General features: G+C 37.2%; 2 protein-coding genes across 4 annotated transcripts; one reads left to right on the forward strand and one right to left on the reverse strand.

The window, feature by feature from the left end:
- The first annotated feature begins 14,863 nt into the window (after positions 1 to 14,863).
- On the forward strand, positions 14,864 to 82,287 carry edar.L (ectodysplasin A receptor L homeolog). Of its 3 annotated transcripts, none has more exon segments than NM_001087047.1 (12): positions 14,864 to 15,020; positions 57,176 to 57,246; positions 59,271 to 59,393; positions 59,505 to 59,686; positions 61,121 to 61,206; positions 72,524 to 72,610; positions 73,777 to 73,905; positions 74,498 to 74,569; positions 75,427 to 75,496; positions 75,952 to 76,111; positions 78,927 to 78,987; positions 80,317 to 81,074. In NM_001087047.1, coding segments are annotated over 11 exon segments (1,362 nt in total). In that variant the 5' UTR covers positions 14,864 to 15,020; positions 57,176 to 57,195; the 3' UTR covers positions 80,658 to 81,074.
- A 2,419-nt stretch (positions 82,288 to 84,706) lies between these two features.
- On the reverse strand, positions 84,707 to 103,691 carry ccdc138.L (coiled-coil domain containing 138 L homeolog). Its single transcript, NM_001095943.1, is given in 14 exon segments — positions 84,707 to 85,538; positions 85,713 to 85,851; positions 86,339 to 86,515; positions 87,235 to 87,424; positions 88,049 to 88,165; positions 88,542 to 88,703; positions 91,290 to 91,397; positions 91,472 to 91,549; positions 94,328 to 94,447; positions 96,950 to 97,108; positions 98,407 to 98,588; positions 100,308 to 100,420; positions 101,519 to 101,646; positions 103,579 to 103,691. Coding segments are annotated over 13 exon segments (1,821 nt in total). The 5' UTR covers positions 101,623 to 101,646; positions 103,579 to 103,691; the 3' UTR covers positions 84,707 to 85,366.
- Positions 103,692 to 108,737: the final 5,046 nt, after the last annotated feature.

The raw sequence follows: 108,737 nt of genomic DNA on the forward strand, positions 1-108,737 counted from the left end.
CCTATTCGATCAAACAAAAACTTAATTCCTGTTGTTGTTTTTTTATTCAAATTTCGAAGTTTTTTTTTAATTCGAAATTCGACCCTTGATAAATATGTCCCTAAATCTAGAGTTCTGATAATGCCACTATTGTTTTTCTGTCTGTCTGTACTTATACCTTTTTAACCCAGTTTTACCTTAGATGAACATTAGAGACTCTTTAAGAAAATGTAAGCGCTAACGAGAAGTCAGGAAACTTTTGAGGCTCCTTTGCTAAATAGGGGCAAGGTGCAAAAATAACATACTTGCATCCTTTTTATTTTGCTCTGTGTACCATGCTCCCCTCTGTTTGTGCCTGACACTTTTAGGGAAACTTTGTGAGCACTACATTGGGTTCTGGGCATAAACATGTCCCTTATTAGTATCATTCCACAGGCACATGTATGAAAATGATTGACCATTTATAAATGGGTAGGTGCAGTGCAAGAAAACTTTGTTCAGAAGCACTGTACTTAGCGGCGAATTTACCAAGGCATGTTTTATTTTACTCTATGCCAATGCCAGATTTGCTGACGTTAGTTTACACTGCTTCAGACCTTTGTAAGTAAGTTCTGGCAGAAGTTGATAAAAATAAAAGTGCGTAAAAAAAAATTATGCCATTTTTACACAATAATGCCCCATGATGTTTGCTTTGAGCAACTGGTAAGTGCAGGACACTTTGCATTTACAGGGGCTCCTCCTAGTACCAGTGACATTGTTCACTAGTAAATGTGCATGTCTGTGGCCCTATTACAGTGGCTGGCACAAAAAAAAGGGGAGCAATTAACAAGTGTCTTGTGGGCAAGCTTTATCTGTTTTTGCACTTTAAACCTTGCTCACGTTTGTAGAGAAGCAATTTGTTCCAACCCCCTTCCTAAGGCAGGTGTTAAGAATGAGGCTCTCCTTGCCAATGAGAGTGCAGCACTCTATGTCATACATCTGATACCATATCAAAGGTAGAACCGGCACAAGCAAGCATGCAGGGCCTACCCACAAGTGCTATGTTTAGTGCTCACAAATTGAAGCAATTTTACACACATTACCATGCATAACTCTTGGGGATTGTTTAATAAATGACCACATGTTTAAGTAGCAGAAAACAGTATTTGCTGAGTATACAATATAACAGGAGGAATTTGAAAAACTGGCATCTCATAAATCTTGAGCTTCATCGTTAGATGTCCATTTTCCAAAATAAGACTAGTGGTGATAAGTCCACAACTGCCCCTGCTAAAAAGATGAAAACCCTGCTGTTTAGAAACTCAGTTTAAATTCCTTACATAAGGGGGTTGTTTATTAAGGTATAAGTTGTGTTTTCCATGAAAATTCAAGTTTTCGAGGGTTTATTTTTTTTTTTTGGTCATAAATCAATTTTTTTTTTTGGTTAAAAAAACTCAAACTTTTCAAGTTTTTTTTAAAAAAAAACTTGAATTCTTCCAGATTTATAATACCGCGATACTGAAAATAGCTTGAATTCAAAAGTACACCATCTAAAACCTATCGAGGTCATGTATCAGTCAATGGCAGAGATCCCTTGAACCATTTGAAGATGTTAATAGCCTTCATGATGTTTGAATTGTCTTTGGAGGTTTTGCCCGAAAACTCGAGCAATTCTAGTTTTTTCCTGCCGAAAACTCGATTAATTCGAGTTTTTGGGTTGTTAATCCCAAACTCGCTGATTCAAGTTCATTCGAGATATCAAAAACTCCCAATTCGGAAAGGTTTAATGTGGCAAATAGTCAATGATACATTTCGAAAATCGAATTAGAATTTTTTTAAAAAACTCAAATCGAATAACTATTCCCTAGCCGAAAGTCCACTAAAAAAACTTGGAATTCAAACTTTCAATTTGACACTTGATAAATCTACCCCTTAGTTGCATTTTAGCAATTATAAAAACATTCCCATAAATTTATCCCCAAAACCTTTAGATATATTACTCATACTTATTTAATATTCTGCTATTTGCTTCCACCAGTGTGAAGGCCAAAAAGTCCTGCCCTGTGTATTATTTAAAATCAATTTGAGATATTAGAATATCTGTTTGGTTTATAATGTCTGCTAATGAGCACTACAATTGGTCTTTCTGTTAGGCAGAGAGTTCAGGGAGTTCCTGCAGTGAGGACACAGATGCCAGACCCAAAGGAAGGATGAATATCAGGGAGGCAGTGGATTTAGATCCAATAGATCCACAATTGTAATTGTCTTTGTAAATATTTGTTAAACATTCTATATAGTGTAACTTGTTTTGTATGTGTATTATTTCTGTAGATATGTGTCAATAAGTTTCTTATAACCAGGAATACTTATGTGTATATGACAATAAATATACATATTTACATAAATATATTTATGATCAACACCCCCAGTTATATCCTAAAAGGACAGGTTCGTTTTGACCATCCATGTCTTACACGACTGGCCCCAGATGCATTTGTTATGCATTTTATTGTAATCTGTGTTGGCAGGTCAAGTTTTCATTGTCATGTCAGGAAAAGCATCAGGGTAGAAAAATGTTAGTGATTTGCTTATAGTTAAATTTGAGAAAACATGGCAATTTGACTCCCTAGAGAAATGCCAAACAGATGCTTTTAAATAACACATAGTTCCTTGACAATAATCATTGTTCTAATTCATCTTGCCTTTAACATACCTATATGAAAAGATCTGAGTAACATACAACACATGAAAAAACACATTAAGTTGAAGTATTCACAAAGCACCTTCTGTTGCTGCTGATGCAAAAGAATCACTTACTGTACATATCAATTTAGCCTCAAGAGGCAAACTTCTTCCTGACTCCAAGACAGTAATCAGATTTCACCCTGAAACAGACTCTTTTGATAATTATTGAAAACCTGGCACTATTCCTTCATCCAACCAAGAACCACTATAAAGGTATTTAACATTTCTGCCAACACAGGCTTTCTGGCAGACAGTTCCTTAAGCAGAGTCATTCAAATACACTTTTTGTTGCTGAAGGTGATATAAATTATCTTTCTTTGTTAATACCTAAAGTCAGTGTGCCTCATTAATTTGACTTCCTGATAGCCTGAGAGCTAACTAACCTTATGGTTTAGCATTGGTTTGCCACCCTTTTCTCTAAGCAAAACATTATCAACATCTGATTCAGTAATGTCAATAAAAATATATATAATATATAAACTTCTCTGACTATTTCTCATCAGACTATATGAGACCTAAATGTTCTATGTTCTCTCTCTGTTTCTTCTCCAAAACCACTTGCCTAACCACACCAACACAACTTTCACACAAATAACCAAACTGCTCACCAGATTTCTTGGAAAAATAAGAGGGACCAGAGGTCACCATTTTATTCACATTTAGAAGTTCCCGCCCATCACTAAAATGCGTCAAAATCGCAATACATGTAATTATTTTCTTTATGTGGGAATCCCTCAAGGAGGAGCCCAGAGCCCTCTGCCCTGCACTCCTTGTTTTCCCCCCTTCTCCTCACGCCCCATGGTGGTCCATGTCACCGGTTTCCGCACAAGCCTGACCGTACGATCACAGCCTGCTAGCCTGGGCATGGCTCCACCCTTTGGCGCTTTCTCAATCCTATCCTGACGCATTCCGCTGCATTCAACATTCTGAAGTCCCGACATACCTCCGGCAACTTCAGCTCGTGACCTCTCTCCTTGTTTAAATGGAGACCTGTACAGCTTAGGGGTTTGGGTGGGTGGTAAAAATACAAAGCAAACAATGGTTATCTGACCCCTTCCCTCCCTTTCCCACCTTATAAACCCAACAAAGCCCTCCCCTTTTGCCCCTGTCAGGGGGAGGGGGCTCAAAGCCCTCAATTTTCTTACCTGCCAGGAATTGGGTGTTATTCTTTATATACAGTAGCACCAATATACTCCACAGCAACCTACAGAGAATATACATAATTCAATGCCCCAGTGGAGCTTGCAATCTAAGGTCTCATATAGCTTTTACTGGACCAATTGTATCAGGAGCCATTTTATCTGCCTGTATGTTTTTGAGTGTGGAAATAAACCTGTAAAGTACCTAATAAATAAAGTACTGTACCTGTAGGAAAGCCACACAGGCATGAGGAGATCATACAAACTCCTTGCATATAGTGCCCTGGATGGAATTAAGACCCAGTTCTAACCATTGTGCCACCATGCTTCAGTGTAGCACAGTTATAGAGAAGTATTGCAATTTAAGTACTAGATGTTCATAATAGTAGGGATGCTTATCACACAGAATGATTTTCTTGGCTCCTCTCAAAATATATCTTGCTTTCTATATGATCTCATCTTGCAGTAGTCTGTCACAAGAGACCCATAGCAAAAACCCTTTTATTCGATGAAATATATAAAAAATATTGCACTCATAATTGTGCTAAAATCAATATGTGTCACAGTTAAGCATAAGGGAGTCAGATCTTCCTTTGAATTGGTTAGGCAGCCAGCAGTCCTCTGATTTGCGTCCCTGCTCCAAACGCTCCCAGAAGTGACGCCTTCGCCTGATGCGTTTTGCTGCAAATCAGCTTTCTCAGAGGCGTGACTGAGGAAGCTCAACAATGGTGATTGTTCACTGCTATAAATTGTTCTTTAAAGAGCAACTTATCCTGAACACCTGGAGTATATTTCAAATCAGTTGCATGAGTAGTGGATGTGTATAACCTTGAAATACTACACTATATTATTTTGTTGTACCCCTCCACTGGCTGCACAGTGCTGATCATTGATGGATATTTGGTTTTGATACAACAGGGAGACTGTATTGAGATTGGCAGGATGAAAAGGACCTGAGATTATTGCAAATCCATTTGTTCATTGTTTGTAAACTGTTTTATCACACAGGTTTAATCTTCTGAAAAGTAAGTATCTCCATCTCTATATTACAAATAGTGTTGTTCAGACAATTTGGTTTAAAATGCATCTTTTTGGTCAGATTTTTAGGGATCCCTTAACCTCATAACAGAATTATTGATATAGGAAAGAGTTCCAAGAATATATACTGTAGGACAGCAAATACATATTCACTCAAAGGGGCAAATTTAATCAACGGCGAAGTGGCTAACGCTGGCGAAAATTTGCCAGCGTGATGTCTTTTTGCCACTTCGCCAATTTACTAACAGTGGCCCTGACAAAAATTTGCCAGCGAATTAGATAGAATTAGTTAGAGTAGCGCAAAGTCACTCTGGCGAAGGGGCGAAACTAAGCAAATTTACTAAGATTTTTTACTACGTATTTTTTCTGAACATTACCTCCTTCGCCAGAGTTTACTTCCCCACGTCAGACCAGGCGAAGTTCAATAGAGTAGATAGGAGTTAGTAAAAAAAGTCCCAAAAAAGTTGAACATTTTTCTAAGTCCCCAAAAAACGCTGGCGTTTTTTGGGTGATAGGCTGAAAAAGATCGAAAATATTTTTTAGGGTGCCCACCTTCCCCCCCTACATTTGATAACATATGGCACCTTAAACTATACTGTGGGCACATGTGTAGGGCATTAGAACAGCTCTATATACTTGTATTCACTTTCCCTGGGCTTATGTAGTGTTATGTGTGCGCTGCAACATATAGACTAGGCCAACAGTTTGTGAATTTCTGACATATGGACTGGGAGCAATGCTTATTAAAGTATACAACCTGGGCAAAGCACATACTGGCATTAGAATCCTGCCTGGATTTCACTGCCCAAGATAAAACATTGGGGGTTCTTTGTAACTTACTGAAAAATATTAGATATTAGTTTTTAGAGCTCCAGTAATGAGTGTACCACAAAGTTTTATCTGCTGTGCCCCATAACAACTGTTTAGACTATGTGAGCTACAGAATATGGGGTCTTAACTATAAGCTGATTGGATTTATTACACTATAAAATAACTAGTTAGAATCTTTCAGAAAATGATTATGATTTTTTCTTAGTTTTTATGTGGCTTATACTTGACAATATGTGACCCATAAAATACATTTTTAAAATGTATGTGTAAAAATTAGTAACAGATAATTATATAAAAAAAATGCCTGTTTGTAATGTGGACTCGGTTACACTGCGTCTGAACTTTGCAATGATGCTTGACAATGACGAGAAAGAATTGGCAAGCATCCTTCTTGTTATTTTGCCTTAAGTAATTGTGGTGAAGTGTTTGTTCTTGTCTAGCCTGTGGTGGTTTTAATAGGCGCTGTACTTTCAAGCTGCATTATTATTCACTGAGGCTCAACAGCTGACCCTATTTTAGTTTTCTGACCTTTGCTATGGAGAGATCCAATCCAATTCTCTAATTAATGTGATACTGACAACTCTTCAAAACATTAATGTACATGTAAAAAACTAATAAATAGAAAGGAAAGTTTCATGGCTTACACTGCTGCAAAATTGTTATCAAATCACAAGTTACAGATGCTCAGATTTTTCTGAATGCTAAAATTGCTTCCAATTAATACTAAGGGATTGTGTAACAAATTTTTCTATGGCTATGTGAGAGCAGTGGTGACAGTTATGTATTAACAGGGGTTAAAGTGATACTGACACTAAAAATTTTATTTTCAAAATATTAATCTGCATTAAAAGTTGCCTATGGGTCATGTTGGTCGTGTTTTCGCTGATAGTTCTGATTTTGTAATTAATTGCTACTTGAAGTTCCTAAGTCTGACTGTTTTGCTGACCTGACTGCCTCTTCTCAGTCAGGTCAGCAAAACTCTAGCCTGTCAGTTAGAGTTTCTAATGCTAACAGACTATTGCTGCACAAATATGGCAGCCCCCTCATAGAGGAACACAGGGGTAAGAAAGGTAATGTAAAAGCATCACACAAATACCTTCATAGCAAAATTATAAATAGCATTCAAAAACAATGTTATGACGAATACAAAAAAGGTTATTTTCTGGTGTCAGTATCTCTTTAACTGATTTTAGGATTACCAACATCCCTATTTACCATATGGGTGCTCATGCCAGGTGGCATGCCACATCATATTGTATATGCAGCACTGGGTGCAAGGTGGAGCTAAGTGCAAAGCAGGGGTGTTCCATGGGTGGATAACACTCACTTACATTGGCATCTCCAATGATGGTCATCACTGGAGCCTGTACCACCATCAATGCAGCTATCATACCTAAGTTCATTTGTACTGTGGCATTCAGGAGCGTTTATTGATGGTGATAAAAAAAAAAAACTTTTATCATCATATGTTAGGCTACAGTGCAGGTGTTATTTGACTTCTGTATGTATTTTCTTCCATCTAGTGGAGTTATATATTGCCAGGGTGGGGAATGAGCTCTGTTTTTGGTCCTTGGTGCTTATATTGCATGTTAATAGCTCTATGTAATAAATTGTGTATATTTTTATATATTAATACACATATATTATATTATATATTAAAGTGATCCATGTAGATCTGGAGCACTACAAAACGCCCACATCAGAGCTCATATCTGCCAAAGTGCAAGTCACCTGTCCCTTTCCGGCACTCAGCAATGAAGCAGACAACCATTATAATGCACTCTGCACACTGTTGCCACTAACCTTCACATTGTTGCTGCTAACATTATAATGGCACCAGAAATAGTAAAGATCATTTGACATAGTAAGATGCCCAAGTGACGTGCTGTGAGAATGGGTCACATTTTGCATTGATTTAAACTAGACTGCACTTACAGCAAAAAAGAAAATCCTAAACATTGCTGTTTCAGAAAGAGCAGTACTTTTCAATGCTTTCTGTTTTTTATTTTTGACCATTTTTCTAGAACTGAAACATAAACTAACATTCTCTCTGGTGTTTCAGTCTGGCAGGTCAGTTGCAGCCTCTGTCCTGCTCATTTGCTGCATTAGTTGATACATTTCTCAGCGAATTCTGTGGAATATTAGCATGAAAGTCAAGGATTTTGCTTATCCGGGCTAAAGATACAGTATATGAACTAAATGTATCATATTAAAACAGGTTACAGAGTTGTTGACCCCCCCCCCCCTCCCAGAACTGCTCCATGGGGACAAGTGAAGGCGAAAAATGAAACTTTAAACTACAATATTAAGAAATCAGTGAAATAAATTTAAAGCAATTTTAAAAAGTCCTTATTTCTGGCAAATTATTTGAAATTGAAAAAAGTGTTGGGAAGGGGAACATCCCACCACACCTTAGTGAAATGGATCCCTTTCAGTAGAAGCTTCTCTGGGATCAGACCTTAGAACAACTGCTGCCATGTTCTGCTTCATACGACTGCTCTGGATCATACCACTGGGCTGGCAGGAAACTTACTCCTTCTTCAAACCAAGCTTCAATTTTGAAAGAAGACAGTCATCTCAAAGTTACATGCACTCTGTATTGGTCATTAAACAGATTGTAAACAACCATACACATGTGCTTTGTAAAACATAGCAAATTGCAAAGCTTCCCCATAATCCAAAGCATTAATATAATATCAGATATTACATTTTCAAATGATTGGATTGAGATGATTTGTCAGGGTTCTCTGCATCGTAAAACAAACATATACATTCACCTTAAGTGTACTTGATGGTTATACACCATTCATGACTTTTCTTGAGTGTGACAATAAATGTATTGTATAAGAGCGACTTTTTTTAAATCCAGGAATAACGCTATATTGTGTAGAAGTCATTAATTATGAAATTTATATTTGAAAGCATGCAGGTTTATTTTCCACCCCTAGGTCTAGGATGTCTGGATGTCTGCTTCCATGAAATGTGTGTGTCAGTTTTTTTGATAATGCTGGAGGGCAGAGAGATCTTGTATGGCCCCATTCACTCTACAGACTGTTATGTGACACTTCTGAACCAGTTCCAGCAACACAAAAAAGGACATTTGATCCTATTGAATTTGGGTAGGACGTCATTTCATAGAATAATCGAAATAAAAAACGTGTGGTCAGTATAAAGATAATAATATTATATATAACGATAACATCCAACTTTCTGTATAGAAATCAGACCTATATTCATATTTAGTGCAACTCCATAGAGATTCATGGGGATGCTACTGTCAGGCTGCCATAGTCAGACCATGTTGCAACTTCTTCTACCACTTTCAGTGTGACCACTACATAGTGCACACATCCTCCTTTTCCCATTGGCTTTAATTGTCCAAGTACAGACAGTTATTAGCCACTAGCTCAGTCACTTTTGACCTTGTCGGCAGTCTATTTAAGGGCCCAGTACAACGATAGGGATGTAGCGAACCGCCGATAATGTGTTCGCGAACGCCGTTCGCGAACACCGGCAAAAAATGCGAACAGTTCGCGAACTTCGAACATCCGAAAATCGTTCGATTCGAACGATCGAAGGATTTTAATCGTTTGATCGAACGATTTTCGTTAGAATCGAACGAAAATCGTTCGATTTTAGCGACCGAAATGGTCGAATGGTCGAACGATTTTGACGCGAACGCCTATTGGCGAACGTCGCGCGACGTTCGCAAACTTGAGGCGGACGCGAACAGCCGATGTTCGCGCGAACAAGTTCGCCGCAGAACAGTCCGCGACATCCCTATACAACGACTGCCCCAAATGTGAAATCTGATGAAGACAGGAATGAAAATTCAGTCAGACAAGGACTACGGTAGGTTGGGAGGCTTTCTGTGGCTACAGGGTTTGCCTTTTTTTAAAAAAAATATCTATTTATTTTGTTTTTTAAAGTTTAAAGGAGTGGTTCACCTTCAAAGGGGTTGCTCACCTTCAAACATTTTATTGTTTTCTGTTCTTCACTTTTTATGTCTCTCTAAAGTAGCTCTGGGTTGCAGCAGTTCTAAACTGATACATTTAGTTGATACATTTTTTTATCTTTGTCCCTGCTGAGCAGAATCCCTAAACTTCATTAAAGGCAGCTGTTAGAATTGATACAATAGTTGCTAATATTTCAATGACACTGCTGTGTAATGTATTAATTAAAGGAACAGTAACACCAAAAAAGTAAAGTGCTTTAAAGGAATGATAATATAATGTACTGTTGCCCTGCACTAGTAAAACTGGTGTGTTTGCCTTAAAAATACAGCTATAGTTTATGTAAACAAGCTGCTGAGTAGCCATAGGGGCAGCAAATCAAGCAAAGAATACACAGTATAACAGATAAGTTTGGAAGAATCCCATTGTATACTATAAGCTTATCTCTTATCTGCTGTGTATCCTGTGCCTTTCTCCTTTTTCAACCTTGAATGGCTGCCCCCATGACTACAAAGCAGCTTGTTTATATAAACAATAGTTGACTATCTAAAGCAGTGCTGTCCAACTGGCGGCCGTGACACCCCCATTCTGTGGCTCCCCACATGCTGTGTCTGATTACCATATGTAAGATTTAATAGGTATCACTACAGAGAGTAACTGGCCCCTGCAATGTTTAAACCTCAAATTCAGACTTTAATCCCCTCCTGTATTGTTCACACCTGTAATCACCTCTGTATTGTTCACACTTGTGAGACCTCTATTGTTCACACTCTAAAGTCCTGTACTGTTCACACCCGAGACCCAGACTGAAACTGCCCACGTTGTTCACCTGTTCACACCTTATTCAAAATGCTAATGGGGCACCAGCACTGTGTCACTGTATGAAGTACATCTTAGAATGATAGGTTTCCCTGTCTCCTGCTCTGTTCTACCTTCCCTTTCTGTATGTGCCATTCTCTGCTTGCCCAGTGCTGCTTGTATGTGCCATTCTCTGCTTACCCTACATTACCTGTGGGATGTAAGCCTGTTAGGGGTTTGTTCTTGGGGTTTGTTAGCATTTGGAAATTGTTGTTAGGGCCCCTAAGGTGTTTAATCATGTGTTGGGGGGTTGTATTATCTACAGGGGAGGATGAGGCAAATGGATTTAAGGGTATATTTTAACATGACTTCAATTTTTCACATATGAGTGATGAGGGATTTCCCTGCAGTGAGCACCAACCATTTGGTTTTTTGGTGTGCTACCACTGTTAATGTGGATATGATCTTAAAAGTTCTTGTTGTAACATGGGTGTGGTTTACAGTGGGTGTGGTTTAAAATGGGGAGTGGCCAACACGGACTTCCATTATCAGCCCTCCACAACATAGGCCAGTAACATTTTGGCCCTCGGTACCACAGAAGTTGGACAGCACTGAGGTAAAGCAAAGATAGAAGTTTTACCAGTGCAGTACAACAGTACATTATATTTTCATTACTTAAAAAGACTTTCATGTTTTTGGTATTACTGTTCCTTTAACGTAGAAACTAAATGTATCAAATTGTAACATCTGCGCTTGATTTACTGAGCTGCCAGACTGAAACATTACAGACATAAACATTAAACTTTAAACTTCAATTTTGGAAAAACAGGAAAAAATAAAAGATAGACAACAATTGAAAAAAGCCTGTATTTCTGATGAACAATCTGAATACAACTCAACCAATAAATATGTTTGGAAGATGAACAACCCCTTTAAGTTAACTTATAGTATGTTATAGAATGATTAGGTCTAAGCAATAGATACATTAGTCGTCATTTTTTTTTATAGTTTTTTTTAATTATTTGCCTTCTTCTTCTGACTCTTTACAGCTTTCAAATGGGGGTCACTTACTCTCATCTAAAAACAAATGCTCTTTAAGGCTACATATTTATTATTATTGCAACTTTTTAATATAATCTTTCTAATCAGACTCTCTCCCATTCATATTCCAGCCTCTAATTTAAAACAGTGTGTGGTTGCTAGGTTAATTTTGACCCTAGCAACCATATTACTGAAATTGGAAACTGGAGAGCTGCTGAATAAAAGCTAAATAGCTCAAAAACCACAAATAATAAAAAATGAAAAGCAATTGCAAATAGTCTCAGAATATCACTCTCTTCATCATGCTTAATGTTAACTCAGAGGTGAACAACCCCTTTAACAAACAAAAATAATATGCAATCACGCATAAGGTACACAATATGCCTCATTTAAAAAAAAATCTATATTTTCTAAGTAACACCAACATTTTCTAAGTTATTCCTATTGTTAGCCAATATGCAGTCATATACATTTCTCAGGTGTAGCATTAGTCTGTTGTCTACCCCCCATAGCATGCTCATCAATGTCCCCTTATCTTCTATCAGCGCGCACACGTGTGCATGGTGGGGGCGAAGTGTCATTCTGGCTGCCTATGGTGCCCAGTCAACTTGGCCCAGCACTGCTTCTTGTTCCTGGCCAAATTTAACAGGTATTTCTTTTATAAGATAAGAACAGTTGGACATACTCTTGGTTGCAATTACACTGAAGTGGTGGAAAAAACATTGCACTGTGGGTAAAAAAAGCATGCCAACTTGCACCTGAAATTGCACCTACTCCTATAAATAAGCTTTTTTGATCCAATCACAAGTCTGTAATGGGAATGAGCCCTAGAGCAAGCATTGGTTATTAGCCTCAAGACAGTGGATATATTCTGTTTCAGATTTGGTTTCCATGTAAGCGATATACTGTACAATGAGAATACATTCCTGCCTGCTATTCATGAAGTCATTTTGACACATGTGGTATTCATATTTCGTTCATTTTCATTATTCATTTTTTTATGAGGAATTTCTGTTTATTAGAAAGTTGTTGCTAGATAGATTTGGCGTGTAAGAAAAGTTCTTAAAAACCTGCCTTTGTTTCATTGACTTGTGTATGTGTGAGAGATATAAACCAACCCAATGTCACTGGGGTCATAATAAGCCACCTTTTTCCTCTTTAACACTAACTGGAAACATGAGATGATCCCTCAAAATACCTGGAATTGATCATCATTCTAATGAGATGGAGTTTGTGTGAGTGTAATTCAACACATATTTATAATCGATACACTGCAGGAACTCAGGTCTTTTGTGGATGGTGCCAATAATGAAGACTGCAGCCACATGAAGCAGCATTTGTAAGTAGGAGATAGAATGTTCAACATGGGAAGATACAATATTGCAGGGTAGTCATCAATTATTTATTATTAGAATTCCCAGCCTTCCAAATGCTGTTGTGGGTTCTTGGAATTGTAGATCCACAACAACAGCTAAAGCCATAGGTGGAGCAGTCCTATGAGTACATACTTGTTGATATTATATGGCAGGAGTGTAACTTGGGTGCAAATTACCGGGAGTGTGGGAGTTAGCTGTAACTCTAGGTTACCAGGTGAAGGGGCAAAACAAAGTGACGAAAGAATGAGTTTAGTTGATGTGTTTTCTTCCCTTGTCCTGTTTAAAAGGTTTGATTTGTTATACACAGTTAGAGTTGCCACTTTTTCTATACAAAAAATACCGGCTTTCTATATTTTTACCTTTCTTCCCTATTAATAACCTTGGCATCAGGCATCATTTTTACCAGCCAGGCTACTTAAATACCAGTTAGGTGGCAACATTAGGGGCAGATTTATTAGGAGTCGAATTGAAAATTCTAATTTGATATTTTTTTTTATGGTCAAAACTCTCAAATTCGAATTGTGAATTATCCAAATTTATCATACTTTGGCCCTTTAAGAACTCTAATTCGACTATTCGCCACCAAAAACTTGCCGAATTAATGTATAAGTCAATGGGAGACATCAAGAGACCAATTTGTAGTTAGTAGCCTTCCTGACATTTGAGGTTTTTTCGGAGAAAAAACTCGAACCGAGTTTAGTCTTATTCAATTCGAATTTGATTTGAGTCCGTAAAATTTGTCCAAGTTTAAGATATTCGATTTTTTTATAATTTTCAAATTTCGTGTATATTCGAATTTGATAGAGTTTAAAAAACTCACATGAATTCGAAATTCGACCTTTAATAAATGTGCCTCCCCGTGCAGTATATGACACAAAAAGTTTTTACAAAAAGTTTATACAACCAGAGCTAGAAGGGGTAAGCCCCAGACAGGTATGGGCTAGGAATCAAAATAGGCCCTGCCATTTCAAGTATACAGAGGCCCAAACAGCCCCCACCAGCCCACTAAATAGTGACTGTCTTTGAAAACTTACAGCAGCCCCTTCACAGAGTGCCAGTCCAGGCCTGACCCCAGAGGGCTGCCCAATCTGCAGCCTCCAGCACTTGCATTCTTGGTACAGGTATGGTATCCGTTATCCAAAACCTGTTATCCAGAAAGCTCTGAATTATGGAAAGGCCATCTCCCATAGACTTCATTTTATCTATCCAAATAATCCAAGTTTTTTAAAATGATTTCCTTTTTCTCTGTAATTACAAAACAGTACAGTAACAGTACAGTACAGTAAACAGTACATTATACTTGATCCAAACTAAGATATAATTAATCATTACTAGAAGCAAAACCAGCCTATGGGGGTTATTTCATGTTTACAGGATTTTCTAGTAGACTTAAGGTATGAAGATCCAAATTACAAAAAGATCCATTATCCAGAAAACCCCAGGTCCCATACCTGTACTGTAATGCAGTAAAAAACCAGTGCCACAAAGGGCTGTGAATTATTTGTCAGAGGTACACCATTTATTCCAATAATAACAGTTCCTTATCCCCTCTCAGAACCAGTTTCTGTGTCCTCCAGGTGCGGTTCCTTGAGTGAACGCCTTCTGCTGTTAATATTTGAAAACGTGGGCATGCTTAAAAGAAAAGCCGCATGATAGTTTAAGTTCTGAACATGGTGGAAAATCCCTTTCGATTGTGCCAAAGCTTCCGATCTCTCTAGGCTACAATTAGACAGACGAATATTTATGATACAGTACATCCCTTCAAGCAAACCGGTATTTCTTTTTCTTCTTTTTTTTTCCCTTTCGTTCACTCCTTAAAGAAGCCTAGATGAATATATAATATTGTTTAAACCTCTAGGTGGTGTCAGAGTAAAAAAAAAGAGAGAGAGAAAACTGTTCCCTTCAAGCTACTTTTTTTTTTTTTGGTGAAAGCATGTGCACTGCTGTGAGCAAACAATCAAAGACAAGTTGCTGTGGAAGTACCAGGAGAGAGTGCACATGTAGCAGCACTGGCTGTGAGTGGCATATGACAAGGTCCCACTTAGCCTTGGAGTGAGCCATGAAGTTTCTACTCATTAACTGGATTCCCTTGGACTGACTGATGTTCATTTAACTGCATTAGCACATCATTCAGGCCTCAGGTAAGTTGTTTCTGTTTGTCCACAAGCTTTAATATGTGTATGACACTGTTGTTATGTATGTGGATGTTCTGTATTTCTATTAGCTGGGGCTGTTTTTAGTAGCTGCTGAGACTGGGGCAAATATTTTGCCAGTATCATTATTAAACTACAACTCCCAGCAACTCTTATGATAATTCATGCCATCCCATCATACTGCACCCTGCTTTGACACCCATAAAGACAGTATCTCTTTTCCCCAAGTTGGTGGCACAGACTCCCTGCATTGCTATGTGTCCCTGCTGCTCAAACTGCAACCCTGCTAATGACTTGTATCTGTATCCTCTGTATCCCTCCTGGAATAACAGCGCTCTGTAGCAGCCGGCTGAGGTTGAATGAACGCAGGGAATTGCTACCTGCAAGTACAAGCCCTTGAAACGTTTCTGTAGTATCCCAGGGCATTGGGAATAATAATGTGTAGAGAGGCAGGTCCCATTTATTTAGCACTCAGAAGTACGATCCACTGCACAATTTACATTTGGGTATAAATACTGCTTAGTATATGCATGGTGTTTTGACTTTCAGCATTTTATATGTTTACAGCAATGGGAATAGATAAGTTGCTGAATATATATGAGCACAACATGGTTTAGCACTGCATGCCTTGCTGCTAGGACACACTCTTCGTGTCCATTACTATCTGGGGAAAAACATTTCCTTATCACATTGAGCAGTGCACAGAGCCAAAGGCAAGATAACTCTCTGGAGGAGTAGGGAAAAGTCCACAGTGACATCACACTGATGTCGGTTCAGCTATACTTGCTGCTTTAAAAGCAAATAACCTTGTTGTCACAACTCTCTGCATAACCCCTCAATTTATTTTTTTGTGAGAGTTGTGATAAAAAGTGATAAAAATCATAAATGGAAAAAATGTGGACTGCATACGGTTGCCCCATGGGTAATAATGTTTCCTATGCAAATGCTATATCAGTTTTACTAACTGGAAGCTTATTATCTGCCAATGAGAAGATAAAATAGTAGTAGCTAGCTTGGCCGTGTAAAGTTCCTATTAATTAGAATAGACTGCAGGAAATCTGTATTTCATTATAAAATGACTATTGTAGCAGTAGACATAAAAATAATATACTATACTTCACAAAATACATATGTACTAGAACTCTTTCAAGATGATGAATACCAAGGGTTTGCGGCTGCCATTTTGGGAGAAACTTTAAATGCTTTTGCAGATAAATATTGTTTAAAAACTTTTTTACAGATAATCACCCGCAGTATAACTTCCACTCACTTTCTGGCAGTTGTTATTCTTTCCATTGGCAGCAGTGAAAATTGCTGCTGCAGACTACACTGCTACAGACTGAACACAGATGCCTGAGAGTGAATCACTTTTGGCAAACCCCCCCATATGAAGCAACGTGTACATTGCAGATCTGCAACATATGCATTTGTTTTTATAAAAATAGTGATACAAATAGCAAATTGGCATTGCCAGTTAATTTTTACCTTTGGCAAGGGGTACTTCTGCAGTTATTAAATATATATGTATGTTTTCTTTTTGTTTATATAGAGCTAATTATGTATGCAGTGCTGTTAATATTTAAGTATGTTTTAAGTATTTATTTTCGGTATGTTTCAAGTATGTATGAAATTATAGTGTTCTTGTATCCTTGCCTAATGAAAGGGGTCATATACCAATGGTACTGATGCCCTTGTGCCTGTATCACTGGCAGGTGCAAGCTTCACTCTATTGGGGGGAATGTAATATTGGTTGCTAATGCAAAAAATCGTTCACAATTTGTTCACAATGCAAATAAATGTTCACAAAATGAAAAATTGTACCTTTGCAACCACTTTGCCCCTTATCCCACAGTAGGATAGCCATTGTGAATTTTATAATTTGTGACAAGACAGTAATTACAGTAAATACAATGTTCCCAATGGGTCATACACCCATGGGTGCTGCTTCTAGCTCCTGTTGCACAGTGCAATATTAAAAGGAGTGCATGGGGACACCCATAGGCCACCCTCATGCCGTCCTTTTAATTCTGGCTGAAAGCTGAAAAAATATTATTATTTGTGCCTGATGCAGGAGACAAATATTAGTGCCTGACGGGGAACAGGGGAGCCTAGCATCTAATATATAATATGTTTCATTTTCGAAATTGTGCATTATTTTCAAATGTAGTATTTGTCTGGAAAACCTTCTAAGGGAATGGCTATTTATCAGCAGGGTCTCTATTCACTTTATTCTTCTATTAATGTTCAGTACGGCATACTAGTGTTTATGTATATATGTGGGTGCTGCCTTCATGGTTGTCTTGAAAAAAAACCTCACCCTGAGAAACTGTGGCCTCTCCTGGTTGAAAATAAAAAATGGTAGCATGCTTACTAGTTCTCAATGAATAGTTTTGCACAAACCATCTCTTGAAAGACACAGAATGACCTAGGTTTTATTCTTCAAAACAAAAAACACCATGTAGTTTACAATATTGTATTTTAAAAAATAAAAAACACTTTATTGAATTAAAAAAAGTTATTTGTTTAGTTTCCCGTTACCTAATTCGTTATCAAAGGACAGTTGTTTTAGAGGTATTTGCACAGTAAAGTTGCTCAGTAAAATCTGATGCTTTGGCAGACACAAGTTGCCTCGCTATCTTCCTGCTCATCATGTCATTACTAGACACTGGTTCCAAAAAAAATGTGATTTCTTCCAGGTACAAGCCCGTTCAGCTGCCTTTCAGCATAGCAAAACTGTCTTCGGTTATCAAATTACAACAAGCTGTTGAGAATCTCTACATTTATAGTGATTTCTTTGAATGCAGAAGTTAATGCTGTTAGGCTTACTGGCTGCAACATGGCTGCTGGCTTGCCAGAAGGGCTTTCTGTGTGTCAAATATACCAGTGAATTATTGTCAGCTACACATTATGAAGCATGCAGGGATGTCTATTAAATAATATATCTAATATCCACGGTTACAAACGACAGACAACCGCCCTCGCTCTATACATCCCATGCTTTGTTACTTGGCACATTTCTGTGTTTCTGTGTTGAAGCAGGCATTGCCAAAGTGTTTATCAGTTAACATTAAAGTACAAACCGTAAATTGTCTATGTGTAAATAAGGCTACAGTGCATAAATTCTCTATGCTTAGATACAGTCTTAAAATGAATTTAGGGTATTTAGCAGAGTTTAACTGTGATTGCCTGCTGCAGTAGTTTGCAGTTTAATGCTCAATACCACACCAGGTTTTATGTAGGAACGGGTGTTTTATTTAATAATGTTGTAGTGCCGGCACCATAAAAGACTACTCTACACCTGTTTTAATGTAGGAATGATAATACACTCGAAATAAGTATGCTGTACTAACCACTCATTTATCAAATAACATTTCAAGATTTGGAGTTTTTTAGAATTGAGTCACAGCTTTTATCCAATGATTGGCCCTATGTGGCCCCAATGCTGCTGTAGCCTACCCTAGTTTATGGTATTAGTATTTTGTGTCAGCAGAGGGTTTTATTGTGTAGGAGGTACAACTAAGGAATTGTCCTGATGAATATTGTTATTATGTTATTATGAAGTTAAGAAAAACAAATTATCCTACATGGGGTTGTATGTATTTTCAGTTAAACAGGAGCCTGCTTCTCCTATAGTCACTACTCTCTACCTCCAAACAGGTTTTTGCATGAACAAAAGCAAAAGTTCAGCCTCACAGACCTCCCATGTAATTTTTTTTTCTACAAAAAGCAAAATAAAATGGTCTTTTTGGTTCATGCTTTACCATTTCCTCTATTAACTGCAACACAATTATCCCTTTAAATTCCATCCTAAATCTTTCCATGGGATGATACACTTGAATGCGCTGCCTCTAAGTAAGTCTGCAAGTACACGCATGCCATCTTTTCACTTCCACACTGAGCAGTCATAACATCCTAAATTGAGCAGCAAAAAAAAAAAGTCAAAAGAAATTCTGGAGACTGGAAGTTCTCAGGATGAGATACCAGTGCCGTCTATGTAACATACTGAGACATATATTACATGGCAAATTATGACACAAAGCGAATCTATAGTAATTATGAATCACTTTGCCTTTATAGATCTAGCACGCAATACACACATCATTTAAATTGCAATAATTATAAATTACAATTTAGCACTAGCAACATATTTCAGGCCAGACTCCAATAGTAATAGAATGACTTTCAAGGCAGGGTTACACAGTGTCCATTCAAAATTCCAAGCCCAGTGTGCCAGCAGTACCAGTCTTCAGAATCTAGAGTGTCCATGTACTTCATATCCAGAACCCACAGTGTCCCTTTAGTACATATACAGAGCATGAAAACCCTCCGGTTTTCCTTGCACATTAATATCAGTAGTAGTACACTCTTTTACTGTGCTATTTGTGCAGTTGTGTCACCTACTACTCATCTCACAGCATACAAGAATTCACCACTGCAGTTGTGTAAATATATATATATGTGGGTTTACTGTAGGAGTGTTGGAAGAGCAGTATAAACCTAAAGCATGCATATATAGGCTGGAGTATGTCTATGACTTGGGTATGACTAGCAGGCTTCTTAAAGTTCCAGTCATATTCATAACCCATGTGACCTTAAATACTACACCACTGGTTAGAATTGTAATATCTGTTCACAGACTTCATTACAATGCTAAACACTTAAACAAGACTATTTTGCTTTGCTCTCTTGCTATAATGGAACTGGAAGGTCTCATGTTTTTTCCCTCTAACAGTTGTAGAAATCTGGAAAAACTCAGAATTTTCTGCACATACTTGGAATGCAGTTGAAAATGGAGTCTATCTTGAATGTTCTGCAGCGTTTTACACAAAATATATATTATATATTAATAACAAATATAATAGCAAATTTGTACAGCTTTTGTTGATGTAAGATCCTAGGAAAATGTTGGTGATGTCCGCACAGGCTGGCTAAGGGTATATGGCCATTTAACTTGTATGCCATTTTTTAAGACATTGGACAGTCTGGCCAGAGAGATGGATGGGCTAACTGCATTGTATCCCTCAGGGGTGCTGTGCCAATAAGATGAGAAGCTAGAAATTGACTTCAGACGTCAGCAGATTACAGAGCCAAAATTCAAATTTTTAGATTGTTTTAGATCTTCTAGTGCAATTGCATAGAGGCCTGAAATGCTCCTGTTATCCCTGCATTGCATAAAATTGTAGCCCTGAGTACTGTCGGATGTCTGATGATATAATTTGCTACCCGGAATCATTTTAAAGAGCATAACTCAAAATCACCTTAATATTGTAGGTGATAATGTATATTATATAGTTTTGGGTTAAATCTGGGCTTAAAATGTTCATTATGTTAAAAAATCACCCTTGATTGGAGCTCCCCATAGATCCTCACTTGCCCCTGCTCAGCTGGACTGCCAAACACCTTTCTTTATTGTAGAACTAACAGAAGGTTTATATGAAACATCAGTGTGAGAGCTGTCAGAGAGATATCAAAAACAAGTTTTAGAAAAGTAAAATAATCACCAGAGCTCATCTTGAAAGACTGGCTATAACCCTAAAATGTGGGCTACGGGATCACAGGGTTGGTAACAATGGTTCTTTTGTGGGCATTATTACATTGGAGTTGTTTTTAATGAAAATCTAGCACTGTTAGGTGTTATGTGGCCTTAGCTTAAGGAACATCAAAGCAGAAATATCTTATTGAGAAATTGGATTTCTGGCACTATCTCTGACTGTCTGTCTGTAATGCTGACGAATCCCATTTCTCTACCAATTCTGCATCTTTATAGAAAACATAAACTTCAGCAGATTTTTTAAAACTGTGTTACGAGTTATGTAGCGGGGGGGGGGAGAGCAACAATATTTACACTATATCTTTCTGATTCAATTCTGAGTCCGTTTTTTAAATATCTCCCACTTAAATACAGAGTTAGCATTCTGGGTTTCATTTTGATGTGATACCTGTGTCAAAACCCCAGAGTTCTAGTACTGATATAGGATCCGCTATCCAGAAAACCCATCATCCAGAAAGCTCTGAATTATGGGAAGGCCATTTCACATAGACTCCATTTGAAACAACAAATTCAGATTTTTAAAAATGATTTCCCTTTTCTCTGTAATAATAAACCAATACCTATAGCTATAAGAGTATAAACGATGCATCAGTTCTCACAGAAATTTAAAAAGGTTTTTGAGTGGTTTAGCTTTTTATTCAGCAGCTCTTCAATTGGCTTTTTAAGCAATCTGGTAGCTAGGGGGTAAAATTACCCTAGCAACCATGCATTGACTTGAATAAGAGACTGGAATATGAACAGGAGAGGCCTGAATAGAAAGAGGAGTAATAAAAAATGAGCAATAGCGATACATTTGTAACCTTACAGAGCATTTGTTTTTTAGAAGGGGTCAACGACGTCCATTCGAAAGATGAAAAGAGTCAGAAGAAAAGGGCAAATAATTATAAAACTATTAAAAATAAATAATGAAAACCAATTTAAAAGTTGCTTAGAATTGGCCATTCTACTAAAAGTTACATTAAAGATGAACCGCCCCTTTAAAGTGCCTTATATTATTTCAACAAACCAGTTGCTGACCAAAGTATAGTTCCACCTTACTGTGGTGCTTTTCAGCTCACTTCAATGAAAACGTTTTCAGTATGGGATTATTTTAACATATATTTAATATAGTATGCAGTAATACAGTTAATAAAATGAGTATTTACCATCAAGAAATTCTCTCAGTATATAATGATTTCTGTCATAGGCAGAGAAGTACTAACTTTTTTTCTTTAGGAACTAAAAAAATATTATTCAGAACTTTAAGCCATGGCTTTGAACCAGCTTTTTGTTTAGCTTTAGAAGATTCTCAGACAAAACAAGTGACAAAGCAAGTTGAGGTGCCAAAACTTGCCAAACTCTTTGAAGAGGCAATCTGAAAATAATTCCTGACTCTTCACTGGGTTATAATTACTGTGTTGTAGGGACAATATTATTGAATATTGTTACCCACAGGGTTAGATTAAGGAATAAGACTTTCAAGCAGCCCCTATGTAAATGTAGCTTTAATGTTTCCCCACTATTCAGAGTGAAATGCTGGTTTCCCATTGTGCATTTTTAGAGAGATTGTCCATGGGGTACCAGCCTACTGGATTTCATAGTGGAAGTGAATAATAGGGTGTATATATAGCATGAGATACAGCACTGAGTTAGGATAAAGTAAGAACGTTTCCTTATACGGTTTTTAACCAATAGCTCATTCAGTTATTTGTCTGACTGTATCATATATTGATGTAAAAGTTGTCTGCTAGCCTGAGGACTAAGCTTTTGAGAGATTTTCTATGAAACCTCTATGAACAGCCAGAATACTGTATATAGTGCAACTTAAACATAACAAAAGCTTATCCTTGATACAGAGGGGTAGGAAGTGGCCACGGTCTAATGATCTCATCTGCATGAACTAGCGCCAGCCCTGCATGGTCCTAGCACCACCCGGACTCTCCCTAACAAGCGCTCTCAAGCGCGCTCTCAAGCATCCGAGCACTGGGGAGCTTTGCGTCCCCAGTGCTCCTTAGGGAAGTGGCTGGGCGGCATGCCGCCCCTAGAGTTTGCCGCCCTAGGCCCGGGCCTTTGTCTGCCAGAAGTCAGCTTAATCATACTATTTTATAAATCACTTTCCTATTTCTTCACTGCAAGCTGGGTTCTTTCTAGTACAAAATAGTTGTGTGTGCAATTAACCAATTCTTGGAAGCAATGCTAAGTAGTTAATTGAATTATTAATTAGTATTGTAATGCACAGTAAAATGTGAGCAATCTGCAGCAAGATTCCCACACAGCTGTGAACAGCTCAAATGGGCATGTAGCAACATAGGCCATAATTGTTTTCTGCTTAAATTGTGCAAATACAATCTCCTCTAGGAAAAATAAAAATATTTATTTAACAGAAGTAGCAAATAAATAATAATATTTGTAGCTAACTATAGAAAGCTTTCCACATGTGGAGTCTGGACCACCAGTATCAAATGGGATCTCTCACATGTGGAAATGCTTTCAGAAGAGGGCTTCTGCAAACTGACACAACTGTTGTTTGACATTATCATTTATGGCCTCATCCAAAGAGTAGGTACCCAATTCTTATGTGGTCTGATCAGTCAGGACATACCTCTGGAATGCAGGGGGGGGCAGGATCTGGATTTGTATGGCGCCATTAAAGGATATTGTTTATGGAGTAAATTTGCCTTTTGCACAGAGTTTATCCTTGAAAAATACTTAATTCATTATTTAACAATTGAGCCTAAATATTAGGTGTCCCTGAAAGAAAAGAGAATGCCTAATATGTCTAGAACTGCAGTTCTGTGTTTTCAAACTTGACTCTTAATATAAAAAAGCAAATAAGCTGTATGCATTCCTGTGTGAAAGCATGGATTTAAGAAACCTTTGGCTGTTGGGGGATGTTGGGAATTAAGTCATTTCAGTGTTCTCTGTTGCATTAAGAAATGCTTCAACCATTCCATACACCTCCATCCAGGTGTGCACGATAATGAATAGCACAGGGATGTGAGACCTCACAGGCACAGAAATCTGAAAAAGTCATTTATTAACCAAATGTACCCAGCATGTTGCAAGTGTGTCTTTCCACATGTTGCACAATGCAAAGAAAAAAACTCCAATATTCAAACATTTTCCCCCCTTCCAGGGAATAATTATCTTTCCATGATAAGATAAGAGCGCCGCAAAATACTCAAAAAGTTATAAAGACTTTTGAAGTTTTTTTTCCTTTAAAAATTTTTTTGGAAAATGCCTTTTCCCCCTTACACACTTTCATAAATATATTCCTATGTAGGTTCCAGAACAATTACAGTTATTATATACAGTGATGTGCAGTATAATGAAGACATGACATGTGTGTATGTATCTGTATGATATCAGTACATAAAATACAAACAATAAGTGATAAATATGATGCTGGAATGCCTGTCCATAAACAATGTAGTATTGTAATTTAATGATGAATTTCAAAAATCTGAAAATGATTCAATGTTCAGTATTACTAAACTCATAGACATTCTGTAGCATTATGCTCAAAATATAAGAAAATATATATGTATAAAAAATATAAGTCCCTTTAATTGGGACTACTGTTGTATTACATTTATTTTATTGGATAAGGCTGTTGTATTTACAAAATGTACAACAGACATTTGCACCAGATGTTTATTCAAACACAATTTAAAGAGTGACCTTTTAGTTTCATGCTGATTAAGATCTAACGCACATTTCCATTAACATCTTTAAATCTTCAAGTCTTTAACCACTTATCTAATCTTGTTGGATGCAATACTCTTAGCTTGGATTTCTGTGCCAATATTTAAGCTGGTGTTTGTGGGAAGGCCACAAAGGCCAGTGCCCTGAGGTCATGGACAAATTAAGATTGTGTTGGGGAGGGTTAATTAATTATTTCCGTTTATTTATTGAGCTAGAGCTAGAGCACTAAGGGGCAAAAATCACACCCCTTAATGTGACTTCATGAAACATCTGAGGTCTTGCTGCCACGTGGCATGCAGTAAATACAGGACGTGTTTAAAACCTGTGCCCACTGGTGCTCTCACATATGAATGACATGCAAGTGAAGTTAAGGGAAGGGGGCTGGAGAGGGGGCACCTATGTGTCTCCCCCCAACCAACCCTCTTACAAGTATTTATGCCGAAAGCGCAAGAACTTGCACCTTTGAGCACTCATCTATTGGGTAGGGTACAAAATGTGAGAAATATGGTGGCTTGTGCCTGATTTTTGCATCTTGTACCTTGCCCATTATAAATGACCCTTCATATGTGCCCGAAAAAGGGAGTTAGCCATCCCTGCTATTTGGCTCTTAGTTATGTTTTAGAACTCTCTATGTGCCATAGTCCTAAGGGCTTGCAATATATTTGCTTTTCAGGTTACCATTAAGAGAATATGTTTTCTTATCTTGCTTTGGTGTATTTGTCAATGGGAAGTCTTCTGTCACAGCTGAAGAAGGTAGTGTTTCATACAGGATACTGAGAATTGCAGTTAACAACAGCTGGAGGGCTTTATGACTTCCTTGTGCTATGGAATTACATGTAATAGAAATATCTTTAGGGTATCTTGAGATCATCTTCTGCAACTGTTGAAGTATATATATATATATATATATATATATATATATATATATATATATATATATATATATATATTCATATTGATGTAATATAGAAAAAATAAGATCTATCTTTGAGTTAGGTGAAACCTCTGCACTTTTGCTGCTGATTCCAGCATTCTTCTTCCAGTACTTTCGCACTGGTTCTGTTGGCTTTCCCTGACTTAGTTGTTGCTTTCAAAAGGTGGATAGCTGAGAACCTTATCAGGTGTTCTAATTATTTCAGTTTCAGTTACAATATACTGAAGGTCATCCACAGCAGCCTCTGGCACCCTAAACATAGCCTGGGGTCTGCTATTGATAGGCGCTGGTGTTCATTCATCAATAAGGCATGTCCATAGTTGTTCTGAAAATGTTCCTGCGGGGATTTTCATTCCACATTTTTTTTCTTTCCTATTTTCCTTCATGTGAAAATTCAGCAGGTGTTTGTCCAAAGCTACAATTAGATATCTTTCAGGAGCATTTCCCCCTCCAGTTGACAGGCAATAATAAAGCCATCATTTCTTAATTTAACTTCAGACTTGTGAAGCCCCTAAGGTGAGGATTATATGATATTGTTCCGGAACTTTCTCTTGAAAGGGACATTCGTGATATAATAAAAGTAAATGTATACCATATCTTTAACAGAAGGAAATGTAAAAGGTTTGGTACTTCTATGTCAAGACTTCAAGTCAAAACATAGAAAAGAAGATATTACATATGGTTTTTGTCACTCATATTATTGTAAGCTCAAACTTCTTCAGCTGGAGACACCTGGCAGCTGGAAGGGATGGCTACAAAATAAAAAAAACAATTATTTGGCTCTTAGTTAGGGTATTAGTATGGTGGTCCTTCTGACTTGTGACTGAGGACAGGTTCACCATGGTGTATTTAAAAGCCAGTACTGTAGAACTTCCCTTAAGATTAATATTGGGGCCCCTGTGCTTGTGGTACTAGCCACGTGCACAAAAGTGCATATCAAAACCATTGCTCACAGCAAAAGCTTCAATCAGTGATGTATTCATGGCATATACTGGGAAAAGTGACCAGAGCACAGGCTTAAAGTGGTTATTCACCTTTAAATTAACTTGTATCATGATGTAGAGAGTGATATTCTGAGACAATTTGCAATTGGTTTTAATTATGTATTATTTGTGGTTTTTGAGTTATTTAGCTTTTTATTCAGCAGCTCTCCAGTTTGCAATTTCAACAGTCTGGTTGCTAGGGTCCAATTTAACATAGCAACCATGCATTGATTTGAATAAGAGAATGGAATAAGAGTAGATGGTCTGAATAGATGAGTAATAAAAAGTAGCAATAAGAATAAATGTCTAGTCTTACAGGGCATTTGTTTTTTAGATGGGGTCAGTGACCCCCATTTAAACACTGGAAAGAGTCAGAAAAAGAAGACAAATTATTCAAAAACTGTAAAAAAATTTAAAATTAGAATTAGCCATTATATAACATGCTAAAAGTTAACTTAAAGGTGAAGGATCCCTTTAACCTAGACCTTTATGAAGTTGTTGCTTGTATAGCATATTTCAATTCACAGGATGTAAATATCTATCAAATATCAAATAGTGGCAGGTCTTTTAGCACCATCTCATGCAGTCTATCCCTTACCAAGTTACCATTATAACCACAGCAACAACATGTACTGGCCATTGATGTGTTTAAATGCACCTCATAGCATTTCAATCACAGCACACAGTAGCCACCAAAGCAAATATCTATCTATCTATCTATCTATCTATCTATCTATCTATCTATCATCTATCTAATATAATATAATATAATATATAAAATATATTATATTAAAGTTCATATTCCTACTACTCGGCCCACAGTGTTGTTAGAGTGCAATAATATCAGGGAGGCCATTGTGCATATTAACTTACAATTGAGAACATGAATGTTTGGCCCTCCAGCAAATGCTGAAATACACCATCTAGCATTCCTCTACATCCGGAGGAAAAGTGTCTTGTTCAACAACAGCTTGAGGGCTAGAGGTTTGATATCCCTGATCTACATGGATTAGGAGAACATGAGCTGTGGACTTGGGGCAGCAATGCTCTGTAAAACAAAAAGTGGAAAGATTGTTGTGGGGGGTTATTCAGAGGAAAAGCGAGCCTTAAAAAACAAGCACCTGTAGCACATACCAGTACAATGAGGCATGATTTTTCCTGGAATACTCTTTTTCCATCTGTGTAGCTGTGTGCATTTGTTGTTTCATGTGCATAATACAAGCAGCTGATTATTTTCCCCTGTGTATAATATGCATTGTGTTTTAGATATATTTTTAAAACAAATTTCCAACATCAGTATTCATGTTAAAGAGAATAAATGTTAAAAGTAATAACAGACTGTGCCTTGCATTTTATATACCCTAAACAAAGGCAGGTGTCAGGCGTTGGCCGATGAGTAATACATATCCACAAGCTTACTACTTGTTCATATATTCTTCCTTCTATCCATTATCCCTTTTCTGTAAACAATTTATATTTCTTATAGAGATGAACACCAGGAAATAAAAAATAATGGCAAATTTCAAGCAATGTTTTGGTTAGGGCCCATAGTAAAGGCCTCCTTTATTCAGTAAGCCTTAGTAAGGTTTCGAGGATTTTTTTTTATAACAACACACAAAACACATGTTCTGCCCTTTGGTCTGTTGTTAATGGAACAACTATGGCTTTAACTCATTATAAAGATAGCATTGGTTTATACAATCCCTATATGGGCTGATTAAAAATTGAGAGGAATTTGCTGTCACTTTGCAAAGAGAGTAAAGCCTGATGTTTAAGGAAATTAAGTGATTTTGCTCAGAAGGTTACAGAGAGCCTGGGAGCTGAACAAACATACTTTTTTTACATGATGAAATGAATCCTATGAGAAATTTCAAAGTTGACATGACACTGAAGGCAAAGTCCTTGAACCATAGTACAACAACCCCCTCATTTCAAAGTTAGACTATTTCATCAGAACAGCAGCCTGGAAACGTGGTGTACTTGGTTCACTGTGAGCACTTCAAAACACAGAGTTTCACAGATATTCATATGGAAAACCTACAGTAAATTCTGTCTTTGTGCCTCACACATCTCTTCATTTTAATCAGACCGGAAACAGCAATTGGACACTGAGATATTGCATGGTATACATTGTAACACAGACAGAGTTTTCATGGGAAGCGTATTTAAATTGTAATTGCGTATAGACATTGATATTCTATGACAATTAGCAACTACTCCTTTTATTATTTATTCTGGTTCAAACAATTCAACAACCACAAAGAATAAACAATAAAAATGTTCTTATAATACATAGAAACTGCAAACTGTCTTATAATACATAGCAACCAATCATATGTTTGCCTTCAAACAGCAAACCATTATATAATCTGAGGACATCTCCAGTTAGTATGTCCATTGGATCTGAATTCAAGTCTTTTGGTCCATACGTAAGGGCAGATCTTGACCAGGAAGGCTGGAAATTGGAGAACATTTTCTGTTGTTTTGGCCCATTTTTGGATATCTGGCTTTTCCATAAAAGCTGATTGATCCTACATAAGCACCAGATATTATTATTTCTATGAGCATTTTTAACTTTCAGTAAAATATCATATAAGAGCAAATGGTTTCTTCTGTTTCATACATATATTTCTTCTTCTTTCATACATGTTTCCAAAACACATGTCATGTTGCACTTGTAGTATTAGAGAGGGAACATTTGCACTGCTTGTCTTTAGCAAATGACAATGTTTCAGCTTCACTTCCTGCTTAATCTGCTAATGGAGCGTTCTTTACACATTTGAAGAGACTTCAAGCACTTCAAGTTCCATTCAAATTCCATTCATTCTACTTACTTTGCAATAAGACTCCTCTGTAAGTCATCTTGCACTTATATTAAAGCAAACTAATCATTAGAAAACAAATTTATTTGCCACCACTGGACACATGAAAAAAGCAGTTTGTTCTAAAAAGTTTGCAAAGTCCCTTCTTTATATTGTTAGGGATGGGCAGCTATAGATCAGGCACTCTGCATTAAACACGCAAGGCAATCTTGCTTGCAATTAGTCCTGTGTGCCTTTGGAATTCTTTTTATCGAGCTATAGATCAGAGCCATTTTTGTAAGATTATTAGGCAATAGTCTGTTTGTATTCAAAAACGATCGTTGTGTGTGTTAAGATGGTTTTATGGGGTTTCTCTGCTAATGATACCCTCCCCCTTACAAAAATCTTAAAAATCATATTTTTCAAAGGCTGGCTTAGATATATTTGGGCTTATTCACAATGCCCCACGCAGTGTGCAGAATGTGAAAGAAGCCACAACTGTCCATTATTTTGCACTTTGCCCACTGCATGAGGCATTGTGCAAATAGCTGCAGTTTGGGACTGCCGGAGACCTGCAGACTACACCAAGAATCGAGGGCTATCTCCTGAGCAATAGCCCAGTAGCAGTGGCGTAAGGGTTACAGTAACCCCCCTGCTGTGGTATGGGATTCAGACACATGCAATATCTTGTCATAGCATGACCTACAGCAGTAAGATATAACACATATACTGTATTATCTAGGGAGGGAAGATTTAGGGGTCACTTCAATGTTTTGCCCAGTATCAGCTGTTCAGGAGTAATTGTGGCACTCTCTTAAAGGCAGTTTACTTTAATCAGGTGTTTTCAAAAAATTATCCAAGACTCTCAATTGGATTGAGATTCAGGATTTGACTGGCCCACCAAGTTTTATGGCCATCTGCAGGTTGATGTTACTATGATGTATCTGTCTACTGGGTTTGATGTCATTTTTAAAATACAGATGCCCCTTGATTGTACATTTATGATTGATGGAGAACGACAGCCTGCTTAATACCAGGTCCTGACCCGTAGCATGCACCATTGAAACCAGGTCCATATCGACTTCAACTACACATGCTCCTGTCAAAAGATCACAGAGAAGAGGACCTGAAGTCGTACAAGATGGCCCCAATAATGCCACTGTTCGAGTCTGCTTGTAGAACTACGTTCAGCGAAATGAGAAGTTAGTGCAACCTCAGCGCTGCAAGTTGGAAGTAAATGGCAGGTGTTAAGCAGGTTTTCCTTAGTTATCTGTAATATACTGTATACATGTTTATGTGATGCTTGGGGATTGTTAATATGCCTGCCCATGTTTTAGTCATACATTGATGACCAATCTCCTCTAAAAACAATTCCCTTATTTATAGCTGAAATATGCATTGACCTAAACTGCAAACAAAAAATCCACAAATCACCTTGAAGTTGATAACATTTTCAGCGGTATAAATACTGAACAATATTGCAAGTCAAACTGAGTGCATTGCATATAGCAATACATTTAAAATTAGCAGCATTAATGAATGATAATTTATAGACAATTTATAAAATGTAGACAAACACGAAAACACACACATTTTTAGCCACATTTTCACAATTGTTTGAATATTTCTAACTAGTCATTAATGATTTGACCACTGAAATAATGTTGTGTAATAGTGCATGTATATCGTATATAGTGTATGTAAATAATAGTGTATGTAAATAATTTTATAAACCAGCAGTCTTAACTTTTGCAACCTGGTTTATATTCTCTTTTAAAAAGCTACAGTATAACTGTTATCTGTTGTCACATTTCCGTGATATATTGAATGTCTACCCTACATATAAGTTATTATAGTCAGAACACTGACAGCAGCTCTCCAACAATGGATATCATTCAGCTGCCAATGCCTTAACGGATTCTGTGGTTTCTGGCCACAAAACAGTATCTTAAACTGACTATTATATTCAAGACCAATTTGCCATATAAGGAAATAAGGAAAAAATGTTGGTTAAACTTGAATACACAAGGCTGCAATGACTCCATGCTGCAGATTAACAGAAGTGTTTCTTAATTCCATATTCATTTTTAAGATATAGGTATTCCGGTAAACTCAGTCTGCCACAATTTGGCATGGAGGCATATTCATGTGGCCCAATCAACAGTTGTTTGTAACTGCTATAGGTTTGGGGTGGCCAATTTAAGAGCCAATTTTCTAAAACAGAAATGTCTCCCATCTATAGTACTGCAAGTGTTAAAAAAGAGCAGAGTGGGAGGGGGTGGCATCAGTGGTGGGTGGAGGTCCATGTTTGCTTCCTCTGTAAATGGTGCCTTTGGATGACCCTATTCTCACACATTTAATCATGGGTCCTCATAATTTTTTGCACATTGTGGGTGGCTCTAGATTTTAATGTGTCAAATTTCAACATGCAAAAATTTCTTGCAGGGGGGTCCGGAGCCCCAAAAGTTACATCGCTGTAGATCTGCATTTATAGGCAGGCAGGTAAATAGCAGCGTATGGCATCAGCCTTATTCTCCTAGAAACCACCCAGGCAACAGAGCACAGAAGTTTCCTAGTGGCATCAGTGCAGACGGCTAAATCCATAGAAAATTATAGGACATTTGCAGAGTCTGGCACTACTCATTTAGAAAAAATTAACTGGTTCAGAAGTGAACTGCTACTACCTATTTATAACCACATAGTAACCATTTATTTTCTCAATTATATATTCCGAAATGTTGATGTTTTGAGTTTTAATTCAAATTCTAATTTTGAGATATATTACACTCTGGCCCTTTAAGAACATGAATTGGACTATTCATCACCTAAAACCTGCCAAATTCATGTATGTCAATGGGAGACGTCCAGGGACCAATTTGGCCATGTTAGTACCCTTCCTGACATTTTTTTGTAATTCAACTTTTTATTGATCTTCACTTCCAAGGAAAGATAACAAGTACAACAGTGGTGTAAGAAATTATGCAGTTGACTGTTACAGATGTTGCACAGTTAAACAGAACTCTTAAATTAGCTCAACCAACACTGAATGCAACAAATCCTGAAAATGTATATTGCAATAACCAAACATTGAGTCCTAATGGAAGTAGAAGAAGTTTTTGTATGTTAGTTTAAGAAACAAGAAAAATAGAAAAGTAGACAGGTCTGGGTACATAGTAAATTCAAATCAGTGTACAGTACCTCTAAGGTGCAAAGTCTCCAGATGTTGAGCCCGCGGATACCACTCCAGCTCCCCCTCATAACTTCTATCCTGAAGTCTGTTTCGAATGGATTCCATCGCTCTAATCCAATTTACCTTTGCTATCAGCATTTGTAAGCCCGGAATTGAAGGACTTTTCCAGTGTGCTGCCAATAAAGATCTTGCTGCTGTCAGGATATGAGTAGCTAATTTACGCGTTTGTTTCAAATGTATGGCCCTGATCTTCATCCCTAAGAGGAAAGTGTGTGGAGAAGCTTGTATAGTGCAATGTAGGACTTCAGATAGCAAAGCTGCCACCATCTCCCAAAATTCCTGAGCTACTGTACAGGTCCACCAGGTGTGCAGGAAGGAACCCCTCTCTCCACATCCTCTAAAGCACTTTGAGTGATCCGGGTTACCGCTTAGTTTAGCAATTCGTGTAGGGGTGTAGTACCAGCGAAATATTATTTTATAAGCTCTCTCACTAGAGGCTGCACATATCGATGTTCATTTGGCCGTTTCCCAAATTTCTGTCCAGGACTTTTCAGAAATTGTTAGGTCTTAGTCCTCTTCCCACTTTAGCATGTAAGGTTGATGTGTGTCTGTATTGTCTGTCGCGAGGTTCATATACAGAAGCGAGATAAGGTGGGTTGGGTATGAGTGGTTGTGACACATCCTTTCAAAATATGTAAGGGTTTGAGACGTTTGGGATTTGCAAGCAGTTTCCACATAATGCCTGATCTGCAAATATCGATAGAATTGTGTATGGGGGATACTACATTCTTCCCTCAGCTGTTGGAAAGATTTAACTGTCCTGTCAGAAACGAAATCTAGTAAGGTTGTCAGATTTGCAGATATCCATATTCGAAACTCCATGGGAGTGCTACCCGGAGAGAAGTCTTTATTGTTAAAAATGGTCCTGTATTTCGTGGTAGTGTTGCTTAACTTCATTTTGAATGCTATAGAGTCCCATAGATCCAATGCTTGCGGAGACGGGGGAAGGAGATGCGGTGGGGAATCCCTAGCCGTCTTAGGGATCCAAAATAAATGGGCGAGTTGCAGCGGGGCTGTATAATGATTTTCGATGGCTTTCCAGGGTTCTTCTGTTGGTGCATGTTTGTGTACCATTGCTTCTAGCCTACTAGCAATGTAATATCTATATAGATGGGGCACACCCAAGCCTCCCAACGATTTCGGCTTTGTCATGATAGCTGCCTTAATTCTGGGCTTTTTTCCCCCCCATATGAATTTCGATATAGCTTTTTGAAGTGAGGAAGCTACTGTTTCGGGAAAGTGTACCGGCAATGTCCTAAAGAGGTAAAGTATCCGAGGTAATAGAGTCATTTTAACAGCCGCTATCCTACCAAACCAGGATAGGTGATATAAGTGCCATTTGTCCAAATCTTTTTTAAGTGTATCGATTAATTTAGGGTAATTAGCCTTGTATAGGGTATCATAGGACGGGGTAAGGTACACTCCTAAATACTCCAACGAGTCTGTCTCCCATCTATAGTCAAAGTTAAGTTGTAGTAGTTTAAGTTCTGGTTTGGACATATGTAGTGGTAGTGCGTGCGATTTGGTCGGGTTTATTTTGTATCCCGAAATGAGTTGGAACTGTGTCAGAGTTTGTAATAAGTTCGGAAGCGTGGTTTGTGGGGCTGTCAGCGTAAGGATGATATCATCGGCAAAAAGACTAATTTTGTATTCCGACTCTCCGATTCGGATGCCCTTAATATTGGGGTTTTGTCTGATGGCGTGAGCCAACGGTTCTAGGGATAGGGCAAATATCAGGGGAGACATGGGGCAACCCTGGCGAGTCCCTCCGTTAATGTCAATGCGGTCGGAGAGAAGTCCCATGCTAAGCACTTGAGCTGATGGTGTAGTGTAAAGCTGTTTGATCCCCGTAAGAAATGGCGTAGGTATCTGCAATTTGTTGAGCACCGCAAACATATATCTCCAGTCTAATCTGTCAAATGCTTTCTGTGCATCTAACGATAGCAGTAGAGAGGAGGCGGTCTGTTTAGGTGCCCGGCAAATCAGGTCTATCGTTTTACGGATATTGTCTGCTGCTTGGCGTCCCGGCACGAAACCTACTTGATCGGGATGTATAAGGCGGGGAAGAATCATAGATAATCTGTTAGCCAATACTTTCGCAAACATTTTAATGTCTGTATTGATAAGAGATATAGGCCTGTAGCTATCGCAATTATCTGGATCCTTTCCTGGTTTTAGGATCATAACTATGGTAGCAGTTTGCATGTGTGTCGTCGGAGGGGACATGTGAGTTTTTAAAAAATCACATGAATTCGAAATTCGACCTTTAATAAAAATGCCTCATTGTGCGTAATATTTTGTGATTGTGAAACCATGTACATATGAGTAATTTCATGGGAATTATAGGTTTGTAAGTTTGATATTTGTAGTTGCCAATTTTTTTTGAAGGTTTGAAAAGAGTCTCATTTAAATTTAGGTTCGGGAGAATGTCATTATAAGTAGTAACCAGTAGATATGATTATGTCAAACAAATGTAATTGCTTTTTCAATGCACAGTAGCGAAGCAGTAGATCTGGTCTACTTAGATGCTGCTCAGTGCTTCTGAAACATAGTCACGTAACCATTGTTACCACCAAGTGTTGGTCTGTGGCTCTTGGAGGCACATTTTGTACATGGAGAGATCTGGCAAACCATTGTCAACAGAGAGTAATTGGCAGCGGAACAATTAAAAATGACTATTATAGATGCAATGAACCATTTCCACTATATGTTATTCTTGCAGGAGAATCCACACAATCTGACATGTCTTTTGCACTTTGTGCCCAGCCCTGCAGTTACATGAATTGCTGTAGGGCAAAGGAGCATAGAGCCCCAATGAACACAGCAAAGCCTGCATTTGCCAGCACTATATTTATGAGGAATCGATGGGGGTGGTGGTACATAAGCATTTCCCCCTCCTTCCCCAAACATGTGCATTAAATGTGCATGCTTTTGAGCTGCATGGTACTCTTCCTCCATGGTCCTCTTCCTCAATGTTCTGTGGAACCGTTTGGGTAGTCCTGGTGTATATAACTTGATGGTTCACAATATTTTGCTGACGTTTACAGGTTCTGTTGCTGGGTTGTGTTATTGTTAGCTACAGAAAATACACATTCTTTTGACTAATTTTGTTGACTGTAAGCTTTTAGTTCATTCTGTATCTTGCTTGTAGTCTCTGTGAAAGTATACAGGGCTCCTCAAGTATCTTCTCAATATCAAGCTTAATGGATGCTTTTTTTGTGGTGCACCTTGTCGTTATTAGGCACCTCTAAACCTTCAGGAAGAATATGCACAAGCACATTTTGAAATTATGCTTCAATTAAGACCACAAATGGCCTAATATACTTTATGACCTATAATAAATGCTGTTTCTACTACCTGATTTTATGCCTCCAATTCAGGCCACTATAAATATTGATTCATGGTATCAATATGCTTTCAACTTATGTAGCATTTAACGTAAAGTCACATTATTGCTTGTAAAACTGTGAACGTATTTTTAAAAGTCTGTAATATATTTGTATATTGCAAATATCTGAAATGTCAGGAAAACATCAGCAAATTCAGTGACATTTTATTGCTTGGTTATTTTCACTAGCGTGACTTACTGCCTAGCAATGAGCTAGGATAAGTAAACCGTTAATATAATATATGTAAAAATAATATGTAAAATTGATGAGAGTGCTATTCTAAGAATTTTTGCAATGTACATTCATTATTTATTTATTTTTAATTCCAAGAGCGATACATGTACTAGTAATAGAAATTAATTACAACAGCGCAACCTGCTGGTCATTTTCTGACCATTCTGACCACCAAGTAGTCAAGGAAGTTGTGAGGAGAAAGAAAGAGGCTGCTCTGATGTTCTTCAGGTTAGGAATGATGTGAGAAAGATTTCTAATTTTTTTCCTAACCAGAAGAACTACTTGGTGGTCAGACTGGTGGGAAAATGGTTAAAAACAGCAGGTGGCGCTGTTGTAACAAAATTCATTCAAATTAACAGTACATGTATCCCTTAATACCTTGGAATTAAAAAAAGAAATAATGAATGTATAAAAAGTGCTTAGAATGGCACTCTTATCAATTAAAGGTTTACCTATCCTTTAAGGATGTGCACCCATGGGTATGTAAGCATGCGCTTCATTCACACACCCTGAGGCTACTGATCTACAGTAGAAGTTGAAATCAATTAACACTTTTTTTCCATGCAGTAAATCCAAATAGCTGCACAATGGTGAGATATTTTTCTCTTTCCTTTGGATTTAATGGAATTTGATACAATTGTGGCACAGGATGTACAATTATCAGTCAAGAAAATTCCAATCCTTATCTTGTGACAATAATTATACCCTATTGCGTTATTTATATTAAGAAGCCTTGAAGAAGAATTTCCTGCATTTTTTGCCTCTATGTCTGTGACAAAACCTAACGTGTCCCTTAAGCTTCAGGGAATTATTAGGTACTGAGTTGGAACCATATGCCCCATTCCCGTTGAATAACCATGCAAATAAGGAATGTGCTATACACACAATAAGTTACTCGCATACACTTTACTGTCTACATAGTAGAAATAAATGGAAGATATTCTGAGATAGAATATTTTCCCTTTATACTTTTTGTTTTGCTTTGGTCAAATGCAGTCTATAATGAGAGTACTACTCGTGTAATGCTAAACCTGTAGGAGAAATAAAGTTTGGTAACAGCTAATAAACAAGCAATAGAAAAAGAGACTCGGCCCATGTCGATCTGCTCCAATAAGAACTATTATTCAGCTAAAACTACAAGTGAAGTATTATGAAAACAAAGGTTGCTGGATAAAAGCATGGATCTTCTTTTGTTTTTATGGTTTAGTTAGCTTTCCTTTCAAATCTATAAGGAAAACAAACCTTATTTTTACAAGTAACTGTAACAGGAGTTTTCTTGAGCACTGAGCTGGAACCATGCAACTTTGTGCTTGAGGGCAGGGGCAAAAATAAGAAGATCAGCACTCCTTTCTGTGCAGTAGAATAGGGGTAAATAAGTAGGGGGGTGGCTGATTGTTTATTTCTTTACATGTGCATTAACCAGGTGCACATTATATAAATCATGTTAAGGGTGAAATATCCTTTCTATTCATGAATGAATTACATTCCAATTATTTGTTACTAAATGTTCAGTGAAACACTTTTTAAATATATTATTCCTCATAGGGAGCCATATTTATCTGCATACTGTAATTGTGTTTTTTCATATGAGTGGGAGCAGCTATGAAAAGCAAATCCCATCCATAGAGTTTAATAAAAGAGCTCCCTGGCCAAATGATTGTGATACAAACGAGAATACTTGCTTGGATTAATGACTAGTATTAAGGACTGGTAGTAACTAATGATCTTTCAGAATCAGGAGGGCCCTAATTTTACTCAGCAAGTACAAAACATGCTTCAAAATTGTTACAGGGCTGGTTTTAGGGAAGAGTAGAAAGGGCATCTCTACTGTACCCAGGGTCGGACTGGGCCGGAAACCGGGAAAAAAAAACCCCAGCCCTCATGGGCCCCTGCTGGCCAAAACGTGCTCCCCGGCTTCCCAGCTGTTTTCTGCGCATGCAGGTGGCATGGCTTCTTTCACACATGCACATGTTGCAGCATTTTTCACGCAGAGTTCGGGCACAGGTCAGGAGGGGGGGCCCCAGGGACTGCCAGGAGGGCCCTTGGTTTTACAGCTCCGGTGGGTCCCCAAGGTTCCAGTCCGACCCTGACTGGGCCATTAACATTAGAAGGTCACCTTTGTGGGGGTTGGAAAATATGGATAATAGTACAAAGGATATATTATATTTCCTATGATTTTATATACTCAGTTGCATAATTTGACGATCACTACCCACACCCTGAGCAGCACCAGAAGTACTGTAAGAAGACAGGGTTGGGAACAGGAAGCCCAAACTGCAGTCCTCTAGCAGGAGCAAAATGACAACCATGTATGAAGCAGCAATTTACCAGGACAAGGACGTTTTCTCCCAGGCTAGTGCTACATTAAGGTGGAAAAAATGCCCTGGGCCCAAGGAAATGAGTTGTCCAGTGGTGCTCCGTCATTTTGCTTACCTTTTCCAGGTGTCCTTAGCAGAGACTTAGACTCACGCATGAGCAGCAGGTAACATAGTAACATAGTAAGTAAGGTTGAAAAAAGACACATGTCCATCGAGTTCAACCTTTTTTTTTTATTAACTACCTATCTGCTCGTTGATCCAGAGGAAGGCAAAAAACCCATCTGAAGCCTCTCCAATTTGCCTTAGAGGGGGACAAATTCCTTCCTGACTCCAAAATGGCAATCGGACTAGTCCCTGGATCAACTTGTACTATGAGCTATCTCCCATAACCCTGTATTCTCTCACTTGCTAAAAAGCCATCCAACCCCTTCTTAAAGCTATCTAATGTATCAGCCAGTACAACTGATTCAGGGAGAGAATTCCACATCTTCACAGCTCTCACTGTAAAAAACCCCTTCCAAATATTTAGGCGGAAACTCTTTTCTTCTAATCGGAATGGGTGACCTTGTGTCAGCTGGAAAGAGCTACTGGTAAATAAAGCATTAGAGAGATTATTATATGATCCCCTTATATAATTATACATAGTCATCATATCACCCCTTAAGCGCCTCTTCTCCAGCGTGAACATCTCCAATTTGGCCAGTCTTTCCTCATAGCTAAGATTTTCAATACCTTTTACCAGGTTAAAATTTTATTCTAGAGCACATTCAAGATTATAATTGACCAATTTTCATGCTGTGTAAAAAAATGGCAACCACATACACCATATATCACCGTATATTTGCCAGGCATTGCTGTGTAGAATTCCTGCAAAAATACAGCAGCAAAAGAAAATGCATGCCATTCATTTTACACCTTTTTTCCAGTATAAAAGATTTTACACAAAATGATAAATAGGCCCTGCGAGTGAAGAGGGATGCCTGGGAAAAGTAACTAAGATAGTGTCGCCAGGCATCTCTGTGTAAAAAACTGTGTAAACATGTCGTCATTTTTTTGATGTGCTTTTGCTTTGAGCAACTTCAGCCGGAAAGGTCTGAAGCAGTGTAAAATAGCGGCAAATTTGTAATTCGCATGTCGTAAAATAACACACAGTTTGAAAAATTCGCCATTTTTAGGCCCATAGAGTTTTGTACTAGAAACTTAGCATTTGATTAAATAGTAGCCTTTACATTGAGAGTTTTGTAGTGCTGCCCATCTGTAAGTTCTGGCACAGAGGGGCTGTTGTAAGTTTCCATAGACAATCAATATAAAGTAGGCTGGTGGGTGCTGTTTGGGCCTCTGTGTGGGCTGTTTGGGTCTATTTTGATTCTCAGTCCAGACCTGGTGCTGCCCTTCAGAATACAGAAAGAATAGACAATATTACTGATGCTTCAGTACAAAATTTAATAAGAAAATAGCTTTGCCCTGCTGTCTCACTTCTAAACTAGACTGCGAAGGTCGTTATAAGAGGAAGGCCCCTGAGGCTGGGAGTCTGCGGTTAACAGAAGGCGAGTCTCAACAGTGCACAGAAAGGTGTCAGGTCGAAGTCATCTCTTCAAACAGCGGAGGTGCATTCCAGACATGAGAGAGACGGGGCTTTGTGTAAAGCCTTATATCTTTCGTTATATTTAAATGCCTGGAATATGATAAAAGTGCCGGGTGTATGCTGGCTTTCTTCTGATTACCAGAGTTAGAGAAATTCTGCTGCACTAATCCGATAACAAAGACATACCTACAAACACCATGGATTCAGTGCCTAAAATGCTTGAATTGTTGCAAAATAAACTAATGTCCATGAGAGGCAAAGGAAGTTACTGCACCACCTGAAAAAGACAGTAATTAATGCAGATTAGAGAAAGGATGCATATATTATATTGTGTGTTGACAGCAACAGTAGCAGTGTGTAATTATTTCAGTGAATTAAATATTTCTCTGCAGCCTTGCTGCATGGAAAAAGCTGGGCATTAGTGTGGCTCATATTTCCAGAGAGCTTTCAGGAAATCCCTTAATTCAGAAGTACTGAATTCTTAATTTCATTTGCAACATCCTTCAGGAAATGCTGAGAGACCGAGAGTGTTGGGTTTTGTGTATTCATAATATACAGCATTAAGTGTCTTGGAGGACCATCTGGATGCAGTGCACTCAGGGCAGGGAAAAGTCTCTTATGAGATCCTGGTGTAAACAAGAGTAGAAGGGCAAAGAAATAGAAGTGTTATAATGCATACAAACCTCAGATGCATTCCTACTTTAGCCATAAGAATGTATGAGATCAGTAAAGAAATATAATGAATAGCAATCTGCTAGAAAGTAGGGAGATGAAGAACCAATGTTATGCGCAAGAGTATTAAAGGAACAGTAACACCAAAAAATTAAAGTGTTTTAAAGGAATGAAAATATCATGTACTGTTGCCCTGCAATCGTAAAACTGATCTGTTTGCTTCAGAAACACTACTATAGTTCATATAAACAAGCTGCTGTGGAGCAACGGTGGAAATTAAAAAAAAGGCTACATGGCACAGGATAAATAATGGATAACAGATAACACCATTATGTTCTACAGAGTTTATCTGCTATCTGCTGTGTAACCTGAGACTTTTCCTTTGAATGGCTGCCCCCATTGCTACACAGCAGCTTATTTATATAAACAATAGTAGTGTTTCTGAAGCAAACAGCAGTTTTACCAGTGCAGGGCAACACTACATTACATTTCTACTACTTTAAAAACACTTAAATTTTTTGATGTTACTGTTCCTTTAAGGATTCAAGTGCTTTCCTGACAGCCCATAACTTTTTTTTAATATGTTGTGTTTTAAGATTTGAAAATGTGTTAAATGACTTGTTTCAGATGCTACTCTAATTTATTTTCATGTTATTAGCTCACTAATAAAATATGCTGCAATAAATCTTTTGTAATATAAAATATTTTCATTGTTTCTTACTAGTAAAATCCTAGGCACCTCCTATTACTTAATTATCACTAATAAAAACATGTATTAATCTTCTTCCCAGCTATGTAATTAACAATTTTTATTAGAATATCTTGATTGGCCTTTTTATTTGAAAAATGACATGATATGAAGAACATGGTTCAGAGCATTAAGAATTAGAATGAAATCTAAAGTAGAATCTTTGTTTTTAAATATTAATTATGTATGTACACATACAGTCAATAGCCTTTCTATTGTTAAAATATCCTAGCCACAAGGTTAATGGCACTACTGCAGATGACAAATCCCCCATTGGCAATCATGTAAATCAGCAATGAGAAAACATACAGGGCGTTTTATTTTCCTAAATCGCATGAAGTTGCCTCACATTGTTTCCCCATCATCAATGGGAAAGCATTTTGTGGGAGATTTGTTGCCAGCGATAGCGTCAATTTAAACACAGGAGACAGATCTCCCTGGGTGTTATTACCCTTAGGGTCTGGCCACACGGGCAGATTCGGGGAAATTAGTCGCCAGGCAACAAATCTCCTCTTCTTTACGGCGACTAATCTCCCCGATCTGCCTTCCCCTGCCTTCTGCCAGCTAAAATGAAAATCGCCTGAGGGCAGGCATTCGGAACGTTTCATTTTCCGAAGTCGCCTGTAATTGCATCACAAGGAAACTTTGGGCGACTTCAGAAAATGAAGCAACGCGAGTGCCACCCCTCTGGCGAGTTTTCATTATAGCCGGCGGAAAGGTAGGGGAAGGGGAGATTGACGCCCGAAGAAGAGGCGATTTGTCGTTGGGGCGACTAATCTCCCCGAATCTGCCCGTGTGTCCTTACCCCTAAGGGTGAAGACTCATAAAGCTAGTAGCAGCAGGCTACAAAATAGATAATAGTGATAATTGGCTTTGTTAAGACACTACATGTGTTTTACTCACCAGCATCTTCTCTATTCTCCTAGTACTGAAGGAGATCAGTTTACATGATACAGAAGACCTTCTTCTATTATACCTTCTTCTATTGGCATTATTATCGTGATGGGTAATTTGACAGATGAGCAATTTGCTTATTTATTATAATTTGTTTGCCTTGTGTTTTTATTACTTCTGAGAAGGTGTGTGGCCATGCTGTTGGCATTTTGTAAGGATAGGCACCATAAGCCCTCTGGCTTGCAAAGTGCCCACATCCTGCATGGAATTGTTTTTATCATCAGCAAAAATAGAGAACGTACTAAGGCTATTTTTAAACAAGTTAAAACAGACCTCTAGTACTTGATTGACAACACTGGTCCAATTAGAAAATGTTCCATTTACCACCACTCTTGGTAATCTATCCTTCAGCCAGTTCCTTCTTCCTTCTCATAACAGGCAATTAAATTAGTCTTGCAAGATCTATTACACTTACAACCATGCTGTCACAAACTTATAGTGATGTGTGACCTTTACATGTTCTTGTCTCTTTTGAATTTCTTCCTGAGTCACCCATTCATCAACAGTTAAGTCACAGTTATTATTATACTTGGGACTATTAATAAGGAAATCTTCATTAGCTGGTTCCTCAGTTGTGTAGACAGATGAGAAATAACTGTTCAGAATCTCTGCTTCTCATCAACCAAATGACCTCCCTATGATAGGAAGGGTCCCACCCCTTCTTCTCTTCAGCCCCAGGTTTAAGATGGCGCACCCATACCATTATGTGGGATGCGGCACCAGTGTGGTGTGACATCATTGTGTTTATACTGTTATGAACATTCAAACACCATTGTACTCTGTGGGGATTTGGTTGAGGGCACACAGGGGTTGGCTCCGCTGCTCTCAGCCTGCATTTTTTTTAGCCATCAGTAGTGGATCTGCTCCATTGTTCTGCACAACTTTGACTTGCATGCAAGCACGCATCACGGAGTGGAAGTCGACCAGAAAACGCGAAAGCAGGTAAATTCCGGCCAACCTCCACTCCACTGCCTGTGCCTGCATGCAAGTGCAGATCAACAGAGCTGGGGAAGAGAGATGATCCACTTCTCTTTGCTTGCAAAAAATGCTCAATGTGCCCTGGCCCTTAGATATAGCAGCTCAGAGTTCTATCACATCTCAGCACCATTTTCATGATTTGGACAATTTTATCTGCACCGGAATGAATTATTCCAGCACAGAAAAAATACATAAATATGCAACAACAGTGACCAGTCAGTAAAATATAAACGATGTTAAATCGGCCCATAGAAAACTAATAGGGAGTCTAAAAGAAATACTAACTAGGGTTTCCATAGGACCCCTATTTATTGAATTAGGGGCAATTAAATATTAAAATGAAAAAAGCTAGACTATTTTTTCCTGTGGCTGGTGATATAGCAAATGGTGCTTTTCCTGTGATTGGCTGCAGGTTTTAATTTAGGCCTCGTTATATAACCTTAATCAGGAACATGTATGAAGCAAGACATTACAACGAGAATGTGCTTGCCAAATAGTTCCACATACCTTGTTTCTTCTTGCATTAAATATATATTTTTTTTTGTCTCGTCCCTGTTCATTTATTTTTACCTTATTTTTATTTTAATGAAATGCTGCTGTTTCACATTTAGCAAGACATATCTGTTGGTCAAGCAATTTGCATAACTTCATTTTAATAAATAGCAGTTAAAGGATTATGTTTTCCGTACCTTGCTTTCCCAAAGTGGCCCTTATGCAATTAATGACACCCTGTGAGCTAATATATTTGTGCATACTTCTTAGTGAATGTAATGAGATGTACTGTTAATATTATTTTGGTGGCTTTATGGGGACATTTGTCAACTGACTCCACATGCACTTAAAGCAATTAAAGTGTGTGTGCAAAGGAGCTGCTTCAGTTCTGTGGAGAGGAAGATGTATTGCTTTTAGCTCAGTTCAGTCTCTATCTCTCATAAGGGAATATTTATCAAAGAGTGAAGTTAGAGATCGCCTCAGTCTGCTAGAGTGAAATTCTGCCACTCTCCATTCCTTTCTATGGGATTTTTAAAAGAGTTTATCAATGGGTGAAAGTGAAAGTTCATCCTTTGATAAATAGCCTTTCAGAATCCCATAAAAATGAATGGAGAGGATGGCAGGATTTCAATCGGCGGACTGTGGCAATGTCTAACGTCACTCTTTGATAAATATACCCCATGGATTCTTAGAAATAGAAGGTAGGAATATATAGGGCAATGGGCAAACTCACCCTGAGTTACACTGATTTCATCTGCTTCTTGTGTGTATATTTCTAAAATTTCAGAAAAAGAAAAGGTTTTTAATTCCTATGTAAATGTGTATTGATTCTGATCTCCATAAGAGGCTGAGGTTAAAGGTATAGCTTAATAGACATAACTGGCAGCACTTTCAGTCAAGACAGTTTATGAGGTTGCTTGTTAACCCATTACCTATATTCTTTGCTTTATCATCACCCAACTGTTTTTATCTGTAGATGTTTCTGTTCTGTCTTCAGTATGTAAATATGGTGTGAAATATGCAACTGTGCCTTAGTGAGCCCGGTGCCATACTGGTAAAATAATGTGTAACAAGTTTCCTGGGTAAAATGTCTAAGATACGCAAGTAGATGTCAGTTATGGCCAATGATGTCCTAAATATATGTAAGGAAGAACAAGGACTTTCTCATGCTGTTTAGGTTGAGTCCCGTTAATCTCCTTGAATAAAGTGTGAAATGTTCTCCTAAAGTACTACACAATGGCTGGTTGCAAACGTGATTCTCAGGTTTAATTTGCTGCCACGAGAACAAAGTTGAGTATGTGATCCCTAAATTCTCCAAAATCTTTGAATTGCAATTACATGTTTTTCCACTAAGAGACAGCGGTGAGACTGTACCAGCTCTGGCAAGAAATGTTGCTACTGTTGCAATGCAGGTTTTTCCACCGTCACTAAAAATAACACAAAAAAAGTGGGGGGGGGTTCAGGATATACTAATAGTGAGCATGGGTGGATCAATCAGAGAGTAATTATAAAACTCCCCCTCCTTTTGCAACAGTATCCATATGTGCTGGTGCGAGGAGAGACTTGCTCTGGAGAGTCCCTGTATGTAAATGTTGGGAAACCCAAAGTAAAATCCTGACTCTATAATTTTGCTTTATTTATGGTTTATACTCTCTCTTTAAATTAAGGTTACTATAATACCTGAGTGAAGCATATCTTGATAGAGGCAAGGTACCTAAAGATAAAAAAGCAGTTGTGCCACCCAAAACTAACAGGTCGGTGGAACTAAGTTAATGTCCAGGGCATTTGTTGCAGATTTTTAGACCAGGCAATACTATTGTTCACTGGTGCATACATGGGCATTGAAGGCAAAATCAGTTATCCTTTGCAACCCAGATTTGCATTGTGCCCCCTACAGCCTGTTTCATGTACCCTGCATAAATTGATTCAATAAGGGTAATATAATAAAAACACTACGTTGTCTCATTTTCAAAACCCTGCTAATTGGTTGTTATTAATCAGCCACTATGCCCCCTTATTAAATGACTGCCTATATTTACAATCAGACATCTCTCGTGGCTTGCAGACTTAATCAGACTATACCATCTGGGCTGCAACACCCCCAGTAATGATGGCCTGCTTAGCCAGTTAACGTGTTACTTGATTCCTGCCTCATATATTGTAGAACAATAAGGTTTTTTTCTCAATTGTGATGGCAAATGTATAGTATAAAGTATAGTATAAGTATAAAGGCTGCAGAACTGAATATGAGAAGTGTCTTTGCTCACTTCCAGTCCCTCACGGCTGATAAACATTTGCACTGCCTTAGGTTTCATTAGAGAAAACTAATGAAGCCTGCTACGCTCTATTAATCACAACAGCTTTGTTGGTAATTTACTCTCCCATGCCAATAAATGCTTTGTCTTTTAAACCACCTAATAAAATATCCAAAAAAGGTACTTTGTGCAGTAAAGAGAATTGTCTCCTTGCTGTTAGTGCTTTATTGCTGCCACCTAGTGGCACTTGTGACTAACTGGCGTAGCAAAATATATATACTACTGTACATTCAGCCATTCCTTTAGAGCAGGGATCCCCAACCTTTTTTTACCCTTAAGACACAAATATAAGCGGATGTGGAGAGCAACAAAAGCATAAAACATGTTTCTGGGGGGGTACCAAATAGGGCTGTTATTGGCTATTTGGTAGCCCCTATATGGACTGGCAGCCTACAGGAGGCTCTTTTAAGTACTACCCTTGGTTTTTATACAACCAAAACCTTCCTCCAAGTCTGGAATTCAAGAATAATCACCTGCTTTGAAACCACTGGGAGCAACATCCAAAGGGTTGGTGAGCAACATGTTGCTCCTGAGCCACTGTTTGGAGAACACTGCTTTAGAGAATCCTCATGTTTTATTGGAAATGCTCCGTATAATAAAACATTGCCAGTTTTGATAAGCATTGTCTGTTTCCTGACAAACCATCACTGTTTTGTGGATAAGGTAAACTGGAATAAGTATAGCCACCAATTCTTACACAGTCAAAATTTTATTCTAACCTGATCACACCATAGAACCGTTGTGAGATGAAATTAAGGCATTTCATCAGCTTCTCCTTCCAATTTAAATCCCTTGGATGATAAACTCCTCCCCAGCTAGCTTGAGAAACACAAGGTGATGGCAAAGGTTAATTATCTCTATCACATTATCTAAGAATGGGGCCAAAATGATGGCCTCTCTAATTAAAACCTAATATCTGACAATCACAAGCATAAATCCATATGAACAGAATTTTTAATGACATAGTTCAAGTCAAGAAAATCATTAGAAATAACTAACGGGTGGAACTAAATACCAACTTCCTACCCCCAATACAGAAAGCACTTGATGTGCTTTTGACAGTGGCTGTAACAAAAACAGTAGATTGGAGGAATTCTATTTGCTCATGGTGCAGCTAAATCAGTAATCCTAATCAGTAAGGAAAGTTAGATTAAGTTCACTTGCCAGCAGTTTGACCCTAAATTAGCATATTATTAGTTTCAGAAAGTCATTGATTATCATACTTTTAACAATAAAGACATTCATGGAAATATGATTTCTCTTTAATAATAAAAGGAGGCAAAACAATCATATTGGTTGTTTAAATAATGTTTTAGTAGACTTAAAATATGAAGATTCAAATTACAGATTTGGATCCCTTATCCGGTAAACCCCAAGTCCTAGGCATTCGGGGTAACAGGTCCCATACTTGTAAATCTAGGCTTGACATGGGCAAACACAAGAGAGACCAAGCTAGCTGTATACAGTATTGCTGATTTGTGTGTGGATGCCATTTTAGGGGGGGGGGGCTATTTATAATTTTTTGAGGTTGAGGGAAATAAAAAAAACCATAAAACACTTGCAACTTTTTCCTCAAATGCTAGCTTCAGAAAAAAACACGACAGCTTATTCCAGCTCGCATTTTATTCACATTGACTTCTATTGAACCTTGCCAGTGTTTACTTGTGAGTTTTTTTCTGATGACTTTTCTTGGCTTTTTCGTTAATACATGCTGACTATTCCAGGTTCTGAAGAATATTCTCGCGTATACTCAAATTCACAGTTTCTAGACATGTTTTTTTCTTGCGTGAAAAAAACCCCCTACAAATAGAAATTTATTTAAGGGGATAAATAGGCCCCTTAGTGTTTCATTCATACAGGAGCCCCACAATTTATGTTCAGCTGCAGAAACCTTGACATTATTTAAAATGTACAATTGTATTTCTATATAACATACTATATATGAATCAACAGTGGCACAGGGGCACACAATGCCTCCAGTATTCAGTCCTCCTTTGTAGATAAAGCCACTCTTAAAAGCATTTTCAGTTAAGACATCCCCAGACATGCCCATCTTGTGTATTATTTCCTCAAAGGTCCCACCACCTGTGCTAAGAACTAATTAGCATTTTCACTCATTTCAACAAAAGTTAATAAAGGCTATTTCTCCAAACCCTGACGATAATTAGAATTGCAGAAGCAACGTATTTTTTTTTATTTTACATTACATCTGGATTTCAAACAGACATAGTCTGGAATTGAGTTTTTTATACATTGCACTAATGGAGGCAAAACACCAGACCTCTAGTGTCAAAGCAGGTCACATTGTATTCATTGTCAGCATAAGCAGTTTTCCTATTGGTACAGTCACCATGTTATTGACAATCTCTTCAGTTTACTTAAATGTGGGGAGGGGGGGATTTTTATAATGTGAAATATATTTTGGAACGAAAATAGATTTTGCTTTATGCTGAAAAACACCACCAGGATTTCTTCTGCTTGGAGATTTCCTTGGCCTAGTTTTCTGGTATCCTAAGAGCTTACATTCAATATAGTTTCCTGTAGTAGGGTACTCAACAATGGAGTAGCTAGATGTTACTGGGCCCACAGCAAATTTATTTTAGGGCCCCAACATATGAAGAGATTGCCCTCTCTGCCTCATTATTTGGGTCTCATGGGGCCCTATATGTCCTGGGCCCTACTGCAGCTACAGAGTCTGCTTCCTCTGTAGTTACGCCCCTGGTACTCAATGTTATATTCACAAATAATCATTGGTTGCTGGGATATATACAATAGGTCTCAATGCTAAGCGTGTTATAAGTATACAGATTACAGATTGGTACTGCTGCCCTAATTTTTCACACTTGGGATTGGGTTCTTACCTACTTTAGCAATAATCTAATCTTGATCATCATCATAAGCAGGACTGTTATAGTGTAGGGTGGAAAATAAAGCAATGATGGTCTATTGATAAATGACACCGGGGAAGTGTATTTTACAAAGGTGAGGGACAAGCTGACACATTTAGAGCACCTCAGCAGTGATATGCAAAAGACCACTAAGCAACTTTTGTAAATCCTATATTGAACATCACTTCTGAAGAGGCAACTTTGCTGTACATTCTGTGCTAATTAACAAAGCATTTCCAGAAGTATTCAGATCCTGTGTTCCTCTATAAATTCATATATAACTTATGTTGTGCATAATATTAATATTAGTTTTGCTCTGCAATGTATGGTGCCTTTAAATTATAAATGTGTGTGGATTCTGCTGTTGGATGTATTCCACTAAACAATCACTTTGGTAGGTCTTTTACATTTTACTCCCTTTAAAATCATCTTCCAATGCCAGGGCCTATTTTAAATCTCAGTCCAAGCCTACCAAGGGGTATAGAGCCATAAATATATTGCATCTATCTATCTATCTATCTATCTATCTATCTATCTATCTATCTATCTATCTATCTATCTAAGCCTTCCTTTTAAATCATTGCTTTTGTATTTTTTTGTATTAATTGTTTAAAAGGTATTAATTGCAGGAAGTCATATACAGTGTATGAAGCAGGCTGTGAAGTCAACCTCAATGAAACCACAATAAACTGTAATGATGTTGCTGATATGCCAGTTTCCCCCCCTAAGGGAATGGTTTCCAGTAGTGTAACACGTTAAGGACACATGGTTACCTAAACACCAAATTAATTGTAGGTTGTATTATTGAGCTACTTTTCTCAAAGACCTTTGTGTGCTTCATTCAGAACTTCCAGAACCCTTTTTTACATTGTGGGTGGAAAGTAGGCAGGGCTCCCACATCCCTCACCTCACCAGTGAGCAGAGAGAATAAAAGGAAGATGATTCTAATGTTAAATCTCAAACTGTATTGCCCTCACTGGATAAATGCCTGAGCTGCTGACTGCCCTGGATATTTGCATCTGCTCCTTAAATTATTTGTGTAAGTATCGTTGTGCCCAGCATAAAAGCCTGCCTGTCTGGATTAGTATTTAGAGATTTACAGGAATATTTCAGTCATGCGTTGCATAGAGAGCGTGACAGTAGGCCAGCAGAACTACAGCTCTCACAACGCTTCTATTAGTTAACTAGCAGATGTTTAGACATTTAAAATAGAGTTTAGTTAATGTTTGGCATTAAGGGATGGATTGAATGTGTTTCTTTTTAGCCATGTTATATCACCCACCTTCTGTCACATCTTTGACCACAAAAGTGAGACGTGCAATAAAGCACACAAGGTTGGTTGATAACACTTTAAGGCCAGGAATTCTAGGATATGAAAATGCCCTACATGCTTATACACATAATGCTCACTGAGTCTGCTGTTTGGTACCATTTTGGTAGTTTTATGTAATGTGTATTATCTAACCCACCCCTGAATCAGGGTGGGTGGGATATATTTAGACAATGTATAAAAGATGGCTGAACCCAGCAGAGCTGATAAGAAACACAATGCAAGCACTTCTACTTGAAAGAAACTGTGTGTATGTATACAGAATAGTATGTCAGCTTAAATTAATCATTTTCATTTGTGGATATGAAATGTATCTCATGACCTGCTTACCTTTGTTCTGTAAGCTGTATTCTCTCTAGTATAAAATGGTCTAAGCTACAAACGAATCACTTTCAGCTATCTGATACCCAATAAAATGCTGCAAATAGTTCCCCTTTAATTGTAGACAAACTGGTGAAGTAGTCCGATATTATTTTAAATGTTTATCCTGATAAAAAAAATTGCCTCTTTTGTCTGCCTGTTGTGATTGCATTGCAAATATTGTCAATTGAACCTCCCAGCTTCACCCAAACTGTAAAAGCTGTTGAATGAATCTGGAAGTTATAGTTCACAGTAAATGAAAGGCCACAGCACTATATGTGACATGCCTGCTGCCCACAGTGGACAGTATAAATACATAGATCTTCTTCTGCCTCGCATCTCTGTGTTGCCAGAGAGTCTACAGTACACCATGAGGTGGCCATACATGGAGAGATCCACTCATTTGGCGATGTCGCCAAAAGAGCGGATCTCTCCCCGAGATGCCCACCTTGAGGTGGGCAATATCGGGCTGATCCGATCGGGGGCCCTAGGGCCCAATGATCGGATCTTAATGAATAGTAATGGGCGGTTGGATCGCGGGACTGCATCAACGAATAGATGCGGCCGCAATCCGATGGGATTTTTCACCCCATCCGATCGAGATCTGGCCGACTTTTGGCCAGATCTCAATCGGGAAGCCCGTCGGGGGGCCCCATACATGGGCCAATAAGCTGCTGAAACGGTCTGTCGGCAGCTTTTATCGGCCCGTGTATGGCCACCTTTAGATTCTGACACAGGCAACATTATCTCATTTATTAGTATTGGACGCAGCCAAGAATGCACTTTTAATTCCAAACACATTGTTTCCTGAGCAGGGTGTACTTTGCATTTAATTAGTTCCCTTGGCTTTATATTGGGAAATCTATTGTTCTAATGAAATGAAAGGTAATCAAATGCTCAATCTATATAGCCCCAAACACCCCTTATCTCTACAAACCTTGAAGAAGGTAATATGTTTCATACACATATGAAAACATTGCACATCAACCACAACTATCAATAAGCCACCTATATATCTGCCTTCCCCAGCAGCCACAGGGCCTGCAGCCTCTATATTAGACCCCTGAATATTCTGCACCTGTAAAAGGGTAGTATAATAAAAGGTACTCTGTTCTTAAAACCAACACTAACCAATCATATGTTTGTTTTCAGCTGAACAACAAAGGCTACCTGCTAACTGCTTGCTATGGATTACTAGACCTGTAGCAAAGGTGCCACATTATATTATATAGTTCCCAGTAATTTGTTGTTTTCCTAATTGAAGGCCACATTTCGATAGAGTCCAACACATGGAGGGGCTGATTCACTAAGGGTCGAATATCGAGGGTTAATTAACCCTCGATATTCGACTAGGAATTGAAATCCTTCGACTTCGAATGTTGAAGTCGAAGGATTTAGCGCAAATACTGCGATCGTACGATCGAAGGATTATTCCTTCGATCGAACAATTAAATCCTTCGAATCGAACGATTCTAAGGATTTAAATCCAACGATCGAAGAATATCCTTCGATCAAAAAAAGTTAGGCAAGCCTATGGGGACCTTCCCCATAGGCTAACATTGACTTCGGTAGCTTTTAGATGGCGAACAAGGGGTCGAAGTTTTTTTTTAAAGAGACAGTACTATCAAATGGTCGAATAGTCGAACGATTTTTACTTAGAATCCTTCTAAGTCGTAGTTGAAGGTCGAAGTAGCCCATTCGATGGTCGAAGTAGCCCAAAAAATACTTCGAAATTCGAAGTTTTTTTACTTCAAATCCTTCACTCGAATTTAGTGAATCGGCCCCAGAATGTTGATCATACAAATCAGTTGGAAATTGCCAAGTTTTTTTCACACAAAGGGCTACTCAATTAAGTGAGAAAAAATTATCTCTTGGTTTATCACATGAAAACTCATGGACGAGATTCTATTTGAGGAGAAAAAACTTTCTCCAAATTCAGTTCCAGTTTTTTCCCATAGACTTGAAGTTTTTGCGTGATAAACTGGGAGATACGTTTTTCTGAATTGAATTGCATCTCAAATTGAATCACGTCCATGTCTTTCCACTTGATAAACATTTTTCTCACTGAATTGGATCTTGCCCAAAATTTGACAGCAAAAAAGAAAGAGCCAATTGGTCCATCTAGCATTAGCAATAATAACACACGGCATGTTCTGACTGCTGCAGTGCTCAGACCCAAAAGCAACAGTGGCTGAAATGCCTTATGCCAATAGTTCCCATAGAGAATGTGAGCTGTTATCTCTTTTCACTGCAAGGTCTGCCATAGACAGAGTGTTTCCCTTACATGTCCATAAGAAGCAGTGACAGGTGAATAGGGATTTATAGCAGGTTAAAATGTGCCATAGAAATGATTACATTTTTGTTTTAAACCATTAAAGTTTCTTTTTATCTATATTTTGTAAATGCATTTGAGATATAGATCTACCCACATCCCATGAAAGGCTATTCTGTGTTTTTATCACTATGGGGTACATTTACTAAGCTCGAGTGAAGGATTCGAAGTAAAAAAACTTCGAATTTCAAAGTATTTTTTTGGGTACTTCGACCATTGAATAGGCTACTACGACCTTCGACTACGACTTCGATTCAAACTATTTGAAGTAAAAATTGTTCCACTATTCGACCATTCGATAGTCGAAGTACTGTCTCTTTAAAAAAAACTTCAACTACATACTTCGACAGTTTAAACCTACCGAGGTACAATGTTAGCATATGGGGATCTTCCCCACCACTTTCTAAGGTTTTTTTGATTGAAGAAAAATCCTTCGATCGATTGATTAAAATCCTTCAAATTGTTCGATTTTTTTTTTCCTTTGATTGATCGATCGTGGATTTGCGGTAAATCCTTCGAATTCTATATTCAAATTCGTAGGATTTTACTTTGATGGTCGAATTCGAGGGTTTATTAACCCTCGATATTCGACCCTTAGTAAATGTGCCCCTATGTGTATTTATCACTCTTATGTTGTTCCACTGGTTCTGGTCATCTTCTGCTTCTGGGATATTCTTCCCTCCTTAATTGCCAAGATACAGCTTAGTGCTTGTATCAATAACTTCTCTCCATTCTCTCTTTAAAGCTGCATTGTTGTTCATGTTCTTGTTTAAACCTTAAACAATGCATTATCTTGGTTTCTGCTCTCGGGATGGGTTCTGTTACATAAATATATTTCCTCTGGAAGATATGTGCTTTCCCAAGTACAACAAATAATATGGAGCTGTTCATTTTACAGTGGGCTACTCTATATAAAGGTGCTAAGATTCGTGCAGCATGTATAATATAAGGTCCCTATCACACACTCACAGATACACTGTAAACAAGGCTAAAGCATGTTACGCCCCGTCTAATTCCAACAGGACTGCATTAATTCAGTCTTAGGCTGGCCATAGATGTACAGATTTTAGCCTCATATCGTACGAACAATCGCATGGAACAATCGTCTGACCTGCAACTAACCATTCAGATGAAATACAGTAGTAAAAGTACAAATCAGACAATGTTCTGGCTATGAAAGAAATCATATTAAAGTTACGTCCGACAAATAGTAGTAACAGTCACCAATTGATATCATCAGATCGGCAATACATGCAGAGATATTATAATTAGCCGACAGAAATCTTCTAACCTGTGAGATCGACTAAACGACGATCACCATGGCACAAAAAATGTTGGGACAATCTACACACGGTCCGAAAATTGCGCGAAACGAATTGTCACGCAACTTTAACTTTCCGTCTATGGCCAGCTTTATGGGGGTGGATAAACTGCTATCAACTGGCTTTTTTTCCCCTTGGGAAGAAATACTCACTTAACTGAGAGGGAGAAGTGTGGCCTCTGCCACTGCCTATTGGCCGGCAAGGTTTTCATTTATCAGTTCTACTCCAATCTTCAATCAATAAAGATCTTTTCAACCGAATAACTGCTCATGTATAAAAGTACTAGTGAGCCGATATTATTGATATGTCAATATTATTCATAGATATGTCTGCAGTTTGTTTTAATTAAATGATAATTAAAATGTTTTTCTTACAGTGGGCTGAGAATTGTCCATCAGCACACAAGAATGTATCAGTTCTTGCTAGAAAGGATTTCTGAAATATTCTGAAACTACTGGATAATTAATACAGGGTGTTAGCACCTACTACATTTCTTTAGGCTGGCAATATGCAGGGCCCATGGGAATATACTGCATTGTATAGGTCAGGACTAGTATCTTTGTATCTAGGATCTATAACAGTATGCCTGCTCTAAAAGCAAAATACATCCACCTTGATTCTGAACAAGTGTTTCTGTGTTATAGGTTCTTATAAATAATCTGCATGTGTCATAACTTGGAAAAAAAATCAAATGCAATGCCTCAGAGAAAGTTAGAATTCTCCAAAGAATTTACCCACATCAGATCACTGCTCAGACTCAATAGCCGCTTATTCCTCTGATCTTAATTTTATATCTAAAACACAATCTGACTGTTGTCTGAGCATGTCAAAAATGAGTCAGTCTGTTGACAGAGAACCCCTATTCTTCAAGCTGACCTTTGTACATAAACTACAACTCCCAGCACAACTCAACAGCCACTGAACATTATAGTTCCATAACTGAGCCATGGCTGCCGGTTGGGGTCTGCTCAGTATAATCATGCCCACTGAAAAGTTTAGCACCTTTGGATAACTCTGTCAATTCTGAGAAAAGGCCTTACCCTCTTACATTGCCACTACGCTGGTCCTTTGAGGCTTTCCAGGAGAGGAATCCTTTGATAAATACGCCTTTCAAAATCCCATAAAAATGAATGGAGAGTGGCAGGATTTCACTCTAGTGGACTGTGGCAATTTCTAACTTCACTCTTTGATAAATATATACCTAAGTATGTCACAATAGCTGTATAACATCAAAACTACTTATTGTGAGAAAGGACAGACCAGGTATATAACAAAGTACCCATGAACATCCCATAGCCCCCCCCCCCAATAGATTCACATACATACAGTGCTTCTAGAACTTTCCTGAAAACTGACATTTCAAAATATGAAATAACAGGAAGGCTGCAGGCAGTAGAAGAGGAGTTACTATACTACGGGGTGACTAGACGCGTGGGTAGCGATTGCTAAATACTGAAGCACCTCTGATGTGCACCTGGGATCAAGCTAATGCCCTGGGGATGTCCTCGCTGAACCACTATTTCCTGCTGTGGCTTTTCTGTATAAAGAGGTCACAATTGAAGACAGTTGTTCTGTGAGCAGCACTGCTAATTAGTATGACAATTCAAAGATACAATTGTTTTTCTATACGCAGATTATATGCTTTCATTACAGACACAATACTCATAATTATTAAATATCACCTGTTGAAAAGCTGAGTAGGGAATTATGCCAGAATTTGTGTAAATAATATACTTCCTGATATTTTACAGATTGATAGACAGACCTTTATTTGCAGGGGCAGAACTACAGACCTAAGTTTCTGGCAGGATTATATTGAGTGATATATTAAATATGTATAAGGTTTGAATGTTAGAGGGAACAACTGAATTATTTGTAGTGGCAGTAAAAGTCAGGCCAACAAGGGACGAGAAAATGCTGGAAGCAATAAGTTTGGAAAAGAAATTTAACTTGATGAAGTAGAATTGATATTGTCCAAGAGCATATTGTGAAACTGATAGGATGGAATATGATATACATAAGGGCACATGTATGTTCATGCCCCAACTGCAGTAAGCAAAGTGCAGTTTTAAGGCCAATCACAATGTTTTTTTCCACAATGTATCTTTTCATTCCCAGAATTCCAGCATCATTGCAGTCTGAAACGGCAGTGCGCTTGATGCAGTTGCACTTGATGCAGTTGTGCTTGATGCACTGTGCCTGGAACAACTGTATCCAATTTGTTAAAATTAATGCAACTGTGCATGCATTTCTTCACAAATCAGATGCAATTGCAGAATTTGCAGAATTCCAGTGCAAGTGATGTCTGTGCCTGATTCCTTAGGCGCAAGTGTGCTGCACTTATTGATGTAGGAGGTGGCAGTAGCTCCAGGATACCCCTGCCTCTATAGGCACAGCAGCACTCGGAATGGATGAATGCGGATGTACATGAGCCCTATTGTTTGGCAGTTTTCATTCATTCAGGACATGATATGCAGTATCTAATAATGAAGTCTATAGATTTAACTATAGACTTGAGAATAATCTTGAAAATGTTTCACAGCTCTTAGTGATCTTGAAAATGTTTTACAACTCATCCAAGCGGCTTACTTCAGTAGCGCTCCAATATTATTTTATCTTGCATGATGTGCATATGTTTCACTAGCAAATATCTGCACCCATTTTTCACAGTTGGCACCCTTTTAAAGGACAAGGAAAACCACATTCCTTGGGGTACCAATTTGTTGGTCATATCGCTGTATTTTCCGCTGAAAGGGAAATAGGGGAAGTAAGTGTACTACAAAGCACAGCGATCCTGTAGGAGGTACTCTGGGCTGGTGTGTTTTGCACTGAAGAGGAGCACCAGCTCAGGGTACAATGTTAACAATTTTAAACCGCATTGCAAAAGAGTCAGGAAGCCTCTGGCACCATTTAACCTTTTCATCTGCAGCACATTCTCTGCAGTCTCCTTTAGATAATCTTCATAATGTTCATAATATTTCATGTTTTCCTGGAAATCAAACCTCAATATGCTTTCCCCCCAGGTACAACCCCCCAGAAAAGCATGAACCAACCAGGTGACAGAAAATGGACCCATATATTCCGCTTCCTAATGGTAATTATCTTGTGTGCTAATTAAAATAATAAAATAAACCCATGTAGCATTTATGGTTTCTGAGACTTCGCAAGACTAAATGACAGAATTACATATAATATGAACTCATACTCTCTACACTCACTATATAGACATAGATTGCAAAAGATCTGTTTGAAAGTCAGGTAAATTATGAAGAAATGGTTCTTGAAGATGCTACATTCATTCTATTTAAATACCAGGAATGGTGTTATAGATCAGTACTCCATACTTTATTTGAATAATTTAATTATCAATGTACACTAACCACAATGAAGCTTATCAGTTATGCACCTTCCATATGGCTTTTTGTGTAGTCGAAAAGCTAGATCATCCAAAAGGCATGCAATGAGTCCTGGAAACTGACTCTTTCTTTTCATTGTCTATTAACCTCATATTGCTGTGAGAGGCTTAAGCTGTGACCACACAAGGTTAATTTTGCACATTAATGTGTTTAGGCGCATCCACTCTGTGTGCCTGCACCCAGGCTGACACAGTGACTTCAGGTGCAGGCATAAGGGTAGGTGCAGGCATAAGGGTAGGTTGATCAGGGCATAAGGGTTGATTCACAGCTGGCATTTATCCACAGGCCAAGAATAAGCCTGTAGTGATATTAGCCTTAGAATGGCAAACTCAGCCTAGATAAAAAAGCAAAACTACCCAATCTTCAATGTACACAATGTTAATGTAAAAGGAATTAGTACTTCAGAATAACATAGGATAAAAAGAAAAAAATTTTAGTTTGACATTCTCCAGGCTCTTTCTGAGAAATGGAAATGCCATCATCTAACTATTTTGGTACATATGGTCCTGATGAGTATCTATAATAGACCAATTACTTCTGAATGAAGCTAATGGGAGTGCTCCAAAGCTGAGCTAGTTTGGGACTCACAACTAATAAAAATGCAGTTTTATTCTCCAAGGCAGTCTTTCATTTGTGGCTTCCCCAGAAAGTTGGGTTCCAAGGCAGCTGAAGTCTTTTAAATAGTTACTGAAACCTGAAATAGGAATCATGCATAAAAAGGAGAGAAGCACTTCCCTAGTATAAAGGAGGGAGCCTGCTTCAGAAAATCAACAAATATAGTATGCATATCATAGGGATCGTTTAAATGTAATGGGAAAAGTAACACTTTTTGATACATTGAATCGAAATAGAGGCAGTGTCCCATAAATTTAGGATGACAGTATTGGTATTCATATTACAAAAACAATAGTCCCTCCATGTCCCAAATGATCAATTGAAAGCAGATCCCATTATTTTATATATGAATACTGATATATATGTCAGCCTAAGCATGTGAATATCCAATCCAGTGTCAGTAGGGTAAAAAAAGGGTTTATACATTGAATATACAGAATTACATAAAAGCAACCAATAACCAATAAAAAAGTTGAAGAGGGCCCATTTAATCCAACTGCTCTCATAGATTCATCTCTCTCTTTTTTGTGCACTTCCTATTGTTTCTGCACCTGCTTTGGAACAAAACTTCATATTTCAGTTTTTCAGTAGACATTGCACATTGAGGAAAAAAGCCTTGCATGCAATCTGTATCTAGCTTCCCACAACACAGTAAATATAAGAGTCAGTTGGGAGAAAATGGTGTAGCACTTGTCAGATAACAGATTAACTTGAACTTTTCCTGATTATAATTTATATATGGCAGAAATAATTACAATTCGCTTAACAGCAAAATCTTTGAGGGATTATCAGCATGGAGTATATTTAAGAAAAGCCTAACTAAAAAACCTTATGCTTTACTAAGCAATGACAACTGCACAAGTCCTTCTAAAGCTTTATATAGTCTTCAGAGGTTAGAACAATGAATATATTAGAACATTTCTACAGCACCCAGCGGAAAGGATTAGACAGTGTATTGCATGCTTTCTTAAACAAAAACGGATTTGTTTATCTTGCCAGTAATAAAGATCACACAATTCATTTCATTGAATGTAGAAATGCAAGTCCATGCTGGTTCATTGTAACTGATAAGTGGTTCTTTCTCTAGGTGTCTCTGTTGTGCTCTGTGCATGCAGATTATGGTAACTGTGGTGAAAATGAATATTATAATCAGACAACTGGAATGTGCCAAAGCTGCCCTGAATGTGAGCCTGGTGAAGAACCTTATATGGTAAGAAACGTAAACCTGATCAACATTTAACCAAATTTAGTTGTTGCGTAAGCATTGTAAGTAAGGTAAAGGTATTATACAAATGACAAAATTGAATTTGTGTCATTGTAGAGCTGTGGTTATGGCTTTAAAGATGAAGACTTTGGCTGTGTTCCTTGCCAGTCTGGTAAATATTCAAAAGGAGGCTACCAGATTTGCAGAAGACACAAAGATTGCGAGGGATTTTTCCGTGCTACTGTCCTAACTCCAGGGGACCGTGAGAATGATGCAGAATGTGGGCCTTGTCTTCCTGGGTAAGGTTGCTTGCTTTATATGTAAAATGAGTCCCTTTGTTACACCCTAATGGCTAATGAAAAGGTGCCACTGATCCAAAATAGAAAGTGACATTTAGGTACAAGTTTTCACTGGCAACCAAATTAAAATAAGGTGTGTAAGATGTGTAGAGACAGATAAAGAGTGATTGTTACATGTCAATAACATTCAGCATACCCTTTTATACAAGGGAACTAAGTATTGTATACTATCCGAAAAGCAAATGGTTAGCAATTGACTCAGACCCTTGTGAGCATAGACCAAAGAACCAGTTGGGTCTGTTCTATGTTCATCAGGGAGGGACAGCAGGAGCCCTGTCAGTGGTCTGGTTCATGATTCGTGATCCCTCAGGAAGTTTATAGGGATTGTGGGATAATAACTACAACCTAAATAAGGTCTTTCTGCTAGAGAATCCAAATAACCTGACAAAATGAAAGTCCAAAGTACCTTTTACAGTTGGTACTAGTTTTGATACGTTATAATTTATATGGCTTTTTATATCACTTGTATTCATGTCCTCTCCATACCTCATTCACCATTATAATATCTAGGTGTTATAATCCCATTTGATTCATCCATTCATGTCTTGTGTGCATTTTGTAGGATAAGACTCAGTACATGTAGGTATTGGGTGGGTAAATGAAATGCATATGTGTCTGTGAGCCTGTGGGTCATAGTTGGGTCTGTGGGAGCATTTGTTTCTGCTACCCCTTCCACATTTCCTTGAATGACATCACTTCAAGCTTTATATTGATGTTATATCTGTCTTCCAGGCCAGGCAGTGGCAATTAGTATATTTTCATGAGTCAGTTCTAATCTGCAAATATTGTCACTGGCTGTAAAGAACTGTTGTGATTTGTAAGTCATCAATAATGCAGGCTACCACACACAGCGAGTTAAACCGCGGTCATACCCCTGGTGCGTTTCGGGGGCGTTCCCCCTTCATCACCTGATGAAGGGGGAACGCCCCCGAAACGTTGTGACGCTATAAACGCACCAGGGGTATGACCCCGGTTTAACTCGCTGTGTGTGCTAGCCTGCATTATTGATTACTCGTCTTTTTGGGGGGTGCCGTCTCCCTAAGGCTTCTAAGCACCAAGCGGAAACACTACTGAAGGGCCTGAGTGTGCACGTGACCTTCCTTGTACAGTGATTTGTAAGTCAGACAGAGAAAGCAAAGGTAAATCAGGGTGACTAAGTTTACTTTTGCGTTAAGGTTTATTTCTATAGTACTGGCAATTAACATATATTTCTCCATATTCCTTTAATAGACTTAGATGCTATAAGTCCACACAACTGCCATATTGTAAACATTTATTAACTCTAAAGAGAATATCTTTTGTAAAATCTAAATATTGTATACTGAATAACAGTTTACCAGGTTTTATTGGATGTCATTGCATTGCCTATTTTAGGTACTACATGTTGGAGAACCGTCCTAAGAGCATGTATGGGAACGTGTGCTACTCCTGCCTGTCTGCTCCTCCAAACACCAAGGAATGTAAGTATCCCACCATTTCTCATATGCTGTCTCAAAAAGATTATTGGGCAACACTCTAAATTCTTTTTCTTAAACAAACTATAGCAATTTTTTGTGTCCTTATATAATATTTGTAAATGTATGTATAATTCAACTGCACATAATTGAAATACCAATAACAAGAGTATCACACAGTACTAGAGTGTCTGCCATAAAAAGTAACTTTTATTTTGTAAAATAGTCCATAAGTAGAAAATACGAAAAAGCCAAAGTCTTACATGTATTGTGGCATCACACTACTTGCACAGAATCGAACATAAAATACCAAACACACTTATATTATAAAAATAATATTACACTTAGGGGCACATTTACTAAGGGTCGAATATCGAGGGTTAATAAACCCTCAAATTCGACCCTCGAAGTAAAATCCTTCGAATTCGAATATCATAATTGAAGGATTTACCGCAAATACTATGATCAATCGATTGAAGTAAAAATCTTTCGAAGGATTTTAATCGATCGATCAAAGGATTGTTCTTCGATCAAAAAAACCTTAGAAAACTGATGGGGAAGGTCCCCATAGGCTAACAATGTACCTCAGTAGGTATAAACTGCTGAAATATGTAGTAGAAGTTTTTTTTAAAGAGACAGTACTTCGACTATCGAATGGCCAAAAGGATGTTTAGTTCGAATTGTTCGAATCAAAGTCGTAGTCGTAGTCGAAGGTCGTAGTAGCCTATTCGATGGTCGAATCCTTCACTCGAGCTTAGTAAATGTGCCCCTTAATGTCACCATATTGTTTGTACTGCAGAAAATAATAAAGGAAAGTAATAAAAGAAATATAGGAAATAAAGGAAATACTGCTTCTAGCTGTATATAATTATAATACTCCCGGTATTCATAACGTGAGCAAATATTCAGCAGCTGAAAAACCAGAGTTGGGTATGTCCATGGTGCACTTTGAGTCTACTGTAGTATTCTCAAAATCTTGTTTGACGGTTTTTGTGTAGTCTCAACATGGCTCTGATTTTACACTACATATTATACCTAGATGGGAATGTGTTACTTAAGAGACAGATCTGGCAATATCTACCATTCATGTTTCTTATTTATCTTGTTACTTGTTTTGAGTGTGTGTGTGTAAAGACAATGGGGCTCATTAATTAACAGTGAGCAAATTTGCACCAGTCCAGTAACAAATTAGTCAACAGCTACTACAATCTGGAAGCAAATGTCTTATTCATCTTAGGTTACTGCATTGGTGCAGTATTAACTATTAACATTTCTGAACCAAGAGACATAAAATAATGGGATTGGTAATTAGAGATTAAACTAATGATTGATAATGTTAAAATGAGCACTTCACCAAAGTTGACTAAGGAATGTAGAAATACAAGGGCCACCTTTATAATCATTGCAAAGCATTTTAGAGCACTCGGACATCATTCTGTTGTAGGAGAAATACAAAGCCAAATATGTCACATCCTTAAGGCTTTTTAAGAAGCTATAAGATTATAGATGGAATACATGAAATTAATTCTATTCACCACCATAATCCAGTTAGTACTTGCAGGAGGTATATAGTAGAAGGTTACTAACAGAAAAATGGCTGCTGTATATCTGCATACACACAAAGCATGTAGGAAAAAGAGTTCTTGTTATCTGTATGTGTCCTCTTTATGATGAGCAATTCTTCGAGTTCTGCAATAGGATGCTATTAGCAATCTACTTGTCACAAAACAATATAACCCATCCTTTCATAAGGATTGTTTGGTTGTTACTAAAATAGACTTGATAGACAGACTTAGGAGGTTGTTTTAAGTGAAAAATAAGGGACCATCTTGCTGTCAATAATAAAATACTATTTACCTTTCAACAAAATGATGATTCAGTAATTGTTTTGTGTGAGTGAGCTGAGGATCTGCAATTTTGCACAGTCAATGAATGACCAAATACAGATGTAAACCTCTTCCAACCAGCAACATATCAAAGCAGAACAAGTTGTTGTTTTTGTTTATTTTCTTAAAATGACATATTCAAGTGGCTGTGTCAGTAACTTCATAGTTCACACCTACCTGGTACCAGCAAAAGTACGGTAGCCAAAAGGAAGGGAATGAGAAACTTGAAAGTTGTAATGAGAAAAAAATAAAATGAGAATAATAAGAGCATGGCACATTTGGAGATAATGGGGGGTGGCATATGGGCAGAGAATTGCATTGCAAAAGATTGACAGCCACAGGGCAGAGGGTGTGATTGAGAAGATTCTGGTACATTGGAAAGAAGGTAAAGGGGAAGAAGATGGGAACGGTTCATGAGAAGAGTATAAAATGGCAAATTAAAAGAACATGGAAAGGTGAAAAGATATAAATGCACATAAAAATGAACAGTAGAAGTGAAATTGGAAAGATACAAGAGAGATAACAAAAAGAGGTGATAGAACTGGGTGGTGTAGCGGGTAAAAGGGGTGAAATGAGGTGAAAGACAGAGAACATAGTAGTAGTGTTAATGGCCAGCATAGAGAGAAGAAAACTAGAGGGAAAGGAGAGCAGGAAAACAAATGATGACATCAGACAAAAGAGCTTGGAGAAGTGCATCCACTCATATGTAATACTATTCAGTCAACAAGGTCTACTAAATATATTTTCCAGACATGGTTTTCATGAATTATAATTGCAGGAACAAGCAGTTTATGGCCAATCAAGCATGAGGTCTCCATTTGTTATGTGTGTTTTGTGTGCTTCCACCAAGTCCTGGCACTATCACGTGTATTTCTGATTTTGTAAGAAACAGGCTAGTTTTTTATTAAAGGAAATCAAGATCTAAGGTATTATTATTGAGTCTACCAGCCTTACTAATCAAAACATAAATGAGCGCTACCCAGGTTCTCCATATGTTTCCACTAACTTTATATAATACTTTACATGTGATGCAATTTTTGGCTGCAACCCTACAAATACCCAAGTAGATCATTTAACCCTATCAGGTTTTGTACTTTGTAACTGAATTGTTTATCCCTATATAAAAACTATAATGGGTGCTTAAAACTATATGCTGACTTGGGTCTACTAAAAAGGAGTACATGAGACGATCAAATGCAAAGAGCATTTTAGATATGGATTTTATGTGTGGTATTATCAATTTTAATACTTTACAGCAGTGCAAAATGTCAACTTAAGCACAAATATGGTTAAACAAACAAACAAACAAATAAATAGATGGTAATGAAAGCAGAAGAACTTAAAATTAGCTTCAGCTGAAAAGCCAGAGAGAATGATGAAAGAATGGCAGATGAATGATCATCGGAAAAATTACTCAGCTAAACTATATCATCAATGAAGACAAGCCAACAAGAGTGTATTTAATGTGTGTAAGCAATGAAAGGATGCCAGAAATCATACTGAGGTAAGAAGATTGAAAATTAGTATAATGCAGGGGTGTTCAACTGGAGGCCCATGGGCCAGATATGGCCCTTGAAAATATTTTTGGGCCTCTATGGCTCCATAGACTTCATTGTATAACATTATCATTTTAATATGACCTTTGAACATGCTACATGAGAATTAATCAGGCCAGTACATGTAATTAGCTGGACAGCACTAGGATACCATATCCTAAATCATTTGCTGTGGACTCTGGCCAAGTACTGAAAAACCTTCCCAGCCCATATTATGTTAACATGGAGAACCAATGGAACTGATTTGATGACTGCTAACAAAGTGAACACATATTTAGAAATATAAGTTTATAATTTAAGATATTGTGTACACTACATATAACAACAGTAAATACAAAGGATTAACTGGAATATAAGGATGCAGTTGATTTACTAAGAAGAATGAATCATCTGCAGGATCCAGTCAGTACAAGAAAATTGAAAAAATATAACTGAAAGCCGCCCACAAAAGTAGCTGCAATAAGGTTCCCTAGATTGTTTCATGAAGAACAAAACTGGAGCTTCTGGATCTTCCATGAAGAGAGATACTGAAGAGTATGCAGTCCTTGGCAGACTGTGTCCCTTGTATACCTGCTTACTCAGTTTAAAGTGCTTTATACACGGTCTATCTTTCACCCACATTCACCCAAATGCTACCAACCTAACAGACTCATTTTAACAAGCCTCACTGCACATCTTTTGTTTTGTTCTCAGGTTCAAGGATGAAGAAAAAAGCACACAAAAGAAAAATGTGTCTGGTTGAGATCGTCTGATAATCTGAACATCAGTTATATGCACTTGTTTGTCAGCTATTTCCATGTCTTTCTATAAACCATTGCCTTCTATAATCCTGCACTAACAATACTAACCTAGAGTAACTCATTCATATTTACCCATATGTCATAATAGGCAATAAATACTGTGTATTTTATATTTTTTCGAAAGGCTTAAGCTTATGTGAACTTTGTACTGATGGAAAAGAAATACCACATTTATACAATGTAAATGGCAATACCACATTTTTGAAGAAGGCAAAAATTATTATTTTATGATGGAAATGTCTATACAGGATTGTACATTTTGCCTCTCTCTCTCTCTCTCTCTCTCTCTATATATATATATATATATATATATATATATATATATATATATATATATATATATATATATAATATAATATATATATATATATATATATATATATATATATATATATATATATATATATAGCAATCTGTAATGAAACAAAATGTGAATGAAAAATGACAATACTACTGTAGGTATTATAAAATAAAAATCAACATAATTACAGAAAATAATCTACAAATACAGGTTCTGAAGGTAGAACTCTGCTTTTAAAGAATGCAAAATATTTTGTATTTAAACTTATTAAACCATATCTACTGAACGGCAAAATGCATTTTTCTTGTGAATCTGTGAGTAACTGTCCAACTGAAGTCTAGTTGTGGCCCTTTCACACATACTCTTGGCCCCCTTTGAATTAAATCTTTATAATAACTCAGCCTCCCAAACATGAAAAAGAGCAGATAATTGGCCCATGGCACAGAAAATATTGAAGAGCATTGCCTTAGGGCACTGTCACTAAGCAAGCATTCTTAAAGCACTCTGAACTAAGTGACAGCATCTATATAACGCAAAAAAAACGTTAGGGATAATTATTTATAACGAGCGCTCAGGCATTATATATAAGTACAAATATTTTAGTAGTCTTAAAACATGGCCTTTCACATCTCAGGTAATCAATCCCATAGATGTACTATTAGAATCAAATTGGGAGCATAATCAATAAATATTACTGGTAAGCATGCCGGAGACCTCTAGTGACCAAACAGAGGTAAAACCATAAACTCAATAATTTCTCCAAGGCATGCTAGTAGGTAAAAAACAGAACAAAGAACAAAGCCAGTAGTCCATTGGATGATATATGGCAATTGTAACATATGCATGTGATTGGTTTTATTAAGGGGAGGGACTACATGTGCTAGTACTTAAGGAACAGAGCAAGAGAGACTAGTTGGATTCTGCCTATGACTAAGTGCTGGGTAAGCATGAAACGCGTTAGGCGTTAGAGGGGATACTATCCATGTCTTTTAACTATTGATGTGAATAAAATATATTTTTTTACCTACTAGCATGCCTTGGAGAAATTATTGAATCCCATAGATGTGCCAAGAATCGTAAATTAATTTGCATTATTTTACAATTTTTCTCCCAAGTTACATGATTTTTCTCGAAAATCATCTTTGAAATAGAAAAGCAAGGTCTCTACTGCATTTCTAGACATCTAGTACTCAAGTAATCTCTAATATATAAAAATGTATAATCCCAAGCAAGTTTAGGAATGCCATAGACTTCTATATAACATTTAACTCAAGCTTTAACACAGTCTGCCCTACAAATATCTCATAATAAGCCTGGCCAAAAAATAGCTACACATATATTTAACTATGTTTTCTTGCATTACTGTGAACTGTGCTTTGAATTGTATGGGGAAGGGACACAAACACAGAACAACTGATAGGGCCTGTAAGTTGTAAATCAAGAAAAACAAGGCTAGCATTAACTTAATTTGGAAAAGGTTATTGGTTGAAAAAGAATTGCACTTTGAGAAATAAATATATATATCATTCATGTAATCTTTTCCTTCTAGCCATAATGCGTCAAGACGTAAGGATGAAAGCTTAGCAATATGTTTTGGTACATTCCTTCATGCAAGACTTCGTCCTAACTAACATTAAATTAATGGGAGTTTCCTATGTACACATTAATATAAAGCATATATTTAATCTTTAATCTTGAATTGCTTTGTTATAGCAATTTCTACAAATAAGAGACAGTGACACCATTTTTTCCAATAACCCTTAGAACTCACTTTCTATTAACTTAGATGGAAACCCTTGTGCCAATTTGTGGCACATATTGTACTGTGGAAAGAATGCAGTCGTACATTTGTTACATCTCCAAAACGTTGCTGTTGTTCTTTCTAAAGAAACACTGGGCCCCATTGACAATTGATTTTCAGGAACAGCAGCTGCATACTGTTTGTAGCTTCTGATGCAGGTGCTTAACTTGGCACCTTCTACAAAACCACACATACCATCAGAGCGTGCCCAGTGATCTCTCAAACACACAATCACATACCCCTGAAATAAATCAATCCTGGAATTTTAGGCAGATGACATCCAGAAAATAGTTGCCTCTAGATTAGCATGCAAAGCAAAGCTGTCTGTATTCAATGTATTACATTTATTAAGCAAACGGAAAAACATCTGCTTGCCTATGTGAAGTCTCAAAGAATACTAATCACATCAGAACAGCTAAGCTCATAAACTACACCCCTGAAACATCAGAGGTGAAACAAATAGGCATAGGGCATGGTCAGCAGTAAGTAAGAAAATAATGCAGAGGATTATTGCTAGGAACAGTATAGCGGCGAGTGGCTGTGAAGATCACATAAACAATTATCCTCCATTTTATTAGGGTTAAATGCACATGAGCATGAAATGTATAAGCATAAAAATATACATAGATAAGTAAAGTTAATTACGTCAAGGTATGTGACTGAAACCTTAAAAGCAACTATTTTCACTTGACTCTTATGTGGTATAAAAAACAAACTTCCTGTTCTAAATGTTCCATTTGTTGTGGTAAATGGGTTATCCCATGGTAAACTGGGGTAGCAAATAATAATGAACCATTTCCTACAGTTCCAAACTGTACATTGATCACCAGGTGTGTCCCATCTGTTATATCTGTATCATTCAGTGTGTGTGCTTAATGTACAGATGACACATCCAGCCTGCAGTGGAGCATCAATTTGTATTCATTGTACAGTTCTCATTCCTTCCTCTACTTCCTCTCTCATACCATCCCCTATCACTTCCTGTGTCTGCCTCCTACCCAGAATGCCTTTCTGCCTTACAGGTACACTGTGTAAACATGCAGATACTACATCATCCCCACCACTTTTTTTCATGCATTAACTCAAACATTAAAATAACAGAGTGCCCTACAAACCGATGAAAACCATGAAAAGCAGATTTGCATATATGCAACTCCTACCCAGCCTGCCTTTCTGCCTTAAACACATGCATATACGACACCATATATTACTGAATTGCAGCTTCCGCCATTCATCATTCCATTCTAAATACTGGTAGAAAGCATAGCCCAGTAACAGCAGGAGACACACAGGATGGGAATAAATGTACTGCTGCAGTTAGGTGCAACTTTTTACATGTGATGGGCTGATTATTTGCCATTTTACAGATTATATCAAGATGATAATGTCTAGAATTTTCTAGGGACACAAGGATCTCATGGCATAGAAAGCACAATGATAGTGCTGGCTAAGTTGTTGTGTTAATAAATAAGAGACAGCTACAATAAGTTATACACATCTACATATTTTATTCAGTATTCAACTGAATTAGGTTTTAAAAGAGAGAGCTTAGGAAAAACAAATGCCTATTGCTGAATTAATGTTTTTCTTTGAGATTGGAGAGAGTCATTTGCTTTTGTATTTTAGTTGCATTGTATTTGTCAAGGGTGGAGATCGCAACACCTGTAAAATGCTAGACAGAGACTAATACAGGTGGTTTTGTATTAAATGTTATGTTTAGATTGTTAGGTGAAAAAAATAGATATTTGATTGACTACTTCTGCTGGCTTTGGCTATGCAAAGTTCTTGCTTTCTGGTGGAAACAGAAGATCTGTTGTATCTCAGGTGATGAAGCAGTATAGGTTGTACATGCATTTTCCTTATCTGAACGTAATAGAAGCTTGAATGTATGCAGCAGCATCATCCCCAAACATTGATAAACAGTATAGTAGTTTTGTCTCTATCTGCTGTTAAACTGTATGAATATATTGATTTTGTAAAAAAAAACTAGAGGTCAGAACTTGGGAAGTGAAATTACATCATAGCAAAGCCCTGTAGCTGCATCTTCTGTAAGATGCCATAAAACACCAGTTCTCATGTTCAAGCAATAAAAGTGAGGGGCTCCGTACAATCCCATGTCAGACTGTAATAAAAAGGCACAATCCAAAGAGAATCTAGCCAAGCCAGGCTAATATTTTTACAGCTGGATGGATATAAAGTCTTGTACTTAATCTGTCCAATGCAATCCAGCTGCGTGGCACTCTTTATAGACACGAGCTCTTTATGTATAGTTCATTATGCTTCTTTCAGAAGCATTTTACTCGGATTTCCTCTAGAACACAGCCTCCAAGCCAGGCAATGAGTTTATATGGTTTGGATAGAATACTTCTTATTAAACCTGTATGGCAATACTTACTATAATATAGAGTTATTATGCAAGATAAGTACCAAGCGAGTGGAAGTTGCCAAAACATATTGAGATGGCATGCAAAAGATGCGCTCAAGCCAAAATTCCTTCCAAGGTACACAGAGCAATCTGTTTCATGCCATTTCTCAACAGACACGTTTCTAAAGGCAGTAAGGGCCCACTATTGTTTACATCCCATTGACAATACCTTTTTCCCCCTAAGGTATAATTAGTCTAGACAAGGCTGCTTAATATATATATATTATACACAAAATACATCTTTTCTAAATGTTACAGAAAATAAGAGATTTCAGTTGCTAATTCCAGAGAATCAAATCAAATAAAAACCTAAAACAATACAAAAGCTAACCTGCCTAATAATTAGCTAACCTAATTGTAAATCACTGATAACTTTGTAACTCATAAAAACTAAGTGATGTATTTATTGATCACTATGTGATAAATGTGATGCATATTTATTCATTTTTTCCAGTGCAAAAACAGCTCACTTGATCATGTGCTTTTCATTTTGGAGTGGGCAGGGTCTTAAACGAGTTAGGAAGGTGCAAGGCTTATGGCTACATTTATTGCAGAAAAGGTACACTGCACAACATTTCGGGGTGAGACCTTACCCAACCAAAAAGCATCTATCTTGTTCTTAAATTCTTCCATTGCAAGCTTCAATGTTTCACGTGTAGGTTCTCTATTTTTAGTAGAAAATTATTATTTTTTATTAGAAGCAATAGGACTTATTTCAGCTGCAGCCAGTGGTCTGTCTTTTGTAAATAGATCTTTCAGGATTTTGCTGATTATTCTAATTGCAATGCATATTCCTCTGCTTCAAAACTATAAGCAGTAGTAGAAGTTATAGAAGTAGTAAAAACCCATTGTCTTTAAGTGATACTGACACTAAAAAACGACTTTTTAAAATATGAGTGTACATTAAAAGTTGGTGCTGGTGTCAGTATCTCTTTAATTGCATTTCGATGACTATGATCACAGTGGAACAAGAAATTAAAATATTGATGGCTTCTTCACTCAATTTTCCAGGAAAATGGAAATAATAATTAGAGCTATTTTGTAAAAAGACACTTGAGGTTCATCATAAATACAAGGTTAAAGTCAGAGTTGCATCTAACACAGTAGTTCTACGCTTTAACAATAGGCCCCATTGTGTTCGGCATCATTAAGGAGTTTGTTTTCCTTATGAGGCTCAGTTGCCCTGTTAGAGGCTTTTTATGTCTTCCCCTGGATCAACTTGCAAGTGTTTTGGAAAATGTAAATGCTACGGAATTGTCATATTATTTTCTGTTAAAGTATCCCTTGTTGCCAATGACATCCTTCCAATTTAGATATTAAAACAGAAAAACAATGCAGACTGGATAGTAAAATAATTCCTTATGTGCTGACAAATTCTGTGATCCTATGCATTTCACAGTTAACCAAATATAAAGGCATGCCTAACTAAGAAATGAGCAAATCTAATAAAGCTTTTACTAACGACAAGAGAGTCTGGGCTTGCATTTGAAAGCAATAAAATATATTAAATTAGAGCCGTTTCTATCATGTGCTGGATTGTGTGCCCGGAAATATTTACATTTTATGATCTGACTTACAAGGTGGGATATGAATTTTCCTTTAGGAAAGTCATTTTCCACTAAGATGCTAAGTTTTTATGGCACCTAAATTAACTCTGTTTGAAGTGTCCTTTATTAAAAAATACCCAGATGGGATTGGTTGATACAAGCTATGCATTGAACATATAGAGGTAGTCAGGGTCACTGGGGACTTCATGCAAAGAACAACTCAGATCTATATGGTAAAACAAAGATTATCTTTACAATGAGATCTTTATGATCTGCCTGTGGCTCATCTGGCAGTAACAGACAACACACTGCTTACCAAAGCAATATAGCCTCAGATGTTTAAGCTGCTTTCCTTTGTAAGATTTTGAAATGATATGTTTTATGCCGCCTAGCCATTAATTAGAACAAAATTTGGAACTGTAGTTATGTACATTACTTGCACTCTTTTATTTGCAGGGAAAGAGTTACTGCAAATATTACTTGCAATAAAAAAACAACGTAAATACGTTCTTCATACAGATTACGTGTAACATCAAAAGACAATTTAGTTGATCAATGCCTCCGTTTGTTCGAAGAAGTGGTTCCATAGTGCAACCAACAACAATGCTGTGACTTCTAATTTCAGTGTTTAAACCTCTGACTTAAGGGAAAACCCCCATCAAACATTGTGATGTCATGGGCCCTGAACGGAAAAAAACATACTTTTCCGACTACTTTTGCAATTTACATCCATTTATATTTTTAATGATTTCTGAGATATTGACATATTGCTGATTATTGAATCTCAGTGAAATGAGTTATTCAAATGAAATATGATAATTAGAGCACATGCCAAACTGTAGTATTGTTTAATGTGTAAAATGTACTGCAGCAATAGTATTACAGCATTATAGTGTCCACTGATCTTTACCACTGTGTTCAAAAGCACTTTACATTGTCAAATATATTCTTAAAGATATCTATTTATTTCCATTTTGGCCATTAAGTGATTTATGTCTCCACTACAGGTATTGGGTCATCAGCCCCAGTTTCTGGCAGCGCCACCATTACATCAGGTTCCAGCACCATCTCCCCTTTCCAACATCCACACAAAGGTAAGAGCACACGTTAAATATGATGGTAACTACTGAATTCAAAATTGAGATCTGTGCATGATTTCCTGGAGGTTGTTTGATTGGTTCAATAAATGTTGGTCACAACTTCAGAGCTGTTGTTAAGCACAAGCCTAAGAATTGCCTCTGGTAACTACCAAATAATGTGCATGTTCCTCGCAGCACCTGCATTTGTCTAATAATTTCAAAATTTGTTAGAATTCTGAAAATTTGACCTTTATTAATATTTGGACTCTATACCCTTCATATAACAAAGCAGGAATATACATGTAAATGCATATTTACCAAAATGCAAAATAAGATACAGAGAATATCAGAAAATACTTATTGACTGCTAAATTAACTTATGTACAGTATACATGGTCTTTGGGCCAATGGGACTGGTTAATGTTCTCTGGCTTGTCCTTTTCTAATGGACAAACATTTTTGTTCTAAACATGCCCTACACAGAACTATAAAAAGCTTAAGGTATTGATGCACAAAGCATCTCCTGATCCTTCTCTGCTCAGTTTTGTATTAGGGATAGAACTGCTCTGAAGAATCAGGGAAGTAGATAGATCCAATACACAGTTCAACATTGGAAGGGACATTTATCAAGGGTCAAATTTTCAAATTCAAGTGAGTTTTTTTTTTAACTCACATGAATTTGATTTTACTCGAAATTCGAATATTCGACTATTTATTAATAAAATCAAATATGCAAAACTAATTTTACAGATTTAAAAACTCGAATCGAATATCGAATCTCGATTTGAGTTTTTTCTCCGAAAAAACTTGAATGTCAGGAAGGCTACAAACAACTCCAAATTGGTCACTGCACCGCTCCCATTGACTTATACAGTAATTCGGCATGTTTTAGGTGGCGAATAGTCTAATTCGATTTTTTTTTTAAAAACTCGAATCTAGTTTGGATAAATCACTAACTGAATTTGACAGTTTTGACCATAAAAAAAAATAAAAAATGTAGAATTTTCAAATCAACCCTTAATAAATCTGCCCCCTAGTATAAGAAAACCTTTTTTAATGAATGCATAAAATTTCACATGTGAAAGTCAATGATGAATATGTAATGGAAGACATGCATGTATTTAGCATATCAGTATATTTTAAGAAGGACTGTCTAACTAACACAACTTTTGTCTCTTCAGTAGAACTGTCTGGACAAGGACATTTGGCCACAGCACTGATTATCGCAATGTCAACAATATTCATCATGGCAATTGCCATTGTTCTAATCATCATGTTCTACATTTTAAAGACCAAACCTTCTTCTCAAGGTAATAATGTATGGTGTTAATGGAAACACAGGGGACTATTTTAACCCTCAGTCCACTGTAGGCCAAGTTAGGAGACTGAGTGATTTGGGTGGGCAGCATTAAAAGGATAGTATACACTCCTTGTTCAGTTAATAAGGCTTATGCTGAGCATACTTTGTGCCTACTCTTTATGGATTTGTTATTTATTGAGCTAAACACCATGAAAGAAAATTATTTCTTGCGAGGTAGAAGAGGACAGAGGAGCTTCAGTTTCCATTTGACCTGTTTAGCCCAGGAAATAACAAAAAAAAAATTCATGATTAAAATAATAGACAAAAAGTACATTTAACACAAGCCCTATTTGTTGAACTCATGTTGAAGTAGGAGGGGTATACTGCCCCTTTAAATGAACAGTACTTCAAAGCTCAGATTTTTTTTACCATGCTGTAATCTATTAAGAGCAACCCACGCTTTAAAATAAGCAAATTGCAAATAAAAAGAAATATGATACAAATTCCAAACAGAACAGCTCATTTTCAAATCAAGCATTGGAATATTAAACAAAATATTCTGTCTTACTTATCAAGACCAAATGTTTGTCTTTCTTTTTCAGCCTGTTGCACTGGCCCTTCAAAGAATGTGGAAGCTCAGATCAATGAACAAGAAGAGAAAAAGGAGGTGCCAGGTAAGACCTGACCCAGTTTCCCCTTAAACTGCCGTGTTAAGGAGGAGCCGAGATTTATATGGACATTGATAAAAAAAGATTAATTAATGTTAAAATACAACATTGCTTATAATCAAATAATATTAGCAGGAAAGTTAAACTTGTGAGAAACCATTATATATTGTCAGTGAATGAACTCAACCACCGAACCCCCCCCCCTCAATCCCCTCCCTTATTTATAAGAATCGTCTATTGGCCAGATAGATAGAAAAATTACACAATACACAGAAAGGCAAAGAAATCTTCTTCATATTCATTGAATTGTTATGCAAAAAATGTATATTGTCAGATGATGTGTAAAAATGCAATAAATATAAAGATTAAAAAAAAAAGATTTTGTCAGCAAATGAAGACCAAAGCATAGTGAAATCTAATATTCTGGGGTTTAGGTTGTCAACAAAATCAGTTGTTTACAGTTATTTACTCTGCAGAGATTTCTTGTAGCCCAGATGCTAGAAACAATAACAATAATGATCAATGCCTTCAAGGTTGTCTACAGCAGCTGCCTTTATAACTCTTTAGGTTATCTTTTGAGTGTCAATGGCATGGCACACTTACATTTTTTGTGTAGCAGTCAGCAGTGCACTCTGGGCTTCTGTTTATAATTCATTGTATAGCAGAAATAGGTTTATACTGTCATGTATGTCATTTAAATATCCTATGAATCGCATGTAATTATTTTGGGGGCTGGTATTGTTGGTTATAGATGCAGTGAACTTCTATATGTCATTGGGGCTTCATCATAGTTTGCTTGAAATCTTTAGATTTTAATATGTTTTTTTACATATTAATTAGTAGTGTCATTACATTTTTTACAGTGGAGAATATCTTTTCTGAAAAAGATGAATTTGAAAAACTGTCCGAGACCCAGACAAAAACAGAGAAAAAGTAAGTAGCTGTGAGTGGATTCCATGACTTGTAAAAAGCAGCAGGTACCACAAAAGGGGGTTACACAAAGTAATTCCAATTGACTTCCACCATAATAAGTGAGAACAGGGGTAGGCAAATGTCCTCTGAGAACCTTGCAACAGGGGCTGTAGATTAAGCAGCTGCTGGGGACCTAGTGGTGTAGAAGCTCCAGTGGGGAAAAAAGATACAAAATATATAGCCAGTGCTAAAATCTTGTCTACTGAAATGATGTCAGAATTTTCCACTGATACATTGGGATGGGTCTAGTGTCCATTGTGATGTATAACTATGTTCAGTGTTATGTCTTTAGCCTCCAATGCAAATCAGTAGAGCACCAATGCTATTGCTAATGTATTAATTAAGGATTTACAAAACAAATCAAATTGTAACTATGGCAATACTGTACTAAACATATGCATGTTTAATGTATTTAGTGAAAATGATGCCTCGTCAGAGAATGAGCGCCTTTTGAGCCGTAGCATGGACAGCGATGAAGAAGCAGCCATAGACAAACAAGGGAGTGCGGAGCTCTGCCTCTTATCATTAGTGCACCTGGCAAGGGACAAGTCCACCACAAACAGCAAGTTAACAGGGGTAAGATACCACTACTCATTTGACACTAAATTGTAGATCCCAGTATCCCAAAAATATCCCACTTATACAGGCCATATACATTGATTTTTTTTTAGGAATGAGCATTTTGCAGACAGGTAGAGAAGGAGATGGAACAGGCACTTTTAGAACATTGGCAACAGAGTTGTTTTAATTAATTTGTTGTAGAGGGTATTTTTACCCTAAAGAGCACAGGGCATTTTGTATTTGACGTGTTAAATGAACACGGTGGGACTTATTTATCTTACTGTGATTAACACTGAAAAAACTATCAATGAGTGTGTTTAAGTAAGTAAGTAAGTTCTGGCGAAATTCGCTCTGGAAAAAAAATTAGAGTTAGACGTTTCTACGAATCTCATCAAAACTCTGAGACGAATCTCATCAAAACTTTGCAAAGCAAAATATAATGTAATCACTGTAATTCCTATAAACATGCAGTCAAAGTACAGCTAAGTTTTAATTATACCTTTTTACAAATATTTGTTTTTTTTATACCTTTCAAGATATAATTATTTTTCTGTGAGCTTCCTCAACCTTATTTTTTTTCTTGCTGCAATCAACTGAATCTTGCTGTTATCAAACATGCTGCTTGGCTATTGGGCTAAGCTATCAATACTTCCAGGGGAAAAGCCAATCTCTCATCAGCCTCTGCCCCTTAAGTCAACTGGAACAGTTCCACATCATATCCTTTACGGAAAGACAAATATGTAAGATCAGATGATACCAGAGTTCTATTTCAAATGTTGATTGGCTATCTACTGATCCTAATGCCTGGTTCATACAACCAATGTGTGTGTTAGAAACTTAGAACTAGTCTGATGACAGAATCTAATGGATGAATTTCTTAATTTCCCTTGGTCCATGAAAGCATACAATCAGTTTAAGATATAAGTTATAAGAAGAAGAAAAGGAAAAGAAGAAAAAAAAGCATGGGGGCCTCTGCTTCTGAGAAATGGAATAGCTGTAAAACAAACAGAGAGGCTATGGGCTATATAAAGCTGTATAAAATATTTCATATATTTTAAATACAATTTAATAACAATATTATTCATATACGTGATATTAATTTAATATTTTCATATTGGCATATTTTATATACAGTATTTAAATGTTTTATAATTATGGCTGAAAAACAGTATGGTGCAAAGAGTAGGTACAATTATAAAGCTTCATTGTAATCTTTAGGCATCTTTGTTTACTGCGGCCATTCCAACGCAAGAGCCATTACACAGGGGCTCATTTATCAACACCGGGCAAATTTGCCCATGGGCAGTTACCCATAACCACCAATCAGTGAATAGCTTTTTAAAGCCAGCTGCAAGTAGAACCATGAATGCAGCAATATGATTGGTTGCCATGGGTTACTGCCCATGGGCAAATTTGCCCGGTGTTGATAAATGACCCCCACAGTATTAATCCATATACATTACACACACACACACACATATATATATATATATATATATATACAATGTATATTTATATGCATGTAAATACTTTACAAATTCCATATAGACAGATAGTAATCCTGCAAGAAAACACATTATCTCTAATTGAATGTGAGGCATCTGCACAACATACAATCTGAGCCAAGTTCTGCTTTATTTTATTACATTGCAGTTAATATGGTCATGAGTTAGTTTACAGTGAGAATAACAAGAATATCTGGCATGTTCCCCAACTTATATAAGAATTAGTATGGTGGTGCAATGCTGAGACATACTGGGGTATGTGGTTCTGCATCAGCTTGAGTGTCAAAGGTTGTCTGGTTCAGAACACTTCTCACAGTTAATGCCAATATCCGTGTTTGAATTAGATGTCTTGGGAGGCACTTTATTTTTTTTTGGCTCCTGTGTTTTGGGCTCTTTAAGAACTACTGGTTGGCCAGGAATAAATTAGCCACAGCCCAGAAAATCCCATTTCATTCATTATAAATCCCTAGAATTATCAGATTCTATTCAATCATTACATCACAATTGTAAGTGCCACAAAATGTAAGTGTGTGAAAAGAAAAGAGAGCTTGACAGACACCTTTTTGTTTAGCAGCAAACTCATTTCTCATTCTTGGATCTTTGAAACAGCAATGATAATTAATGTTCTGTGGAATAATTGGCCCAGAAGTTGCTTTCAGTTCTTTTGATATGGCCCTGCTGTTGGAAAACAAAGCAGTAAATGCTTCTAGGAGCAATTTGTTTTACTTCCATAGTAATATGATTTTCATGGTCTCCAAATTCCTAACTGACTATTGTGTTTTAATAGGACCCAAATGATCCTTAGAGAAGGATGAGGCTTCTGTGTAGCTATACAGTCTACTCTGGATAGATTAAAGGATATTATCCTAATTACATCAAATTAAGAGTTTCCTGATGCTAGGCTTAATTTATGATTAACTCATAAAACTCATAGCATAATCAAATCAAATATCACTGCAAATTTTAAGCACAAATTTGTGGTATGTTTTAATATGGAAAACTATATTATATCCTCCCTGCACCCACAGATGGTGGCTGTGGTACAGTAATGACTCATCTCTAACAAATATTTGTATATTCTATGAAGAATCCAATTGAAGTTAGACTTTAAACCAAGACGTTAAGCCATGGAAAGACCACTGTTTTCTGAAATGTTGTCCTGTTTGATAAGCCAAAGATAAGATAAAGTCCTCCTCCCCCTATGCTAAGCAAATCTCCCTGTGGTGAGTTATTGTTCACAGGTTCTGGAATGATGAAAAGTACTTTTCAAAAAATTGCTGTAAACTTTTGTGCTGTAACTAATGTAATGCAATCTTTTATTTCAGATCCACAGTAGGAGGAAAAAGATACTTGATCTTTATGCCAGTGTGTGTAATGTTGCAGAAGGTGAGTACACGGAATTTAATGGTGACAGATTTTCAATGTAAATTACATATTAATACATCTGTTGTCTTATCAATAAAATCAAGTTGTATGTACAAGTACACCGGATGCAAAGCATCTGAACTCAGAAGTAAGATATTAGTTATGCTTTAAACCCATATTTGTAATGTACATCACAGAGGTCCAAAAACGCTCATGCCCCGTCAAGCATTTGCTCATAGACTTCTCACTTCACTTTCATCCAGAGGAAGGTAAAAAAACAAGAAGGGTTTCCAGTGTGACATGGCAATTTGAGTCCTTGGATCAACACTGTATGTATTGTGTAATGCCAGTAACAATGATGCAATAATATATGATAAATGATTGATTAAATAAAAAAAGAGCAAGCAATATCCTGTGCAACCATAACAGTAAATAACCCTAATGGCATCCAACCCTAAATTTACTCACACTAGGCACGATCAATAATCTAGTGTTGTTACAGATTATCCTCCACAGTTCCATGTGTTTCAATAGCTTCTCCCATATTTTACCCAGTTTAAAAGTTGATTCAATTGTTTGGACAGACTTTCACTGATAACATAAGGACCCTTCAGCTCTAGTTACAGCCTTTTGGTTAGCTTTCTGTTGAGTTGCTGTTTTTTTATTGCTTTTTCTTCAGTAAATTAGGAGTTACTGCTGTATACAGCACCCGCTGCCATATGTTGTCTCACTGGTGTCAAGCACACTCTGTGTTTATATAGGTTTCACATGCGCCAGCCTTTTTCTTGTTAAAACTTGAGCCCTCTTATGTTTCCAATCAAGCAGCAAAAAAGTTAGGAATTGCTTCCATGGATCTATTATATTTCTAAGAACTTTCTAGTATGACTTTTGAGTTGCATTATTAACCAGCTATTTTTCCATAATCCTGCAGACAACAATAGTCTATCACAGTTATGGCATTTACAGTAGATGCAGCTACAAACAAAAGTTTGCAAAGTACTGTGACGAACAAATGTAGAAAGGAACCATGATTTTAAACAAAGGGAGTAGGTCCTTTAACTCCTGTTTTTTATAATTTAAAAGAGCCCCTACTACTTTAAGAAAGAATATCAGCCTAATGGCACATTGGTGTTGGGGATATTGGGGTCCCATCTGGGAGGAAGCTCAGAGTGCTCATGGGTACAATAAAGCAAGTAGGGAATAGATGTCCTAGACAGCTATAGTTGCACAGATAACAGTGAGGGATAGATCAGGTACTGATTGAATTAAAAAAGGAGAGACAAAACATCTTTTGAACAGGTCACCATTTGCTACTCTCTGACAACCATTGATGTTTTTTCACTCTTATAGGTCTCAGTCCTACGGAGTTGCCTTTTGACTGCCTAGAAAAGACCAGTAGAATGCTTAGTTCTACATACAATACAGAAAAAGCCATAGTAAAAACATGGCGTCACCTTGCTGAAAGCTTTGGCTTGAAAAGAGATGAAATTGGTGGCATGACAGATGGACTTCAGCTCTTTGATCGCATCAGTACTGCTGGATACAGCATACCAGACCTGCTTACTAGGCTGGTACAGATTGAAAGGCTAGATGCTGTGGAATCCCTGTGCACAGACATTGTAGAATGGGCCCAAGGAACACCCACATTAAACCCACCTTCTTCTTCTTTACCCACAAATGAAAGTTCATAAACTGAGATGTGTTACGTCCTTCAATATTGAAGAAATGAATAGGGTTACACAATGTGCACCCTGTAAAATCCAGCAAGCCTAAATCATTTCAAAATAGAAGAATATTTGCTTTTCCTGTATAAAGATGCACTTTGAACATTCTGGAGATACCTTTGTTGTTAAACAATATATATCATTGAGAAGGATTATTCTCACAGAGAATGCAAATGGAATGGCATACTTCTTGAAAAGACAATTGAATCATGGATAACATATTCAAAAAATGAGCGTATAATGGAAACTGGGGTAATGCTTTCCAAAAGTTTTCATCCTCCATCCACAGTATAAGACCATAAACTCTAAAGTAGTTTCTGTTAGCCTGTGAAGAAATAAATTGTAGCATTTTTGTTGCCGCCAAATGAAAAAAAAAAAAAAAAAGAGACATTCTGGACCATCAAGACACTATAAGGAATGTGAAACAGAGTTCATGGTTGCAGTTATAATAAAAGCCTACTGAAACACACATGAAGAACACTTTTTATATTGCTGTACCTTGTGTTGACACTGATAATAATTATCTCTCTGCCATTTATGAAAGGATATACAATATATTTTTGCTATCCGGACAAAACAAGCAGGTTATAAGCCATGAAGTGACTTACAATAACTAAGAAGCTACAACTGCTTATAAAAACTCATTCTGTTCAATTTAAAGTGCAGAATTAGCAAAATGGTGAATCTCTCTCCATAACTGCTCATATGATTTCCACCCAAAATCATTTCTAAGTGAATTGTACTTAGTATGGCCAATAACTAAGCTCTGTACAAACTATAAGCAAACACTGGCACTTATTCCTCCTGATGACTACTCCTTCATTACTAAGGGCATACAGTATGTGCCTCTATATACACAGCCCATTGCCATATAAAATCCTATTGGCTTTGAAACAGCTGCCAAGTCACAAGTAACAATAAGCCTAGAACTTTTTCCAGCAAGTCCACTGAAGTATAAGCTTTTCGTGTTAATTTCAGTGTAAGTCTACCATATACACTTTGATAAATATGTAACACAGCCAGAGCCTTTACACAAAATCTACCCTGGAGGGCCATTCAATTTCTACTTTACAGTTTACACCTTTTTGCTGTAAAAATGTAAACACAAAATTGCATAAACCTTCCCCCTAGGCTTTGGCTTTCTGAAATGGGATAATGAAAGCAAAAGAAAACCGTGGGAGGAGATTGTAACGTTAGCAGCTAGAAAGAAGCACAGGTTACATGCATGCTAGAAGTCAGCAACTGTAATGCTTATGTGGAAGAATGTGAAGCCAATGTAAAATGAAGACTAAACATTAATATCTACAGTAATTATTTCCATTAAGATATCTTGGAATTATTAAATCAACATAGTTTCCCCTTATTGTCACAGAAGTAGTCTGTTTTTTAATGTGTAAATTTCACATGGAATAATGTGTCAAAAATGGTTGTGGCAGAAGGAATTTAACTTTTGTAACCATTATATTCATGTATAATAACCCTACCAGCTGAAATATCCTTATTTTACCTTGTATAAAATAGTTTGTTACCACCAAGTTGAATTATGTACATATAAATTATTTTATTGTATAAATATGTTTGTATGCTGGTAATTAAAATCTACCACAAGAAAATGCATTCAGAAAGTTTGTTATGTTAAGTCCCTTTAACATCCTAATACCAGTAAGTACTGCAGCACACAAGGCAAGGTTCATTCAAGGGTATAAAGGTTGATGGCATTGTATGTTTTGTGACTTTTCACAACTGAGCTAAAATACTTACCTGGTATTAAATTTCTGGCTATACTGTATTTCTCCATTGTTTTAGGCAGAAATATTCAAGTGGGAAAAAATTTGACAGATTTTAAATGAATTGATTGCCAAAACCCATATACTTCATTATATTCTAACTGTAAAACAAAATAAGTAAAAAATCAAAATGGCCTTTATTGGCACAGACCCATTAAGCAGATGTGAGGGTACATTTTGATTACAGTTGTTATACTTCATGATGATGAAATGATCCACCTAATCAGCAACTAGAGAAAGCTTTTTTTGGCAGTTACATATGGAAAATTCTATTGGTTGACTGCTGGATATTGCAAGGTGAGAAAGCACCCCCATGTGTCATAGCCCTTCACTTAAATCACAAAAAATATGGGAAATCCTTGGCTGTGACTTCCGCAGAGGCACCAAAACACTGAATAGCTTTGCATTATTGCATATACTCTCATATCCGATTGCTGTCTACATCTTCTATGGATTCCAATGGAAACTGTCTTTTGTGGTGATAAATTGAAACAAAATACAGATTTAGCAGACTTAAGTGCTGTGATAAAATAATTCAAAAGTCTCACTGCAGCCATATCCTTCAGCTGAAAAAGTGTTCCATGATACATTATAGTCTACTCTGTCTTTACTGCTTGCTTGTGCAGTTGTGGATAACAGAAGTTTAATATGAACTTCCTCATACAACAGCTATTGCTGTGCTTTTTAAATCTGAAACTTTTTTTTGCATTTGATATTAGTTTAAATGACCATAGATATAAGAAAATGTAGACAATCAAACACAGATACAGGTCTAAGATCCGTTATCTGGAAAACCCTTATCCAGAAAGCTCTGAATTACGGAAAGGCCGTTTCCCATAGAATCCATTTTATCTAAATTTTTAAAAATGATTTCCCTTTTCTCTGTAATAATAAAACAGTACCTTGTATGGTATAATTAATCCTTATTGGAAACAGAATTAGCCAATTGGGTTTTATTTATATGATTTTCTAGTAGAACCAAATTATGGAAAGATCCGTTATCTGGAAATCCCCAGGTCCTGAGCATTCTGGATAAGGTCCCATACCTGTATAGATTTTTTTCTAAAAACAGGAAAGATACTTGTGCTAATCATATGGCATTGGAGTGTGTTTCATTCAGCTGTTCTATATGCTTTAAGTTATCCCAGATGTGCTCATGTGGTCAGTAAAGCAAGTAATTTCCGTGTTTTCAGCAGAAACCCCAACTCAGCATTTTCAAAATAAGAACAGAAAAGAATAATCAAAGTAGGATTGTGCAGGCATCTGCTAAACCTATCATAATGTATTAAGTAATGATCAGGAATATTTCCTTGGAATGTTACTTGTGTTGTGGTTTGCTTTGATCCTAATGTTGAAACTTTCTCTGGAACGTATATGTTGGATTGATCAGTTGCTGAACAGTAGCAAGCACGTTCTGTCTTACAGTGAAGATACTGAGTGTTAACCGTAATTCACTGTATGTATTTAGCCTTCAGATTGTTTGCTGCTATTTATTAGGAAAAAATAGTATATCATAATTTAAATACTAAATGTGTCCTGAATTGAAATTATATTAGCCTGTTATGGATTTAGAAAGCAATAAATATTTTTCAGGAGTTTTTCCACATGAATGAAACCAGAGGGCAGCCATATCTGAGAGATGTTAACATCAAAAGAAATTGTTGGGTTATTACCCATGACGCATAATTCAGTTTATTCAAGACAATGTGGCCTAATGATGAATAAAATCTTCTTGATCTTGAAGTTTAGCATCTTGAACTGATTTGTTAGAACGAAGAGACTCAAAATTCAGTTCCTAATCTCTTAATGCTATAGAGCATTACTAGCATGGTTTGCTAAGGCATTAATAATTATGGCTTTAACAATGGAACAGCAGATTATTTGCACCCGGCTAGCCCTACCCTGTGTTTGCGGCTTTTTAGGGCATCGAAAAGAAAACAATGATAAATTCCATGACTTTGTTTTGTTAAACTCATTTTGGGTGTGCGTGAGGGCGTTTCTGAAGTTACATGGGGGTTATTTGTTGACAGAGGTTCAAAAGGATCAAGTATATAAAATTAATACGGTCATCAGGTTGACTGAAGAGTACTAAATAAAGATGGCCTCAATGGACACGTGACAGCAATTATTCTCTCATGGAAGCAACAGCAGGTCAGAATTCTTCTTTAAAATTCAAAAGTTTGGTCGGATACATGGGAGATTAACAGTATTCACTAAAAGTACATATTATAGTAATATAATATACATATTTTATTGATAAATAATATAAAACATAAAATAATGTACATATTCTATACACAACTTTAAAAGGGGCAACGTCCACCAGCACTAAAACAACACTGAAAAATATTGACAAATTAAAGAGGCAGCTCATCTTAAAATGAACCTTATTTATGATGTAGACAGTGTAATTTTAAAACAGAAACGATCTTCATGTTTTCTGAATTAATTTCTTATTCTGTTGCTAGGCCTAAATGGCCATATCAACCAGGCAGCAGTTTGGATGTCACAATGAAAGATGAACCGTAGAGGGATTGAAGAGAAAGGTAAGCAATAAAATATAAGAATAACATTTAAAGTCAAGTAAAAAGAGAGAGCATATTCACTTTGAGACTTGAAAGAGGCAGAATAGGAAGGCTAATGGTCTGGAAACTATAGAACATTTACGACCAGCTGAAAGTTGCTTAGAATAGTGTCACCTATAACATTCTAAAAGATGCCTTTTTCTGCAAGAACATAATATTCCAAAAGCCCAGGAACAAACCACATTTCTAACAAGTGAAGAACTGCATCAAATACCACTCACAGCACATATTTGAACACGACTGGAAACCACTCACTCACAGCACAGATTTGAACATGACTGGAAAAGAGATCTGCTAATAGCAGTTAATAACTGGTATTGGCACCAGAGGGAAAAGTGCTGCCTTTTGTATAGCCCAGATGGAACAGAATAGAGTTCAGATTGATTACCAGGAAGGCATGGTCTGAATTGGCATTCCTCTGCATTTCTTGAATTTGTTGAGGAATGTTGAAGAGCTCAAAGTATTTTTTATTGCTCCTAAAAATATAAAGAGTGAACATTAATAAAATAAAGAAGAGTGTGTTCGTATATCAAGAAAAACCCACAGACTATACAGCCAGGTAATTACTAAAGCAAAGATAACAAAATTATCAAAGTACAAACAAGTAAATACAAGGAACATGAAGTCAGAGCATAACAAAAAACACCTACTTGACTTTGGAGAGTTTCTGGAGGGTGACACTCAGCTTTTCCAGAATTGGCAAGTCAGATTTAGGATCCCGCAGTATTGCAGCACAGTTCTTAAAAAATGCCTCATTGCTACAGTTTTCCACCAAAGGCTCCAAAAATCCTGAAAGAAGCCATTTTACCAGATTTATCATATTGTCTGTCTTTTTTACAGTTTTACACCAAGCCGATGACTGTGAAGACGATAATAACTAAAATTATGTTTCTTTCCTGGCCTCCCAATGACTGAAAATTATTAAAATACTAGACAATAAGGTAAAAAAAAAAAAGAAAAAGTCTCTCTTATCAAGAACTATCGCAGTTTCTAACAGAAAAGTTCATGATCATTCCTGCTGCAGATTTGCACACAGAAAGAAGGTCAATGACATAACTATCATGGCCAAAATGGAAACTGGGCAGACCAGTGACAGCCCACAAACCTGTGTACAAGTGTAACAAAACTGTCACTGCATCTGGAGCCAAACTAAACAGCGACTAACCTACATATATGCTGATAATTGGGCCATTTATGACTAGCACAGTTGAAGTCACCATGTTATCACATTTATGAGGTATTTTTGATAAAAATTGCATACATAAGACAAACTTACTCAGTTCCATTGACAGCTGAAGTAAGATATCGAGCACGCTGGAAACTAGACATCTATTTGGCAAATGTAATAACTTTAAAACAATTTCCACTGCATCATACTGAAGAAACAGCTCTCTACCTTCATCGGTTTTCAAATCCATACAGAGCGTATCCAAAGCTTGCGCAATGTAGTCCACTGAGGAAAAAAAATATCACTGGTTTATGCCAGTTATTACCATAGATACAACTATATTTTCAGTTGCAGCAATGACCTTATTGTGTGCCATACTTGTGAAGCAAATGGCTATGGCTGCATCCTTAAAATCAGCAAATGAAGAGCTACCAGTTCAAGTATTAAACATAACTCTTTTGTGACCAACCCATGATGATGTGTGTACGCAGAATATGCAAACAGCCAATAGGGAGAGGAGCAGTTTGACTGCCACCATTTTCTGCCTAATATCAGAGGCTGTCAAAACACTGTATGATTAATAAGCTTTACAGTAAGCATATATTTTAGACATATATTTAGCCTTTTTCCCCAAATGTCCCAACCCAAGCAATCCAGTATTATTATTAATCTGGTAAAATTTTCAACTCTCAATGCCAGTTGGCAGGAATTAGCAATGTGTGCCTCTTGGCTGTAAATGAGCACCATAGCTACTCGCTTATGGGCACGATTGCTGGTTCAAATTTTCCATTTAAACTTCTTAAATCAAGGGAATGTTCATTTATTTCTATCGACAAGCATTTTCAGCCTTTAAAACTGGACAAGCTCTATTATAAATAATAGAGCTTGCACATAGAATTCTGAAACCATAAACTACAAAACCCTGTATGGCAGAATTGTAAATGATATATGTGCATAAGGAGCTTTAACAGAAAATAGGACATGTACCAGATGACAAATCATACCTTGAGTAACAGTTTTAAGAACAACTAAAGTTGATAAGAATCTCAGTGGTAAGTTACTGCTTTTATAGAATGCTGCATGTTTCATTTTGTTGTCTGTGGCTCTTTCATCAAGGGTCTCCTCATTGGGTTTATAGGTCACTCCTTTGTATGCTTCTTCACCGAGTCTTCGTAGGGTTGAAGCCATAGTCAACTGTGATTACAATGAAGATAAAATAATTTTTTAACACGTCACATAAAAGTATTGAAGAATTAAGGAGAAAAATGTAGCTAGAATGACTAGTAACATTACTATGCACTGTTTATAATCATACATATTAAAAATGATTGTTAATTAGCTATACAGTTAGATACACCATTCATAGATAGATACACAAAGAGAGATAGATTAGAAATATATATTAGATAGGCAGACCGTGTGAAAATCACTAAATACTGATAATTTTTATGGCAAATTGATTTCTAAATACAAGTAAGCGACCGGTTATCCAGAATGATGTTTTTTTGGATAAAGGATCTTTCCATAATTTGGATCTCCATACCTCAGGTCTACTATAAAATCATCTTAACATTAATTAAAGCCCCTAGGATTGTTTTGCCTCCAATTAGGATTAATTATATCGTAGGTGGGACCAAGTACAAGGCACTGTTTTATTTTTACAAGGAAATTGTTTAAAACAAATTGTAATTATTTGAATTTATGAGAAACAGAATATATGAGAGATGGCCTTTCTTTAATTAGGAGCTTTCTATATGTGATTTTGTATAATACCCTTTGTTAAATTTAGATCTCAAAACCAAGTGCTGAAAATCTAACCTGTGTTCCCTTTCCTAGCTGCCTTAAAATCCAATAAGCAAATTTAATAAGTGAAAAGTGTAGCTTTGGACTGAGCAAAGGTGCCGACTGGAACTGTTCTACCACAACAGGAAGAATCTGGAAAGACAAAAAAAAAAAATACATGTAGTTTAACATTAGCAAATAATAAAAATAATGATATAATTAAGATTACCACCCTCCTCCCTAAAAATAAATCCACACATAAGTGTTGAATGTGCTTGCAAACAAAAAAAAGGCATAATTAAGAAACGATTAAAATACAACTTCAAATGCATGTCTAAACTGTGCTTTTTTACAATCCTCCAAATTACTAACACTGTAGTACCATAAATATTAATTTTGATAAGCATGAAGAATTCTTTATAGAAAAGAAAAAAAAGTGCTTGAGAAGGCAAGTAACAGCAACAATATAACAGTGCTTTGTTCAGACTTGCCGTTCCCTGGAAAAACAAAATGCTGCAAATAAACTTACCTTGGCACACTTTTCTTGAACATAGTTTGCGGGCAATTGATTTATGCATAATGATTTCCCCCTGCTTCCATTCTCTTCTGATTTAGGATTGCTAATCTCCACATCAGAGATCCAGTCCATTAACACAGTTAAAAGCTCATATACTTGAACATTATGAGGGACCTGCAGGGCAGACACAATGTTATAGTCTGCATCTGTGTTATCTATACATCAAAAGAGTAAATTAGGCTGTCTCAACAGATGATCTATAAAGTATAAAGCGCACATGGACGATGAAAGTTTTACCTGATAATATATTTAAATACAGATGCTGCCAAGATCTGGTTTTGCTTTTATAACCACAAGGCACAGCACACAAAAAAAATAATTTTCAAAGACATTGCTCTGATAAAGAAGAAGAATAGAAAGGAAAACTTGAAAAGAACGCGGAAAATAAGACAAAAGCATTCAGAAAAAGCTTATTGAAGCATTCTACACTGTTTATACTGAGGATACCCATTGAGCATGGGTAATGTAATAAATGGTCTCCTGGGATTCTGTCATTGGAAAACATGTTTTTTTTTTCTGCTGGAGCAGCACTTAATAGTGCTGCTCCAGCAGAATTCTGCACGGAAATCTGTTTTTCTACAAATCAAACAGGTTATTTTATATTTCATTTTGAAATCTGACATGGGGCTAGACATTGTAAGTTTCCCAGAAGCCCCCAGTCATGTGACTTGTACTTGATAAGCTTTAGCCACTCTTTACTGCTGCACTGCAAGTTGAAATGATATCACCCTCTTACATCCCCCCCAGGAGCCTAACAACAGAACAATGGGAAGGTAACCAGATAGCAGCTTCCTGACGCAAGATAACAGGCACTTGGTACACATGAGAATAGCCCTCAATAGTAAAAATCCAAGTCCCACTGCAACTCCTCCAGTTACATTGAATAGGAGGAACAATAGCCTGCCTGAAAGCAGTTCCATCATGAAGTGCTGGCCCTTTCTAAAAGCACAGGATCATGAAAAATGACCTGAGATGGCTGCCTACACACCAATATTAAAAGTAAGAAAAAATGTATTTGTTGGTTCAGGAATAACATTTTATATGGTAGAGTAAATTATCTGCAATGACACCAAAAAAATCATACAAGCATCCCTAATACTCACTTAGGGCAGTATAGAGAGGGCTCCAATGCAAGCAGTATGTCATGCTGCTCCTACCTTGGGTCTCAGAATGGCATGCTAGGTAGAGACGTGTAAGTGGTGGATGGGGAGGACACCTTCCCCAGCCCCCCCCCCACACTAATAAAGCGCTGACTAAATGCAGTCAGTCCCTAACTCTACACTTTGTCTGACAGGTAACAAGTCTTAATGATGTTATACATGGGTGTTTTCTTAACGTGCCCAAAAATAGCAAAGCACAAGCATTTTCGTCCAGAAACCTGCCACAAGCAGTCGCCTTTAATGTCAGTCTCCGTGTACAATGATGGTCATGGCTATTTTCTGCCAGCAGAAATCCACCAGCAGAAAAAAAAAAAAAAGACTGTGTATGACTCCCTAAACAACATTCAGCACTCTAACAAAAGACCAGGCATAAAATAGGTTTGATGTATTGAGGATATATGAGAGATGGCCTTTCTTTAATTAGGAGCTTTCTATATGTGATTTTGTATAATACCCTTTGTTAAATTTAGATCTCAAAACCAAGTGCTGAAAATCTAACCTGTGTTCCCTTTCCTAGCTGCCTTAAAATCCAATAAGCAAATTTAATAAGTGAATAAGTTACATTGAATAGGAGGAACAATAGCCTGCCTGAAAGCAGTTCCATCATGAAGTGCTGGCCCTTTCTAAAAGCACAGGATCATGAAAAATGACCTGAGATGGCTGCCTACACACCAATATTAAAAGTAAGAAAAAATGTATTTGTTGGTTCAGGAATAACATTTTATATGGTAGAGTAAATTATCTGCAATGACACCAAAAAAATCATACAAGCATCCCTAATACTCACTTAGGGCAGTATAGAGAGGGCTCCAATGCAAGCAGTATGTCATGCTGCTCCTACCTTGGGTCTCAGAATGGCATGCTAGGTAGAGACGTGTAAGTGGTGGATGGGGAGGACACCTTCCCCAGCCCCCCCCCCCCACACTAATAAAGCGCTGACTAAATGCAGTCAGTCCCTAACTCTACACTTTGTCTGACAGGTAACAAGTCTTAATGATGTTATACATGGGTGTTTTCTTAACGTGCCCAAAAATAGCAAAGCACAAGCATTTTCGTCCAGAAACCTGCCACAAGCAGTCGCCTTTAATGTCAGTCTCCGTGTACAATGATGGTCATGGCTATTTTCTGCCAGCAGAAATCCACCAGCAGAAAAAAAAAAAAAAGACTGTGTATGACTCCCTAAACAACATTCAGCACTCTAACAAAAGACCTGGCATAAAATAGGTTTGATGTATTGAGGATTGTGCAGAATTTAAAATCTAACCAGAGAGTGACAGGTCATAAAAAAAACCCAACAGGCTGATTTTGTTCCAATGATTAATTTATCTTAGTTTTCATCAAGTACAAGGTACTGTTTTTTTATTACTTGGATACAGTGGAGTCTATGGGAGATGGACATTCCATAACTCTGAGCTTTCTTGATAACGAGTTTCCCAATAACGGATCCTATACCCGTACTAGATTTCAGGTAAGGATTCTACCCGATTTGAACAGTTATTAAAATATCGTGAATATATTTGCGGTTGTCAAGTTAAGTTACCTTAAGTTTCATAGAAATATTAGCCTTCTCTTTTTTGGGGGGTTTTATGCTCTGTGTTGCATGAGGTACCTCTTTGCATTTCTGAGCTGCTTGAAATGTTTGCTTTCTCTGAAAGGGAAACACACATTGTTTACAAGCACAAAATTTCCAAACTTATGCAGTAATACAAATACAAGACTTACTTGTAAGTTTTCTAAACGAGCCTGGACTTTCCTCGCTTGCATTTCCAGTTGCTTGTTCTGCTCACTTACTTCATTTAGCTGTAGGAAATGTACATGAACCAAGCATACACTATTAATGCATCAATACAGACACAATTTTCTATTGTTTAATAGAAAACCTCCCCAGCCACCACCAGAGACTACCTGCATAAATCTGGCGACTGAGCTGAGGCGGGTGAGTGGTCAGTAGGCGATTTTCACAGACCGTGATGTCACCCGTAGCTAGGGTTGCTACCTGGCCGATATTTTATCGGCCTGGCCTCTGATAATAATGGTTGATCCCAATGTTGTTAATAGGCAAAAAAAATATATAGGAAGGACAGTATTTATTTCCAGAAAAGGCGGCAACCCTACTTGTAGTGGAAGTGACGTCACCAACAGTCTTGCATCGAACATCACTTCCACAAGCTGGGGGGAGCAGTTAGGCCCCAGGCCTAGGGTGGCACTTGATCTAAATACATCACTGTCTATAAATGGATTTACTTAAAGATCCCTGGCACTACAAAATACATGTATGTGTGCAGAGAGTAGATTGCATTTGACACCATCTTCCTTTGCAAGGCCGAGACCTATCAATTCAAGTTCAGTGAGACACCAGTAAATATCTGGCAATTCTCTGACCTGCAGAATACTTCTGCAGTTCTGTTATCTAGGTGCCTTTCAAGTAAATAACTAATAAACTTAAAAGGTTGAACTTGATGGATGCCTTTTTTCAACCTAAGGGCAGGGGCACACTGGCAGAATTGGGGAGATTTAGCGGCCTGGCGACTAATCGTCTCTTCTTCAGGGCAACTATCTCCCCCAAACTGCCTTCCGCCTGCTAAAATGAAAAATTGTCTGTGACAATGCACTTGCGGCAATTCGATTCCAGTTTCCTTGTGACTTTGGAAATCAGTGTGTTACCAAATACGCGGGCAAAATCAGCCTGCTGAAATATGTGAACACATTTTTGGATTTGGATTGGATTTTTGCAAAAAAAACATCAGACTTTGCATTTTGCTCTGAAATTTGTGTAATATGCCGACACATGGACTACAGAGGCTCACAGTAGTGGCTGAAATTGGCTGATTTCAGCTTAAGATATATTTTAAGCCTGTAGGTCGGACATCATTTGAGAAATGGAAATTCACCTTTTGATGCACATGTCTTTTAGATGAAAAAGGACCAAACTAGCCAGGGTTGTTTAAAATATTCTCATCAAGCCAACAGGTACTGCTGTTGTAGTGAATTTAACAGCATCCCCATGATTATCGGATAGAAAAATCCTGATCTGTACTAACGTTGGCAAAAAGAATTTCTTTATCCTTCCAAATGAAATAATGGAGTAGGATGGAAAAATAATTGCAGTATTGTCTTAGTCAACATGAATTGCAAAGTTCATTATAAAAACTATTATTTTTAGAAAACTGTGAAGATGGAAAAACTTCAAACATATTTCCAAATTTACTGTTTTATAGAGTTTTATAGTCTCTGAATTATTTGACTTCTTGTTCTGCCTCATTCCAGCCTTCAAATAGTGGTGACTCACCCCAACAGCCAAAAAAACTATTACTCTGGCAGTGTGCAATTTCTATTTATTGCTTTATATTACTAATCTTTCTACTCAGGCCCTCTGCCTATTCATATCCCACTCGTTCAAATCATTGCCTCAGTGCTAGGGTATATTGGACCCCAACAACCAGATATCTGCTGAAATTCATACTGGAGAGCAACTAAACCAAAAGCTAAATCATTAAAAAAAAATTACAAAATATATATATAAAAAAAAAAGACCAATTGCAAATTGTCTCAGAATATCAAAAATTACATCATACTAAAGGTGAACTACCTCTTTAAAAACAAAGGTAAAAGTTTGCAAAGAAAATAATGTTAAATGACCATGGCCAGGAACTTAATATGTACAAAACACACACACATCTGGAGAAAAGTCCTGTATGCATGGTTTGTGCATAAAAAGTTTGCAGACTGTTACAAAATATAAAGCCAGAAGTAAGAAACATTCTGTGTTGAATGCATGAAATGGAAAAAGGTTAATACTAGTCATGCAGTGCTTACCATGACTATTTTAATAACAAGCATAAAGTGCTCTGGAGAAGGATTATTTGAATGATAAAATCTCTAAGATCTACCATAAAGCAGGAAATCAGGAGAAGGAAAAATAATTGTGTCTCTTTGAAGTCACAAAGTGGGAAATACAGTGAACAGTTCACTTAAAGGGGAACTCGACAAAAACATAATTTAAGCTTTTTGAAAAATAAACATAATTACAAGCAAATTTGCAATATACATCAATTAAAAAATGCAGACTTTTCATGATTTTTAATGGTTTATGACCTAGCCCCTGCTCTTTTGCTGATCTGTCTGACTACTTTGCTGAGCTGGCCGACTACTGTTACTTTGTATCAGCAGCCAGCATCCTCCAAACCCCACAATTCCATGCACGTGTGATTTCAATGAGGAACGGAACATCACAGTGCATGCGTTGTGGGTTATGTAGTTCCTGCATGCTGTCTGTAAGCTGTGGAGAAGTTGTTAGAATTTGTAACATCCATCCGTGTTTTAGTCCCTCCTTCCCTGACAGGATTTCAAATGTTGCAGAACGAGAAGAACTGTTAAACAGCTGGATTTCAGTATAGAAAATGGCATTTATTCAGACTTTTTGAAGAAACAGGTAACTGTAATGGGTATATTAGGGTTTTCTGTGATATGTGGGCCTCTTTATCAAATTTTGGTTTGGAAGCTGGAATTCCCCTTTAATCAGCAAAAGTAAAAGTACATTCAAAAGCTTGAGGATATGTATATGAGAGTAAATCTTGCCTGTTTCTTTAAGGCATCGTTCATTTCTTTTAATGTGTCAAAGGAGGATTTGAGCCTCTTGTTTTCTTTTGTCTTCTCTCTCAGGGTATCAGATAGCTGCTTCATTTCTACATTATGTTGCTGGAAAGATATAAATACAACATTAATAGGATAGGAACAGTTTATTTCTAAACAAATAGAAAATAATATAATATATCTATATCTATATTGTCTTTACATATTTACAGCTAAAAGCCAATCCCTTATAAATGTACAGTACATACTGATCCTAAACCAGATATTTGAAATATTGAATACAAGTCAAGAACACTTAATATGATGAAATGGTGATGTATCTACTATTGTTCTAATCATTTGCATATCAAGAGTTAATAGCTTTTAACTGACCAACTGTTCCACAGGATGATATACAGGCAGATATCACTACAACCACACATATGGGATAGCAAAACTGCACTGATCTGATGGACCAGAAGGCATGTATACACTAGGCAGAAGTCCAGGGTGCACAGCTTTGAATAGACATCCCTAAAGACCAGGTCTGGTGTGTGTATGTCCTTTTTCAGTTTATGGAGTTCATTAATAATGCTTGATCCTCGGGATATGTATGGCCATTGTGACCGATAACCCTGTGATCCTAGAGAATCGAGGAACTAGTGATGGGGGAATCTGATCCGGTTCCCTTCGCCAATCAATTGAAGTACCTTAGTGGTAACGTATGGACATGGTTTATCAGTTTATTTCACCTTTTAATGCTATCTGCTGGTTTTGGGTTTTTCCTAGATGCCACATTTTCAGTGTATGTATATAGAATACATAATCATTGACATCAATACCCCCTCAGTGGAGCACACTTATTTTTAGTGCTTTCAAAAAGTTGAGTTTGCCGACACCCATGACCCAACCGAACAAGAGAGGGAATGAGGGTTAGAGGGGAAGTGGAGCCTACATTTTATTTCCATAAAGTGGATCATAAACAAGCACACACACATACTAAGGTCAATCAATGTTGCCTTTAGAGTAGATATGTTCTGCTTTTGAGGGGGCTTAAGCCCCATTTAGAGCTCGGACATTGGTTTTCTGCCCTTAGACCATAGCAAGGTTTAATAGTGATTAAAAGATAGTAGTGTCATCTCCTACAGTAATAACAGTAATCCCAGTAACAGCCAGGATTGTAAATAATTAACCAGATTTACCCCCCCCATTGCTTTGCAACTCAATCAGTTGAAAAAACTATATATTAAAAAAATGTCTGTCTCTATTTTTCTTTTTTTATGATTTCTCCACATCTTCTACTAGCACAGGATCAAAGTTCAGCACTTCCAATTAGTTACCAGAAGGATACTGTGGGATGTGCACCCTGCTATTGAAAGACATTTTGAACACTTCCTGTGAACTATTTTAAAACCAATCTTCCATGCCTGACAGTTTTCCTTATGAATGATCAGCAAGTTAAGCAGTCTTGCCAATGGAGCTTCTGTGCGAATGGGGTAATTACCTCCAGACAACAAATTGCTGCAATGTTTGCTTTATGACAGACACTGCCTATAGAACATATTTTAGATAACTGTTCCCTGAATGCAAATACCCTCACCAATAGTTCATGTCTTTCAACAGAGATAGCAGTGAGCAGCAAACCTATGCTGGTTACATACATTTTTAGAATTTCTTAGGTTATCATATAAAATCGAACACTTTGCTAATGCAGAATCACACGAAAATTATCGTAATCCACATATCACACACTAAGCAAGAAGACTATAGAGTTTGGTCATTATGTGGTTAAGGGCAAATATGCACTTTCTCCCAAAGTCTACAGAACATAACCTACTGTTTTACTGTAAATTAAACAGTCAGACTACATAGATAATAACCAGAATGCTATATTAGCCATTAAATGCTATATTAGCCATTAAAGGGGTGGATCACCTTTAAGGTAACTTTTAGTATGTTATAGAATGGCCAATTCTAAGCAACTTTTCAATTGGTTTTCATTTTTTGTTTTTTTAAAAAGTTTTATAGTTATTTGACTTTCTCTTACTTTTTATAACTGATCCTTTTATTCAGGCACTCTCCTTTTCATATTCCAGTCTCTTATTCAAATTAATGCATAGTTGCTTGGGTAATTTGGACCCTAGTTACCAGATTGCTTAAGATGCAAATTGATGAGCTGCTGAATAAAAAGCTAAATAACTCAAAAACTGTCATTAATAAAAAATCAAATGCAAATTGTCTCAGAAGATCACGCTCTACATCATACTAAAATTTATCTGAAAGGCGAACAACCCCTTTAAGTAACTTTTGTAAGTAACAAAGTAACTTTTTTTAGGTTTGTTGCATAATATGTAAATTAGTCAATATCATTATTTATTAGTGATAATTCGAAACTTTACCTCATATGTCATTTTATGAATTGGACAAATGCAAAATAAGTACTTTTCCCAATACATTTATGTGCAAGAAAATCCTTTAGATTATTATTTACGAATAATTAGTGCACCTTCATTAAGAATACATAACTTGGTAATCTTATGAAGGTGTTAAAAAAAAAAAAACGGGATGTTCAAGCTAAGCAGTTTCCATTTGGCTTTAATAAAAATAATGAATCCAAAAAGAAAGTACCTCTTTCATTATTCGAAGTTTGGCATGAAATATTTCCTCAAATCCTTTAATTTTGCTCAGTGTAGTTTGATGTTTGAAAAGCATTTCTTCCTTTTGCTGTAAACATTTCTCCCTTTTTTTCAGCTGCAGTGAATACTCTTGCTGCGACAATCTTTCTTGCTGTAAGGATAAAAAATAAAGTAGATCCCCCACTAAGTAACTACAGAAAACTATACCCTGGAACACTGTAACATTGTAAATCGCTTTAAACATATTGCATAAACCAACCCATATGTAAAACCCTGCTTCATCTAAATAAACTATTTTCATGAAAATATACTTTTCTAGTGTGTCATTGGTTAATCCTAAATTACCATTTTAATCCTAAATTGCTATTTTAAGTACGATGGGCTTCCTCTTGGGTTTATATTGATTGTGCTCACACAAACCAAAGGGAGACAGACATGCTAGGTTTCATCAGCCAATACATTTACAGGGCTCTGTCTTTTACTCCCACACTTCTTCCTGTTCCAGTTAGAGCTGAATTATTTCGTGTCGGGTGATACCTGGGGGAGCATACAGACCATTACAAAATTACGAATACAGGTATGGCAATTTGGAAAGAATTTTTGATAGGTCACTTATTATGATATAAATTTTAAGTTGGTTGAGTATTCATTTAAAATGTATAGTTTTCTGTAAGCAATTTATTAACACTTTTTTCCTAATCTGTATATTTCCAGTTTCATGAATAAGTACCAAACAATCCCTCCTTTTCCAGAGCAAATGAAAAACCTCTATAGGCAATACATCCATACACTGGTAGATCCAGACATTCGGTAACATTGATAAGGAGTAGATCCTTGCCCTATTTGATCAACCAAATGGTGGGCCAAAACATGCAGGCCCAATTATCTGCCCCCAGGCTTCCAGCCAACTGGATACCTATCTAACTTAAACCTGAGAAAATACCATTCATGAAGTCCATGGTTTACATTCTAGCGTTGCCAAGTAAGCATATATTATCAGGCTGGATATGTTGTGGCCTCTATTACACTACAAGTTAGGACACTTTTTAACTGTTTTGTGCTCACATGCTAGGGACATTTAAAAAGAAGTCTAGCACATATGTAGTGGAGTCAGTTCAGAAAATTTTGATCTACTACACATGAGCAAGATTGGGGCCGGCTCTTTTTTTACCTTTCAATAAGGTGCACCAGTCCAGGGAAAGAAAACTTGCTGCTGATGCTTGTAAATGACACAGTTGCCATATAGTGACTGATGTATTAAGGCTACCCACCAGTTCCCTGTTTCGAAAGCAGCCATCTTACCAAGAACTTTCGTATGTGGCATTGTATGCCTGTGAAATTATATTGCGACAAAATACAGAAAATGTTTCAATTTCATTAGAAGTTGAAGTATCATAAACCTACTGCACATTTGAAAATCTTAAAAGTCTTAAAAATTTTATCAGTTACCTGAAGTTTCTGGTAAATTCCACATAATTCATCATAGATATCAGCAACTTCAGGAGGAAGAGGCTTTGCACCCCTGATAAAACTGCTTTTTGATTTTCTTAAGTTATGTTTTCCATTGGTGCTTGCTTCCACAGGTGGTTCAGTGCATGTGTTTGCCACCAAATGAGATGGCAATGTGACATCTTAAATAAAAAAAGAAGAAAAAAAAGGAAATTATTTTCACAATTTGGAAATACAGAATTTAACTAAAAGGTCAAATGTATTAATGCTACATAATCTCTGACTGAACATGATACAGGAAATAATGTACCCCCTAGTATAAAATATAAATCATTCTGTGGTCATGTAAAGTTGCAGGGCCAGAGGTCAGGTGATGGAACTCTCTATGCCAGTTAGCTACTTTGGCTGTCACAAATGCAATCATGTTCCCAAAGCAGAATCTCTCCTGTGTGCCAATGCTTATATGTGCTGCACTCAAGGAAAATACTGGACAAGGTAGATATGTGGAAGTACTGCAAATATATATCTATGAATGCTCAAGTTCTGGTATTTTGTTGCATGAAGCTGATCTACATTTGGAAGTGAAAAGAGTAGTTGATCACGGTGGCATATTCTTCTATATTAGAAATCAATTATCAAAAACCTTAAAACTAATCATAATGACACAATAAAACATTTATCACTGTTTTTAAACCATCATATATTATGGTTTATGGTTATAACTGTTTACAGGTTGAGCAGCTACTGTATGGGATAATAAGTTATCATCTCTCTCTCTAGACACATCTGGACTAAATCATGATTCACCAAGCCTGCCCAGCACTTGCTATCTCACATCTGAACAGCAGCTAGACCTTTACTTAGGTTTAAATGGAAACAATGAACCCATCCTACCCTCACAAACGAGGTAAAAAAAAATAAAAATAATACCAATAACCTCATATGGTGAACAGGCAGTTGGGAAATCTTTTCAAATGCAAATAGAATGGGCATTATTCAGCAACACCACAGCATACAACTAGTCAAACAAACAAAAACTACACCACATGTTTCATATGGATTGGTTGGAAGCAATCATAAGAAAAGAACAAAATACAACACAATTCTTTAACACCGGGATAACATACATAACATCACTCCCACAACACCACAGTTTATATGTTTAGACAAACACGGTACGATGAAGAAACTCATAGTCATCCCAATACCTTGATACCTGGAAACAGGAACAAGACTGGATTGCGCTCCCCCCAGAAGTTATAAAATCAATAGATTATTGGCTGCATACCCACAAAATTCCTTATAGGGTCTTATACTCATGCCTACCTTGAGCTGAAAGTTTAAAATGTTAATTTATATTGTTGGAACAATTGTTAAGAATTTATATTCTTTACTTATTTTCTGAATGGAACTGCATAATGGAAACAAACTGTACTATGTGACAAAAATAAATAAAAACATGTTTTAAAAACAAAACAAAACACCAAACCTAAATACGAGGTGTGGGCCAATTGGGTATATCATCATTCAAGCTACTAAGGAGAATGACATTCTTAATGTAACACTAGCCAGTATTCTAGTAAGGTGTTTTAGAAACCCATTCTTTTTTTTCCTCTTAGGGTAAGGCCACACCTGGAGATTCGGGGAGATTTCGTGGCCCGGGACTAATCGCCTCTTCTTTGGGGCAACTAAACTCCCCGAAGTGCTTCTCTGTGTCTTCAATGAAAAAATGCCTGCGCCAATGCACTCGCGGCGCTTCTTGTGATGCCAGTTCATTGGCACAGGCAAAACAGTTCGGGGAGTTTAGACTGCTCTGTGTACAGTCAAACATGCCTTAGGATAATGCCATGTATGAAATACAATCACTGATAGCAACATGATTAGGAGTATATTTTCCATACCTGTATTGGTATATTGGTGAGCACTGATATCTTGGATTTTGTTCACTGCTTGCTGTTCCTCGTCAGTTTCAAGCTCACTTGAATCAGAAGAATCAGTACTCCTATTATCACTCCTAAAAAGGAAATAGAATATACAAAAAAATTGCGTACAACATTAAAGCATGAACCTTGTCACGGCATGTTTTCATTTACTCTTTCACATGTTGGTTATCTTAGTTACTGAAAAATAGAAAGATAAGTGCTTACTTACAAAATCCTACTTACAAAGTTTTCCTGTACTGCAGTAGATGCAATAGCTACTCTAAGAGCATCAATTCACATTTCAGCATTTGATTCTGGTTGTTTCCATAACACTAGATGTGATTTTTAGTTTTGTATTATCTTTTCCTATTTTTCTCTCGCTCTCTGTAATCGGTGGCGCATATCTTGCATATTTTTCTGTATCCCACTACTTACTTAATTAGGGTTTGCCCTATCCCTAGCAACTTTGCAATTTGTCTTCATTATGTTTTTGTCGTTTCTGAAATTTTTGCTTTTCTCTTCTACAGCTTTGCTGCTTTCAAATGGGGGTCAGTGACCCTGGCAGACAAAAAAAAAACAAAAAAACTCTGAGTTTATAATGTTATTTTTATTGTTACTTTTTATTCCTTATTCTATTCATTTCTTTCCTAATTATATTCCAGGCTCTCATTCTAACCACTGCCTGGTTGCTAAGGTAAACAAGACCCTAGCAACCAGATAGCAAAATATCGGCAAAATAACTGAAAAACCATGAAAAACCACAATAAAAAAGAAACCAATTGCAAAATGTTCCAAAATATCAATGCCTATGTAATACTAAAAGTTACTTTGAAGGTGAACAACCACACTAAGTGCCAATTAACCTACCCATAGATCTTTGGACTGTAGCTAGAAATCATAGCATCTGAATCCAAACAAATTGAACAATGTACTAACTACATACAGTAGTGTACTAACTACATTCTGTAATATAGTATCAGTATAATCAAATGATGCAGAAAAAAATAATAATTTATCAATACAATATATTACAGGAGCTGGATTTCTGTTTTTTGTGATACATAATGATATATGATTTCATACAAGCACAGTGTAGTGATTTATGAATGGAAAGCTAAACTTGCCAATTAAAATAAATTCTGCTTTTGTACCAAAACAGATTAAAGATAAGTCCTTTCAAAACTACTTACCACCCGCTATCCTGTATAACTTTCAATAAATCCTTAAATGCTTTATTGTGGTATTTCTGTTGACTGCGTGTAACCGCTGCTGAAGAATTTGGTGACACCGGCATTCTAGAGTCCGCCATGAAAATTTCCTGTAGAATAATGTCAGGCATTGAACTCTGCACTTTAGCGATCAAAATTACAATTATGCACAACATTTGAAAGCATTTTCACAGTAGAATTAAATCATTAACTAGAGTAATCAGTTGTTGGAAATAAAGGCCACAATACAAAGATGAATGTTGCTTTTTCCGCAGAAAGAGCAACATTAAATAGGAAGACCCACTCCTGTGTTAACAGTATGGGTATTTACGAACACCATTAGAACACCATGCAATGTCTGCACTAAAAATAATACTTTTATGGACATAATCTTTTATAGTCATACATTTTAGACAATACTTTTATGGTAAAAGTAAAGCAAAGCTTTATCCTACTCATACGCTCATCTAACCATCAGACACTTCTGCATAGGGAATTAACATTGAAAATGGATAAAGAAAAGAATTTAAAAATGGTGGCATGGTACAAAAACAGCTATTGCATTGTCACACATACGGTTAAACAGGAACTCCACTTCAATTCCTCTAGTTTTGTATGATAGAAGAAAATATAATTCTATGCAATGTTTCAAAATATATTGAAGTGGGTTTAGAGATATTTGTAAATGTAATCTCAATTGAAAGCAATATTTCCAACACTGTAACAGACATCAGCTATTCTATAGGCAAGACTGCTATTCTCACAATGCCTTGCACACTTCTTCGCAGTTTGGTTAATGGGGTGGTTCACCTTTGATTTATCTTTTAGTATGTTATAGAATGGGCAATTCTAAGCAACTTTTCAATTGGTCTTCATTGTTTTTTTTTATATATAGCTTTTTAAATGATGTGCCTTTTTCTTCTGGCCCTTTCCAGCTTCCAAAAGGGAGTCTTTGACACCATCTAAAAACAAATGCCCTGTAAGGCTACAAATGTATTGCTATTACTCATTTTTAATACTCCTCTTCATATTCTAGCACTCTCCTATTCATATTCCAGTTTCTTATTCAAATGATTGCATGGTTGCTGGGGTAATTGTTTACCTTAGCAACCCGATTGCTGAAACTGCAAACTGGAGAGCTGCCGAATAAAAAGCTAAATAACGCAAAAACAACAAATAATAAAAACCAATTGCAAATTGTCTCAAAATATCACTCACTACGTATGTGTGTGTGTGAGTGCCATTGTGTGTCATTTGTTTACAGCTATCCCCACAGCCTGTATTGCTCACATCTAAACACTGGTTCCCTTAGGGTAAGGCCACACTAAGCGATAGCGCGGCGATTTGACTCGCCGCGACTATTCGCCGCGACTTTTAATCCTCAATCGCTGGCGAAACTTTGGCGCTGGCGTCTATGGGGAATCGCTGCGTAAAAACACACGCGGCGATCTTTTTTCTATTGTCGCTCGAAATCGCCTAGCGAGGCGATTTCGAGCGACAATAGAAAAAAGATCGCCGCGTGTGTTTTTACGCTGGCGATTTTGCGCGATTTCCCATAGACGCCAGCGCCAAAGTTTCGCCAGCGATTGAGGATTAAAAGTCGCGGCGAATAGTCGCGGCGAGTCAAATCGCCGCGCTATCGCTTAGTGTGGCCTTACCCTTAAAGTAATGAGCCCTAGCAAATGGGTCTTGACAATAAAGCAGAGCAGGCAGATCATATCACACTTAACAGGTCAGAGCTGACGCCTTATTCTAGGAAAGAAAAATCCAGCATTATAATTGAATATATATAGCATTTTTGCAGCCAATGGTGGTGCCGAGGTACACGGGCCCAGTACAGTGCCATACACAGACATGAACATGATACAATTATTACATGATGGAAACCATTACTACTCCTATAGCGAAGTAATGCCGCTGATGCTCTACATATACCACAGCTGCCCGCATCTAAACATTTTGAATACGAATTCTGTCGCGTGTATTGAGGTCACAATATGTCTCTGTACAGATGCAATCGCTACACTGAATCTACTCATTACCCGTATGTGTTCTCCTCGCGGACAGACCCAAACGAAATGCCTGCAACCCTCACTAAGGACGCTGCTAGTCCTAAGTTGCTAACAGGCCTCGGGTGATGTCACGAACACGTGACGTTAAGCCACGGAGAACGCAGACACGTGACATTCGGCGCCTTCTTTAAGTGGCTATACAATAGAATAGGCGTGAGTGCAGTTCTTAGTGGTTAGTCAGGGAGCTTAGTGCCACAGCAAGCTTATCTAATTGAGTATTGGGTTGCGCTGGGTCGCGTTAGTGTTTCTTTTCTTGGGGCTGAATAAACTTCTGCAGTTACACCTGTAGTTTTGCAAAACGGATGAGCTGTTGCCTGAGCCTGGGGCACTTAAGGTGGCCATAGACGCAAAGATCCACTTATTTGGCAACCAAAAGAGCCAATCTTTCCCCAATATGCCACTAACGGGCATGGCTATATGTAAGTAATCTGAACGTTCGGCCCTACGACCCAACTATCGGATTACAATGAGAGCGGTCGGAACAAAATCAAACCTGTCCGATAGACCAAACGACCGATCTCTGCTGGAGGAAAAATTTCGGGACTCTACACACGGTCCGAAAATCGTACAAATCCTCGATTCGTACGATCGGATCTTCATGTCTATGGCCAGCTTTACTGTACAGAGGAGGCTGCCGATGTATGACGCACTTGCTGCTCTCTCTATGGGCGTTATTGGAGTCTGCTCAATTGTGGACTGCTTTTATTTTTTTGTGTATGATTGCTTATAAGTTTTGGGGTGTGTGCTTTTTTTTCTTTTTTTGAAGGTGGGAGGTGGGGTGGTGACTTTTTTTGTATTTTTGTGGAGAAGTTTTGGACTCTGCTCAGGATTTTGGTGTATTAGATCATTTTTTTTGCAGCTAGAGGTTTTTGTGCGCTTAGAAAGTCTGTTGTATTTTTTTTAGATTGGTGTGGTTTTGCTTGTGTGTTTTTTTTTTACCCAGAATTTTGAGGGGAGATTGGGTTAGTCCTATGGGGGCATACATATTTTGATGTCCTAGTGTGGAAGGTATAGTGTGTGGTGACATTAGATGAGCTGTGTGTATATCTGGCGGGGGGGAGGCATTTGATTCTAGAGCAGTCCGTGTGTAGGGAAACGACATATCTATAAGATTGAAGTGGGAGAAGGTGACGTCTCAAGGTTTTGTAAGTAAATGTGGCCGTACACGGGCAGATTTTTTTACTTCCAAATGACCGATTCCAGAACGTTCCGATAAAATCAATAACCTATCGGATGGTTGATGGGAGTACGAATGATCGTCGGACGAATTATCATCTCAACATTATCGTTCGAAAAATTGATCAGATGAGTTTAAAAATGTAGTCATTCGGGGTGAAATCCCTCTTTGCGCATGTCAGGATTGTAGAACAAGCCAATGGACATATACGGAACAACGAACGAACATATACGGAAGGACCTGAAAACTTCATTTGTAACCATATGAACTATGTAAAGAAATAAATTGGCGCTGACTGCAGAAATATCACCCTATCACTTCATATGTGAAAGAAGTGTATTATACCATAGCATAAATCCATATGTCTGCATGGAGCAGGGAAGGAGAATCTGACTATATACTACAGACAGTGACACAATGCTAGCACCATTCCTCGTTTGTTGAATAATGTTAGTCCGTACACAAAGCAAAATATACGGTTATATCTGTTCATATAATTGTTCTGCCTGGATGGCATATCGTGTGGTAAAATAATCGTCAGACGATCGTTTAACTATACGATCGTTCATCACAGAACGATAAAAGTATGCCCGTGTATGGCCACCTTTAGGCATTGTATATGTATCCTAGGTATGTGAATGCCTGGCAGTGTTGTTTGGCTCTCTAGTTGTATACCCGACAGTGGTAAAGTGAGGTAACGTGTCACCCCTGGGTATGTTTGTGTCTTTGGGGGTGAGGTTATGGCAGGGCAGTGGGAAGAAACCTTCCGTTTGTCAGGTAAGTGGGATCGGTTGGGTCAGTCTGGGTGCCCCCAAGGTACGTGTTTTCATTGTGGGTAGTGTTTTGAACCTCTAGGTATTTGTCTGACTGTGGTGTTTGTATCACATGGTGAGCAGCTTCTGATGTAATACCAATATGGCCGCACTGCTTGAGGCTTGCTATATATCCATTGGTCTCTGTGCGTCACATACTTTGGTAAATCTCTGCATATTGGTCATCAAGCTGTGCAGTAGACCCCCAGCGTATTATTAAGGATAATATTAAGGATGTTTAATGCTATTTTACAAAATGTATGGCATATAATGGGGTAAAATGCAAGCTTTGTGACTGTTTTCGGAAATTTCATTAAAAAAAATCTACGTGCAGCTTGGTAGTTTACAGTAGAAAGATATATTTATACGCATTTTTGATTAGTCCAAATGTGTATTTTCAGAGAATATATTGTTTTCTATGGTCTCCAATCCATACTGGAGACTGGCTCATAACACACATACTATTGCTTATATTGCAGCAGTCAAGAGTGTCAGCTGTGAAAATTCATATTGGGTACCAAGAAAAACATCCTAAATATGAACTATTTCCATTTGGGGTCTCTATATGCCACATAGTTTAGTAAATCTATGCATATTCCACATCAAACACACCTGTTGCGTTCCTATTTAGGATGTTCGAGATAAGATGCTAGAAAGTGGAAGGTTTAAGGCGATTTTCAGGTATTTAAACTATTATCAAATTATCATTATCAAAACTAACCATTTTGGGAAAGCATTGTGACTCAAGCATTGAAGTAGAAAGACATGGTTACCCATTTTGAATTCATCTGAATCTGTACTTTCCAAAAATATATGGTTTTGGGGGTCAGTGTATCTTTTTGTATTTAACCCCCTTAAAAATGTAGTAAATGTGTTCATTTTTCAGTAGCTAAAGTGACTTTTGGGACAATTTTGATCCACTAACTTAATTTTGGGGTCTCTAAACGGCAGATTCTTTGGTAATTCTATGAACAATGGGCATCAAGCTATTTAGCAGACCCCTGACATTCATATTAAGGGTGTTTTTTCTTGGTACCTAATGCTATGTGGGGGATACGAACTAGCAGAGTCTTTTTAGTTTTTAGGTTTTTCTTTTTCGAATTCTATGAACAATGGGCATCAAGCTATTTAGCAGACCCCTGACATTCATATTTAGGGTGTTTTTTCTTGGTACCTAATGCTATGTGGGGGATACGAACTAGCAGAGTCTTTTTAGTTTTTAGGTTTTTCTTTTTCGAATTTTCCTACATATTTATAGAAACCAGTACGTTCAGAAAAGCTTTGCTGTTTAGTAATTAGGAATAGAAAGACATGGTTACCCATTTTGGATTCAATAGAATCTGTAATTTTCTAAAATATATGGTTTCCTGGAGTAAATCTTCTGTTCCAGGATTTATTGGCTTTTGAATACAAAGTACGCCATATTCTACTGTAGTGCTTTGAAATTCAGTAATTTACTGCTGGGAGGTTTTGATCTGTAGAAGTCAGAAATCTTCATAAAACTATACATATTTGGTATTGGCACATTCGAGAAACGTGAGGCTTTCCAAATCAATTGAATTTTTGTGCATTAAAGAAAATATTTTTTCTGGTATAAATCCCTCTATTGTGAAAAATGGCAAAGTGCTGTAGTTTTTTCATATTTTAATGTGGCATTATGTTCTCGGTGATGAATTTCCGATGCAGAAAATTCGCCAGCGTTTATCTGCCAAGACGAAACATCACATTTTGATAAATGAGCGTATTTGCGGCGAATTAACATCTGACATAATTGTACGAAGTGTGGTGGAGCCTTCCGAGTCAAAATTCGCCCTTTAGTAAATTTGCCCCAAAGTGTTCCATGGATTTAGAGATACAGAGAAAATATACAAGTTATACAAGTCTAATAAACGTCTCCATTAAAAACTCAAGTTATTTAAAAGCCATTATAAAAGGAGAGACCTGGTAGAGGTATGGGATCCGTTATCTCTCCTCTCCTGATCTCAACCCAGAGTTCTTAACTCGGATCTCCTCCTGCCTGTCCGCTGTCTTGACTTGAATGGATACTCTTGTGTTTTACATTCTACTCCATATGCAGGACAGTGCTGGGGGGGGGGGGGTGCTTTCTGCCACATCTGCTGCATGGCTTTGTCTGAGTGCTTGATTCAGACTGTAGACGAGCAGAGGAGGTAAAATTACTGTACTTAGGGGCTTGTTGTGTCTCTCTTTGAGTGATTTGTATAGCATGAACACTGCTGTAAATAGTGGCACTTGCCATTGCAGTGGTTTGAGATGATCTGATTTCTTTAGCTTTACATTTTCACTTGCCCTTTCTAGAGTTAACTCTTCATTCAAGGAACTTCTCCTTTAAATGAGGATTTGTAATACTGAAAAAAATGTGTCCGTCAAGCACTACCCCTGATCTTCAAATTCTGTTAGCTGCTTTTAGTTTTAGTTTAGTAACAAATTTGTCTATGCATTGATTATATACAAAAGTGTGGGTCAGTGGTGAAATCCCAGGCAAATACACTACAACGGGATGCCAAAGGCTCACCTACTTTATTCAGTGTGTTAATCACTCAGCTAGGCCTGGACTGTGATTCTAAATAGGCCCTGGCATTTGAAGTTCATGTACACAGAGACCCAAACAGCCCCCCACCAGCCCAATAAAAAGCACTATGGCAGCTTACAGCAGCCCCTCTGGCATTTGCCAAAATCCACAGATCACTGGTCCAGACCTGCCCTCAACTAGCTGTCTTAACATAGAAACTGCATGAAAAAATTCAAACTAGACAAAAAGAAACAGAAGAATACATTTATAGTTTAACAACAATACTGACATTTCACAATCCATGTTCTGTATGACTGCAGTATGAGTGGAGAGTCCTTATAAGTGTTGTTGCAACACAAAGGCAGAACCCATACCAATGTTATTGCTGAAAAGAACAAATGCAGAACCCACACTGCTGTTGCAGCAGAACAAATGCCGAATCCATACTGGCGTGCCTCCTTGTGTTAAGTCAAATATTAAACCGTCTACTTATCCATTCAGATAATATAATAAATACATTTTGTTCTAATTTTGTGACTTCATAGGTGTGTGCTGAATGTTTAATGTGACTATTCTTAGAGCATTTGTAGTTGGCAGCTAATAAACCCCT

The sequence above is a fragment of the Xenopus laevis genome, chromosome 2L, assembly GCF_017654675.1.
Source record: "Xenopus laevis strain J_2021 chromosome 2L, Xenopus_laevis_v10.1, whole genome shotgun sequence".
Classification (NCBI taxonomy): domain Eukaryota; kingdom Metazoa; phylum Chordata; class Amphibia; order Anura; family Pipidae; genus Xenopus; species Xenopus laevis.

Coding starts and splice junctions, on each gene's coding strand:
- edar.L (XM_018244824.2), top strand. CDS start 49,793: ATGCCTGAGCTGCTGACTGCCCTGGATATTTGCATCTGCTCCTTAAAT. Junction 73,906..74,497: donor GACCAAACCTTCTTCTCAAG/GTAATAATGTAT, acceptor TTTCTTTTTCAG/CCTGTTGCACTGGCCCTTCA. Junction 78,988..80,316: donor TGTGTGTAATGTTGCAGAAG/GTGAGTACACGG, acceptor TCACTCTTATAG/GTCTCAGTCCTACGGAGTTG.